Source organism: Thalassophryne amazonica, chromosome 21 (genome assembly GCF_902500255.1).
Source record: "Thalassophryne amazonica chromosome 21, fThaAma1.1, whole genome shotgun sequence".
Classification (NCBI taxonomy): Eukaryota; Metazoa; Chordata; class Actinopteri; order Batrachoidiformes; family Batrachoididae; genus Thalassophryne; species Thalassophryne amazonica.
The window spans coordinates 30264896-30388745 of NC_047123.1; the positions used below are offsets into that span (position 1 = coordinate 30264896).

Here is a 123850-nt window from a genome sequence, read left to right on the forward strand (position 1 = left end):
ATGAAAGAAACTCGTCAGCTTCTTATACTTCCAAAGCCTAGTTCAGGTGGCCAAACAAGTCCACTGCTGTTTAAAAAAACCAAAACAGTATTTAACTTGAGCATTCGGTCTTTAATTTCTGCATCAAGATTACCATCATTAATCTTGATGATTTGCAGAATCAGATTGTGCTTTGACATAAGAAATGAGCTCCAGCAATGTAGAACAAAGAATTTCTTTAAAAAAAAAGGCTTCTGATTTGAAACTTCTAGAATCCAGCTCAGTGTTTCATATAATAACATGCTCTCTGTAGTTCAAGCCAACTGTTTTTGCAAATCATAAAAAGTACAGCTAAATGCTGCATGAGGGGAAAAAAAAGAGGTGGAGAAGAAGTATCAAACGATCTGAGCAGAGCTCTGCCCTTGTAGGAATTACACGTGGTGATGTAAGCTGGTGGAAAACGTGTCACGTTTTAACTAGACATCGTGCTGTCTCAAGATGAAGCTTTGAAAAGCTCAGAGTTTAAAACTTTAATGAGTCCCCGTCCTCATTGTTTCCAGAATCCTTTTGTCTTGCTCTCCTTATAACCGAGCCGTCCAATCATGAATCCTAATCATGGCCACGTTTGAGGACTTGATGACAAAATGGTGTCAGGTCAGGGATTGGAATACGTAAGATTTGACCCCACCCATTACAATCTCGATCTCTCACAGCAGTACACGCGCGGAAAATCATCTCCGTGTTATTGTGACGGGAAGACGGAAAACCTTTTGTTGATACAGATTCATTTTCATACTGCTTGATTACTCTGTCCATATGTTGTCTCAAGGACCTTCGTTTCTTGCGTAGGATAATGGGCAATGTCTTTCTAATCCTCTCCATCCTCGGACAAAGTTCTCCCAGGTAAAGTCTTTTGAGCGATTCCTCCTGGGATTGGCGGCGTCCAACTTGGAGCAAATCATCATTGTGAGCATCTATGATACCATTTACCATCTTCATGGTTCTGCCAGCACCACACTGTTGTGTAAGTCCCTCAAGTCCTCACCGTGTTTGGAGAGAATGCCAGTATTCTATTTACGGCCTAATCAGCATCTTTCGTTACCAGAAGCTAAGAGACGCCAAAAGAGGGTCAACCTTCCAGTCTACCTGGACAGCACCAGGGTCGTTGTGGATGGTTAGCGGTGTTGGAGTGATGGTCTCAGTGTTCCTCGGTACAACTGTTTTGTGCCACGAGCGTCCAAAACTCCTGCAGGCACACTTGACAAGCAACATCACCAGTTGCCCCCCGGACTTCTTCCACTGTTCGCAGATTAACTGCCCGTTTTTCAACCGTTTTTATAAATACCTGTTATCCTGGTCTGCAAGCTGCTGCCTCTGATCAGTCGGTCACGGGCCCAGCTGCCTCATTGTCACCATGTTGCTGAGCCAGAGGAGGACGGTGATGCCGACGAGACAGCAGGACCGGTCAGTTCACCAGCAGGAATAAAGGCCTGAAGCTGCAGCGGAGCTCGGTCTCTGTACTGGCGGCCATTGGCATTGTTTCAAGTCGAATGGAGGCCTCTACGTGTTCTTGCAACTAGCTTTTGGCCCATCTGACTTTCACTTTTGGGGGAAATTATGTTCTTTGTTCTCAACGTCTTACACATCCATCAGTCCTTATGTATACTGGATAGGGAACAACTTGTTCTCCTACAAGAACATTATGAAGAGGTGATTTAAAAGTTTCCTGTGGGTACTGTATGTCTGAGTGTGACGAGAAGAAAGCAACAAAAATGTTTTGAAGTTCTGAGGAGCACTTCGGTTAGCAGTGGAAATATGGGTAACTCAAACAAATCAGACTGGCATCCTCATAAGTTACCAACAAATAATAGTTGATTGTTGAGCCATTTTGAAAACAACTAGTCTTTTGTTCCACAGTACTCCAACTTGTTAGAAATTTTGATATTTATATTCTTTACAATTTAGTAATAAATTTGGTTGTTACACAAAGTTATCCCAAAGTCCCCATGTTTCAGATACAAATACATACAACACACACACACACACACCACACACACCCACACACACAACACACACACACCACACACCACACACCACACACACCCAACACACACACACACACACACACCACACACCACACACATATATAATTGGATGTGTAGCATAATAAATGGTTTTGGTCGTCTTTCAAACCATTTGGTTTGGTTGGACCTGTAATTTTCTTTGCAAATTATAACTTTATATTTGAATGAAGCGTTTGTTGGTATGTGCAGTAGAGTTTTTGCTTTTCCCATTTTATATTGAATATTGCACATTATTGCTTTAGTAACTTGTATATTAATCATATATATTGTAATTGCTGTTGGTTGTTTCTATGCACTCTGTAATGTTTTTAAATGTTAATTTTTTTATTTTTTTGTCAATTGCATTGAGATATTAAATACATAAATTTGCAAAATTTGAGCAATGGTTTTATAGTATCTCAAACTTAAATTGCACAAGGGCCACTGGGAAAATGGAAACGATATCTTGCGCTGTTTAGAATATATTCCATATATAATGGTTTCAATCAGTAGGATTAATTGAGAACACTAATTAGCTTGTCTTCTGAAAGGGGCATTTTAAAATGTAGCAATGTATTATCTTGATGTATATAAGATTTACAGTATTTGTTTGTGAAAGACAGTGCTATGTGTAGCATGTGACTAAAACACACACACACACACACATCACACAACACACACACACACCCACACACACACCACACACACACACACACCACACACACACACACGCACCACACACACACATTAAGACCATAAGACCACCTGCTGTTGGGTATATTTGTATTTGCACAGTGATACAATTTTTTTTTAATTGCCCAAAATCTAAACCCCACAGCAGCTTTGAAATGACATAAGACGTTCCACAAAAATATTGGATTAACCATTTATGAATTGCAGCCATTGTCATATACACAGTCACTTCATTTCAGAGGCCATTAAGAATTAGACGTTTGACCGGTAAGAAACCAAGTGTGGTTCACTCCCTTGTTTTCCATAGCAATTGTGCAGATAAATGGTGTGGAATTGATTCCAGGTGTTGAGTTTGTCTTTGGTAGCTGTTCACTGGAACTCTCAATATCAGGTGCCGGTGTAATATAGGAGGAAATAATTATGCTGACTCCACCCCACCTCCCCAAAATAAAAATAAAATTTAAAAAACCCAATGAGATAGCAGCAACTTCACGAGTGGTCAAATCAAGAATTTGCCCATTCTTAGTAAAAAGGAAATCCCCAAGCAAACTCAGCAACACCAACATTTTTGCCAAATTCTTTCCATGCTGAAGAAGACCCCTTGAACAACACTAGTCAAGAACACTCTGGAGGAGGTTGGCATATCATAGTCAAAGTCTACAAACAGGAAATGTCTTCATCAATACAAATACACAAGGGTTTGGCCACACTCAACAACAGGAAGGCTAGATTGGACTTAATATAAAAATCTGTAAAAGCCTGCCAGTTCTGGAACAAGATTCTTTAGACCGATGAAACCCAGATTAACTTTTACCAGAATGATGGGAAGAGTATGGGGAAGGAAATGAACAGGCTAGTGATCCGATATGCCAACATCGTCTGTTCAACACTGTGGAGGCAGAGTTTGTGTATGTGTATGGTTGCCCAGTGGATCTGGGTCCCATGGAATCAGAATAATGACTTCTGCAGTGTACATCTAAAATGCTGTTAAACCCATCGGATGGAGCTTCAGAGTGCAGATGGATAATAACCCAAAATCACAACTATCAAAGCAACCAACAGCTTCTCAAGGCAAAGAAATGGAACATTCTTCATCAGCCACATTAGTCACCTGACCCAAACTAAAAACAGCATTCCTTTCTCTTATTGAAGACGAAACTGAGGGCAGAAAGACCAACAGCAATCAGGTAGTTGATTTTTCAGTTTGCAGGTTAACTGAGGGTACAAGGGTTCAGCTATAAACCCAGTCTCAGTTTCATGGTGTCATTATGAGCTGTTCTGAGTAGAATTTTGAGGGAAAAATGTATTTACTCTATTTTAGTGTTCACACCCTTTTCTCATACACCTTTGGCAGCAATTACAGCCTCAAGGCTTCTTGAATATGATGCCACAAGCTTGGTGCACCCATCTTTAGGCAGTTTGGTCCATTCCTCTTTGCAGCACCTCTCAAGCTCCATCAGGTTGGATGGGGAGCGTCTGTGCTCAGCCATTTTCAGATCTCTCCAGAGATGTTCAATCAGATTCAGGTCTGGGCTCTGACTGGGTCACTCAAGGACATTCACAGAGTTGCCCTGAAGCCACTGCTTTGATATCTTGGCTGTGTGTTTAGGGTCATTGTCCTGCTGAAAGATGAACCGTCGCCCCAGTCTGAGGTTAAGAGTGCTCTGAAGTATGTTTTCATCCAGGATGTCTCTGTACATTGCTGCATTCATCTGCATTCCCTCAATCCTGACTAGTCTCCCAGTTGCTGCTGCTGAAAAACATCTCCACAGCATGATGCTGCCACCACCATGCTTCACTGTAGGGATGGTGCCTGGTTTCCTCCAAACATGACACCTGGCATTCACACCAAAGAGTTCAATCTTTGTCTCATCAGACCAGAGAATTTTGTTTCTCATGGTCTGAGAGTCCTTCAGGTGCCTTTTGGCAGGCGGGCTGCCATGTGCCTTTTAATAAAGAGCGGCTTCCGTCTGGCCATGCTACCATACAGGCCTGATTGGTGGATTGCTGCAGAGATGGTTGTCCTTCTGGAAGGTTCTCCTTTCTCCACAGAGGAATGCTGGAGCACAGAGTGATCATCGGGTTCTGTCACATTCTGCACACATTACAAAAACTATAGACAAAGAGGGTACAGGTAATGGACCAGTCTGCAACCGAAATCCTAACCTATCCCCAGTAGAGAATGTGTGAAGAGTTTAGAAAGGGAAAATGCAACAAAATCCCTATATTGTTGCAGTGAGACTGTACATATTTGCAGGGAGAAAGGGACAAAATAACACCTGAAACACTTAATCTCTTGGTATCCTCAATGCAAAACCACCTTTTTAGTGTTTTGAGACAGAATTGCAACATTAGAAAGTGGTGCCTTCATGGAGCAACGTTTTTGGAATATGTTGCAGGAATGGATGCATATTAACAAATAAAATGGAGTTTACCACACAAAGTATGAAACATCTTGGGTTCATACTGTCTGCAGTTAAATAAAAGTAAATGTAAGAATTATTTATTTATTTATTTGCATTCTGTCCCAACTTTTTCTTTCTTGGGGTTGTATTATTACAATATTTACAGGGAGACAGACACCCTCTCTACTTTTAAGATTAGGCTTAAAACTTTCCTTTTTGCTAAAGCTTATAGTTAGGGCTGGATCAGGTGACCCTGAACCATCCCTTAGTTATGCTGCTATAGACTTAGACTGCTGGGGGGTTCCCATGATGCACTGTTTCTTTCTCTTTTTGCTCTGTATGCACCACTCTGCATTTAATCATTAGTGATCGATCTCTGCTCCCCTCCACAGCATGTCTTTTTCCTGGTTCTCTCCCTCAGCCCCAACCAGTCCCAGCAGAAGACTGCCCCTCCCTGAGCCTGGTTCTGCTGGAGGTTTCTTCCTGTTAAAAGGGAGTTTTTCCTTCCCACTGTAGCCAAGTGCTTGCTCACAGGGGGTCGGTTTGACCGTTGGGTTTTACATAATTATTGTATGGCCTTGCCTTACAATATAAGCGCCTTGGGCAACTGTTTGTGTGATTTGGCGCTATATAAAAAAATTGATTGATTGATTGATTGATTGAAAGTGGACATTTTCACGTGTCTCATAGTTGTGCTTCAGGAAGTTAAGGGATTTACTTTTGAATTCAAAGTTATGAGTCATTCAAAATTTTGACTACGAACTGATAGGTATTTCTTAAATGGTTGACGTTTTGGCCATTTATTGAAAAGTTGACTTTAAAAAGTCAATTTTAACTTAAAGTAGAAATTGTCAGTTTCCCCGCATACCTATGACAGAAAATGTTGACTTTCATTTAGCAAGAAATTTTGGCTTGTATTTTGACTTAGTATCTCATAACTGACTCAAAGTTGAAGACAGACGCACGTCTGAGTCTGATGTGCTGCTGCGCGTCATTTTGGAGCGTCAGCAGCGATTCACTGATTATAGTCTTGTTTCTGCTTAAAACTGACTTCAGAATGATTTAAGAAGTTTTACTTTGTCATCTGATCACATTATTTCCAATTTGATCGCTTTGGGTGTAGAGAGTCAGACTCCGAGAGTCATACTCAGACGTGCAGCTGTGGCGCTCTGACGCTCCCACCTCTTTTATTATAGAAACAATGCTGAATTTATGTGGAAATGATTGTTGTACAAACGCTTCAGATATCTGTTGTTGAGATAGATAATGACTGGAGCGCAGTTTTAAGCAGAACCCAGGCGATAATCTATGAACTGCTGCTGATACTCTGAAATGATGCTGCGCCATGAAGGCAGGGAGGACCGATTTTTAGCAGGGACCGTTTGGTCTGCAACACCAGTCAAGCCATCGCAAAAACTTGAGCGTGCTTAGCTGAAACAATCTTTGTTGCAAATGATGCAGGCATTGACTGTCTTTGTATGTTAAAAAAAATTTATCTGATGAGGAAAACCAAAAACTGACTTTCAAGATTTCATAAATCCAAAGTTTTATGTGTCAGCTAAATTTGACTTTGTCAGATTTTTTTTATTATTTTAAAAAAGTCCATTTTAAACTCAATGGTAGAAATAGGTTTTCATGTATTATGTTAAAATGTTCATCTTTTATTTTATTTATAGAGGCGCTGTCCGCCATTTTGAATAAACAAATTTTGCAGAGTCATGTAAATGTTATAAAAACAAACAAAATATAAATTTAGATGAGAGGTAAATAAATTTGGGTGTGGTTGACAGAATAATTAAACTAAATGCTTGTTCTCTAAATTCAACATAATAATTTTTAAAATGGTGACAAGTTTAGCGGGGACCATTCGGTCGGCAACACCGGTCAAGCCTTCGCTAAAACTTCAGTGCTTAGCTGAAACAATCTTTTGTTGCAAATTATTCAGGCATTGACTCTCTTTGTATGTTTAAAGAAAATTTATCTGACTAGGAAAACCAAAAACTGACTTTCAAGATTTCATAAATCCAAAGTTTTATGTGTCAGCTAAATCTGACTTTGTCAGATTTTTATTTTTAAAAAAGTCCATTTTAAACTCAGTGGTAGAAATAGGTTTTCATGTATTATGTTAAAATGTTCATCTTTTCTTTTATTTATAGAGACGTTGTCCGCCATTTTGAATAAACAAATTTTGCGGAGTCACGTAAATGTTATAAAAACAAACAAAATATAAATTTAGATGAGAGGTAAAGACATTTGGGTGTGGTGACAGAATTAACTAAACTAAATGCTTGTTCTCTAAATTCAACATAACTTTTTAAATGGTGACAAGTTAGGTGGGACCATTCGGTCGGCAACACCGGTCAAGCCTTCGCTAAAACTTGAGTGCTTAGCTGAAACAATGTTTTGTTGCAAATTATTGCAGGCATTGACTCTCTTTGTATGTTAAAGAAAATTTATCTGACTAGGAAAACCAAAAACTGACTTGCCTGTCAAGATTTCATAAATCCAAAGTTTTATGTGTCAGCTAATCTGACTTTGTCAGATTTTTTATTTTTAAAAAAGTCCATTTTAAACTCAGTGGTAGAAATAGGTTTTCATGTATTATGTTAAAATGTTCATCTTTTCTTTTATTTATAGAGACGTTGTCCGCCATTTTGAATAAACAAATTTTGCGGAGTCATGTAAATGTTATAAAAACAAACAAAATATAAATTTAGATGAGAGGTAAAGACATTTGGGTGTGGTGACAGAATTAACTAAACTAAATGCTTGTTCTCTAAATTCAACATACTTTTAAATGGTGACAAGTTAGGTGGGACCATTCGGTCGGCAACACCGGTCAAGCCTTCGCTAAAACTTGAGTGCTTAGCTGAAACAATGTTTTGTTGCAAATTATTGCAGGCATTGACTCTCTTTGTATGTTAAAGAAAATTTATCTGACTAGGAAAACCAAAAACTGACTTGCCTGTCAAGATTTCATAAATCCAAAGTTTTATGTGTCAGCTAAATCTGACTTTGTCAGATTTTTTATTTTTAAAAAAGTCCATTTTAAACTCAGTGGTAGAAATAGGTTTTCATGTATTATGTTAAAATGTTCATCTTTTCTTTTATTTATAGAGACGTTGTCCGCCATTTTGAATAAACAAATTTTGCGGGAGTCATGTAAATGTTATAAAAACAAACAAAATATAAATTTAGATGAGAGGTAAAGACATTTGGGTGTGGTGACAGAATTAACTAAACTAAATGCTTGTTCTCTAAATTCAACATAACTTTTTAAATGGTGACAAGTTAGGTGGGACCATTCGGTCGGCAACACCGGTCAAGCCTCTTCGCTAAAACTTGAGTGCTTTAGCTGAAACAATGTTTTGTTGCAAATTATTGCAGGCATTGACTCTCTTTGTATGTTAAAGAAAATTTATCTGACTAGGAAAACCAAAAACTGACTTGCCTGTCAAGATTTCATAAATCCAAAGTTTTATGTGTCAGCTAAATCTGACTTTGTCAGATTTTTTATTTTTAAAAAAGTCCATTTTAAACTCAGTGGTAGAAATAGGTTTCATGTATTATGTTAAAATGTTCATCTTTTCTTTTATTTATAGAGACGTTGTCCGCCATTTTGAATAAACAAATTTTGCGGAGTCATGTAAATGTTATAAAAACAAACAAAATATAAATTTAGATGAGAGGTAAAGGACATTGGGGTGTGGTGACAGAATTAACTAAACTAAATGCTTGTTCTCTAAATTCAACATAACTTTTTTAAATGGTGACAAGTTAGGTGGGACCATTCGGTCGGCAACACCGGTCAAGCCTTCGCTAAAACTTGAGTGCTTAGCTGAAACAATGTTTTGTTGCAAATTATTGCAGGCATTGACTCTCTTTGTATGTTAAAGAAAATTTATCTGACTAGGAAAACCAAAAACTCACTTGCCTGTCAAGATTTCATAATCCAAAGTTTTATGTGTCAGCTAAATTTGACTTTGTCAGATTGAAAAAGTACATTTTAAACTCAATGGGAGAAAATAGGTTTTCATGTATTATGTTAAAATGTACATGTTTTATTTTATTTAGAGAGGCGTTGTCCGCCATTTTGAATAAACCAAATTTTGCGAGTCATATAAACGTTATAAAAACATACAAAATATAAATTTAGATAAGAGGTAAAGAAATTTGGGCGTGGTGACAAAAGTTAATTAAACTAAATGCTCGTTCTCTAAATTCAACAGAATAACTTTTTAAATGTTGACAAGTTAAAAAAATAAAATAAAAAAGACTGTCCGGTAAGATCTCGCGTGGGGAGCGTGCGCATTGGCTGAAGCGCCATTACGAAGGTGTGACGTCACTGCACGAGAGCACGGATTCGTGTGTATGTGTGTGTATACCGGAGAGAGGAGACAGGGTGTTTGTGGTAGAAGACAAATCTGATTAATAAATGTGATCAAATGTTCGTGGAGAAAACAGCACGGTAAGTGTCACGGTTCTGCCTTCACTTTCGGTATTGGAGAGCTTAAATATCGTCGCACAAACTTGATGAGAGTTACCGGCCCGCACGCGAACTGAGCTCGAGGAGCAGGAGGAGGGGCTTAAAAAAATAATAACCCGGGATGGTGGTTTGACCTCCCGCGTTCCCCCACGCGCGCGCGAGGAGCCATTGCGATTAAGGGAATCAGGGAAGGCGTCGTGCACGCGCGCGCGTTCCGGGGCCGGTCGATCGATGCGTGCGCGCGGTCGCGCGGGTCTCGTGGCCTCCATTTGCCAGTGTAGTGTTTATGTTGCACGGGTTCACCTTTTGCACAGAACATCCGCAGTGTGCAACAGTTTGACGTTTTGGAAACCTCCACGAGGCGGCGAAAAGGTGAGACAAAAACCTGCAACTTTTTAATTTTTAAAATTCTTTTTCACACCCCCCCAACTTGGTTCTCGTGAGCGCTGGAGCGGCCTATGTGTGTGTCTGCTCGCGCGCGCGTGAGGAAGCCAGCTATTGTCAAACAAGTTGAATTCTTCAGCGTGGCTTTGTGGATTTAAGGTGATAAATGTCCACACGGAGACCGGGTCGGTGTGAATTTTGTAAAGATGTTGGAAGCAGCCAGTTTGATTGGGCGGTTCAGCTGTTTCACACCTTTTTAAAGTGGCTCGGCCCTGTGTTGTTGGTATGACTGTGGGATCTGCAGGAAGTCCACGTTACCTTTTTAGCTTGTGTTGTTGTGCACATGTTTGAAGGCGGACATCGTGGACCTGATGTCTATTTGAAATGTCCCACACTTAAATTACAGACCTGCCCCGATGCTCCAGCCATGACTTCAGCTTGCATGTGATTGGTCAGACAACTAAAATATCTAGCACCTCTTTTTACCTCCACCAAGGAGGTTGTGTTTTCGGTCGTGTTTGTCTGTTTGTCAGCAGGATAACTCAAAGTTTTGAACGGATTTTGATGACATTTTGTGGAGTGGTTGGAAATGACAAGAGGAACAAGTGATTAAATTTTAGTGGTGATCCGGATCACGATCTGGATCCAGGAATTTTTTTAAAGGATTCTTCACCATTGTGGGATAGGGGGAATTTTGACATTTTAGTTTCTAACTGCACAAAAACAAGGCAGAAAGGCTTGAAAAAAATTGGGGTGTAACATAGTCAATGTTCTATCAAACAACAAAGTTTGGTGATTGATCTGATCGGATTCCGCAAAAATATAGGGAAAATGGAAAATGTGTCAGTGTGAGATGACAAATGAAGCTAGAGATGCACAACTAACACCAAATTGTAGCTGAATCTGCACTGATTCGGTAAGGTGTCATCAGATTTGATGTAGTTTCAAATGTTACGGAGCTAGAACCAGAAGAAAACCGCCATTACCGAAAAATCGTTTTTATACAATAACGTTTGAACTAATAAAGACATAAAAGTGATTCCAAGTTCTAGTGGTATGTTTTCATGGTCAAGGATGTCAAATATAAAGGAAAGAAAAGTGTATGTATCATAGTTTTGGTTGTAACACTGAATTGTTGAATAGATCACTGTGTCAAGGAGGGAATCTCTTTAGGGTCAGTGACCCTATGGCCTTGTTTTCATAAATGTTAAAAAATTCATATATTTGCAGTTTAGTTGAATAATAAATTGAATTTTGTCTCTTATTTTTGTCTATAAGCACATGCAATATCAATATCAGTGCTCAGATGACAGTAACGTCTTGGAAAGGTGCAAGTTGCAATAAACTGTGATGCCAAGCGCTAAGGATACATGCTATCCAGTCACAGCAGATGAAACTGTTTTACTACTGAGCAACATCATTGTTAGACTTTTTTTAGGTTCAGTGATTCCACGGCGTGTAAATGTTATGGCGTCAGTGACCCCATGGCCTTGGCGGAGGTTTGCACTCTCTGAGTGCTTCTAGTTTTTAAATTAAGTTAAAGTCAATATTTATTTCAGTGAACATAGAAGTTGTAAATTAAACTTAATTAAAAAGCAGGGATGGTATTATGACCGGTATCATGGGATGGCGTGAGTACACATCACTTCCGGCGAAGTGGCGAATCCAAAGGTGAGAAAACACGCTGTATTGTCTATTGAAATCATCTGGCTTGGTTTATTTTCTAACTTGCTTCTAACAGCCAGCTGATGGCTCTCATTGCCTGGAACAATGAGATTTATACTGGAGGTGGGCGATACCGGGAATTTTGGTATTGATCCGATACCAAGTAAATACAGGCCCAGTATCGCCGATACCGATACTAATACTTTTTCATATTTAATCTTCATAGATCCAAAGGATCCAAAAGACCTAGGATAGAATTTTGACAAACAATGTACGTGACAACAGAATACTTTATTATCACAATCAACATTTTTGTTTAAAAAAAATATCACTCAACACAACTTAAAACAAAATCTCCTGAGGTAGAAGGCTGACAAACCACAATAGAAGGGTGCGCTGCTCCGTGTTGTGTGACACAGCGCAGCGATGCTCTTACAGATAGAGAGTAGACTTTGATGAATTTGTGTGCGCAGCAGACAGTGTGTGCTGGAGAGAAAAAAAACTTGAGTATTGATCTTTTTACACGAGGATTGTTCAGTATCAATACCAGCGTTGGTATCGATATTAGGATCGATCCGCGCACCTCTAATTTATACAGCAAGTTGACCTGAAATAAACCTTTGTACATTAAATTGACTTTACTGACGAGTCTGCTCACTTTGAAAAGTGAGCAAATGACATGAATTTGTATTGAGCTTGGTCATGTTTTTATCAGCCAAAAATGGCCACCAGAGGGCAGTCGTGTAAAGTCCACGGCAACCCATACGATACTGGAACCTTCAGTGTCTACCGGTTCTCACTGTTGGGTACGCGTCACTACCGGCGAAAATTAGTAATGGACGAGACAATCTCCCGATCAAGGCCTGCATGCGCATTCCATCGATGCATGTTTATCGTTGCGCACAGTGTGCAGAGGATTCCCCACAAAGATTGCTTTTTCATTGTCTCGCTGGGGTATTTCCCATGGAATTCCTTGTAATGACTTAGGCAGGAAGTTCCTCTTTGACCTCATTTTTGTCCTGTTCAATTCTGGCGTTTCTTTCATGTACTTCGTTCGTGCTGAAAATTTTGCTCAACTTTACCAAGCGTAAAAACCACGATCGCCTTTACAGCACTCATTCAAAGGTAAGTAGCCCTAAAATATAATATTTTGTCGACATAATGAAGTTTCATGACAATCCGATATTGAGAACGTGGTTTTTGAGAACGCAAAAATGACCGTGCCGACAGGAAATTTTAACATTTAATTTTTTAACCATTTTTTACCATTTAACCATTTTATCATACCATTTTACCATTTAATTTTAACATTGAAAACCCCTTTTAACCCTCTGGGGCCGACGCCATCGTATACGACGGCTAAGACCAAGCTTTACTAAATTATAAATAACTTTTGAATGATATGAGATAGAAACGTACTTTTTTTTTTTTTGCTGAAAAGTTAACTCCGCGGACCTTCGAGCCAGCCATCGGCCATCTTTGTACTCCTCATAGAAGCTGTGTGATGACGTGCGCAATGTGAGTGTCCAATCGGAATTGCTTCACCGTCACATTGTTTTACAAAATCCAATTGTAGGGCAGATTTACCTCACGTGAAAAGCCAAAGATCGTTTTCAGGAGTGATGTGTTACTAGTTGGCCCATTTGAATAGCCCCCTGGGTGCTCCAATGAGTACATACTATTTGTACATATTCAGTGTGCCCTGCGCCATTACGCACAGCGATCAGTGAAAGCAGGAGCAGACAGAGAGCCTCTGATGACAATCTCACCTGCTCAAACAGAGTGTGTAACTATCAGGATTGCTCCACTAGTTTGCATGTGAATGTTACTGGATAATTCTGTTGCTTTCTCTGCATAAAGCACTCTTTACCATATCAATGGACAACAAAACGCATAGACCATTTTGCATATATTGTTCAAAATGTGCATTGTTTGAACCTTTTTGTTGTACAGACTTTCACACAAGACCGCAAATTACCTTTATAAAGTGTCAGAACTGTTGTTTATTATAGTTTGCTGTGTGTTTTGAATAAATGTGTGTGGAAAATTATTTTTCGCTTTATTTTTTCCTTGCCTATTTTTGATTGTAAACCTTTATTACACTTATAAAACACACCAAAACATATATATTCTGAAAGCACAGGCTGTCCTGAAAAAAGAGACATAAAACTTGATTGTGGGATGCAGGGAGAACTATTAACAGCAATAATAAAACATTTATGCCAGGCGAGTGAACTGTCCAGAAAATGCCCTCAGACCCCAGAGGGTTAATATATATTTTACATTATATCTTAATCAAACGTGCCGCAATCACTGTCATATTTGGAAGTGAAGTGCAAGGTAAAAATTTGTGAAATTGGAAACTAGTGTTGGCCGAGGTTTGCACTTTACAAGTGTGGTGCTCAAGTTGTTCACAAAGATAAATATTCAAATGTTAATACATTTTTACATAAAATATAAATTTCTCTTGTACAGTATAAAATACATCTTTCTAAAATTTCATTTAGAAAAAAAAAAAGGAAAATAATTGTTTTTGCAGTGGTTAAATCTGAATATGGAACTCTGATCACAATCTCACATGTTTAATTTATAAATAATCATTTGAATTGCAAACATTGTCTGATTAATTGATAAAGTAATAGTTAATTTGCAGGTCTGTTGACAGATTTTGCCCTCAAAGTTTTGTCTTTTTATTGTAGATTGCAGAGGTGGGATAAAGTCATCAATCTTCAAGTCGTCAGCTTGCAAACAATTGGTGGTCATTATGACTTGAGACTTGCAGATTCATGACTTGAGAGTGACTTGCTGGTGACTTCGTCCCACCTCTGCTAGATTGTTCATTTTATGTAATTTGTGTATATTCTGTCTTATGGCTTCACTTGCATTATGTGAAATGTGATTTGAATTTTGATAAACGTGGTCACTTTTGGTGGCCTTGTCTTTGGATTGCCTGATGTTAATTGCTCATGTTTTCATGCCTTTATATAGTATAAATACTATTATTTTCTCTTAGGTGTCTTATTAATTGGGATGACTTCCAGCATTGATGATGTTGGCCGCATCCATGGAGGACAAAGAGGCGAGGTTAACTCGGATCTCCTCTTCAGTTCAACCTTTTCAGATCGCTACAAGGCCTGCTTTCACAAGTGAAACGGTGCTTGAGAACAAAGTGGTCTCCATGGCAAGTAAGGACTGCAGCTTGGTTCAGTCTTCACCTGCTGAGGCGAGCCTAGCCAAGCCTGCTGTAGCATCAGCTGCTAAATCTGAGGGGATTGTTGATGCTGGGCAAGCTGTTTCAAATATCGCCTCAGCTTCGGACTCTCTACCATGCACTGTAACAGACTTGGGCAGCGACACACCAGTGAGACCATCTACCACATTTGGCAATTCAGAACTTGCAGATAGCTTTCCTGCTGTGTTGACCTACAAAGGTGTCAGCGTGTCTTTGGAGAATAACAAAGTGTGGCAGCAGTTCTTCAGCTGTGGAACTGAGATGATTCTTACCAAACAGGGGCGTCGCATGTTCCCGTACTGCAGATATCGTCTGACTGGCCTGGATCCTGAGCAGCAGTACAAACTTATCCTATCCATAGATCTGGCCGACCAGTACAAGTACCGCTGGAACTCTTCCAAGTGGGAGGTCAGTGGAAAAGTGGAGCACCAGGCTGAGGGTGTGGCCCGAGCATTTTCCCACCATTACTCACCCAGTCGAGGCGCAACGTGGATGGGGAGCTTGATATCTTTCTACAAACTCAAATTGACCAATGGCACCCTACAACAGGAGGTCATGTGGTACTACATTCCATGCATCGATACATTCCGAGACTCCATGTGATACCTGTCATCAGTGGGGGTGTACCCACACTGGACCAACCTGCGATTACAGGACCAGACATCATGACTTTTACTTTTCCACAAACTGAGTTTATGGCAGTGACGACTTATCAAAACTTCAGAATCACCCAGCTGAAAATTAACCACAATCCCTTTGCAAAGGGTTTTAGGGACGTTGGGCTCAAATTCCACTTGAACAGAGTCAGGACTGCTTCTCATCCTGTGGGGAAGGAGGACCTGAATCCAACCATGTTGAAACCAGCTGTACCTGAAGAAGAGAAAAGTGAGCTGGAGAATCTGAGGTAATTTTATTTATTAAGTTGGGGTTTGATTTGATCACATGATTTGTTCTCTGGTATGTTGGGAAGTTGTGCTGCACAATTAATTGCATTTTCATCATCTTTGGGATATGAGCGTGCACAGAATTATGTACAATATTTTGGCATGCATCTTCAGTGTCCCTTCAACTATGAATGGGTATTGATTAGATTTTATCTATCAATGCCATTATCGATTCCGCTTATTGATTCCATTCCCTTATTAATACCTCCTGTGAATTTTCTGTGTACTGAAAGTAGGTTTTACAGGTTTTCTATGTCAACAACATTTTATTGAGTTTTAAAGTAGATAAGTATGAAATTGGTCACTGGATCCTTGATGTCTGGACATAAATAGAAATAAACAAAAACTCTGTAGTTTTTGTCAAAAGCATTTCTTTTCAGACTTTAATGACACAAATGTAACTCGATAGCTGCTGAGCTATGGAGCCATTACAGTCCCGTATAAAACAAAAGACTTCTCCTCGCAACATTCATTAACTATTTTATATCATTCATTACTTGTTCCGTATATGACCTATTGCATTGAGGTTTGGGGAAATGCATACAAAACTAATATAAAACCAGTATTTTTACTACAAAAGAAAGCCATAAGACTTATTAGTGACAAACCCTATCGTGAACCAACAAATCCATTATTTGTCAGTTTATATATTTTAAAATTCTGGGACTTGGTTGATTATGCCACAATTCAAATCATGTATATATCAAAAACAAACCTTTTCCTCATCATGTCCAGGATCTGTTTAAAATGAGGGACTCCAGTTACAATTTGAGAGGAACATTAGTATTTGAGAAGTCAAAGATTCAAATGACTGTAAAAAGTCATTGTATTTCTCTTAAAGGTGTTAAGATTTGGAATAATTGGCCTGATAACATCAAATTATCTGGTACATTAGTCAGCTTTAAAAGCCTCTGTAAGAACAATATGATTGCTTCTATAAACTAGGTTTATAGATTTTTGTTACTGTTTGTCTGGCTGTGTCTTCTCTTTTCTTTTTTTATTGATTAATTTATACTATCCGTGCTGGCATTTGCTGTTGGAACTAAGTAATAATATAATTCATTCATTCAGGATCCAGTGACCAATTTCATATTTATTTACTTTAAGACTCAATATAATGTTGATATAGAAAACTTGCAAAATCTACTTTAGTACACAGAAAATTCACAGGAGGTATTAAGGGGATCGATAAGCAGAATCGATAATGGCATCAGTATCGATAAAATCTTATCAATACCCATCCCTACCCAGCACTCCTGTTGAAGGTGCCAGTTGGGAGCATAGCTGCAATCGAGAATAGAATCTGGATCACTGGCATCTCTGTCCAACGTGCAAACCATTACGCCACCACCTCCATGAGCTGTCATACTTTCCGGATGCACTGTATATGCTAGCTATTATAAGTGTTTTGAGTATTTAAAAAAAATCTAAATTTGTTTGATTTCACCTTAAATGTGGTTTCATTAATAGTTTGTTTCCTCCTCTCCGAATAAACTGAATATCTGGGTTGTGGACAAAACATGAAAGTTGAGGGTCTGGGAATGGTGATTAACATTTTTCACCTTTTCCTGATATTTTATGGGCCAAACAACTAATCAGTTAATCGAGAAACATAAGATTAATCAAACATGAAAATAATCATTAATTGCAACCTGAAATACAAGGCATCATTATGGCTCAGTTCAGCAGGGTGTGAGTATAAACCTGACTTTTAGAAAGTGTATCCCCCCCCCATTAAAAATTGTTTACCATTAATCAACTGGATCATTTTCATCATGCATGTTTCTGTGATGTGCATCTACCAACCTCTGTCTCCAGGGTATTGGCATCACAGACTTTGGAAGAAATAGTAGTAGTTAATTCTGTATGCGCCCTGAGGCCCATTGGGGCCCGGGTTTATCCCCAGATTCTGTAATCTGTACAGGATAAGAGTCTAAGATTCCTCACAGATGGGGCATCAGTCCATCGCAGGTTACTTCCTCAACTAAGGCCAGTAAAAGTTTACAGCTGTTTAGATGTCTTGTCCAAAGATGCAGACACCTAGCTTGATCTACATTTTTTTTTTTTTTTGAATAGTATACCAATATTTTATAATGTGCAGTCAAATTCTGTTATCACAAAATCCTTTTCATTTTTGGGTACATTTGGTATAGGGATAGACCGATAATCGGCTCGGCCAGTTATTGGCCAATAATCAGCCATGCCAATTATCGGCATCGGCCGAGGGTGATTATCGGCCCGGGTGATTATCGGCCCAGCCGATTATCGGTCGGTCCCTACAGAGCAGCCAGAGGGATTATTGGCCGATGCAGATTATTGGACCAGCCAATTATCAGTCTGTCCCTAATTTGGTATCTCTGTAAACACTTTGCTTTATTTTATTAATTATCTGCAGGACTACAGACCGCACCAACTCTGCTGCTCTCTCAAGCGAACAAGACGCTTCATTGGCGTTGAAGCCCGTGATGTTGACCTCTGCCAGTCACGATAAATCACCAGCCCAACCTGCTGGAAGCAACTGTGGTCATGGTGAGCTGATGCCTTTGGAGAAACGTCCACCTCTGGAACCAAACAACAAAAATGGGGCCGTTAATGTCATCTCAAAGCTGCGAGTACCCACAGGTCTGAAACCATTCGTGTCTCCCAAAGCATCATCTGCTAGGTACTGCAGGAGACGCAAGAAGAAAAACAGACATTGGGGAAATTCCCAGGGACGTCAGTGGAAAGCCATGGCTGCCTCCCCCACGTTAGTCCGCAGCCCCTCATTGACTGTCGCTATGCAACCGGAACTGGATGATGTAGAGGGCCTGCTGTTTGTGTCGTTCATCTCAAAGGTATAGCCTTCGACTGAAAGCGACACACATTAATTATCACTCGGCTTTATTTTCACCGGTTGTAGCACACGTTCCACCGCTGATCTACTTGTTGTCATATAAGTGGGTTTTCACTGAAGCCTCTTCCATGTCAGATGTTGTGGAGTATGTTTGAAAGCAAACTAATAGAAGTTACCTTTTATAAAGTTTAATTTTGTCCATTACAGGAAGCTCTTGATGTTCATGTTGGGGTCAAGCCATCCAGCGGCCCATCATGTGGAAGAACTCAAACAGATGAGCGATGCAGAGGTCTGTCTTACTTCACTTAATTTACACAAACCTTTTATTATACCCCTCACCCAAAAAATAAAATTGGTGGTGGTGGTGGGTGCGGTGTGTGTGTGTGTGTGTAAAACAACAACAACAAAAACCCTGTATGTCTGAGACCTGTGAGCATAACACCATGTAAAAAAAAAAAAATCAATTTTTTTGCTAAAATTAATGTACACTATATAAAGATGTACATGAAGGAAAATAATTCCTGTCCAACATCTGCAATGTGAGATAAAATCCTCTTTTATCATCACTTCCCCTACTATAGTGCAGTAGGGGAGGTGATGGCCTTGTGCAGAGCTCTTCAACTGAATCCAGAAAGGGCCAAGAGGGTGCAGATTTTCTTTGCAACCACCCACTCCACCAGGTGATTTCACTGATTAACATCACTTTGAGCAGGTGGAGTGGGTGGTTGCAAAGATAACCTCAGAAAACCTGCAGCCTCTTGGACCTTTCTGGAATCTGTTGAAGACCTCTGGTCTAGTGGTTAAGCATTGGGCTTCAGACCAGAGGATCCTTGGTTCAAAACCCAGCCAGACTGGAAAATCCCTAAGGACCCTTGGGCAAGGTGATTCATCCCCTAGTTGTTCCTGGTGTGTAGTGAGCCTTGCATGGCAGCACCCTGACGTCTGTGTGAATGGGTGAATGTGAGGTGTTATGGTAAAGCACGTTGAGCTTCTGATGCAGATGGAAAAGCGCTATATAAATGCAGTCCATTTACCGTAATTGGATTTTTTGTTTATTTAATTCACAATACTGTACTATGATACCTTAGGGTGTTTCCCACCTCTTTTCCCAGATCTTCCTATGTAGATGTAGCATGCGTCCTTCTCCCAACTCCCAGTCATATTTCATTGGATGGTTAATCCAGTATTTACCCAGTCTATTTTTGAACATATTTATGCTCCAAGCTGATACAACATCCTCAGGTAGATCGTTGATGTAGGTATCTGTTCATTAAAGTTGGGTAATTTGTATTATGTTCTTAATTTTGTCTTTAAAGTAAGACCTTATCCATGTGAAGTGCCTTGGGTTGACTTGGTTGTGATTTGGCACTATGTAAATTGAATTGAATTTTTATGTTTTCGCCTATTTTGTTATTGTTTTTATTTCAGTATTTCAGTCTTTTTATTTTTCTAGTCTAATATTCTGAAGCAGTTTGCTGTGAAAATTTTATACAAATAATTTTTAATCCTATGTCACCTGTAGTGAAGCAAGTGGGTTATTAGGTTGCAGGGTTGGTGGCTGAAAATAATGATTTCTACATTAAAACATTGCAGTGGATGAAGAAAAATTATATCTAGTCATGAGTTAACAAATTACTATATATTTATTACTAACTTATTGTAATTGGCCAAGTAGCAGTGTACCTCAGCTGACTTGCCTAAGAAGCTCTCACCTGGCAACAAACACATCTTCTGCACCATTCTGCAAGAGTCAAGAAAAGCATTTTTTTTTTTTTTTCTGGAGCCTCGTGTGCATCTTGGACGCTTTTTAATTTTCCCTCCTGTGCTTGGTTGCATGCGACCGTGACCACACCGAGTGGAGCAACTTGGTCACTGTGTTTCTCAGCTGATTCTCAACCTCCCAAATCCTCTGTGCTTTTGCATATTTGGAAAAACGGAGGAACTACACACTGTGAACCAGGCTCTTTGCTGTGACAATTCACAGCATTTTAACCAGAAGTTCCACTTGCACGATGTCTTATGCGAAAGGTAATTCCTCATGTAGGAGTTCTAGTGTTGTTTGCAGAGACTTAACAAAGAGGTAATCTGCTGTGTGCAGATAAATTAGATCAAATTCTGCACATTCCCTCTTGGTGTTCTTGAGTGCAGAAAAGTGATAAAGACACAGTGTGTTTGAAATGTAGTTTCAAGAAGGATTTGACACGTTTCCATCAACAAATTTTTGTTTGTCAGCCTCAATTAATTTGGACGCTACACTTGCAATGTAGCCTGTTGGAATGACACAGTAGGTAGAACGATAAGCACAGAACTCCTGCAGTTGCTGTTTGTCAGTCATGGAGAAGAAGGACTTTAGTCTGGAGATGAAGGAACAAGACAAAACTGAAAAGGGATCTTGGTTTCAGAGAATGTGGGCTCATAAATTGTATAATAGTTGGTTTGTGGCTTGTAAATACGAGCAGTGCCATCCTGGGAAAACTTTAAATTCTCCTTATGTCTTGCCGTTACGTGCATAGTTTTATCATTAGACTTGTCTCCGTCTCTGTGCATAGACTCATTCTTTTGAACGTGATGACACAGTAACGATGCATGCATGATATTGCACCATCTCTCTTCACTGTTAAATTGCTCGTTAATTTATGTGTAAAGTATACTCTTTCTTGGGTTGAATTGCTGTGTATGCATAAGATAGATGGAAAACTAATGAGCTATGTTCTTTTCACAGATGAGGGATTGTCCTTCATCTCCCGGACAGGAAAGACTAACGACGTTACAAAAATAAAGGGATGGCAAAACAAGTTTGTTAGAAGCAGCAATGCTTCTCTTTCAAAATGTGATGGTAAGATGTGAACATCTTGTAGCCGTCACATCACTTTTGTCCAGCGTTGGGATTAGTACTGTCAACAAAACAAAAGTGTCTTCATCTTGTCTTTTCAGAAGGCTCAAATAGAGACCAGTCCGCTTTCTGCAGTAACATGCTCGATGAGTATTTGGAAAGCGAAGGTCAGCAGATCGCTGAGCGTGCAGCTGCCTTCTCCACCATCCCCGAAGGCCCCGTAGCCTATTGGTTACCCGATAAAAGCACCAGCTATGTGAAGACCCTCGACAGTGCACTAAAACATCGCAGTGTCACATTGAAATCACCATTGGAGGGGAACACCTCTTGTCCCCTTTCAGACAAATCCCTTCAGTGTTCTGCCCTGGCATCATCAGCGCCCTCTGTGGACAGCCCTGAAGCGCAGTCACATTTGCAACCAAGTGCAAAGCTCCCTGATGTTTCAGAAAGGTAAGAACTTTTAGAGTTGTATTTTTTTTTTTTACAGCCAGTTACTGACCCCTGTTGTTGCAAAAGTAACATTTTACTAAGTGCTAGGGGAGTGCATCTCTCCATTGTAAAATAATCTTGTCCATTTATTATAACAAGACACAGAAAGGAAGTGGATTTAAGTATTGGGAATAAAAATCTCTTTGAAGTGGGGTTTGTTGGAAAGTCTGTGCAATGTCAAAAACGATTGCTTCTGCATGGTTGGAATTTTTCTAGTTGTCTTACATTTTTCCACTTTTTGTCCCTCATAGTCATTAGTGTCGTCTGTTTATTTCACTATCTCAAAAACTCTAACTTTTTTCTAATTTGGCAAGGGTGTAATATGGGTCATTGACATTGTTCCCATCTAAAAATCATATTGGTAGATTTGTTCATTTGGAAACTGCGGCCGTTTTTATGCCAAAAATAGCCGTTTTGAGCACTTAAAGGCAATTTTCTCAAACTAACTGTTTTTAAAAATTTGTCAAGGGCGTAATATGGCTCATTGACATATTTCACATCAAAAAATTATAGTCAATAGATTTGTTTGTTTGGAAGTGGCAGCCATTTTTGTACTAGAAACAACTAATTTGGGTATTTGGACCCAATTTTCTCAAAATTTGCCTGATAACCTTTCTTTTAATTTAACAAGGGCACAATATTGGTCATTGACATTGTTCCCGTCCCAAAATTGTGTAGATTTGTTCATTTGGAATTGGCGGGAAGTTTTATGCCGAAAAGGCCATTTTGCCTTGGGCTTTAATTGAGCCAGTAACCCACAGGGCTCTTGGCACTCTAGTTATTTCTGTGTTTTTATGGATACTTAAATTGTTATTTTTGTTTTTAAACAAATTTCTCAGCTTATCACAAAGGCAACACTTAGAACCCCCAAAATTGAAACACATCTGTAAAACTTTTATTTTACGTATTCAGTTTAATATGGTTTGATGCCAGTTTGCACAAGTTTTATGGTTGTATTTATATAGAAACATGCTAGTGAGCCAGTAGTTTATTTATCCATGTTGTCCTGTTTTATTGTGATAAAGACCCTTGTGCATTGGTGATTAATGATTTGAAACATTACTAATATTTTTCAAATGCATTATGACGACATTTATGTTAAGAATGCAGACTCTTTGGACAAAATTGTTACATGTTCTATTTTTTTCCCCACCAAGTTGAGACATTGAGCAACTCCAGTAGTCTGAATTGTCATTTCTTTAGATCACCCACACGGCACAGTCGGGTCAACAGGAGACGAGGTGCGAACTTTGTGCAGAGGCGTGGAAACACACTGCGACCTCAAAAAGACTATAAGAGCATTCTCAAACTCCAGGACATCGAAATGGAAACAGCCAGCCAGGGCCTGAATAAATCACATCTGACTCGAAAGCGGTTGTCTGCGTCTCTGTCCGCACTGCAGACGGCGACGGTATGCAACATGCTGCTTAAAAACCTGCTGTGTCGCGGGGTTGTGTAACTCGTATGTTATTTACTGTGCACATATCGGTCAGAATGATTAAATCAGTGTTATTCATGATCAGTGATGCACCAAGATGTGGACAAATGTAAGCAAGAAAAGAAGCAAGTTGATGCTGTAATGCATTTTCTTTTTTCTATTTAGAATCAGATGATGCCCCACCAGGTTCAAAAAGCACCAGAGGCTCCTCCTCCCAATGTTGCCAGGCCTATATGTGGCAAGCAGCACTGCAACCTTGGTTGTGTGTGTTCCAGTATCGAATGTGCGAAAAGGGAAGTGGGTCACTGTCGGCACCCTGAATGCATGTTTGACTACGTCTGCTTGAAAGGTAACCGAACCAAAGAGAAGGCAGAGGGTGAGAATCAAAGCCTTGAATTATAGTGTCTGTATTTTACTCGGGAATAGCACCCGTGACCATGAAGACAGTAAAGACGACGGCAGTCTGACGTTTGACCCCAGTTACCTTAACCTTCACCCAAATGATTGACCTCTGTCGGACCTTTCTAGAGTAGTTGTGTGCCACATTTGGTCCAAATACGATTGAAAATCATATTTCTTGACCTTTGCCAAAAGTGAATTGAAGGGCAGTTTTGGTGGCATCCTATACTGATGTATCAAGTTTGGTAGAAATCAGGAGAAGGTCCTGGGAGGAATATGCCAACATTACCTTGGACACAATGATTGACCTTTGACAAATTTGACCTCACCTTGTCAGTTCCAGAAACAATTTTCAGGCCAATTCTAGGGTTGCTTGTCATCCACATCTTAAGTTTAGTGGAAACTGGCTAAAAGACCTGAGAGAAGTTGGGGAACACACAGACAAACCAAAGCTTTGACCTTTGGCCGCAGTGACTGAGACCTTTGCCCAAAGCGACCCCTCATGGACAATTCTGGGGTCAACCTACATGCACACAGCAGCTTTCGTGGAAATTGGCCCAAACACTTTAGAGAAGTGGGGAATAAACACACAAAACTTTTTAAAATTATAGAACGATGTGACTACTTCTTAATGGTTTTGCTTTTGCTTCACCTTTTATTTCCAGTTTGTCTTTGCTGTCAAAAACTCAAAAGTAGATAATGATATGTGTGTGTGTCTCTTTCCAGTGGTGGCAAACATGGATCAGAAGATCCAACCCAACCCAGTTTCCCATTTTAAGAAACTGGGGGACTGCACCACTGATGAGCTGGACCCGGAGCCACTTCATATCCCACAGTGTGGCGTGTTCGCAGCCCCTATGCAGCCCCAAACGTACACCCCTGCAATGCGCACCCCTGCAATGCATAATGTTAACGTGGTAAAAGCAAATATTTTTCTTAATGCATTTAAACAGGCACACGCTGGTCCATGTATAACACTCTACCACAGTGTGAATATCTAGGGGGGCCTTAATGGTTTGTGTGTTGCCATGCAGTTTATTAAGTTGATTGAAAACTGTATTTAAAGATACGAGAAGAGGATAAGGATCCCGTCTATAAATACCTAGAAAGCCTGATGACCTGTGCACGTGTGAGAGCATTCAAGAGCAAGCCACCTTCTGAAGCGACCTTGGAGATGAAGTACATCACCTCTTCTACACTGAACGCCAAAACATTGCAGAAGGCTTCAGGCAACCTGCCAAAAACATATCGCAGAACGTTGCTAGCTGTTAAAAAACCAGGTAAACAAGTTCCTGTGAAGCATTTACAGATGATGTGATTGTTTTTTTTTTTTTGTTTTTTTTTTTTTTTTTTGTCGCATACTGATTATTTTCTTTGCTTATTTTAGAATAGCTGATAAACAGAGTCTGATATTGTGAGTCTGACACACAACCATGATTTCTCATGTCCCACAGCAGGGAGTATCCCTTCAGGAGCCAGAATAAAGAAACAAATTGAGATTCAGTCAGGTTGCAAGTGGAACCAGGACCGCGAAATGATCCTAGAAGCATTATATCAGCGCATGAATGAGGGCAGGCTGTCTCAGCGGTTCTGCATGGGACCGTACTACATCCGCCCAGTCACCAGAATCTTTATGCGGAAGCCCAGTGGATCCATCCTCACCTATAGGGTATGTCTCTGTGAAAAGTACAGCCTGTTTTTGGCTGCCACACTAGGTTTGGTCACTGCATCCATCACACTCTGGGTCAAAGCTAGAGCTTGACCAATATGTTAATTGGCTGATAATAATGGCTGATATAAGCCTATTGAAAACATGTCAGCATTGGCAGTATTTTTGCTCATATGAAAACTTTTATTATACTGAATAAACAATGCAGAAAATCAGGTCCCAGCTACAATTCATTTTCAGTCAGAGTGGCTGTTTTATAGCAGCAAGAAACTAACTAGTGGTTACGATGCTACCAGCTAGGCAAGGCCACAATAGACAAGAAGCCTGTTACGCAAATGTTAAGCGATGCAACACAGCGACTGCCAGTCTGAGTCACGGTAGCGTTATCTTTATGGTTATTTATGATAAAATTGATGTTTAAACTGCAAACATCCTTAACTACATTTCTTTGTCATAAGGATTTGATAACAAAATGATAGTATTGCCATTTTTTTAAAATGTATATATTGGTGCCATTTCTCATATATATGTGTGTGTGTGTGTGTGTGTGTGTGTGTGTGTGTGTGTGTGTGTGTGTGTGTGTGTGTGTGTGTGTGTGACCACTCCCAAAAAAAAAAATCCTTATTGGTCATACTCTAGTCAAAATTCTGAAGTTAATTTTTTCCTGAAAATGAACAGGTCATTTTGAAACATTGCACAACCAAAATCAGTTTTATCATGTGTGACAAATCAAGCTAAAGGAGAGGGAGGAGATTGCATGGAGCAAAATAGAATCACACATCTGTTTCCTTGCAGCATCCAGCCCCCTTGACTCTTCATAGTTGCTGTTTATAATTTATGTATGAGTAAATGTTGAACCCTATTCCTAAATAAAAAAGTAATACTGATAACTGGCAAAACGGTGTACTTTGACTGTAATTAGACCACATTGGTAGAAACAGGCTAATAATTGGTGCATTGTGTACAAATTTAATTTCATAATTTGAATTCATTTAGGCTACAAAATTGTGTTTTGTTTTGTTTTTTTGAATGGGCTGCTGGTCCATTATTGCATTTGCTCACTTGATTTCTTAATTTCTTGTATTTTGTTATGGAACATTTGTTGTGAAATGGTTTGCAGTTAAATTAGAATCCAGTGTTTGTTCTTTGGTCTCCGCTAGGTTCACATAAGTAAGCCGGGAAAAGGCAGTGATGACGAGGATGAAAGTGTGGAGGAAAATGGCTCTGCGGAGGATGACGGCTCTGATGAGCAGGCTGTGCAGAAATATGGCGTGATCCCCTTCCTGAGTCGCGCTATTCCTGCTGGGACACTGAGGGCGAATAAGAAACCTGTTGGCTGTATTGGTACTGGTCTTATACAGGTTTGGTTGGAAAACTTTTTTCCTTTCATACTTTCAAATAAGTTACTTGTAACAGAGCATTTTAGAGGATTCTACCAAAGTGTTTTTGCAGTGAGTAAATAGTTTGATACCACACATGGGCAGGTGGACTATAGTGCAGCAGGTATAACCTTTTTTTTGTGTGTGTGTGTGTGTGTGTGTGTGTGTGTGTGTGTGTGTGTGTGTGTGTGTGTGTGTGTGTGTGTGTGTGTGTGTGTGTGTGTGTCTGTGGGGGGGGGTGATCAGTACATGGGTTGAGCTTTGTCTGCACTTTAATCCTGTTTGGTGTTGGTTAATTGATTTGAACAGTTGGGCAGAACATAACATCTTTCTTCCTGTCTGTACAGGTAAATGGAAAATCCTACAATCAGGCCAAATTGTTGCTGGGCAACATGGGATCTCTCCATCCAGCAAACCGCCTTGCGGCGTATGTCACCGGTCGGATTAATGCTCCGAGCAGCATTTCTCTTCAGACCTCCGACTTTAAAAACAGCACAAATGCGCTTCAGTCTCACCGTGTGAAGACTACAGGCACAGTCATTCCTCCAGTTATCACTGCAAGAGCAACAACTGACCACAAGGCGCCAAACCTCTCACCAGGTATGATTGACTGTTGCTTCCCAAAGTAATTGACTAGTGAATCAACCAGCTTCCACACATCAAAGTATTGTAGGGTATTGAATCCATCCTAGAGCGTAAGAGTTTACCCCAACCCAAATGTACTCTATTAAGTCTCATGAACTAGTCTTGGCTTGTGTGTTCGGGGGCACAACATCTTGAGCAATGCACACCGTCCAAGAATTTTGTTATTGTGCTCCAAAGCCAACACTCTGTTTATCTTTGACTTGTCTGCCAATGACCTTTCAAAGGCCCAACCACAAAGAGCCCCGGAGTGTGACAGTAAGATCAAGGCAGTGGAGGGAAAGTGGTCCACAGTATTGAGCGGTTCGTAACTTTATTCGTACTGCAGTCCAATACACAGGAGTAGATTTATTCCCTGCAATTAATAGGGTATGCATAGGTGAGTGAACGAGTGGATTAGCTAAATTTCCACCAGTAATTCCATCATGATCCATTTCAGCGCTGAACTTTTGAAATTGTGATAGATCCAAGTGAGAGCAAGTGAGCCTATGATTTTCGGCGATGTTGGCATCTTTTAACATGCGCAATGACCATAAAAAAAAATAGGCAGGTCTACACTACAATACTGGCATCTAGCGGGGAGTCTGCAGCACCATTTCAGAGCCCTGGAGGTCATGTTTACCACCCACCCGACAGTAGAGAAGCTTGAATCTTCGACTGGACTGGGTTTCTTGATGCAAGGACGTTTCGCTTCAAATCGCAAAAGCTTCCTCAGCGCTGAGGAAGCTTTTGCGATTTGAAGCAAAACGTCCTCGCGTTAAGAAACCCAGTCCAGTCGAAGATTCAAGCTTCTCTACTATGGAAACCACATGGACAACTGAGAGCCTACACAGAAACACCCACCCTTTCTTGCCTCAAGGTTTTGGCTTTAATGTGTGATGTTCTTTTGCCAGTTGAAAATGTCATTCTCTTCAGTCACACCTACCATGTTTTGTTTTTCCAGTCCAACGACAGCCTTTAATAATGGAGTCCAGCTCCTCCCCTCAGCATTTGCAAACCGCTGCCACCATCAGCTTCAACCAGCACAACTCAGTCAACCACCGACTGAACGGCTCCATGCCCTCACCTGTCTCCCAGACTGCGTCCCTGTCACTGAAGACTCCCAGCTTCCTGGGAGAGAGTGGGACCTATTCATTCAGGATCTGTCCTCCGACCAACCAGGGCAACACAGGCGGTAGCCAGAAGCGAGGAGGCGTCACCCTGCCTGGAGGCTTCACCATCATCCAACTCCCAAAGCCTGGTGCTAACTGCGCAGAATCTGGAAAAACCAAAGAGGACAATGGCAGTGTTGTCCCACTACAGATTGCATTGGTTGCTCGTGGCTACTCTGTAGGTAAAGCTGATAACCACAGTGGAGCTGCAAACCACGCCATCACAGCAGCTAAAAACCAGTCAGACAGTAAACCAGTGGATGCTGGCTCCTCCCCCGAGCTGGTCTCTGAGGAGAAAATGCCAGCAGATGAGAAAAATGAAACCAAAAAACAGCTGCTGAAGAGTCAGGAAGACTCATATGTTGATGTTGTTTCAGAAGATTTGACCTCAGACGGTTCGGATTATTCAGCAGAGGATGATGGAGACCAAACTGTAAGAAATGTGTGTGTGTGTGGCATTTATCACTTTAAAAGTAAATGACCATTGGCAGGAATCACAGCAATCTGAAATTATTCTTAATTATGCGCAGTACTGGGGAAAACTTAATGGAATGATTTGAAAAATTTCATGCTACAGAAATAATGACAAGGCACTTATAAATTTGCAGTAATAAATGTAAAACTTAGTTTGCTCAGCTTTTAATACTAAAAGGAATATTGAGTGTAACCATGTTTGTTATTCATTGATTATTATCTCATTTGTTTTTTTATGTAGTCATGCACTGGGCCAGCGTGCGTGCGTGTGCATCTTTCATATATACAAAAAAAATTTAACATTCATGCAGAAATACTGTGGTCATTGAGTTTTGCACAGTACTTTTTATCAGAACTGTAATTTTACTTCATACAGATAGGAATTTGTATATTTTAAAAGTATGAAGAACTGGTCTAACGACTTATGCCAAAAGTCAAAATAAACCCTTAGAACATGTATACCTAACACAGACTTGCACACAAATTCATGGAAACGGACACCTGAGGAGAATAGAATCCAGTTCGAAATGGCCCAAGAATGATTTTGACCTGGTTTAAAATGCAGTAGACCAGTACAGAGTTGAGAGTTCGCAAACGATGACGGACCGCTTATTAACGAGTCGTGACAGGTCTGACATTACGTTGATTTTTAGCTCATCAGAGGTTGTCAAGAAAGACCATATGATAGTACAACCACTGGCAAAAATTATGGAATCACCGGCCTCAGAGGATGTTCATTCAGTTGTTTAATTTTGTAGAAAAAAAGCAGATCACAGACATGACACAAAACTAAAGTCATTTCAAATGGCAACTTTCTGGCTTTAAGAAACACTATAAGAAATCAAGAAAAAAAGATTGTGGCAGTCAGTAACGGTTACTTTTTTAGACCAAGCAGAGGAAAAAAATATGGAATCACTCAATTCTGAGGAAAAAATTATGGAATCACCCTGTAAATTTTCATCCCCCAAATTAACACCTGCATCAAATCAGATCTGCTCATTGACATTGACCCTATGTGTCTTTTTGCAAGGAATGTTTTTGCAGTTTTTGCTCTATGGCAAGATGCATTATCATCTTGAAAAATGATTTCATCATCCCCAAATATCCTTTCAATTGTCCAAAATATCAACATAAACTTGTGCATTTATTGATGATGTAATGACAGCCATCTCCCCAGTGCCTTTACCTGACATGCAGCCCCATATCATCAATGACTGTGGAAATTTACATGTTCTCTTCAGGCAATCATCTTTATAAATCTCATTGGAAAGGCACCAAACAAAAGTTCCAGCATCATCACCTTGCCCAATGCAGATTCGAGATTCATCACTGAATATGACTTTCATCCACAGTCCACAATTGCTTTTCCTTAGCCCATTGTAACCTTGTTTTTTTCTGTTTAGGTGTTAATGATGCCTTTCGTTTAGCTTTTCTGTATGTAAATCCCATTTCCTTTAGGCGGTTTCTTACAGTTCGGTCACAGACGTTTCCTCCCATTCGTTCCTCATTTGTTTTGTTGTACATTTTTCGATTTTTGAGACATATTGCTTTAAGTTTTCTATATTGACGCTTTGATGTCTTCCTTGGTCTACCAGTATGTTTGCCTTTAACAACCTTCCCATGTTGTTTGTATTTGGTCCAGAGTTTAGACACAGCTGACTGTGAACAACCAACATCTTTTGCAACATTGCGTGATGATTTACCCTCTTTTAAGAGTTTGATAATCCTCTCCTTTGTTTCAATTGACATCTCTCGTGTTGGAGCCATGATTCATGTCAGTCCACTTGGTGCAACAGCTCTCCAAGGTGTGATCACTCCTTTTTAGATGCAGACTAACGAGCAGATCTGATATGATGCAGGTGTTAGTTTTGGGGATGAAAATTTACAGGGTGATTCCATAATTTTTTCCTCAGAATTGAGTGATTCCATATTTTTTTTTCCTCTGCTTGGTCTAAAAAAGTAACCGTTACTGACTGCCACAATCTTTTTTTTCTTGATTTCTTATAGTGTTTCTTAAAGCCAGAAAGTTGCCATTTGCAATGACTTTAGTTTTGTGTCATGTCTGTGATCTGCTTTTTTTCTACAAAATTAAACAACTGAATGAACATCCTCCGAGGCAGGTGATTCCATAATTTTTGCCAGGGGTTGTACATAAAGATGTTAGTTTAATGTGACCTGACCACTGCACACTTGTTTCTTCAACCTGTGCTGAAGTCTCTCTGGGGTGAACCGTGAGTTTTGTGGAATACATACGTTCAACTCTTGGAAAAGGAACAATTTTCGTCCACATAGTTGAAGCGGGGCCTTGGGTCACAAGAGCTTGAGCTTAAAGCAGAACATAAGTATTGGTGCATGCAATTTTGTATCTACACTCAACAAAAATATAAACGCAACACTTCTGGTTTTGCTCCCATTTTGTATGAGATGAACTCAAAGATCTAAACCTTTTTCCACATACACAATATCACCATTTCCCTCAAATATTGTTCACAAACCAGTCAAAATTTGTGATAGTGAGCACTTCTCCTTTGCTGAGATAATCCATCCCACCTCACAGGTGTGCCATATCAAGATGCTGATTAGACACCATGATTAGTGCACAGGTGTGCCTTAGACTGCCCACAATAAAAGGCCACTCTGAAAGGTGCAGTTTTGTTTTATTGGGGAGGGATACCAGTCAGTATCTGGTGTGACCACCATTTGCCTCATGCAGTGCAACACATCTCCTTCGCATAGAGTTGATCAGGTTGTCAATTGTGGCCTGTGGAATGTTGGTCCACACCTCTTCAATGGCTGTGCGAAGTAGCTGGATATTGGCAGGAACTGGTACACGCCTGTCGTATACGCCGGTCCAGAGCATCCCAAACATGCTCAATGGGTGACATGTCCGGTGAGTATGCCGGCCATGCAAGAAGTGGGACATTTTCAGCTTCCAAGAATTGTGTACAGATCCTTGCAACATGGGGCCGTGCATTATCCTGCTGCAACATGAGGTGATGTTCTTGGATGTTGGCACAACAATGGGCCTCAGGATCTTGTCACGGTATCTCTGTGCATTCAAAATGCCATCAGTAAAATGCACCTGTGTTCTTCGTCCATAACAGATGCCTGCCCATACCATAACCCCACCGCCACCATGGGCCACTCGATCCACAACATTAACATCAGAAAACCGCTCACCCACACGACGCCACACACGCTGTCTGCCATCTGCCCTGGACAGTGTGAACCGGGATTCATCCGTGAAGAGAACACCTCTCCAACGTGCCAAACGCCAGCGAATGTGAGCATTTGCCCACTCAAGTCGGTTACGACGACGAACTGGAGTCAGGTCGAGACCCCGATGAGGACGACGAGCATGCAGATGAGCTTCCCTGAGACGGTTTCTGACAGTTTGTGCAGAAATTCTTTGGTTATGCAAACCGATTGTTTCAGCAGCTGTCCGAGTGGCTGGTCTCAGACGATCTTGGAGGTGAACATGCTGGATGTGGAGGTCCTGGGCTGGTGTGGTTACACGTGGTCTGTGGTTGTGAGGCTGGTTGGATGTACTGCCAAATTCTCTGAAACGCCTTTGGAGACGGCTTATGGTAGAGAAATGAACATTCAATACACAAGCAACAGCTCTGGTTGACATTCCTGCTGTCAGCATGCCAATTGCACGCTCCCTCAAATCTTGCGACATCTGTGGCATTGTGCTGTGTGATAAAACTGCACCTTTCAGAGTGGCCTTCTATTGTGGGCAGTCTAAGGCACACCTATGCACTAATCATGGTGTCTAATCAGCATCTTGATATGGCACACCTGTGAGGTGGGATGGATTATCTCAGCAAAGGAGAAGTGCTCACTATCACAGATTTAGACTGGTTTGTGAATAATATTTGAGGGAAATGGTGATATTGTGTATGTGGAAAAAGTTTTAGATCTTTGAGTTCATCTCATACAAAATGGGAGCAAAACCAAAAGTGTTGCGTTTATATTTTTGTTGAGTGTATATTGTCATTTTAAAGCCGGGAATTTTTTTGAAAATGTGTCTTTAAGTTGCGCTGCTACTCTCATGTTTTGCGGTTGATGGCACATTTTGTGCCCCTTGAGGTCTGTGACAGAATGTTTTACTTCAGAAATTGTTTCCTTCAGGAGGAAATGGTGGACATTGAGACAGTTGAAGAAGAGAGTCAGCAAATGGTCATAGCTAAACTGAGGGAAGGTGTCAGCATGGAACAAGGGTCACGGTAATATGTTCAGATATGCTACTTAAAAGTTCAGCCATATTTGTTAACGTGTGTGTATGTCTATATATATATATATATATATATATATATATATATATATATATATATATATATATATATATATATATAATTGTTTTGTTTTGTTTTTTTTACTTTTGATTTTGTAATCTTTTCATTCTTTGTCCCAGGGATTCTGATGACCATTGTGGCGCAATAAACAAAGTCCAAAAGCAAGAAGTGGTAGGTCATTTTAACTGTGCAGAGCTGAATTCCTGTTGGTTGCTTAATTTAGTTTTCTATTTTTATAGAATACACAGGAGAAGAGATACTGTATTGTTTTGAATAAAAGACTAGCTTGATTATATGATGATGCTGTATTTAGGGCCTGAGTAGGCAACGTCCTACGAGGACCCTATTTTAATTGCGCTGTTTATTATTATTATTATTATTAGGGCCCGAGTAGGCAACGTCCTACGAGGACCCTATTTTAATTGCGCTGTTTATTGTTATTATTATTATTAGGGCCCGAGTAGGCAACGTCCTACGAGGACCCTATTGTAATTGCGCTGTTTATTATTATTATTATTATTATTATTAGGGCCCTAGTAGGCAACGTCCTACGAGGACCCTATTGTAATTGCGCTGTTTATTATTATTATTATTATTAGGGCCCGAGTAGGCAACGTCCTACGAGGACCCTATTGTAATTGCGCTGTTTATTATTATTATTATTATTAGGGCCCTAGTAGGCAACGTCCTACGAGGACCCTATTGTAATTGCGCTGTTTATTATTATTATTATTATTATTATTAGGGCCCTAGTAGGCAACGTCCTACGAGGACCCTATTGTAATTGCGCTGTTTATTATTATTATTATTATTATTATTATTAGGGCCCGAGTAGGCAACGTCCTACGAGGACCCTATTGTAATTGCGCTGTTTATTATTATTATTATTTATTATTATTATTATTATTCTCACTCTTGAAATCAAAATGTCGGCCTCTTCCCATGCTGAAAAACTCACCAAACTTTCCAAAGTCGTCCGGCCGGATCCGAAATTCGATATTTTGGGGGCGTCGCACATGGTCGCAGAAAAATCGCGAAATAGCGCCCCCTAGAAGTTTTCAAAAACCCCTCCTCATTGGGCTTTTTTTGTCGTAGCCTCACGAAATTCGGTACACATATTTACCATGCCAGGACGCACGAAAGTCTCTTACTGTCATGGTGAAATATCGACAGGAAGTCGGCCGTTTCGATTTTGAGCAAATTTTTGCCATTTTTGGCCATTTCCACTACTTACATTTGAACGAACTCGTCCTAGGGATTTCATCCGATCGTCTTCAAATTTGGTCAAAATCATCACAACACAATGGTGATCAAAAGTTATCAAAAGATTGTAATTAAGTCAAAAGGCGTGGCTGCTAGGGGTCGTTAAACTTTGGTGAGCTTTTCGGAGCACGCCATTTCACTTCGAACGGCTGTCACGCCCACATACTTCATCGTAGATCCTTCAAACTTGCTGGACATAATGAGGGCTCCGCCCTGAATGTCTACATATCTTAAGTTCCCACCTGCGCCATAGCGCCCCCCGGTGGTGACGGAAAATGTCCTATTTTTACTTTAAGAGGTCCTGATGTCACATACTTAACCCAATGAACTTCATTCCACTTCTAAAACGTGCAGAACAAATTGGTGAATGTAGGCGATGAACGCCGTGAAGTTACGAGTAACGGCGTCCGTGTGGCGGCGTGCCGAATATTGCCCATTCGCCATGAAATTACGTTCTTCATTTTGACGGCTTTAATTTTGTCACATCATCATGAAAATTGATACACAGGTTGAGCATGACAACCTCTTACAATTCATAGGGGCGTCGCCCATGGGCGGGGCAAAATGCCTCAATAGCGCCCCCTTGAAACTTTCAAAAACCCCTCCACCTAAGGGTTTTTTTGGTGTAGGGAGATGAAAATTGGTACACATGTGTGACTTTCATAGACGTACAAAAAAGTCTCTTGCACCATGAGTCTACTCCAAACAGGAAGTCAGCCATTTTGAATTTTCTTCTCATTTTGGCGTGATTTCCACATGTTGTATTTGAACGAACTCCTCCCAGGGATTTTGTCCAATGCACTTCAAATTTCTTTGACAGCATCCAAAGATGATACTGAACAAAAGTTATCGAAAGCTTTTCTCTATGTTGAAGGGTGTGGCCGCTATGGTGCCGCCATTTTGACCCTTTGCCATAGAACATCAAGTCATGATAACTCCTTCATGCTTTGCCTGATTGACTTGAAACTTCACATGTATGATGACGGTTGGCCCCTGAACACACCCAGCCCCTCTGTTTGTACACGGAGTGCCCCCTAGTGGATGAACAATCAACATGTCATAACTCCTTGATGCATTGTGTGATTTGTTTAAAATTTTAACTGTGTGATGAGTGGTTACCCCTGCATGCACATGCCCACATGTGGTCACAAGGGCACCCACTGGCCTGGGTAGGCGGTTGCGCAGAACGAGGGCCCGTATATGACTGCTTGCAGTCCTAGTTATTATTATTATTCTTGCCACTTTTGAAATCGAAATTTCGGCCTCTTCCATGGCTCAAAAACTCACCAAACTTTCCTACTCGGGCCATAATAATGCTATTATTTGAAAATCACACTCATGAAAGCACATTTCAAAGGCAGCTCCTCATTTCCATTTACCAACCACATACTGCCACACTGCTGCCTTTACCACCACAGGAACGTTACCATTTTTAAGATAGTCTTTTTGGACTTGCCATCTTCTATTACTGCACTCTGGCACTGTATTTCTTGGTTGCTTGAGAGTTGTTTGACTCTGTCATTTATCACCATGACTTTTTTGCATCCTTACTATTCACTTGCTGGTTAACTTACCTCCATTTTTGAGGGTACTCTCTTCAGTGGAGTCACTCTTTGTGATGTAGCACTGTAAGCTAATTAGAAGGGTGGCAACTAGGAGGCACACTTACTTTGTATGTATTCAATACCACCTGCTGTTGCAGACATATATGACATGTATAAGTCTAGAACCTGAAGACAACCTCCCTTTTTTCTCCAGCTGTATTTCCAGGGAGGAAGTCTTGTCTTTGGAACAATACAGTTTTATATTATGCAGCAATTGCTTTGGATCATAGCATAGTGTCAGTATTGCTTATAATGTGTAATATTTACACTTTCTCTCAAATCCAGGTCAGGAAGAAAACAAAAATTGTAACCAACCATACAATGCTCGAGAGGATACGGCGGTCTGAACAACGTGACCTCTTTGAAAGACTTCAGAAAGCTCTTCAGGTTGACCCCAAGGCCTCCAGACACTACCTTCTCGCATCGGTCAGCACGTTGTCCCATGTGGACCCTTTATTACTCAAGAAAGTTTTGCTTTGCTGAGTAGAGCATGCACACATTGCTTAGAGTGGATTGTATGGACAGTCCTGCAGAAATTATCTGCTGCAGTCATAATGGGGTGGATTAGATGACTATGGCTATGCAATTAGTTTCACTTGACACTCTAAACAAACTTGTGAGTGAAGCTGCAAAACCTTTCAGCATATCACAAGTTAGCTTTATGCAGTATGTAGATATGTCAGAGGTTTCTACTGCAAAACAACTTAGAAGAATACCTGGTCATTGCAAAGAAATGTGTATACTTTTACATCTTTCAAATGCGTACATAGTTTGTGTAGAATTTTCTTACCTATTTGCGTGTTCCTCGTTAGTCATCCGTGATGCTTTGTCACCGTTCTTGCTTTGTATTTTTGTTATATTTCAGGGGGTACGAGAAATCAGACACCTGGTTGAGACCTCCAAACGACTGGAGCAAGAGAAGAAGAATTTAGCTGAGATTCAAGCCACTTATTTGAAGAAGCTTTCTTTTTTTTCTGGTACGACTAATTAGATTGTCTACTTAGGCTCTCTTTGTTATTGATAAATGGACACCTGCACTAAAGCATTTGTTGAAGCTTTTTAGGCAGTTTGCTCTTATAATGCTTGTCACAACAGTATTGGATCGCCTCCAGACTTGGTTTGTGTTCACTTTAAACAAGGTTGTCTTAAATTATGAAGAATGAGTTCTTATTTGGTTCAAAGCTAAGTTCAAGTGTTGTCGTGGGTAACGATTCAAGTAGAATATCAAGTATCCGTAATGTACATCTGTTTATGCCTCATTGAACAAAATGAAATGCAAAGCAATACATTAATTCCTTGTTGTAATCTTGTTCTTTGAAATCTCATCTCTTTAGGAAAATCACAGAACCTGATTAAACAGAAGGTGATGGAGATCTGTAAGAGGCAGAAAATGAAAGAAATAAAGCAGAGTTCATGTCTTCCTGTTTGTCACATGCCCCACTATAAAACGCCTGTCTTACAAAACACTAGATTGCAGTCCGTAACACAACCTCAGCCTGACCGAGACGTTGTTTCTGCCCAAACCAGTGCAACCCAGCCCATGCCACTACCTCACCCTGTCTCTCACATGGTTTCTGCCCAGAACAATGCAACCCAGCCTATACAACCACCTCAACCTGTCACACGCATGGTTCCTGGCCAAAACAATGCCATCCGTCCCATACAACCACCTCAGCATGACCCAGACATGGTTCCTGTCCAGACTGATGCATCTCAGCACATACTGCCACCTGAGCCTGACCCACATGTGGCTCTAGCCCAAACCACTGCAGCCCAACCAACAACACTACCTCAACCTGACCCACATGTGGTTTCAACGGAAAGTAATGTGCCTCAGCCCATAACAGCACCTCAGCCTGACCCCCATGTGGTTCCAAAGAAAACTGTGTTTCGGGTGTTCAAATCACCCCAGACTGATGTATGTATGATTCCAGTCAAAATTAAGGTCACTGGACCGATAACACCATCCCAGACTGACTCGTGTGTGGTTCCAATCAAAATCCAGGTCACTGCACCATTGAAGGCGTTGCAGACTGACTCGCATGTGGTTCCAGTCAAAACTAAGGTGCCTGGCCAGTTGACGCAACAACCTCATAGTGACTCACATGCGGTTCCTACTCAGACTAGTGGGCCTCAACCCACATTCTCAGCCCAACCTGACCCAGACATTCCTACAGTCCCAACCACAACGAAACAGACCATATCTCCATCCCAACCTGATCTTCACATGGCTCCCACACCAGATGTTGCGCTTCAAGAAACACCACCATCAGAAAAAGAGCAGGCAAAAGAGGATTCATTGGCTTCAGTTGTACTTGGTCATAATCAGTCCATTCTGGAGGACGATCAGGAAGTCCCTGAACCCCCAGCCCAGATCACCATGCCATGCAGTCCTGAAGTAGAGAGCCAGTCTCAAACACCTTCAGACCCAGCTACAACTCAGGCCCAGGATAGTTTGTCTGAACTTTCATCTCCAGTCCAGTCAAACAAACATATTGTGCATCTTTCTAAGCCTGTGACTCTTCCTCTGATCCGCTCCAAAACCGGCAGACTCATACTTCCGTCGTCTCTGAAGCCATGTAAGTTTTAGCGATTAAGGTGGTGCAATTTATTTTCTGTTGCTTTCAATGAAATATCACTTTCTTTTTTTTTCTTTTTTTTTGTCTTCTCACAGCTGGTAAAGGCTATTACGCATTCATGCTTATGAACGACAATAAGCAGGGAAATGAGAGCAAGGCTCACTCTTCATCTGATGCGGATTCAACGAAGAACCAAGAGACAAGCCTTCCTGAAGCTGAGCAAATATTGGATCCAGAAACTAGTCAAAATGCAGAACAGTCAAAGACATCTTCTCTTCTTGTGGACCAAACTGCTCAGTCTTCAGAGCCGAAGCCAAAAGGCTCTGAGATAACGTCACCTCTAGTCAAGCTTGCCCTCCTTAACCAGTCAATCAATGCGGCATCAGGGGCACTGAACCCTCAGGATACAAGCAAGGACAGGGGCTCAATGGTGGGTTTGACTAAAACTGCAGCTTCTGCCTTTGTGAGATTTAACATTAGCAATCGTTGTGTTAGATTACAATCTAGCCCTCATGTTAAGCATTCACAAGAGTCACTTACCCCCATTAGTCAAAATAAAAATGTTGCAGCGCCAGCAGAGACGAGTAAGAAATTTGATAAAAATGAAGAGGCTACATTACTAAATGAGGCCGATAGAAATACGATTGATAATAAAACATCTGTTGTCACCAGAGAGCCAAGTAGGAATGCTGATGAAAATGAAAAAAGTAGTTTGGTGGAGTTGACCGGGGAGCGAGATGAGAAGGCTGTTCTACAGGTCAGTGGAGTAGAGGACGTAGCCGCATCTCCAAAGGCGAAACGCTCAAGGAGTCTTTCTGTTGATTCCGGCGCGAAGAGATCGACTGCGTTTGCAAAATCGACAAGTAGTCCAACTAGAGTTTCTCGCCGTCTTAGAAGCCTTGCTGCTACTTCAAAAGATTTCTCCGCAGAAGCCATTTTGCTCAGAGGTATGAACACATCTCGGCCTCTGACTCGAGCGGCTTTAAGGAAGTGCTTCCCCAATGCCAAGAAGTCATCATAGGAAGATATGGAAAAGCTGTGAAAGAATGAGGAGAGAGGAGGAACGTAGTTGCTGCTGGTTCATCTTGCACTTGGGTGTATATTATAAAGGATTTGTCTTGTTTTATATTGCATGTGTTTGGACGCATATGATGATTGAAAGTACTACACGTGCCTATTTTCCAACACAAAGAACCACAAGCACTCCAGATAAAAGTTAGTTGCCCTATTAAATATAAAAAACATAAAGACATCCCTGTACACATGATCCGCAGCTGATAGAGGTCACAAAGTGTCTTATAAAATGTCACTTTAAATAGAAAGGAGGTGCACTTCACCAAGCCCACTGGCTGACGGGGGGCGGAGCAATAATAACGTACAAGCCGTTTCAAGCCTAACGTTTTGCTAATTTCAGTAGAGTTTCTACATGTTCATTCTCGGGGTGAATTTTGAGGATATTTTAACATGAAAACCTCATTTAATCAATTTATGTTGCTTAATGAGACCTTTCATGTGTCGTCCTTTTGGCATTCTTGTTTTCCTTTACAAAACCTGTAACTCTTAAAGTTTAGTCACCTGTTGTCGTACTAATAATGGTGATCTATTATTAAAGTGGAATGGGCACTTTAAAATCAGCGTTTGCTTTAATGTATCGCAAGCCATTAGGAATAAAGCTGGTGGTCGTGTGTTGTATTCGAGAAGAACCCGTGTAAATATTTATAGATTCTAATTGCATTGCTACCTTTTGTTGATGGGTGAGTTTTGAAACTGGTTTTCTTGTTTGTTTAATTAAACTGAATGATATCACAACTTAAATGAAATAAATCATTCACTTGCTCCAAAAGATTTTTTTTTTCCATCTTATTTATACATTATTTGGAAAATTGTCTTGTATGTTGGCTGCCGTTACGCCTTAAAAAGGTAATTTTTAAAAATACGTATATTGAAAGTGTTGTATAGTGTGTAAATTAACTGGTGAAGATAAGTTTGCATTTAACAAGTGCCAGACTGGAACATTAAGGAGTTTGTAGGAAACCTTGTAAGATGGGCTATTTAGGGAGAACTGTCCAACGGTATCAAATGTCATGGTTTTCCGGTGGTCATGTGTAATTTGGAGATTTGAACCTACAACCTGCTGAACATGAGCCTGCTTGTTTTACTTTTAGGCCACCACGTCCTCCAAGTAAATGTTCCCCAGCCAGTTATTAGAAAACTGAAGAAGGATATCTTGAGAACAAAAACTTGGACCCCCAGCCCCCCAAAAAATTTAACTTAATTTTTTGCCATTATAATCACATTTTCTTCTCTCTTTCCCTCTTTTTTACATCAGACTCCAGAAAAAATCCAAAATATTTTTGAAGGTTTTAAAAGTCTTGAGGAGAGCAAGAAGACACTGACTCAGATGCAGTCCGAGTATATGAAGGAGGCCACCTATTTGACTGGTATGTACAGTCCACTGTATTTGGCACTTCTTTTAAGGTTAATGTACTTTTTAAATGACGTTCTTTGCTGGACATTTAGTGGACGATTGTTCTTGCGGTACAGTGATCCCCATTCCCACAAAAAAGGGACAAAATTTGGTCACAGTGGACTTCTGAATTTGTCTCAATGGGTTCCACCTCTACCCTACTGGTCAACAATACCAGTGGCGATCCTTAACTCAGGTCTGAACTGAGTCAGTAGAGAAGTCCTCATATTTAATTTGTCACAGTTTTTATGCCATAAGAAGCACAAAAGTTAAATTTTGTACTTACAGTGACGTCATAGTCACATTACGAAAACTCAGCAGCTGTTGGTAAATTGCAAATATTGTGTGTAGGCATTTTTAAAAGGGAGCAGAGAGAGATCTAATGTTTAAATGGAATAAAATGGTGGAACACAGCAAGCTTAATGACTTGCTAATGGGAGAAACTCCATGTACCTTTCAGGCTTTGATTCTCATGATGTTTGACTTTTCGCAAAGGTCAAACTTACTTATTAGAGTTGGGGACTGGGTACTAGCATTAGTCGTGGAATCGAGGCCGGAAAAGTACTTTGAGAGACTCCCAGCTGATAACGCCTGTCTAGAACTGTCCTCGTGAAACTGGATGTGAAATATCACCTTTCTAGGGACACCAGAGAAGCAGTTGAAACCAAAACTGAAGGAGCTTTGTGACTGGCAGAAACAGGAGAAAACAAAAGAAATGGAGACTGACTTTTACTTTTCCCGTCTACTTCAAGAGAAAGCTGCTCTTGTGCAAAACTCCACTGAGCAATCTAAGGCCCATCCTCAGTCTGACTCACACAAAACGTCAACCCAAATTCCTGCCCAGAAGATCACACAGTCATTACTCAAAGAAGCACTCTCATCACCAAAGGAGCATCTACAAGGTGATGCTCTGGCTTCAGTCCCAGCCAGGCAGTCTCAGCCCTTGGTGGAGAACCTTCAGGAAGCATCTGGAGACCAAGCCAAGGTCACCATGCCTGATTTCCCAATGGAAAACAACAATGGAGCAACAACTGAAGCCCCAGCGGAAGCCTCACCTTCAACCCCGTTAAACACCCACACTGTATCATCCCCAAAGTCCTGTACTCTTCCTCTGATCCGCTCCAAGACCGGCAGAATCATACTTCCTTCATCTCTTAAACCAAGTAAGTTATTTGCAGTTAAGACACTATATTTATCCTGATTGTCTCGTCTGAAAATAATGTCGTGATTATGTTCTTTTGCAGTTGGTCAAGGCTACTACACGCTCATAGTCAACAAACTCAAGGAGAGTATTGAGGAGAGCGAGGTTACTGCTTCCCCTAATCCAACGCCTTCTGACGCAGACACCTCCAACAACCAAGATAAGAGCGTTTGTGAGTCTAACCAAACTTTAGATTCAGAAAATAGTCAAACCACAGATGCGGCAGATGCATCATCTCCCCATGTGGACCAACTTTCAAAGCCCAATTTGGCTGTTCAAACAACCCCCTTAGCAAAGCTGTCCTTCCTCAACCAATCAGGCCTCACACCGTCGGTGACCCTACAACCTCTGAAGATGTGTATGAAGGGAGGCGGAGTGGCGGGTTTGAACAAAACCATGCCGACGGCCTGTCTGAGTTTTAACCGCATGAACGTTGAGCCTCAACCCGAGCATGTGGTGTTTCGCCGTCGCCGAGGTAGGCCTCGAAAGTGCATGATGCAGCGAGTAGAAGCATGCACAAATGTGATAAACAATGAAAGTGACACACCTGTGGAGGATAGTAAAATTAAAAGTGAGCATGAAACATTTCTCGCCGAAGAGCCTGGTAAAAGCGGTTTAGTGGAAGTGACACAGACACGAGCTGAAGATTCCTCCGTAGAGGTCAGTGAAGTAGATGATAGCCCTGTGCTGGTGAAACGGAGAAGAGGGAGACCTCGGCGCATCAAAAGTGCACAACTCAGGAGTCCTACTGCAACTTGTGATGATGACCAGGAGTCATCTCTTGTGGCACAGCCAGAGCACAGCCCCTCAAAATCCAGTCCATCATCAGAGCGATTGCGTCGATATCTGCAAATAATTAGAAACCGTGACACTAAATCCGGACAAGGCCCCACAGAAGCCGTTTTGCTTGGCAATATGAACGCATCGCGGCCGTTGACTCGAGGTGCATTGGGGAAAGACTTCCCAAGTGCAAAGAAACGGTCCTGGGTAGACGTGGAAAAGGAACTGGATCCCGAACTGGACTCGGAGTAGTGATCCAACCTTTCTACCTCAATAACAGCTAACGCACGAGGTCCATTGATCTCAGTCTGTCGCTGAAACCTCAAAACACTTCTAATATAGCAGCATCATCTTAATGACATTTCTTCTTTGTTCATTACTACGGCAGAAAATATTGCACCATAATTCTGACCAGATGTGCCTGCTTGTAAATCCAAAGAACCAATGAATTAATACCTGATACTATGCGTTTTGTACGTGTGCAGCATTAAGTGGAGTGGACTCCGTCTTTGGGGTAAGTTTGTTTTCCGGTACAAAGAATGTGAGAGCGGACTTATGAATGAATCCCACAGTCATGTTTGATATCTTGTTTCCTAAAGTCGATCTTTTCTATAAAATTTTTTGATTGCTTTGAATGACACACTGGATGAGATTTAATTAAATTAACTTTTTTTTTTTTAAGTTGTTTACATCTGATCTGCTGTAGCACTACCAGTGGACACTTGCTTTACTTTTGTTCACACTTGCACACTTCCGTTCATTATATTGTGTTTGAGTTCTGTACCTCAGAAGGATGTTGCGCTGACTTTATTTATCCCAGGATACATTTATTCGTGTTTTCCAGATTTCGCCAAAGAAGTTAACATGAAGGGAAACTATACTGTAGCTGGTGTCGAGTAGCTGGCACCAAATCCTACTCACTGTTTAAAGATTCTTGTAGTGTAATTTTACATGCTTATTTTGCTGGTACCATATCTTGGCGTAGTATATTTTATGTACAATGTTATGATGTCGTCCTGCCTAAAACATGAAGTAATAGACAGCTGGTAAATATAAATTATTTTAGTAAAACATAAATGATGCTTTGTTTTCATTACTTGGGATATTTTACAGTTATGTGATTGGGCAGTGTTGACCTTGGTGGGTAGTGAATCTTGGTATCAGTTCATCTTCATTATCAAGATGATGCTATGAGTTAAATTATCTGCGTGAGTTGGACTCATTTTGGGGCAATTCGCATTTGTTTTTTGACATGAAATCATTGGATGTTTTAATTGTGATATTTCTGTTTTGACACTGAAAGGGGAACATAAGCATTTTTAAAAATATATTTATGGTGCCTTAAACATTTTCGCAATGAGGGTCATGCAAGATATTGTATTCTTTAAAGACCCAAAATTGTTTTCCAAATGTATATTACATAAAGCTGAATATCCTTTCTTACTACTGTAAATATAATAAAATATGTATTGTAGTGTTTGCAAATTATTCAACCCAAAATGTTGCATCCAGCAACAATGCAATTCCTCTTCTGGATTCACTGGATAAGACTGTTAATTAAAAGAAAAAAAACAATAAAACATGACAACTGTTGTGTACTTGTTTCCTCTTTGGCTTCACTGAGAAGTGGAAGGGGGTGATTTTACGTCTGTCTGCAGCAATAACTTAAAAATTTAAAGAGCAACTTCAACCAAATTTGGTGCTTAAGCTCAGTTTTCTGCTCAGCTGAAGCTAACAAACGTGTCAGACTTCTGAAGTCAAATAATGTGAAGCAAAGTTGAAGAAAGCAGGTGGTGGTGAGGCGCTGCAAACATCTGGGAGTTCCATAAAATTATCCAGATTAATTGTAATTATGCCGAATGTGTCAAAAGCATTCAAGATAAAAGCTGTTTGCTATGAATTATATCTGGAATTGTATTTTTTTTTTTTTTTTTTTTTATTGCAGCATTAATGACAACGATACATGCAGCCTTTGTTGCACAATTTCAGAAGCTTACAATGTAGTTTTTTTTTTTTTAATTGTATAGCTTTTCATCATTGAATAGATAAGTTGTTTTTTTCTTTTTGTATTTAACAAGGTGATTTCCATTATTTGTGTTAACACTGCAGACACACGTTCTAATCCCATCCAGAGTATTTAAACGAATGTCAATCTGAATCTCTTCGCACCACATTAGTATTGTACACAGTAGATTAATGATCACATTGTAATGAACTTCTAAGTGTAGGTTTATTGTGCTGATTCATTTGTATGTATGTTTTTATTTAAGATAAAATGGATTGAACAAAGGCCTGTTTTGGCCAATTTAAGGCGCCCCCCCCCCCCCGCTGTACTCTAATCCTATTAAGTCAAATAAGTACAACAACAAAAGCAGCATTGATGTAATCATGAGACCAGCACTGGGTGGGATTAATCTTGATTAACCACACAAACTGCACAGAACAAAAAGTGCAGTACCTCCAGGAAAAAAAACAAACAGTGCAGGTAAACCCAGCAGACGACTACAGACAGATTAGTGTCCACATGTCTGAGCTGTACGATCACTGACTTTGTAAGCCCTCTGGTGTGTTGGATCTGTGTGATCATCACCTTCATTTGGAAGCTGCGACCTCGGGACAGCGGATGGTTGCACTTTTTCAGGAGATTGCAGGCAAAATGCCAGGCGATGGATTCACGATAAAAAGTCGCATCAGGAGTCTGCTAACTTCTCCGGGGGTCAAACATAAGAAGAATGGCAAAGAAAATCTGAGCAGTAAGGTATGTATGCAGCTCATGTTTGACAGTGCACGATTTAAAAACTGCAACATGAATGCAGTAAAACCATACAGTCAGGTCCATAAGTTAAATTTTAGTATGTTTGCCTCTGGACGCCACCACAATGGAGTTTAAAATCATCATGTGCTTTTCAGGTAGACTACCCACTTTAATTCAAGCCATTCAAGGAATTACTCATTTTTGCACATAATCTCTATTTTCAGAAGACACAAGTATTTGGACAAACTTTAAGGATTATTAATGCAAAAATCATTTTAAGAAGTCAGGAGAGATACATGAGCAAATACAAACTCAATGTGCCTTGGACTTAAATGGTATTGGCGTGCTTTCCAGCCGAATCAGAAGCTCCCAAAGCTTTACAGTGATGCTTCACATTCACTCATCGATGTCAGGATGCTGCCATGTAAGGTGCTCACTACGCACCGGGAGCAACTAAGGCCCAGTGGTTTTCCAGCCTGATAGGGGTTTGAACTGAGGATCCTCTGATCTCAAGCCCATCGCTTGTCCACTAGAGCACTACCTCCTGAATATTTTGTATGGTAAATGTTCTGGACTTTGCAGTTCTTTTGCTGTACAAGAAATATATCAGTGAGGGAAGCCACCAAGGTAATAATCTTATATGATAGACAAATGTTGCACTATAAAGGTTGTCAAATCAAAGGGATAAAAGCATACAACCTCTTCAGAGTTGCTGTTGCTGACTTGGTGGCTTCCCTCACTCACCTCCTTGCACAATCACAGTTTTTGAGAGCTGCCCACTCCAGACATTCACTATACTGTTTGTATTTCTTAATGATTGCTCCTGCTGAAGTCTAAGACACTCGTTTGATTATTTTGTAAATTTGTTGCTGTCCAAATACTTACGCTCTATGATGTCTTTCGGTTAATCTTGGCTACAATGTACAATTCAGACCCAGTGAAATCTAGGTACAAATCCATTTGTAAAACTTGCCAAACAACTTCAATGCTCTCAATTATTTTTGAAAGTTATAATTTTAATTTATTCATCTGACTTATTATTCTGCCTTAGAAAGTGAGTAATTTAGAGTTGTCAGTAGAGAATATGAAACAATCCTTGAAATGTCAGAAGCACTTATGAGCCAAATGAAATATTTTAGCAAAAATATTGTTATGAATTAAAAATAAGAGAATTGCAACCGCTTTATCTGGATCTGCTCTGGTTTCTTTTGTGCACTTCCTCTTGTCAAAGTTTTTGAAAAATCTGATTGAAGTGGTGACAAACTAGCAAATATGTGCAGGTCAAAACGTAGCTTACTTTGCAGATGTAATTATTTAGAATGTCACTAGAGCTCTACATGTTTGTCATCTCCATTAATTTCTGTTTAAGTAGCTGTGATAAAGCGTGCATGTATGTGAACAAGATATCAACGCTTACACCAATTGGCAGAAGCATTAAGGACTCTGGATGATAAGTGTCTTGCTTTTGGTTATGATTGGTCAGTGACAAAGGTCAGACATCAAGGTCAAATTTGCAGCCCAGTGCTAAAAGCATACAAATGGCTGCTTTTAAGGAACCAAATATTTTATTGTGAAAGAAACTGATTGTTTCTCTACATGCCTGATACTTTCAAATGTGGGTGTGGTGTTGCCCTGCCCACTTTAGATTTACTTTTATTTATTTAACACTGAAGCCAACTAAAACTATAATGTACAGTAAAATGGAACACTAATAAATAATCATAATCAACGGTGGTTGATTCGGTTTGAATGTTTGGGGTTGACTGTTGTAAAATTGAGAATTACTGATTATAAATTGATTATTTTATGTATATGTTTTTTAAATCCATTTGAGTTTTATTATGCTTTTATCTCTGGAAGTGGATATGTTTAATTGGAAAAACATTTTGAAATGTATAATATGCACCAAAAAGTGGTTCTTAAATAAAATTTATTTATTCATTTATACCAAGATAAGTCATAAAAGTCATTTAGAAATTAAAAAAAACACGAATATAATCAAACAAGTGCAAGGAAGCTTAAAAATGTTAAATTACACTCTAGCATCTCCTCTTTAAACTTATTGTGACTGTGGTTGATTCGATTTGATTGAATTTTTGGGGTTGACTGTTGTAAAATTGGGAATTACTGATTTTAAGTGGATATATATATATATATAATGTTTTTTTTTAAATCCATTTGAGTTTTATTATGCTTTTATCTCTGGAAGTGGGTATGTTTAATTGGAAAAACATTTTGAAATGTATAATATGCACCAGAAAGTGGTTCTTAAATAAAATGTATTTATTCATTTATACCAAGATTACAGTCATAAAAGTCATTTAGAAATTAAAAAAAGCATGAATATAATCAAACAAGTGCAAGGAAGCTTAAAAATGTTAAATTACACTCTAGCATCTCCTCTTTAAACTTATTGTGACTGTGGTTGATTCGGTTTGATTGAATTTTTGGGGTTGACTTGTAAAATTAAGAATTACTGATTTTAAATTGATTATTTTATATATATGTTTTTTTTTTTTTTAAATCCATTTGGGTTTTATTATGCTTTTATCTCTGGAAGTGGGTATGTGTAATTGGAAAAACATTTTGAAATATGCACCAGAAAGTGGTTCTTAAATAAAATGTATTTATTCATTTATACCGAGATAAGTCATAAAAGACATTTAGAAATTAAAAAAGCATGAATATAATCAAATAAGTGCAAGGAAGCTTTAAAATGTTAAATTACAATCTAGCATCTCCTCTTTAGACTTATTGTGATTTTCTTTGGCTTTTTAAAAATTGTTTTCTTGTGTTCCATATCTATGTTAAAAGAAAACCAAAAAACAAAAACAGTGCTTAAAACTCAAGATAATTGTGGTATTTGGTAAATTATCTTCAATATGATGCACACAAGCGCATCAAAAAACCAGTGCAACACAGAGGTCTATTTCAGACTGATCACAACCATCTATTCCCGTCTTTAATCAATGAATTGATTGTATTTCTCACAGCACTGCAATTTTTCACCACTTTGAGGGTTTGTTATCAAACACCGCAGATGTGATTAAGGTGCGTCTTCACATTGTTTCTCTGCAGGTGACTTTGGAGAAGGTCTTCGGCATCACCGCTTCAGGAAACACTGGTCTGACATGTGACCCCAAATCTGGACTTGTGGCCTATCCTGCAGGGTGAGGAGACAGTGATGACATCATGCCCTTTTTTATCTCCACACATCTGGCCTTTGACCTGTCTTATCACATGCAGGCAGTCTGAGTGTGTTTTCCATGAAAGAGCTTCTTATTATTGTGTCCTCGCGGATGTTGGGATTTGACTTTTTGAGAGATGCACCAATACGTCTTAGCGTGGATGTTATTTAATCTATGCAGGCTACAGTTTGCAGGATTTTGCTGCAACACCAGTTTGGAAAAAAAGGCAGACGGGCTTCCTAGAGGCTGCAACACAAATGGTGCACTGAGCCTCTTTTGTTCCTCTTAAAGCTGGCAAAGCTGTATTAATTCAAAGAAGGTCAATGTCTTGGGGGGGGGGAATATATCAGTTTCAGTGTTGCAATGTCAAGGAATTTTACCTTTTGAGTCTGGTAGAAAAGTAAATAGTATTTTCCGTATGCTATCAGCCATACAAACTGATACAGGCAGGAGTTTGGGTATATCTGTGCATTTCTCTAATTCATTAACATTCATATTCAAGTACTTTCAATCAATCAATCAATTTTTTTTTATATAGCGCCAAATCACAACAAACAGTTGCCCCAAGGCGCTTTATATTGTAAGTCAAGGCCATACAATAATTATGTAAAACCCCAACGGTCAAAACGACCCCCTGTGAGCAAGCACTTGGCTACAGTGGGAAGGAAAAACTCCCTTTTAACAGGAAGAAACCTCCAGCAGAACCAGGCTCAGGGAGGGGCAGTCTTCTGCTGGGACTGGTTGGGGCTGAGGGAGAGAACCAGGAAAAAGACATGCTGTGGAGGGGAGCAGAGATCGATCACTAATAATTAAATGCAGAGTGGTGCATACAGAGCAAAAAGAGAAAGAAACAGTGCATCATGGGAACCCCCCAGCAGTCTAAGTCTATAGCAGCATAACTAAGGGATGGTTCAGGGTCACCTGATCCAGCCCTAACTATAAGCTTTAGCAAAAAGGAAAGTTTTAAGCCTAATCTTAAAAGTAGAGAGGGTGTCTGTCTCCCTGATCTGAATTGGGAGCTGGTTCCACAGGAGAGGAGCCTGAAAGCTGACTCCTGTGAGTTATTCCGTTATACACCAAGGCTTAACTGGCAAAAATGTTTTTCTGTTTTTCCTTGTGCAGGTGTGCGGTTGTGTTGCTAGACCCCAAAAAGAACAGACAGCAGCACATCATCAACACCTCAAAGTGAATATTACACAAATCCGGAACATCAAGCTTTCCAAAGCACCAATCAGCCTGAACGTGAGCCGCTCTGATCCACCTTCTGTTTTTCTCTCGCCTTTGCAGAAAGACCATCACAGCTCTGTCCTTCTCCCCAGATGGCAAATATTTAGCAACAGGAGAGGTGAGTCTCCATCCTGCCTGGGATTTCCAAATTTGGTGCTGCAGCTGCTGTGTTGTCAGTGCAGAGATTAAATATGCATAAATGTATAATGTTACAACAGCAAAGTTAAAGCATTTCACAATATTACTAACTGTAACAAGCCAGCATTTCCTAATAACCCACTCGAGTACAAATGCTCTGTTTGCAACCAAGATTGGTCGCTGCCACAGTATTTCAATTGATCTATTACTAGTACTTTTTATCTGTTATTGTGTATTGCTTAATCACTACTCATTTTGTATTTTTTTTTCTCAAATTTTGTTGCAAATGTCATATATAGTCACTATGTTTATCTGTGATATACAGTACCCTCCAAATGTATTCAGCCCCTTGGTATTTCACACCTCTTAATTTGTTTATGCCATTTCAAATACAAAAATTAAATCAGGCTTCTGATGATAAAAATTTCTAAAATTATTTTCCTTAAACTCAAATTCAAAGCACATCTCTACAACGTGATATAATAAATTAATGAAAAATATAAAAGCCTCCCCGGTTCCTAGTGTAATACTGTCCCTCACAAAGTATAAAGTCAAACTAATTCACACTTTTAAATTTATTCAAAGTCACGGTGGAAAAACAGGCCTGGATTCTGAGGAACTTCTCTCACGCAGGAGATCCATCCGTTCAGAACTAAAACAGTTTCTATAAAACACAACATGGCCATGACAAAGGTGGACATTATTTCGTAATATTATTGGCCCTTATTGGTCCCCGTAGGCATTCAGAGGAGATCCCGCCCCCCTGCTCATAACCTGTGCGATAACGGGACATATGATTTATATTGTAACCTGAATCTCTTTGTTCTAAGTGGTAAAACCAGTTCAATCCAGTTCGACATGCACATTCAAACAAGTAACAGACAAAAAATATATCAAACTAAGAATATTATCATTTAACTAAAGTAATTACTTAATACCAAAACAAATAGCAAAGAAAACAAAATGCCAAAATAATAGATAAACACACTGATATAGCTAACACTACTGTGATAGGCTAAGTGGTTGATTCATACTTGTCTCTGAGGTAATCTCATGAATGCACTTTTTCTGGAAGTAGGTTTGTTTGTTTTTTTGTTTGTTTTATCTCAGGTCTGAACACAGCATATGAACCAACACCCAGTCCACAAAAATAAGTATTAGTCAGTCAATCAAAATCAAGTGACCTAGCCTTAGCTAGATACCTAAGATAGGTGGACACTAGAGGTGGGTGATACCGGGAATTTTGGTATCAATCCGATACCAAGTAAATACAGGCCCAATATCACCAATATCGATACAGATACTTTTTCATATTTAAGTTTCATAGATCCAAAGGATCCAAAAGACCTAGGATAGAATTTTGCCAAACATTGTATGTGACAACAAAATACTTTATTATCACAATCAACATTTTTTTTTTTTAATTATCACTCAACACAACTAAAAACAAAATCTCCCGAGGTAGAGGGCTGACAAACCACAATACATAGGTGCGCTGCTCCGTGTTGTGTGACACTGCGCAGTGATGCTCTTACAGACAGAGAGTAGACTTTGATGAATCTGCGTGCGCAGCAGTCAGTGCGTGTGGGTAATTAAAAAAGCTTGAGTATCGATCTTTTTACATGAGGATCGTTCAGTATCGATACCAGCGTTGGTATCGATATTAGGATCGATCCACCCACCTCTAGTGGACACACCCTGCTCGTTGGAGCGACATTTTGGCATTCTGGGATAGCTCGCCGGACTAGTTTTGCCTGACCCAGCGCTGAATTTGCAGATGAGATATCATTTAGGCGTAAAAACACACGAGATGCACAAGTTCTTGTGCAAAATGTACTCCTTATGTTTTTGTTACCTGAGAAAATGCACTGTCATTGCAAACACAGTATTGTTTGGGAACTACGTTTTGTGCAGGAATTCATCAAGCATGTCAGCTGCGGGCGCATACGAACACAGAATATACAAAAACTGTATAGTTGTTCGGCCAAAATGAGAGCCACACTCTCACAAGTGCCACTAGCTTAGCTTATGGCAAGCTAAAAGTGGACACTCTCGTTTTGGCTGAACTTCTAGCTAGTTTCTGGGTATTTTGTGTTAGTACGTGCCTGCGGCCAACATGCTTGTTGAATTCCTGCGCAAAAAGTAGTTCCCTGATAATTCCTGTGAGATAATGAGTATATATCATCTAAATTGATTCTAAAATTTACCAGTGATAAAATTATAAAGATAACTGAAGTTTTAAGAGTGCCCGTAATAAATATTTAAGAAACTTAAAGTTTATGAGCAACTTCGCCTGTTATCACTCAAGCGCATTGTAAACATTGACACAATGGCGTTTGATGCGGAAGAGTTCAGAAAGATACAATTGGAATGTTTTGATTACTGTTTACAGTTGGCGATGAAAGACTTGGGTGTTAACTTCATGTTGAAGTCAGAACAAGAAGCTGCACTGAAAGATTTATCTGGGAAGAGACACATTCTGTGTGTTGTCGCTCCAACGAGAGCGTCCACTTTTAGCTTGCCATAAGCTAAGCTAGTGGCGCTCGTGAGAGTACAGTATGAGGTGGCCCAAGCTCCACCCCTTTACCCATCTGTGGGCTGGCTTGGAGTTAGGCCTAGTATGCTAGCTGCTGTTATTTTGAACAATCTGTATTATTACTGTTGGGTTGATCTCGTTCAGGGACGCGGACACGGAGACACACTCCTCTTGTTTGCTCTGTAATCATAGCTGAGCGTGTCACGGCTCCGTGAGAGGATTTCCTGGTAGTTTGAGCAGAGTCCAAGATACTTCAGAGTGAATGAAGTGATAAGATCGTCCCTCACACACATCCACAGACTGAACAGTGACTCATCAAAGCTTTTCTACCTTTTTCTTTCCTGAATATCATCTGTCCTCATCTGTCTTCCTGTAAACTCTGACCTTTCAAAGGTCATTCTGTGCAATTAAAAATAAGGCGCTGCACAAATAGGCAGCTGAGCGTCTCATCTCCGGAGGGAAGAACGTGTGCAGGTCACAAAACAGGAAACGCACACAGCGAGCAGAGGTCTGGGTGAATAATCCCGTTAGGAGGCAGGATTGGGAGGTTTAAGTGACAGGTGACGGCTGCCTGCTTCAAAGGCGCCAAAGAATAAAGATGAGGAAAGGAACAAAAACATACTTTACATATGACATTATTATGATGACATTTACAAACCTGGGTAACAGGATAAACTCGCACACGACACTGTATAAGGAACGGTTTTTGTGTTCATGTTTTGTGTGACTAACCGGATTCATCATTGCTCTGGCTTTTGGTATCTTTATTAAAATGTCAAAATTTGGTCCCTCATTTTTGCATCTGCAAAAACAATTAAAAGAAATTATTACAGAACCCACACACTGTTAAATACCAACATTTAGTAGTGTGTTCCACTTGATGAGATTAACAGTTTCACCAATTCTTTGAATTTTCAGGAATTCATGGAAATGTTGGTGGTAGTGATGGTGACTTATATATATATATATATATATATATATATATATATATATATATATATATATATATATATAATATAATATAATTTTTTTTTTTTCAAGAGATCAATCAAAATGTGGAGCAAAAAATTACATCTCTGTTTACCCTGTAACATAACTTCAAACATGAACCAGAATCCACATCTAGATCCTGAATAACTCCAGAATTTAATGGATTTCTACTCACATGAAAGTGACTCATTCCAACAATGTTTGTCTAGATTGTCTCGAGGTTTAGTGAGAAATTGATCAAAATGTAGACAAATGTTACATTTTGCTCAATTCCACATCCACAACCAGATGATCAACACCAATCAAAAAGGTACTATTCCTGTGCTTGATAAAAGCAAACATTCCACCAAATATTAAGATTGTTGGCTTGAGACTTTTTGACAAATTGGTCAAAATGTGGAGAAAAGTACATCTTGATTGATATTGTTAAAGGGAATATAAAACATGAGCTAGATTCCATATCCGGATGATTGACATCCATAGGGATTCCTACACTTGATTAAAAATAAATAAATAAAATGTCCACAAAATTTTGTAGTGATTGGCTTAAAATATTTGGATAGATTGACCAAAATGTGGAAACAAGTTATTTTTTTATTCCATTAATAGAACGATGATTAAAAACAAACAAACAAATTCAGATTTTGATTAAGACCAAATGTAGAGATCTTCCTCTTGAAAAAACTGATCATCTGAACAGTTTTGTGGTGATCATTTGACAATATTTCGATCATCCTGATCACAGAAGTACAAAAGTTCACAGATCTAATAAAAATAAATCGTAGCTGATTGGGAATGTCTTCTTCTGGGTGCCTCACCAGAGTGGTCACCTTCCCACCGTGAGATTATGGGATGTGGCGGAACAACGGCAGGTTGCAGAGCTGCAGAAACACAATTACGGCATCTCCTGCGTGGCCTTCTCCTCCAACAGCAAATACGTCGTGAGCGTGGGGAACCAGCACGACATGATGGTGAACGTCTGGGCGTGGAAGGTACGTGTCTCACTGACGGCACACAGACACATCTACGGGGTGTCTGTCATACTGCTTCACCTTCCAGATCCCAAGTTCAGTTCAATGAGGTCATCGTTTGATAAATTCACTGTTATTTTCAAAACGGATGATTTCCCTCCAGTTATCCCCCATCGATTGCTGTGACAAAATGAAACAATAAATATCAGTACACAATGTGGATTGTCAAGTGGAAAATTAAGGTTAGTAAATCAAATCGAGAATCAGTCACAGTGAGGCAATATCGACATTTCTCAGAGTGTAACAGAAAATACTGCTTGTTCAAATACAGTGAACAGGAAAAGACAAAAGCCTAATGTGGGGGTAAAAAATTAAGATTTTCAATTGGTTTTTGACAACCAAACCAAGGTAAAGTTGGTAAAGTTCTCTTATTCAACTTATTAAAGTCCATCTGAAACCAGTATTAAAAGGTTTTCAGTAATTTAAACTGGTTTAAAACCATACAAATCCAGAGTATTTTCTCATGTTTGGCCCATAAAATATTTCTTGAAAAACAGCTTATTAACTTGTAGCCGCTTTCACCGGTGTGTCAAACTGTTTAAAACCACTTAAAACCAGTTTTTATAGATGTATTTAAAAAAAAAAAAAATCATCTTAATTCTTATTAAACAATTTATGTCAGATCTACATTTACAGCTACTTGGTACCAACTGAAAATAAGTATGCAGAATATTTGAGAACAGCATTTTATGTCATTTAAAGGGTTAAATTAAATCGTATTTTTAGTGTTCATTAGATAACTCAAATCAGTTTCTCAAATGTAGCTACGTTACAGTCTAAATGTTATGTATTTTTTAACTGCCATTATTATTATCAATTTTTAACTGTTTTTTTTTTTAGCTGCCATTATTATTATTGTTATTATTATTATTATTTTGTAAGATTTTCTGAGATTTTAAGTATTTCTAGTAAATGTAAACATAAATGTTAAATATAAATGTGAATATATACATATGTATGTGTGTGTTGATTGTTGATGTTAAGTAAGAATATTTTTCTGAACATTTAGCTTGAACATTATATTTATAGTTGGCCCTCTGACAGACTGGCATCTAGTTCAGGGTGTACCCCGCCTCATGCTCTATGACTGCTGGGATAGGCTCCACCCCCCACGACCCAATCTTAGATAAGCGGTTGAAAACGAGTGTGTGTGTATTACCTTTCCATTTAATATAGCTTTTTAAATTAAAAAAAATTTGACTTAACAATAATAGTAATAAAAAGCAAGCGTTTAAAAATTTGATTTTACAAACTGTGTCCATTGTTAACAAAAGATTAAAACGTGCGAACACATCCTTGGAAATGGGAATCTGATGTTTAAAATGTGACATTTTCTATGAATACCTGAGTTTAAACTGTGACAGCTTGACCAAAATATCAATTTATCAACAAACCTTTGAGCTCTAACTGTATCATCCTCTTGTAGAAAGATGTTCTTGTCGCTGCCAATAAGGTGTCCAGTAAGGTGACTGGCGTGTCTTTCTCTGAGGACAACTCCCATTTTGTCACCGTGGGTAACAGACATGTCAAGTACTGGTACCTGGATCACTGCAGGACCAACAAGGTGAATAAGATCATTAATTTTTTTTATTAACCAAGAAACATTAGCAAATAATTTTCCGTTTGAGGGCGTGAAACCTCTTTGTTGTGTTCAGGCCGATGCCGTGGTCCCTCTACTCGGCCGGTCCGGGCTGCTCGGAGAACTGAAGAATAACTTTTTCTACGATGTGGCTTGTGGGCGGGGTTCTAAATCTGACTCCACCTACTGCATTACAACTTCGGGCCTGTTGTGTGAGTTCAACAGCAAGCGGATGCTGGACAAATGGGTGGACCTGCGGGTGAGTGGCGGTTTTCTTGACTCCAGACACGCCTTGTCAAACTGATGGCAACTGACTGGATGCAGTTTTTCTGCGCTTTTGTTTAAGTGTTCAGTTGAATCAAAAAACAATCACATTTTTGAATTCAAACGTTGAGTTGAGCCCCGCGACAGACTGGCATCCTGTCCAGGGTGTACCTTGGCTCATGGCCTGTGCTTGCTGGGATAGGCTCCAGAGCGGAATTTATAACTCAGCATAATTAGTGACAAACATGGGATCACCAAGGACCAATCAGCTTTTACAAAGGGTCTTACTAAAAGTCAAAGTTTAAGTGTTAAAGTCAAATCTCTGAGCTGTGGTCCAGTGGGTTACTTTGCTGCAGGCGGTTAGTGGCGGTGGTGAATGTCCAGGAGTTTTGACACGTGTGGGCCGTGTTCCTGCCTTATGTCAGAGGATTACACAAATTAGCAGCAGGGACAAGGAACAGTATGTGTTTGGAGGTCTTCCAATAAGGACACCGTTAGGTTGTGCTGTAATCTCAAATTTTAGCATCAAATCCTCCAACGCTCTGCAGCTACAGTCGCAGCTTTTTGTCTTGCCTTGCAGACGGGCACAGCCCAGTCCCTGAGCTTGTCTGAGGACCTGATCTTCTGCGGCTGTGCTGACGGAATGGTGCGAGTCTTCAGGCCAGATGATCTGCATTTCGTCTGCACTCTCCCGCGGCCGCATTGCCTCGGCTCCGAGGTGGCTGCCGTCGCTGAGGCCAGGTGAGGTGAAGCTCAGGTGTAGCACGGCTTTGGTTTGGCACTCATCCACTGCAGGATCATATTCTTTCTATGTATAGAGCATCCTGTCTCAGATGACGCCATTTAAAATTGTGCCACTCCCAAAGTTTCCAAGATTTTTCCACCTGTTTTCCCCCAGGATGGATGCCCATTATCCAGACGCCATTGCTGTTACCTATGATCCCATCAGCCACTGGCTGAGCTGTGTGTACAGTGACCACAGTCTGTATGTGTGGGATGTGAGAGATGTCAGCAGGGTGAGGAAGGTGCACTCTGCCCTCTTCCACGCTGCTTGTGTCTGGGACCTGGAGGTGAGCAACAAACTACACGAGCTCAGATTTTACAGTCTTTGACAGCATATTGGAGCGGAACATGTATTTCAGACAGGCGTTCGATTATCCAGACCATATTTGACAAGCTGCAAATTACCAAACAGATTTAGATGAGCGTTACCTGGTTTTGTTTGAAGGGGTTGGAAGAATTGCCCTTCCATAGGCATGGCCGGGCGGCCCTCAGCTCTGCCAGCCGATGCACTTAACTCATATTCTCCAAGGTGGACTTCCAATAAAATCAAATTCACGTCAGACTCAGAACGAAGAAAAAAATATCTTTTAAAAAATATGTACTTTACTGTGCAAAAGTTTTAGGCACATTTAATACATCATAAAATTATTTTAAAAAGTATGAGGACCTGATAAATATTCATAAATAAATAAAATGCGTGATGAATTTCAACTTTGATGATAATCAATATGACGGTTGGGTTCAATTTACATGTGATTTTTCAGTGTATAAGTCACACCAGAGTAGATGTCAAAGGACCTCAAAACTATTTTAAGGACAACATGATTTAGCATATGAGTGATTGTGTTTTACTATAATTTTAATATTGCATGATCATTGGCAACTGTGTTTGTGTGGTTTTCTACTGGCCACTACACATAGAAAGAAATTATTATTATTATTATTATTATTATTAATTTAAAAATATATCTCACATATTCAGTTTTCTTGGAACTGATTTTGTGTTGATATGCTAATAACAGCCCCTCACTCGGGGGTGAAGAGGAGTAACAGGAAGACAGGGGACAGGAAGGAGAGGAAGAGTAGTAGCCAGTAAACCAGTAGCGATCAGTATTTCTGGTATTTATATTTGTATTTACATTTTGCAAATTGTTTTTACTTCTACTTTTGATACTCTGTGTGCTTCTTACTCTGTGTGCTGCTATACAATGCTGCTGGAACCTCAATTTCCCTGAGGGAGTCTTCCCAAGGGATTAATAAAGTTCTGTCTAACCTTAAAAATGCAGGGAAAAAAAGCCTTTAGATTTTTTTATTTTTTTTATTTTATGGGGGGCGGACACCCCGGTCCGTTAACCTCCCCCCCACCTTTTGCCTGAAGCTAGAGCCACCCCTGCAAAGACAGTCATTACTGATAATAGTAAGTCTAAATATATAACTTAAAAAAAACTTTTAATGTATTTAAATATTGAACCTACACCCACCATGTTCCCTTATCCATCCCCAGATGTTCCCACATGTTCCTGTAGAATTTGGTACTGATCTCGCATCAGGAATGTTCTTCTCCTGTTCAGCTGATAACACCATCAGACTGTGGCGCATGGACGAATGGACACAAACATATGTCCAGACTCCAAACGTCCTCACCTGTGTGAGTTCATCGTCAGGCATGTTGATGTTCTGTGAAATAAAAACGGTTTTGTTCGTGTGTGTGCGTGTGAGAGCTGTCTTCCCATCATTCTTCTGCAGGATTTAGTGAAGATCATCTACATAGATGGGAATTCTGCTGCTCTGGTTGATCCAGACTGTGCATCGCATGTGAATGCAGATAAATCGGGTGATGGACAGGCGGCTGAAAACAGGACGGGCATCAGAGCCATATGTGTTAGTGCCGACGGCAAACACCTGGCGTCTGGAGATCGAAACGGGATGCTGAGGTTTGAAACATCACTTCAAAAAGCATCAGTCAGGAAAATCAGGTGAATTAACCCCCTAAAATATTCAACAGAATTCACGACCTCCGCAGCATGGAGGAGATTCTGAAAGTGGAGGCCCACGATGCCGAAATCCTCTGCCTGGAGTACACGAAACCAGAAACCGGTGCGCGTGTGTGTGTTGCCATTCATGTCATTTATGGAACAGAACTCTGTGGTCAAAGTATAATAACAGTAAATGTTCTACCCATCAGGTCTGAAGCTGCTGGCCACGGCGAGCAGGGATCGTCTGATCCACATCCTGAATGCTGAGGAGGACTACAGACTGGTTCAGACACTCGATGAGCACTCTTCATCCATAACAGCTGTCCGCTTCGCTGGTGTGTAACATCTGACAATCTTTTCAAAATCCTTTAATATCATCTTCATCACACAGAAAATCTCCTTTTATAGTTTGTTTTGTTTGATAATGTTCATTTTAGAAATGTATTTTTGTATTTATGTGTTTGTGGGTCGCGCTATCCGCGAAACGTCACCATCAGTGGTTTGAAACACTGAATCTTTTTTTTTTCTGGAGCTGCTGCTTCATGCAATGTTTAAAGTGATAATAGTGAATCATTTTACAAAACAGTTGTGTAATGCTTTGGAAATGGAAAATAATTACCTGATGCAAGTTTTAAATTACATTTACAATGTTTCAGGCATTTTGAAATCATAATTGATTTATTTATTATTTTTAGCATTTCAAAACATCAAGAGTTTTGAAAGAGTTTTTTTTTTTTTTTTTTTTTCTGAATCACCTTGGTACATTTTGAAACAGCAAATCATTTTATGAAACAACTGTTTTTTATGGTTTCAGGGTTTTCCAAAGACTGACTTATTTTTTGAAGCCTTTGATTAATTTGGTGTTTTGAGCTTTTCATAAACTGAAGATATTTTTTATGAAGAAGCTATTTAATTTAGTATTCACTTGTTTTGAAACTGTCATTGACTTTCTGAAGCATTTGCTTCCGTTGGAGTTAAGGCACTGTGAAACTGACATTTTCTGAACTTGCTTCACTTAAGCATTTTGAGCATGACAAAATTTGAAACTATTTTAGTGTTTCATTTCTTCTGAAACAGTCAGTCCTTTTCTCAAACAACTGTTTTCTTTACTAACTGAGTATTTTGAAATACTGAGTCATTTTCTGAAGTTGTTTCACTGAGTGTTTTCAGCAATCCAAAACATTGAATAATTTAATAAAGGAACAGTGTAATTCAGTCTTTCGGTTGTTTTGAAACATTCATTTTCTGAAGCAACTGTTTCATTTAATGAAACATTTACAAAAAGTGAATCATCTCAAATTATTTCCTTTAGCGTTTTTTGGGGGTGTGTGTATGTCATTTTAAAACATTTAATAATTTATTAAAGAAACTTTAATTTAGTGTTTCAATTGTTTTGAAACTATTTTCTGAAACAACTGTTTCATTTAGTGTTTTGAAAGTTGAATCATTAAATGAAACAATTGTTATATACAGTTGCAAGCATTTGCATATTGTGGCATTTAATTCACTTAATGTTTTAAGCATTTCAGAACTGTCATATTTGAAAAAGTTTCATTTATCGTATCTACCCATCAAAACATGTTAAATACTATTTGTTCGTTTTGAGTTTTTAAGCCCGAGACTCGTCTTTTTTTTAAGCAACTGACCATTTCAAAGCCATGAATACTTTTGGCACAAATAGTCCATTTGATTCAAACTATCTAAAGGTCTGTTCATGTTTGGGATATTTTAGGAGGGGGAGAAACCAGAAACCCACCATCTAACTACACCTTTGATAATCATACACATGCAGTCGGGTGGAACTTCAGATTATTGTTTCACATTTTCTCTTGCATCATTTATGCTGGATGTTTTTTTTTTCTGATTGCTGAATTCTTAGTGTGCATGATTGTAAATTTTGCTGAGGGCAAATTATGTTGCCAGACTGCTGAATGGTAGCAGGATTCTATTATGGTGTACTTTTTTTTTCTTTGTTCTTCAGCCAATGACAACAAGGTGAAGATGATCAGCTGTGGCGCAGACAAGAGCATCTATTTCCGTACGGCGCACAGGGTAACATGCCTCTGAGCACCAATCAATCCATCACTGTCTCACCTTTTAAAAAAACAGATATTTTGCCTCAGGTCTGCTGTAAAACACCTACACACAACTAGAAGGACACTCAGTAGAGCTGATACATAAAAAGCTGGATTGTACAGTGCTAAAATTAATTTTTAAAATTTCATAAGTTCAAAGAAATGTCTTTACTTTTGGCTTATTTCTAGCGCAGCGAAAATTTATCCTAATTTTTTATGTTCTTTTTACAACCAATGACTGCTAGTTTTTGTGTAGCTGCTTTGGAGCAAAATGCTTCAAAATCATTGTGCGCCAAAATAAAAAAATTTTGAACCATGGTACCATTGTATCATGCTCCATTGTTTTCATTCCAGATTTTCTTCCAGGACACTAGAAAATTTTTTGCACAGTTGCACAAGTAAAAAAACAACAACAAAAAAAACATTATTCACATTAATGCTGCATTCAGGGTACTGCTGTAATTCGGATTGTCAAGATTTTTACAGCACGGTGAATAATGCCATATGAGCATGAAGCAAATTTTTGTTCATAATCCAATTTTTGTTTTTTGACATTTTAGTTCAATTCATCTTGATACTTAATGCATGATGCTTAGCCATTGCCGTTTGTTTATTTTATTATTATTTAGACCATTTAGTAAAAATACTTCATTCGTTTTGTGCAGTTGTTTGACTTCCAGCTTCAAAGTCCCACTGTGAAACTCTTTTCACGGCAGCATCCTTATGCTATGGCGTCGCATCCACACTCTACAAAGATCCATGTCGCATTTGTGAGAAAACAAAAAATACAGAGAAAACAAAAAATACAGACACATGACCAGTTAGAATACTGTGCCAGCCAACTACCGCGGGTGTGTGGGGATTAAAAAAAATAACTCAAACAAAATAAGATAAAAGCATTTCTAGCACTTTCCAAATTATGCAGCAGGAAATTCCAACATCCCATGAAGGCATCATCAGTCTTACAGTTTTCACCCTTTTTGTGTCAAAATTGGTGCCACTGATTTGTTCAGTTTTACTTTGCTAGATAGTTTGAATCCACAATTCATGAAAAAAACTGAAATAAACAACATGAAGTACTAAATAGTCTCTCTTAATTTTTTTAAACCAAAAATTATATACATTTTAAATCCAATACATCTTATTACACATATGAAAACGCACAATAGTTTAAAAATTAAGGAAATGATTGATGATAATGTGCCACATTTCCCAGGAGGATGTGGGTGCACAGCTGCCCCCTGGTGGTAACCTTCAGTATAAACTTTTTTTTTTTTTTTTTTTTTTTGCAGACTGACAGGGGATCACACTTCAGGCGCTCTCACCACACAGTGAGGAAGACCACTCTCTATGACATGGGCGTAGACCCCACCTGCAAGTACGCAGCTGTTGCCTGCCAGGACCGATGCATCAGGTGAGATCGGAACCTTTTGGATCCGACGTCTCTCCTCGATGTCGTCTCCTCAGCTGCATCTCTTCTTGGTTTCCCTGCAGGATTTTCAACATCACCAACGGCAAACAGAAGAAAGTGTACAAAGGATCGCTGAGCGAAGACGGCAGTCTGCTCAGGGTAACGAACGCTCACAGTCACAACGCCGTTCCCCTCCCACACCTATTAAACTTTGTAATATTTGACCCCTGATAGGTTCAGATTGATCCTTCCGGTCAGTATGTGGCCACCAGCTGCTCCAATAAGAACATCAACATCTTTGACTTCTACACGGGAGAGTGTGTCGCCACCATGTTTGGCCACTCTGGTAACACACACGTGCACATGCATTCCATATGCTGCTTCACAGAAGTAAAACACGACGTATCAAATAATTCATCATTAAGAATTAAATTCTGGCAAAAATAATGTTATTTTTTTGGTTTTCAGAGGTTGTCACTGCGATGAAATTCACCAATGACTGCAAATATTTGATTTCAGTGTCAGGTGACAGGTGAGAGAATCTTCTTCTTCAAAACTGTGACTTGTTTTATGAAGCAGTTGGTTAAGTTACTGCTTTGAGCTCCCAGAAACTGAGTTGTTTTGGTGATGTATTTGGTTTATAATTTGTTTGGTGCAGTTTACCAGCTGCGTCAAAAAATGAATCAAAACGATAAGTTAAACAATTGCTTCAGATAATGATTCACTTGCAGAATGCTTGAAACAGTAAATGAACCAGTTACTTCGAAAGCAGTTCACTTTTCTTCAATGAAACACTTCCTTTGGTGCCCAATTCAGTGTCTACAAATGGTCGAACCACTAAAGAAAGCACTTTCTTCAACAAATTAATTAATTGTTTCGAAATGCCCGAAACACTAAATGAAGCAGTTGTTTTCAGGAAGGATTTGCTGTTTCAAAATGTCGAAGAAAAACACATAGCTCAACTGCTTCAGAAACTTGAGCATTGAGAGTAAGAGCCAGGAGCGTGTCGTTCTTCACAGTACATGTGGGTGTGGCCTATGACTCAGTGGGCGTGTCTCACGCAAGTAGGAGTTTACATGTGGACTTCCGCGACATATGTCAAAGAAGTCTAGTGTGAGCTGTGTCGAGACCAGTGGTGCCACAGTTAATTTGAAAAAGTAATCCAGTTACTGATTACTCCTTGAAAAAGTAACTTAGTTACTTTACTGATTACTCAGTTGTAAAAGTAACTAACTTAGATTACTAGTTACTTTTTTAGTTACTTTTCCCAGCTGCCGACAACAACCCTCTGCCACCTCAACATGACAATACCTGTTTTGCCAAAACTCATTTTATAGTCACCCTTTCTTGACTTCAATGAAAATAAATACTTGTTTTATAAAAAGTAAAATAAAGACCTCTTTCTTGATCTCATATTTAACTCTTGACAGCACTGTAACAGTAAAATTTGCAATTTCTTACCTACATTTGTTTATAAATGTAACTATTAAATTCTAACATTTTTCTAATATTTAAATTCTCTCTAAACATTTTACTTGTTGAAATGATTATTATTATAAGTAGTATTAGTAGTTGTAGTAAAAAAAAAAAAAAAAAGGCTTCAAAACTGGACCTTTAATCTAGGGGTGTTGTGGGTGAGGGGGCACATCCTTGCCCCACACCCCCATTCCATCTGGATTCGCCCCTGCTTGGCGTTTGAGCACAAAGAATGGATAACATTTATTTATGCAGAAAACTTGACCAGATTTACAGGTAAGAAAGTTTTATTGTGTTTTCTCATCATGTGGTCCTCAGAAAGAGAGTTTAGGTGCATTTGAGTGGAAAATAGTGTCGCAGAGGATCAGCTGTTTTTAACGAGCAGATACGGAGCAGCTCAGCTCAGAGTTCTAAATAAAGGGGGGGAAAAAAGCATAAAAATGTCTGTAAAGCTCAGTGCAGGTGTGCTGGTGACACCGTGCTCTAAGAGGTGAGGACGAGTCGTAGCTGTTGCAGAAAACCGCGGATGAAAAGCTCACAGCTCGCTTAAAGTGGGCAATGCAGTCGAACCCCAACCCCCTGCCCACGGACCAAGTTTAATGCTGCTATCGACTCACAATGCAAAAATAATAGTAACGCACAGTGACTTGGAGAAGTAACTTTAATCTGATTACTGATTTGGAAAGATTAATGCGTTAGATTACTCGTTACTAAAAAAAGTGGTCAGATTAGAGTAACGCGTTACTGGCATCACTGGTCGAGACTCAGTTTTACTCCGAGCAGGAAAGCTTCTACAGTCGCAAACACAGATGTGTATAATTTGAGGATGATTAATGCGAAATCCCACCTGAATTTACCTGGAAAGACTTTTCATGCCGCATCAAGAAGCACGAATGCAGATTTTTACGTACACGTGAACAGAGCGAAAGCTTCGATTAAATGTAACAAGTGAGATGAAGAGTGTGCACAGTTTGCTGTGCCGTGAAACTGAAATGAAGCCTTAAATATTTAATGGCTGATTGCTTTTGTCTTGCAGCTGTGTCTTTGTGTGGCGTCTGGCTGCAGAACTAACATGAGCATGAGGGAGCGACTCTGCAAACTCAGACCAAACTTTAACACGCCGCCCTTCAAGATCTCCAGCCTCAGGTAAACGACGAGTGGGTCGTCTCAAGTCTTAAACAGTCCAAACTGTAGGTTTGTGTCGCTCAGTCAACTGGTCCTAGAACAGGGTTTAAAAATGTCCGCGCATCTTTATGGTTTGACTGATCTGTTTGACTTTGTGATTTCATGACACCTCCAGAAGAGAAGTCCACAATGCACCAACTCTGGGAAGTCTGTCCTCCGACAGCGACCACGAGCATGAGGACTCCGTAGAGATCGATGACCTCAATGACCTGGATGTTCGCACAGCCAGCGCTTTGACTGACAGCAGCCGAGAAGACGACGACACGGGTACGGTCTGTCTGGAATGAGAGGGATCAATTATGGGTGTCATTATCCTGAATCCTGGTTCAGACCGGTTGTTGCTGAGCATCAGCCCGGTTGACGTGTCCCTCAGTTTTTAATTTAGAATGCTGACGTAGTCCAATGAATTTTAAATAAAAATTCAGGTTGTATCCAAGAGTATATGTTAGGGGAGCCAACTGTCCACTAGCTGCTACCCTCATTGCTTTTTGGAATGCAAAATTATTTTTTCTAACACAGATGATTCATTTACGGCTTAAAGTGTATCAAACCTTTTTTTTTTTTTTTTTTTTTTTTTTAATGAAGCCATTTTTACATAGTTTAAATAACTTTGAAACAGTGAGTCGTTTTTTTGAAACTTTTCACCGACTGTTTCAAGTGTGGTAAAACTATAAATCATTTTCTGAAGCAATTGTTCCTTTGCTTTTAAAGAATTTTGAAACAGTGAGTCATTTTCTGATTTGTGGTTCAAGCATAGCAAAAATATTACAGCAATCATTCTCTGAAGCATTGGTTTTACTCAGGTTTAAACTATTTCGAAACTGTGAATCATTTTCTGAAAGTTATTTAAACTAATGCTTCATATGGGTCAAGACTATAAATCAGTTTCTGAAGCAATTGTTTTACTTGGTTTACAGTATTGTGAAGCACTGAATCATTTTCTGAAGCAGTTGTTTCACCTACTGTTTCAAGTGTGTCAAAACTATGAATGATTTTCTGAAACAATTGTTTTACTTTGTTTAAAACCATTTTGAAATAATGAATCTTTTTTAAGCAGTTGTATTTCAAGTGTATCAAAAGTGTAAATCATTTCCTAAAGCAATTGCTGTCCTTCCGTCCACAAACAGTGTGTTATTTTTGAAACATTTGTTTCACCTTGTGTTTCAAATGTGTCAAAACTATGAATGGTATGGTTTTACTTGGTTAAAGCATTTTGAAACAGTGGACCATTTATTAATGCAAGTGTTTTAGTGTTTGGAACGTTTTGAGTCACTACATCTAAAAATTTTCATTGACTGATTGAAGTGTTTCAGAACAGTGAAACTATTTCTGAAGCAATTGTTTCATTTAGTTTCTTTATTTAAGCAAACTCAAAAAGTCTCTTTCTATGTGTGGGATATTTGGGGATGGGTTAAAGCCGAAGCCCACCCACACTAGGGTTGAACCTATGTCTTTGCTTGAAATGAACAGAAGTGTTGTACTTGAGGAATATTTACCCGTCTTGATGAAATCATCTGAATCAATTGATTTGTGTTGGTGTGTTGGGCCTTTTTTTTTTTTGTTCTGAAACTAAGACTCGACAAGCATTTGTTTTTTGTTATCAGAGAACTGTTTTGTTTTTTCTTTTCGCCGTTGTGCTCGTTCACACCACAGGTGGTTCAGATGAAGGACGAGACTGGGAGCTGTCAGAGGTCGGTGCAGTATACCATGAGGATTAAGGATCTATTAATCCATCATACTTGACACATGGGTGAACCTTTGAGACTTCTGAATTCATATCGACATGCATTCAAGCCCGTCTCTTGTGTCGCTCTTTCCACTTTGTATTTTTTGCAGGGGATCACCAACCAGGTCAGCCCCGACTCCTCTAAGCGTCCTCGGAGACGCTGGTCTCATCGTATGGGCTCGCTGGAGCTGATGGTTAAATCCATGGTGGACCTGACACAACTGGAGACGTTCGCTGACAAGAAGAAACCCGACGGTGCCTCTCGTGACACAAAGCGACACAGCGCGTCCAGCCTGCAGGGTCCCGGGGTGTGGTGGGAGGAATCTGTGTCGGTCCCTGAGAAGCACGAGGACGAATCACCTCCACAGTGCAGGTAAATCACAACTCGAGTGAGCCGGATGACAAAGGAGCTTTTTGACTCGCCTTAGTCCAGTGCTGAACGTCTTTTTACACTCAACAAAAATATAAACGCAACACTTTTGGTTTTGCTCCCATTTTGTATGAGATAAACTTTTTTCCACATACACAATATCACCATTTCCCTCAAATATTGTTCACAAACCAGTCTAAATCTGTGATAGTGAGCACTTCTCCTTTGCTGAGATAATCCATCCCACCTCACAGGTGTGCCATATCAAGATGCTGATTAGACACCATGATTAGTGCACAGGTGTGCCTTAGACTGCCCACAATAAAAGGCCACTCTGAAAGGTGCAGTTTTGTTTTATTGGGGGGGGGGGATACCAGTCAGTATCTGGTGTGACCACCATTTGCCTCATGCAGTGCAACACATCTCCTTCACATAGAGTTGATCATGTTGTCAATTGTGGCCTGTGGAATGTTGGTCCACTCCTCTTCAATGGCTGTGCAAAGTTGCTGGATATTGGCAGGAACTGGTACACGCTGTCGTATACGCCGGTCCAGAGCATCCCAAACATGCTCAATGGGTGACATGTCCGGTGAGTATGCCGACCATGCAAGAACTGGGACATTTTCAGCTTCCAAGAATTGTGTACAGATCCTTGCAACATGGGGCCGTGCATTATCCTGCTGCAGCATGAGGTGATGTTCTTGGATGTATGGCACAACAATGGGCCTCAGGATCTCGTCACGGTATCTCTGTGCATTCAAAATGCCATCAATAAAATGCACCTGTGTTCTTTGTCCATAACAGACGCCTGCCCATACCATAACCCCACCGCCACCATGGCCACCTCGATCCACAACATTGACATCAGAAAACTGCTCACCCCACACGACGCCACACATGCTGTCTGCCATCTGCCCTGAGCAGTGTGAACCGGGATTCATCCGTGAAGAGAACACCTCTCCAACGTGCCAAATGCCAGCGAATGTGAGCATTTGCCCACTCAAGTCGGTTACGACGACGAACTAGAGTCAGGTCAAGACCCCGATGAGGACGACGAGCATGCAGATGAGCTTCCCTGAGACGGTTTTCTGATAGTTTGTGCAGAAATTCTTTGGTTATGCAAACCGATTGTTTCAGCAGCTGTCCGAGTGGCTGGTCTCAGACGATCTTGGAGGTGAACATGCTGGATGTGGAGGTCCTGGGCTGGTGTGGTTACACGTGGTCTGCGGTTGTGAGGCTGTTGGATTGTACTGCCAAATTCTCTGAAACACCTTTGGAGACGGCTTATGGTAGAGAAATGACATTCAATACACGAGCAACAGCTCTGGTTGACATTCCTGCTGTCAGCATGCCAATTGCACGCTCCCTCAAATCTTGCGACATCTGTGGCATTGTGCTGTGTGATAAAACTGCACCTTTCAGAGTGGCCTTTTATTGTGGGCAGTCTAAGGCACACCTGTGCACTAATCATGGTGTCTAATCAGCATCTTGATATGGCACACCTGTGAGGTGGGATGGATTATCTCAGCAAAGAAGTGCTCACTATCACAGATTTAGACTGATTTGTGAATAATATTTGAGGGAAATGGTGATATTGTGTATGTGGAAAAGGTTTTAGATCTTTGAGTTCATCTCATACAAAATGGGAGCAAAACGAAAAGCGTTGCATTTATATTTTTGTTGAGTGTATTTTTACACGTTGCGTGATTACGTAGTGAAGGAGCCGCACTGCAGAACACGTGGGCAGCGAGCCGCAGGAATCAGAGCCAGAACAGCCTGAGCCCGACAGTCCTGTTCCATGGGTGTATGACAGCAGGGAGTCCAGCCCAGACTATGTCCTGGATGGTAACCGTCTTTCTATAATGATAATAAGAGACATATTATTAGAAAAAGTGTTACATCAGTGCACAATGTTCAATCGATACGAGATCTCAGTCAGACCAGAGAGCAGATTTGGGCTCAAAATGCTCAGAGACCCCAGTTTTCTATTGATCCATAGAACGTTGAAAAAAAAAAAACTATATCATATTTGACCCCACAAACTCACCTCTGTCTCTTAGGCTTTAAAAACTCAGGGACCCCAAGTTTCTATATGATACAATGGAAGTTTTTCTCAATCCAATGTAATCAGCCCTTTGCCCTATCTCAGTAAATGATGAAGCTACGGAGCATATTTTGGGCTTTAAATATTCAGGGACCCCGAGATTCTGTTTGATCCAAGGGATCTTTTTCTCCCCTGAAAATCATTAATAACACCAGCTTTGACTATATTAACACACCCCCCTCTATCTTTGTAACTGCTGAGGCTACAGAGCATATGTTGTGCTTCAAATACTCTGGGACCCCAAGTTTCTATTTTCAACCGATGGAACAATTTTTTCTGAAAAATCACAAAAATAACTGTTTTGAATGTTGATCCAATCAAATCACTCCTTGCTTGATCTCAATAATGGCTACAGTTACTGATCGTATTTTGTGCTTCACATACTCTGGGACCCCAAGTTTCTATTTCAACCAGTGGAACAATTTTTTTCTGAAAAATCACCAAAATACCTGTTTTGACTGTTGACCCATTCAAATCGCTCCTTGCTCAATCTCAATAATGGTTGAAGCTACCTATCATATTTTATGCTTCACATATTCTGGGACCCCAAGTTTTTATTTCAACTGATGGAACTTTGTTTTCTGAAAAATCACAAAAATACAATGTTTTGAATGTTGACCCCAATCAAACCCCTGCTTGCTTGATCTCAATAATGGCTGAAGCTATCAAGCATATTTTGTGCTTCACATATTTTAGGACCCCAAGTTTCTATTTCAACCGATGGAACAATTTATTTTTTTTTCCTGAAAAATTGCGAACATACCTGTTTTGAATGTTGACCCAAATCAAATCAGTCCTTGCTTGATGTCAGTAATGGCTGAAGCTACTAAGCATATTTTGTGCTTCATATACTCTGGGACCCCAAGTTTCTATTTCAACCAATGGAACAATTTTTTTCTGGAAAATCACAAAAATACAATGTTTTGAATGTTGACCCAATCAAACCATTGCTTGCTTGATCTCAATAATGGCTGAAGCTACCAAGCATATTTTGTGCTTCACATATTCTAGGACCCCAAGTTTCTATTTCAACCGATGGAGCAATTTTTTTTTTTCCTGAAAAATTGCGAACATACCTGTCTTGAATGTTGACCCAATCAAATCAGTCCTTGCTTGATGTCAATAATGGCTGAATCTACCAAGCATATTTTGTGCTTCACATATTCTGGGACCCCAAGTTTCTATTTCAACCGGTGGAACAATTTTTTTTTTTCCTGAAAAATCACCAAAACACCTGTTTTGACTGTTGACCCAATCAAATCACTCCTTGCTCAATCTCAATAATGGCTGAAGTTAGCAAGCATATTTTTGTGCTTCACATATTCTGGGACCCCAAGTTTTTATTTCAACTGATGGAACAATTTTTTTTTTTTTTTGAAAAATCAGGAAAATACCTGTGTCCTTGCTTGATCTCAATAATGGCTGAAGTTACTGAGTGTATTTTGTGCTTCACATACTCTGGGACCCCACGTTTCTATTTCAACCGGTGGAACAGTTTTTTTCTGAAAAATCACCAAAATACCTGTTTTGACTGTTGACCCAATCAAATCACTCCTTGCTCAATTTTTTTTTTTTACTGAAAAATCATGAAAATACATGTTTTAAATGTTGACCCAATCAAATCACTCCTTGCTTGATCGCAATAATGGCTGAAGCAACAATCGTATTTTGTGCTTCACGTATTCTGAGACCCCAAGCTTTTATTTCAACTGATGGAACAATTTTGTTTTGTTTTTTTTTTGTTTTTTTGAAAAATCAGGAGAATACCTGTTTTGACTGTTGACCCAATCAAATCACTCCTTGCTTGATCTCAGTAATGGCTGAAGTTACTGAGTGTATTTTGTGCTTCACATACTCTGGGACCCCAAGTTTCTATTTCAACCGGTGGAACAATTTTTTTCTGAAAAATCACCAAAATACCTGTTTTGACTGTTGACCCAATCAAATCACTCCTTGCTCAATCTCAATAATGGCTGAAGTTACCAAGCATATTTTTGTGCTTCAAATGCACAGGCACCCCAAGGTTCTATTTAATCCAAATTAAAATATTCCATTCAATGCATATGGATTTGCTGTTTTGACCTTTGGTCCTAATGAAGTTTCTATTTGTTCAAACTGGCAATTTTAGCTGAAAATGACCATAAATTCCTGTTTTCACCTTTAACTTCTCGCTATATTTCAATAACAGTTTTTCAGTATATATTGACACACTGAAATAAGCTGAAATAAACTCAGAGCGGTTTGGAAAGTTTTTCTCATTCGATTCTGCAGATGTCGGGTCGCCGAGCCATGGCAGCTCTGACGGGGAACGCGAGAACAAGGGAGACACAGACGTGACGGATATGGACGAGGCCCTGAGGATGGTGACTGAAACGGCTGACCACCATCGCGAGGATTTCCTCAAAGTGAACTTCGAGACGCTGGCAGACAGTTGCAGCACAGGTAGGACGGAGCAATTGGACACATCAACGGTCAGAAATCAAGCCTTTCACAGAACAGGTTGAGAAAGTATGACTAATCTGGAATGGAAACCAAATACTGTATTTGGGGTTGGCTTGTAATAGACGACAGGACACAACCAATGCGGGTTTAGGGAGTTTGATTCTCTATCCCCAAAATGCTGAAAAAAATAGTCGTCTGACTTTCCTTAGTCCAGATAGTTATGGATCTAAATGCAAATCGACTATTTTTTCTGCATTATCTACACTCGTGAGAGTCCTCCTGAAGGTACCTTCTCCTGACCTTAGAGAAACACAGTATCGATTTTCTTATTGTTGTTTCCCTCCTGCCACCTTTCTCCATTCATCTCCCGGTCTGTCTTGGTGTTCACGCACAGGTGAGCAGAGCCAACTCCCGAGGCTCAGTATGTCTTCACGGTTCCTGGCCAGAGGACATAATAACAGGTACTGGATACCGCTTTGGAGCAGCGTTGACTCGGAGATGCAATTATAAACTCACATTGTGCATGGAGCTCTGGTCATCCATCTGTGCACGTCACTGATGCAGCCAAACTGCCGTCTTGAGCTCGTGTTAACTCTGCTTTGGTGGACAATTTGCAGGGCGATGCCTCTTTTTGCAAAGGTACATGGAAATGTGCAAGGCAGCCATTCTGCTCAGCCTTTGATGGAAGATGTAGAGGGCAGTCGAACTGAAAGCAAGAAGACGGCTTTATCTTCTGGCAGGACCCACCGCCCAAAGTAAGAACAACACCCAGAGATAGGAATCAGGGTGTTGATTTAGTTATTCATATTTTCTTATTGATTTATTTACCCAACTTGGATGAAATGTATCATAAATGGCAAACAAAAAAACCCCAAACTCATTTTCTTTGCATAAGTAAAATGATTGTAAAAACATCTCATGAATACCAGTTGGACTCCAAGGACCTTGACCTTCACCTTTGTGATCGGTCTGTGGCTGGCCTTGCCAGGGCATTTCTGGAACCCACCCATATGTATGCCACATTTGGTCCAAATCAGGTTGAAAAACCAGATTCTTTAATGTTGATCTGTTTTGCAACTGCAAAACGGACTATGCTCGAAGACTGGAACTGAAGACCCAATACCCTCCTCCCGTCCCCAACCAACTGATGCTGTCCTCGACGTCTGCGTGGACTTAATAATTCTCAAAAATGTGATGTTCCTCTCTGTATTCTTAAAATGTTTTTATTAGTATGACCTAAGCAGTGGGTCACCCCTTTGAGTCTGGTCTGCTTGAGGTTTCTTCCTCAAAATTATCAGAGGGAGTTTTTCCTTATCACTGTCGCCTGTGTGCTTGCTCTAGGGTTTCGTAAAGTTAGACCTTACTTGTGTGAAGCACCTTGAAGCAGCTTTGTTGTGATTTGGTGCTATATAAATGAAATAAGTTGTTGAGCTTTGCCAAAATATATTCTTTAAGAACAACTTTTGGGTCAACCTGTGTTGACATACCAAGTTTGGTAGAGATAAAGCAAAAAGACAAAGACAGTAAAATGACTCAGCCAACAACCAGACAGGCAGATATGGCCTTGGTTCCCCAATGATTGGACTTTGGCAAATTTGACCTGAGCAGTTCCATAACCCACCTCCACATGTGTGCAAAGTTTGGTTGACATGGGGAGTGAAGATTGGAATTTTGACCTTTCACCCAAAATTACCTTGAGCTTTCCTAAAACAAACCCTTCAAGCACAATTCTGGGGTCACTTATCGTTCACAGTATCAAGTTTGGTGGAAATCGTCCAAAGGACCCAGAAGGAGTCAGAGAACCAACACACAGACAAAGAACATCAACTGGACAAATTGGGCTTGTCTAAATTTGTGCAAGATTTAGATGCAAGAGTTTATTTTTGACGTTAGCATGCTAATGATTGACAAAGGTAAACAAACGCACAGAGAAAATTTACGTAGTTGTCCCATTTATGTCAATAAACTCGGATGAATTTACTGCAGCGTCGAGACAAGAGCTTATTTTGACTTAAAGCTGATTTGTTGCATTGCAGCAGGACTGATGTCGACGGGGACCGTGCTGCTTCATGCAGAGCCCCGAACACCAAGAAGACTCCACAGACCCGCCTGTGGAGGATATCGAACCCGCCGCCAACGTCACCGTCGCTGTTTGACAGAGCGACTTTGCAGAAATCTCACTCGGCCCAAAACCTGGCTTCAGACTGTACGTATCAGCAACATTTCACCCAATTCTGACAGCACATCTGTTTTTATTTCTGTTATTATCCCCTCAGATGCAATTAAGCTGCCATAAGTTACATTTCTATATAAATTATGTTTTTCCCACCTTTAACGGAAGCCTCAAAGTTTATTTTCTACAAGCTGTAGTACAATTAAATATCAAAATGTATTGAAATGTAATATAAATCCCATTTTTCATTTTTAATAGCATCGTCAGTATTGGTACATTTTTCTGCTGTGGGTTTGAATATAATTTAATAATAGGGGACAGTTCCGTATTTAGTTCAACTGCATTCAATTTGTAGTTTTCTCCCTAATTTTAAAATTATTTTCCTTTTCTCCAGCTCTCTGCTCACCTCTGCCCTCTAGTGACAGAAGGGAGTTCCATCAGAGACCTCGGCAACTCTCAATCAGTCGCGACTTGTCTCGATTGTCTCCCCTCCACGTCTCGTCGCCTCCCACCGGGTCCCCACAGTCCCCTCAGTCGCCCCTGCTGTGGGAGGTTCCTACAGTAAAGCCTCAGCACTCCTACATGAGCCCCACAGCCAGTTCCACAGCCAAGAGCAGCCATTCTCCCTGTTTGGGGAAGTTGCCCCAAAAGGCACCCCGTCTTCCTCCCCTTCATTTCCCAAGCGAAGGACATCATTGGGAGAGCCGGAGGCAGAGCCTCCGGTGCTGACCTCATCACCTGTATCCACCTTCCTCTCCTCTCTCCTATCCGACGCTCTACCCAGCAGTCCCTCCCAAACCCCTCTGTGTCCCACTGCATCACCAAATCCTGGCACACATCTGACCCAGCTCGTCCCGCCGTCCCGCATCCCGCTTCCAAGCAGCCGCTCAGCCCTCGGCGCAGCCTGTGTATAGAGGTGAAGCCCGACTCCGGGTGTTCCGGAGGTTCGACGAGGGTTTTGACTCCAGGTGTAGACCCCGGTTGTGATATTGCACCAAATCAAGGAAAGAGATCAGGTTAGATAGAGAGCCCATAGATGGGTCACACACACAAATCATTCATTACACGTGTGTCACTCCCGTTTCTACCTCCAGTGCCGGGCAGACATCCGTCTCTAAACATGGGTCCATCTTTAACAAGTTCTTTCGGGTGAAGCAGAAAAGAAGCTCACTGTCTGAAAGGTAGTTGAAACATTTGACTATTTTTTTTTAAATGGAATTCCATTCTAAATTCAAATTTTTCAGATTAATGGTTCAGTTTTCCACTGTGAGCTAATAACAGCGAAAATAAGTAGCTGTTTTTTAGCCACAAACTGTAGTCTTTCATACTAAAAATTTAAATGTTCATGGAAAAAAAAACGTTTATTTGGGTTTAAAAAGAATTGTGCATTCTAATTATTTTGTTAAATATATTAAACATTTCGCTAAATATTTAAAGAAATGCTCATTGAATTTTAGCTAAATATTTAATTAAACATATTACGAAGTAGTTCAACATTTAACTATTTAGTTACATATGTTTTTTAACAATATTCAGTTAACAAAATTAAAACAAACAAAATAAGTTTACTGAAATATTTAAGTACACATTACTTAAATAGTGAACTAAACATTTAGTGTTGATCTGTTTAAATGCTTAGCAAAATATTTTGGCAATATTATTTAGCTAAATGTTGAACAAAAAAATTGAAGTAAACATTTTGTGACAACATATGAAATGTTTAGCTCAATATTTAATTAGATATTTAGATAAATGTTTAACTAAATATTTAATTTACTACCAATTTAAATGATTAGTAAAATATTTAACAATATATTAGTTCAATGGTTATTTAAAATGTAAACACATACTTAGTGAAATATCCACTGCATTGTTAGTTAAAAATTATGAACGTTTTGCTAAATGCATGCGCAAACACACACACGCACACATGACAGTAAACAATATTTTTTCTTAGATTAAAAATTTTTAGTGGAAATATTGTAGTTTCAGCCTACGTGTCACAAAAAATAAGTTACTGATTGTCTTTTTTTCTTTTATTCATGGCTTAATGTGGAATTGATCCATTAACTTGAATGTGTAGGAATTTACAAACAATACCCCAGAAATTTTGTGGAGTGATTAAATTATCAATCAGCACTATATTGCAAAGGTCATTACCAACATTAATATTTCTCAGAATCTGAATTTCACTTACTAATAACAGTAACTGATGCACATTTCTAAAATTCATTCCCAGTATCAATGAGTCAAGACAGGTGGCTGTGGCAAAAGAGTGCCCCCTGGTGGCTGAACAGTCCTACAAACAGCATATGACCCCCAGCCAGGTTTGGCTTCCTGTTCCTTGTCCTCTCCATCAGTCTGTCTCTTTGTGTCATCAACTTTTGGCTCGTCTTCTGTCTCATTTTCCGTCTGTGTGTCCTGCTGTCAGCATCGTGACTATCAATCATAGTTATTACTGACACACAACTGGCGTTGTCTGTCTCCTCGACAACATTTTTCACATTAGCAGGGGATCTGATGGTGTTCTTCAGAGGGTCTTTCAGTTTTTCTTGCTGTGTTATAGAGGTTTTTTTTTATTATTAGATAATCTTGATATACCACACAAACTGCACAGAACAAAAAGTGCAGTACCTCAGGAAAAAAAAACAAACAGTGCAGGTAAACCCAGCAGACGACTACAGCAGATTAGTGTCCACATGTCTGAGCTGTACGATCACTGACTTTGTAAGCCCTCGGTGGTTGTGATCTGTGTGATCATCACCTTCATTTGGAAGCTGCGACTCGGGACAGCGGATGGTGCACTTTTTCAGGAGATTGCAGGCAAAATGCCAGGCGATGGATTCACGATAAAAAGTCGCATCAGGAGTCTGCTAACTTCTCCGGGGGTCAAACATAAGAAGAATGGCAAAGAAAATCTGAGCAGTAAGGTATGATAGCTCATGTTTGACAGTGCACGATTTAAAAACTGCAACATGAATGCAGTAAAACCATACAGTCAGGTCCATAAGTTAAATTTTAGTATGTTTGCCTCTGGACGCCACCACAATGGAGTTTAAAATCATCATGTGCTTTTCAGGTAGACTACCCACTTTAATTCAAGCCATTCAAGGAATTACTCATTTTGCACATAATCTCTATTTCAGAAGACACAAGTATTTGGACAAACTTTAAGGATTATTAATGCAAAAATCATTTTAAGAAGTCAGGAGAGATACATGAGCAAATACAAACTCAATGTGCCTTGGACTTAAATGGTATTGGCGTGCTTTCCAGCCGAATCAGAAGCTCCCAAAGCTTTACAGTGATGCTTCACATTCACTCATCGATGTCAGGATGCTGCCATGTAAGGTGCTCACTACGCACCGGGAGCAACTAAGGCCCAGTGGTTTTCCAGCCTGATAGGGGTTTGAACTGAGGATCCTCTGATCTCAAGCCCATCGCTTGTCCACTAGAGCACTACCTCCTGAATATTTTGTATGGTAAATGTTCTGGACTTTGCAGTTCTTTTGCTGTACAAGAAATATATCAGTGAGGGAAGCCACCAAGGTAATAATCTTATATGATAGAAATGTTGCACTATAAAGGTTGTCAAATCAAAGGGATAAAAGCATACAACCTCTTCAGAGTTGCTGTTGCTGACTTGGTGGCTTCCCTCACTCACCTCCTTGCACAATCACAGTTTTTGAGAGCTGCCCACTCCAGACATTCACTATACTGTTTGTATTTCTTAATGATTGCTCCTGCTGAAGTCTAAGACACTCGTTTGATTTTGTAAATTTGTTGCTGTCCAAATACTTACGCTCTATGATGTCTTTCGGTTAATCTTGGCTACAATGTACAATTCAGACCCAGTGAAATCTAGGTACAAATCCATTTGTAAAACTTGCCAAACAACTTCAATGCTCTCAATTATTTTTGAAAGTTATAATTTTAATTTATTCATCTGACTTATTATTCTGCCTTAGAAAGTGAGTAATTTAGAGTTGTCAGTAGAGAATATGAACAATCCTTGAAATGTCAGAAGCACTTATGAGCCAAATGAAATATTTTAGCAAAAATATTGTTATGAATTAAAAATAAGAGAATTGCAACCGCTTTATCTGGATCTGCTCTGGTTTCTTTGTGCACTTCCTCTTGTCAAAGTTTTTGAAAAATCTGATTGAAGTGGTGACAAACTAGCAAATATGTGCAGGTCAAAACGTAGCTTACTTTGCAGATGTAATTATTAGAATGTCACTAGAGCTCTACATGTTTGTCATCTCCATTAATTTCTGTTTAAGTAGCTGTGATAAAGCGTGCATGTATGTGAACAAGATATCAACGCTTACACCAATTGGCAGAAGCATTAAGGACTCTGGATGATAAGTGTCTTGCTTTTGGTTATGATTGGTCAGTGACAAAGGTCAGACATCAAGGTCAAATTTGCAGCCCAGTGCTAAAAGCATACAAATGGCTGCTTTTAAGGAACCAAATATTTTATTGTGAAAGAAACTGATTGTTTCTCTACATGCCTGATACTTTCAAATGTGGGTGTGGTGTTGCCCTGCCCACTTTAGATTTACTTTTATTTATTTAACACTGAAGCCAACTAAAACTATAATGTACAGTAAAATGGAACACTAATAAATAATCATAATCAACGGTGGTTGATTCGGTTTGAATGTTTGGGGTTGACTGTTGTAAAATTGAGAATTACTGATTATAAATTGATTATTTTATGTATATGTTTTTTAAATCCATTTGAGTTTTATTATGCTTTTATCTCTGGAAGTGGATATGTTTAATTGGAAAAACATTTTGAAATGTATAATATGCACCAAAAAGTGGTTCTTAAATAAAATTATTTATTCATTTATACCAAGATAAGTCATAAAGTCATTTAGAAATTAAAAAAAACACGAATATAATCAAACAAGTGCAAGGAAGCTTAAAAATGTTAAATTACACTCTAGCATCTCCTCTTTAAACTTATTGTGACTGTGGTTGATTCGATTTGATGAATTTTTGGGGGTTGACTGTTGTAAAATTGGGAATTACTGATTTTAAGTGGATATATTATATGTATTAATGTTTTTTTTAAATCCATTGAGTTTTATTTGCTTTTATCTGGAAGTGGGTATGTTTAATTGGAAAAACATTTTGAAATGTATAATATGCACCAGAAAGTGGTTCTTAAATAAAATGTATTTATTCATTTATACCAAGATTACAGTCATAAAAGTCATTTAGAAATTAAAAAAAGCATGAATATAATCAAACAAGTGCAAGGAAGCTTAAAAATGTTAAATTACACTCTAGCATCTCCTCTTTAAACTTATTGTGACTGTGGTTGATTCGGTTTGATTGAATTTTTGGGGTTGACTTGTAAAATTAAGAATTACTGATTTTAAATTGATTATTTTATATATGTTTTTTTTTTTTTTAAATCCATTTGGGTTTTATTATGCTTTTATCTCTGGAAGTGGGTATGTGTAATTGGAAAAACATTTTGAAATATGCACCAGAAAGTGGTTCTTAAATAAAATGTATTTATTCATTATACCGAGATAAGTCATAAAAGACATTTAGAAATTAAAAAAGCATGAATATAATCAAATAAGTGCAAGGAAGCTTTAAAATGTTAAATTACAATCTAGCATCTCCTCTTTAGACTTATTGTGATTTTCTTTGGCTTTTAAAAATTGTTTTCTTGTGTTCCATATCTATGTTAAAAGAAAACCAAAAAACAAAAACAGTGCTTAAAACTCAAGATAATTGTGGTATTTGGTAAATTATCTTCAATATGATGCACACAAGCGCATCAAAAAACCAGTGCAACACAGAGGTCTATTTCAGACTGATCACAACCATCTATTCCCGTCTTTAATCAATGAATTGATTGTATTTCTCACAGCACTGCAATTTTTCACCACTTTGAGGGTTTGTTATCAAACACCGCAGATGTGATTAAGGTGCGTCTTCACATTGTTTCTCTGCAGGTGACTTTGGAGAAGGTCTTCGGCATCACCGCTTCAGGAAACACTGGTCTGACATGTGACCCCAAATCTGGACTTGTGGCCTATCCTGCAGGGTGAGGAGACAGTGATGACATCATGCCCTTTTTTATCTCCACACATCTGGCCTTTGACCTGTCTTATCACATGCAGGCAGTCTGAGTGTGTTTTCCATGAAAGAGCTCTTATTATTGTGTCCTCGCGGATGTTGGGATTTGACTTTTTGAGAGATGCACCAATACGTCTTAGCGTGGATGTTATTTAATCTATGCAGGCTACAGTTTGCAGGATTTTGCTGCAACACCAGTTTGGAAAAAAAGGCAGACGGGCTTCCTAGAGGCTGCAACACAAATGGTGCACTGAGCCTCTTTTGTTCCTCTTAAAGCTGGCAAAGCTGTATTAATTCAAAGAAGGTCAATGTCTTGGGGGGGGGGAATATATCAGTTTCAGTGTTGCAATGTCAAGGAATTTTACCTTTTGAGTCTGGTAGAAAAGTAAATAGTATTTTCCGTATGCTATCAGCCATACAAACTGATACAGGCAGGAGTTTGGGTATATCTGTGCATTTCTCTAATTCATTAACATCATATTCAAGTACTTTCAATCAATCAATCAATTTTTTTTTATATAGCGCCAAATCACAACAAACAGTTGCCCCAAGGCGCTTTATATTGTAAGTCAAGGCCATACAATAATTATGTAAAACCCCAACGGTCAAAACGACCCCCTGTGAGCAAGCACTTGGCTACAGTGGGAAGGAAAAACTCCCTTTTAACAGGAAGAAACCTCCAGCAGAACCAGGCTCAGGGAGGGGCAGTCTTCTGCTGGGACTGGTTGGGGCTGAGGGAGAGAACCAGGAAAAAGACATGCTGTGGAGGGGAGCAGAGATCGATCACTAATAATTAAATGCAGAGTGGTGCATACAGAGCAAAAAGAGAAAGAAACAGTGCATCATGGGAACCCCCCAGCAGTCTAAGTCTATAGCAGCATAACTAAGGGATGGTTCAGGGTCACCTGATCCAGCCCTAACTATAAGCTTTAGCAAAAAGGAAAGTTTTAAGCCTAATCTTAAAAGTAGAGAGGGTGTCTGTCTCCCTGATCTGAATTGGGAGCTGGTTCCACAGGAGAGGAGCCTGAAAGCTGACTCCTGTGAGTTATTCCGTTATACACCAAGGCTTAACTGGCAAAAATGTTTTTCTGTTTTTCCTTGTGCAGGTGTGCGGTTTGTTGCTAGACCCCAAAAAGAACAGACAGCAGCCATCATCAACACCTCAAAGTGAATATTACACAAATCCGGAACATCAAGCTTTCCAAAGCACCAATCAGCCTGAACGTGAGCCGCTCTGATCCACCTTCTGTTTTTCTCTCGCCTTTGCAGAAAGACCATCACAGCTCTGTCCTTCTCCCAGATGGCAAATATTTAGCAACAGGAGAGGTGAGTCTCCATCCTGCCTGGGATTTCCAAATTTGGTGCTGCAGCTGCTGTGTTGTCAGTGCAGAGATTAAATATGCATAAATGTATAATGTTACAACAGCAAAGTTAAAGCATTTCACAATATTACTAACTGTAACAAGCCAGCATTTCCTAATAACCCACTCGAGTACAAATGCTCTGTTTGCAACCAAGATTGGTCGCTGCCACAGTATTTCAATTGATCTATTACTAGTACTTTTTATCTGTTATTGTGTATTGCTTAATCACTACTCATTTTGTATTTTTTTTTCTCAAATTTTGTTGCAAATGTCATATATAGTCACTATGTTTATCTGTGATATACAGTACCCTCCAAATGTATTCAGCCCCTTGGTATTTCACACCTCTTAATTTGTTTATGCCATTTCAAATACAAAAATTAAATCAGGCTTCTGATGATAAAAATTCTAAAATTATTTTCCTTAAACTCAAATTCAAAGCACATCTCTACAACGTGATATAATAAATTAATGAAAATATAAAAGCCTCCCCGGTTCCTAGTGTAATACTGTCCCTCACAAAGTATAAAGTCAAACTAATTCACACTTTTAAATTTATTCAAAGTCCGGTGGAAAAACAGGCCTGGATTCTGAGGAACTTCTCTCACGCAGGAGATCCATCCGTTCAGAACTAAAACAGTTTCTATAAAACACAACATGGCCATGACAAAGGTGGACATTATTTCGTAATATTATTGGCCCTTATTGGTCCCCGTAGGCATTCAGAGGAGATCCCGCCCCCCTGCTCATAACCTGTGCGATAACGGGACATATGATTTATATTGTAACCTGAATCTCTTTGTTCTAAGTGGTAAAACCAGTTCAATCCAGTTCGACATGCACATTCAAACAAGTAACAGACAAAAAATATATCAAACTAAGAATATTATCATTTAACTAAAGTAATTACTTATACCAAAACAAATAGCAAAGAAAACAAAATGCCAAAATAATAGATAAACACACTGATATAGCTAACACTACTGTGATAGGCTAAGTGGTTGATTCATACTTGTCTCTGAGGTAATCTCATGAATGCACTTTTTTCTGGAAGTAGGTTTGTTTGTTTTTTGTTTGTTTTATCTCAGGTCTGAACACAGCATATGAACCAACACCCAGTCCACAAAAATAAGTATAGTCAGTCAATCAAAATCAAGTGACCTAGCCTTAGCTAGATACCTAAGATAGGTGGACACTAGAGGTGGGTGATACCGGGAATTTTGGTATCAATCCGATACCAAGTAAATACAGGCCCACTATCACCAATATCGATACAGATACTTTTTCATATTAAGTTTCATAGATCCAAAGGATCCAAAAGACCTAGGATAGAATTTTGCCAAACATTGTATGTGACAACAAATACTTTATTATCACAATCAACATTTTTTTTTTTTTAATTATCACTCAACACAACTAAAAACAAAATCTCCCGAGGTAGAGGGCTGACAAACCACAATACATAGGTGCGCTGCTCCGTGTTGTGTGACACTGCGCAGTGATGCTCTTACAGACAGAGAGTAGACTTTGATGAATCTGCGTGCGCAGCAGTCAGTGCTGTGGGTAATTAAAAAAGCTTGAGTATCGATCTTTTTACATGAGGATCGTTCAGTATCGATACCAGCGTTGGTATCAGATATTAGGATCGATCCACCCACCTCTAGTGGACACACCCTGCTCGTTGGAGCGACATTTTGGCATTCTGGGATAGCTCGCCGGACTAGTTTTGCCTGACCCAGCGCTGAATTTGCAGATGAGATATCATTTAGGCGTAAAAACACACGAGATGCACAAGTTCTTGTGCAAAATGTACTCCTTATGTTTTTGTTACCTGAGAAAATGCACTGTCATTGTAAACACAGTATTGTTTGGGAACTACGTTTTTGTGCAGGAAGTCATCAAGCATGTCAGCTGCGGGCGCATACGAACACAGAATATACAAAAACTGTATAGTTGTTCGGCCAAAATGAGAGCCACACTCTCACAAGTGCCCACTAGCTTAGCTTATGGCAAGCTAAAAGTGGACACTCTCGTTTTGGCTGAACTTCTAGCTAGTTTCTGGGTATTTTGTGTTAGTACGTGCCTGCGGCCAACATGCTTGTTGAATTCCTGCGCAAAAAGTAGTTCCCTGATAATTCCTGTGAGTAATGAGTATATATCATCTAATGATTCTAAAATTTACCAGTGATAAAATTATAAAGATAACTGAAGTTTTAAGAGTGCCCGTAATAAATATTAAGAAACTTAAAGTTTATGAGCAACTTCGCCTGTTATCACTCAAGCGCATTGTAAACATTGACACAATGGCGTTTGATGCGGAAGAGTTCAGAAGATACAATTGGAATGTTTTGATTACTGTTTACAGTTGGCGATGAAAGACTTGGGTGTTAACTTCATGTTGAAGTCAGAACAAGAAGCTGCACTGAAGATTTATCTGGGAAGAGACACATTCTGTGTGTTGTCGCTCCAACGAGAGCGTCCACTTTTAGCTTGCCATAAGCTAAGCTAGTGGCGCTCGTGAGAGTACAGTATGAGGTGGCCCAAGCTCCACCCCTTTACCCATCTGTGGGCTGGCTTGGAGTTAGGCCTAGTATGCTAGCTGCTGTTATTTTGAACAATCTGTATTATTACTGTTGGGTTGATCTCGTTCAGGGACGCGGACACGGAGACACACTCCTCTTGTTTGCTCTGTAATCATAGCTGAGCGTGTCACGGCTCCGTGAGAGGATTTCCTGGTAGTTTGAGCAGAGTCCAAGATACTTCAGAGTGAATGAAGTGATAAGATCGTCCCTCACACACATCCACAGACTGAACAGTGACTCATCAAAGCTTTTCTACCTTTTTCTTTCCTGAATATCATCTGTCCTCATCTGTCTTCCTGTAAACTCTGACCTTTCAAAGGTCATTCTGTGCAATTAAAAATAAGAGCGCTGCACAAATAGGCAGCTGAGCGTCTCATCTCCGGAGGGAAGAACGTGTGCAGGTCACAAAACAGGAACGCACACAGCGAGCAGAGGTCTGGGTGAATAATCCCGTTAGGAGGCAGGATTGGGAGGTTTAAGTGACAGGTGACGGCTGCCTGCTTCAAAGGCGCCAAAGAATAAAGATGAGGAAAGGAACAAAAACATACTTTACATATGACATTATTATGATGACATTTACAAACCTGGGTAACAGGATAAACTCGCACACGACACTGTATAAGGAACGGTTTTTGTGTTCATGTTTTGTGTGACTAACCGGATTCATCATTGCTCTGGCTTTTGTATCTTTATTAAAATGTCAAAATTTGGTCCCTCATTTTGCATCTGCAAAAAACAATTAAAAGAAATTATTACAGAACCCACACACTGTTAAATACCAACATTTAGTAGTGTGTTCCACTTGATGAGATTAACAGTTTCACCAATTCTTTGAATTTTCAGGAATTCATGGAAATGTTGGTGGTAGTGATGGTGACTTATATATATATATATATATATATATATATATATATATATATATATAATATAATATATTTTTTTTTTTTTCAAGAGATCAATCAAAATGTGGAGCAAAAAATTACATCTCTGTTTACCCTGTAACATAACTTCAAACATGAACCAGAATCCCATCTAGATCCTGAATAACTCCAAGAATTTAATGGATTTCTACTCACATGAAAGTGACTCATTCCAACAATGTTTGTCTAGATTGTCTCGAGGTTTAGTGAGAAATTGATCAAAATGTAGACAAATGTTACATTTTGCTCAATTCCACATCCACAACCAGATGATCAACACCAATCAAAAAGGTACTATTCCTGTGCTTGATAAAAGCAAACATTCCACCAAATATTAAGATTGTTGGCTTGAGACTTTTTGACAAATTGGTCAAAATGTGGAGAAAAGTACATCTTGATTGATATTGTTAAAGGGAATATAAAACATGAGCTAGATTCCATATCCGGATGATTGACATCCATAGGGATTCCTACACTTGATTAAAAATAAATAAATAAAATGTCCACAAAATTTTGTAGTGATTGGCTTAAAATATTTGGATAGATTGACCAAAATGTGGAAACAAGTTATTTTTTATTCCATTAATAGAACGATGATTAAAAACAAACAAACAAATTCAGATTTTGATTAAGACCAAATGTAGAGATCTTCCTCTTGAAAAAACTGATCATCTGAACAGTTTTGTGGTGATCATTTGACAATATTTCGATCATCCTGATCACAGAAGTACAAAAGTTCACAGATCTAATAAAAATAAATCGTAGCTGATTGGGAATGTCTTCTTCTGGGTGCCTCACCAGAGTGGTCACCTTCCCACCGTGAGATTATGGGATGTGGCGGAACAACGGCAGGTTGCAGAGCTGCAGAAACACAATTACGGCATCTCCTGCGTGGCCTTCTCCTCCAACAGCAAATACGTCGTGAGCGTGGGGAACCAGCACGACATGATGGTGAACGTACTGGGCGTGGAAGGTACGTGTCTCACTGACGGCACACAGACACATCTACGGGGTGTCTGTCATACTGCTTCACCTTCCAGATCCCAAGTTCAGTTCAATGAGGTCATCGTTTGATAAATTCACTGTTATTTTCAAACGGATGATTTCCCTCCAGTTATCCCCCATCGATTGCTGTGACAAAATGAAACAATAAATATCAGTACACAATGTGGATTGTCAAGTGGAAAATTAAGGTTAGTAAATCAAATCGAGAATCAGTCACAGTGAGGCAATATCGACATTTCTCAGAGTGTAACAGAAAATACTGCTTGTTCAAATACAGTGAACAGGAAAAGACAAAAGCCTAATGTGGGGGTAAAAAATTAAGATTTTCAATTGGTTTTTGACAACCAAACCAAGGTAAAGTTGGTAAAGTTCTCTTATTCAACTTATTAAAGTCCATCTGAAACCAGTATTAAAAGGTTTTCAGTAATTTAAACTGGTTTAAAACCATACAAATCCAGAGTATTTTCTCATGTTTGGCCCATAAATATTTCTTGAAAAACAGCTTATTAACTTGTAGCCGCTTTCACCGGTGTGTCAAACTGTTTAAAACCACTTAAAACCAGTTTTTATAGATGTATTTAAAAAAAAAAAAAATCATCTTAATTCTTATTAAACAATTTATGTCAGATCTACATTTACAGCTACTTGGTACCAACTGAAAATAAGTATGCAGAATATTTGAGAACAGCATTTTATGTCATTTAAAGGGTTTAAATTAAATCGTATTTTTAGTGTTCATTAGATAACTCAAATCAGTTTCTCAAATGTAGCTACGTTACAGTCTAAATGTTATGTATTTTTTAACTGCCATTATTATTATCAATTTTTAACTGTTTTTTTTTTAGCTGCCATTATTATTATTGTTATTATTATTATTATTTTGTAAGATTTTCTGAGATTTTAAGTATTTCTAGTAAATGTAAACATAAATGTTAAATATAAATGTGAATATATACATATGTATGTGTGTGTTGATTGTTGATGTTAAGTAAGAATATTTTTCTGAACATTTAGCTTGAACATTATATTTATAGTTGGCCCTCTGACAGACTGGCATCTAGTTCAGGGTGTACCCCGCCTCATGCTCTATGACTGCTGGGATAGGCTCCACCCCCCACGACCCAATCTTAGATAAGCGGTTGAAAACGAGTGTGTGTGTATTACCTTTCCATTTAATATAGCTTTTTAAATTAAAAAAAATTTGACTTAACAATAATAGTAATAAAAAGCAAGCGTTTAAAAATTTGATTTTACAAACTGTGTCCATTGTTAACAAAAGATTAAACGTGCGAACACATCCTTGGAAATGGGAATCTGATGTTTAAAATGTGACATTTTCTATGAATACCTGAGTTTAAACTGTGACAGCTTGACCAAAATATCAATTTATCAACAAACCTTTGAGCTCTAACTGTATCATCCTCTTGTAGAAAGATGTTCTTGTCGCTGCCAATAAGGTGTCCAGTAAGGTGACTGGCGTGTCTTTCTCTGAGGACAACTCCCATTTTGTCACCGTGGGTAACAGACATGTCAAGTACTGGTACCTGGATCACTGCAGGACCAACAAGGTGAATAAGATCATTAATTTTTTTTATTAACCAAGAAACATTAGCAAATAATTTTCCGTTTGAGGGCGTGAAACCTCTTTGTTGTGTTCAGGCCGATGCCGTGGTCCCTCTACTCGGCCGGTCCGGGCTGCTCGGAGAACTGAAGAATAACTTTTTCTACGATGTGGCTTGTGGGCGGGGTTCTAAATCTGACTCCACCTACTGCATTACAACTTCGGGCCTGTTGTGTGAGTTCAACAGCAAGCGGATGCTGGACAAATGGGTGGACCTGCGGGTGAGTGGCGGTTTTCTTGACTCCAGACACGCCTTGTCAAACTGATGGCAACTGACTGATGCAGTTTTTCTGCGCTTTTGTTTAAGTGTTCAGTTGAATCAAAAAAACAATCACATTTTTGAATTCAAAACGTTGAGTTGGAGCCCCGCGACAGACTGGCATCCTGTCCAGGGTGTACCTTGGCTCATGGCCTGTGCTTGCGGGATAGGCTCCAGAGGCGGAATTTATAACTCAGCATAATTAGTGACAAACATGGGATCACCAAGGACCAATCAGCTTTTACAAGGGTCTTACTAAAAGTCAAAGTTTAAGTGTTAAAGTCAATCTCTGAGCTGTGGTCCAGTGGGTTACTTTGCTGCAGGCGGTTAGTGGCGGTGGTGAATGTCCAGGAGTTTTGACACGTGTGGGCCGTGTTCCTGCCTTATGTCAGAGGATTACACAAATTAGCAGCAGGGACAAGGAACAGTATGTGTTGGAGGTCTTCAATAAGGACAACCGTTAGGTTGTGCTGTAATCTCAAATTTTAGCATCAAATCCTCCAACGCTCTGCAGCTACAGTCGCAGCTTTTTGTCTTGCCTTGCAGACGGGCACAGCCCAGTCCCTGAGCTTGTCTGAGGACCTGATCTTCTGCGGCTGTGCTGACGGAATGGTGCGAGTCTTCAGGCCAGATGATCTGCATTTCGTCTGCACTCTCCCGCGGCCGCATTGCCTCGGCTCCGAGGTGGCTGCCGTCGCTGAGGCCAGGTGAGGTGAAGCTCAGGTGTAGCACGGCTTTGGTTTGGCACTCATCCACTGCAGGATCATATTCTTTCTATGTATAGAGCATCCTGTCTCAGATGACGCCATTTAAAATTGTGCCACTCCCAAAGTTTCCAAGATTTTTCCACCTGTTTTCCCCCAGGATGGATGCCCATTATCCAGACGCCATTGCTGTTACCTATGATCCCATCAGCCACTGGCTGAGCTGTGTGTACAGGTGACCACAGTCTGTATGTGTGGGATGTGAGAGATGTCAGCAGGGTGAGGAAGGTGCACTCTGCCCTCTTCCACGCTGCTTGTGTCTGGGACCTGGAGGTGAGCAACAAACTACACGAGCTCAGATTTTACAGTCTTTGACAGCATATTGGAGCGGAACATGTATTTCAGACAGGCGTTCGATTATCCAGACCATATTTGACAAGCTGCAAATTACCAAACAGATTTAGATGAGCGTTACCTGGTTTTGTTTGAAGGGGTTGGAAGAATTGCCCTTCCATAGGCATGGCCGGGCGGCCCTCAGCTCTGCCAGCCGATGCACTTAACTCATATTCTCCAAGGTGGACTTCCAATAAAATCAAATTCACGTCAGACTCAGAACGAAGAAAAAAATATCTTTAAAAATATGTACTTTACTGTGCAAAAGTTTTAGGCACATTTAATACATCATAAAATTATTTTAAAAAGTATGAGGACCTGATAAATATTCATAAATAAATAAATGCGTGATGAATTTCAACTTTGATGATAATCAATATGACGGTTGGGTTCAATTACATGTGATTTTTCAGTGTATAAGTCACACCAGAGTAGATGTCAAAGGACCTCAAAACTATTTTAAGGACAAACATGATTTAGCATATGAGTGATTGTGTTTTACTATAATTTTAATATTGCATGATCATTGGCAACTGTGTTTGTGTGGTTTTCTACTGGCCACTACACATAGAAAGAAATTATTATTATTATTATTATTATTATTAATTTAAAAATATATCTCACATATTCAGTTTTCTTGGAACTGATTTTGTGTTGATATGCTAATAACAGCCCCTCACTCGGGGGTGAAGAGGAGTAACAGGAAGACAGGGACAGGAAGGAGAGGAAGAGTAGTAGCCAGTAAACCAGTAGCGATCAGTATTTCTGGTATTTATATTTGTATTTACATTTTGCAAATTGTTTTTACTTCTACTTTTGATACTCTGTGTGCTTCTTACTCTGTGTGCTGCTATACAATGCTGCTGGAAACCTCAATTTCCCTGAGGGAGTCTTCCCAAGGGATTAATAAAGTTCTGTCTAACCTTAAAAATGCAGGGAAAAAAAGCCTTTAGATTTTTTTATTTTTTTTATTTTATGGGGGGCGGACACCCCGGTCCGTTAACCTCCCCCCCACCTTTTGCCTGAAGCTAGAGCCACCCCTGCAAAGACAGTCATTACTGATAATAGTAAGTCTAAATATATAACTTAAAAAAAACTTTTAATGTATTTAAATATTGAACCTACACCCACCATGTTCCCTTATCCATCCCCAGATGTTCCCACATGTTCCTGTAGAATTTGGTACTGATCTCGCATCAGGAATGTTCTTCTCCTGTTCAGCTGATAACACCATCAGACTGTGGCGCATGGACGAATGGACACAAACATATGTCCAGACTCCAAACGTCCTCACCTGTGTGAGTTCATCGTCAGGCATGTTGATGTTCTGTGAATAAAAACGGTTTTGTTCGTGTGTGTGCGTGTGAGAGCTGTCTTCCCATCATTCTTCTGCAGGATTTAGTGAAGATCATCTACATAGATGGGAATTCTGCTGCTCTGGTTGATCCAGACTGTGCATCGCATGTGAATGCAGATAATCGGGTGATGGACAGGCGGCTGAAAACAGGACGGGCATCAGAGCCATATGTGTTAGTGCCGACGGCAAACACCTGGCGTCTGGAGATCGAACGGGATGCTGAGGTTTGAAACATCACTTCAAAAAGCATCAGTCAGGAAAATCAGGTGAATTAACCCCCTAAAATATTCAACAGAATTCACGACCTCCGCAGCAATGGAGGAGATTCTGAAAGTGGAGGCCCACGATGCCGAAATCCTCTGCCTGGAGTACACGAAACCAGAAACCGGTGCGCAGTGTGTGTGTTGCCATTCATGTCATTTATGGAACAGAACTCTGTGGTCAAAGTATAATAACAGTAAATGTTCTACCCATCAGGTCTGAAGCTGCTGGCCACGGCGAGCAGGGATCGTCTGATCCACATCCTGAATGCTGAGGAGGACTACAGACTGGTTCAGACACTCGATGAGCACTCTTCATCCATAACAGCTGTCCGCTTCGCTGGTGTGTAACATCTGACAATCTTTTCAAAATCCTTTAATATCATCTTCATCACACAGAAAATCTCCTTTTATAGTTTGTTTTGTTTGATAATGTTCATTTTAGAAATGTATTTTTGTATTTATGTGTTTGTGGGTCGCGCTATCCGCGAAACGTCACCATCAGTGGTTTGAAACACTGAATCTTTTTTTTTTCTGGAGCTGCTGCTTCATGCAATGTTTAAAGTGATAATAGTGAATCATTTTACAAAACAGTTGTGTAATGCTTTGGAAATGGAAAATAATTACCTGATGCAAGTTTTAAATTACATTTACAATGTTTCAGGCATTTTGAAATCATAATTGATTTATTTATTATTTTTAGCATTTCAAAACATCAAGAGTTTTGAAAGAGTTTTTTTTTTTTTTTTTTTTTTTTGAATCACCTTGGTACATTTTGAAACAGCAAATCATTTTATGAAACAACTGTTTTTTATGGTTTCAGGGTTTTCCAAAGACTGACTTATTTTTTGAAGCCTTTGATTAATTTGGTGTTTTGAGCTTTTCATAAACTGAAGATATTTTTTATGAAGAAGCTATTTAATTTAGTATTCACTTGTTTTGAAACTGTCATTGACTTTCTGAAGCATTTGCTTCCGTTGGAGTTAAGGCACTGTGAAACTGACATTTTCTGAACTTGCTTCACTTAAGCATTTTGAGCATGACAAAATTTGAAACTATTTTAGTGTTTCATTTCTTCTGAAACAGTCAGTCCTTTTCTCAAACAACTGTTTTCTTACTAACTGAGTATTTTGAAATACTGAGTCATTTCTGAAGTTGTTTCACTGAGTGTTTTCAGCAATCCAAAACATTGAATAATTTAATAAAGGAACAGTGTAATTCAGTCTTTCGGTTGTTTTGAAACATTCATTTTCTGAAGCAACTGTTTCATTTAATGAAACATTTACAAAAAGTGAATCATCTCAAATTATTTCCTTTAGCGTTTTTTGGGGGGTGTGTATGTCATTTTAAAACATTTAATAATTTATTAAAGAAACTTTAATTTAGTGTTTCAATTGTTTTGAAACTATTTTCTGAAACAACTGTTTCATTTAGTGTTTTGAAAGTTGAATCATTAAATGAAACAATTGTTATATACAGTTGCAAGCATTTGCATATTGTGGCATTTAATTCACTTAATGTTTTAAGCATTTCAGAACTGTCATATTTGAAAAAGTTTCATTTATCGTATCTACCCATCAAAACATGTTAAATACTATTTGTTCGTTTTGAGTTTTTAAGCCCGAGACTCGTCTTTTTTTTAAGCAACTGACCATTTCAAAGCCATGAATACTTTTTGGCACAAATAGTCCATTTGATTCAAACTATCTAAAGGTCTGTTCATGTTTGGGATATTTTAGGAGGGGGAGAAACCAGAAACCCACCATCTAACTACACCTTTGATAATCATACACATGCAGTCGGGTGGAACTTCAGATTATTGTTTCACATTTTCTCTTGCATCATTTATGCTGGATGTTTTTTTTTTTCTGATTGCTGAATTCTTAGTGTGCATGATTGTAAATTTTGCTGAGGGCAAATTATGTTGCCAGACTGCTGAATGGTAGCAGGATTCTATTATGGTGTACTTTTTTTTCTTTGTTCTTCAGCCAATGACAACAAGGTGAAGATGATCAGCTGTGGCGCAGACAAGAGCATCTATTTCCGTACGGCGCACAGGGTAACATGCCTCTGAGCACCAATCAATCCATCACTGTCTCACCTTTTAAAAAAACAGATATTTTGCCTCAGGTCTGCTGTAAAACACCTACACACAACTAGAAGGACACTCAGTAGAGCTGATACATAAAAAGCTGGATTGTACAGTGCTAAAATTAATTTTTAAAATTTCATAAGTTCAAAGAAATGTCTTTACTTTTGGCTTATTTCTAGCGCAGCGAAAATTTATCCTAATTTTTTATGTTCTTTTTACAACCAATGACTGCTAGTTTTTGTGTAGCTGCTTTGGAGCAAAATGCTTCAAAATCATTGTGCGCCAAAATAAAAAAATTTTGAACCATGGTACCATTGTATCATGCTCCATTGTTTTCATTCCAGATTTTCTTCCAGGACACTAGAAAATTTTTTGCACAGTTGCACAAGTAAAAAAACAACAACAAAAAAAACATTATTCACATTAATGCTGCATTCAGGGTACTGCTGTAATTCGGATTGTCAAGATTTTTACAGCACGGTGAATAATGCCATATGAGCATGAAGCAAATTTTTGTTCATAATCCAATTTTTGTTTTTTGACATTTTAGTTCAATTCATCTTGATACTTAATGCATGATGCTTAGCCATTGCCGTTTGTTTATTTTATTATTATTTAGACCATTAGTAAAAATACTTCATTCGTTTTGTGCAGTTGTTTGACTTCCAGCTTCAAAGTCCCACTGTGAAACTCTTTCACGGCAGCATCCTTATGCTATGGCGTCGCATCCACACTCTACAAAGATCCATGTCGCATTTGTGAGAAAACAAAAAATACAGAGAAAACAAAAAATACAGACACATGACCAGTTAGAATACTGTGCCAGCCAACTACCGCGGGTGTGTGGGGATTAAAAAAAATAACTCAAACAAAATAAGATAAAAGCATTTCTAGCACTTTCCAAATTATGCAGCAGGAAATTCCAACATCCCATGAAGGCATCATCAGTCTTACAGTTTTCACCCTTTTTGTGTCAAAATTGGTGCCACTGATTTGTTCAGTTTTACTTTGCTAGATAGTTTGAATCCACAATTCATGAAAAAAACTGAAATAAACAACATGAAGTACTAAATAGTCTCTCTTAATTTTTTTAAACCAAAAATTATATACATTTTAAATCCAATACATCTTATTACACATATGAAAACGCACAATAGTTTAAAAATTAAGGAAATGATTGATGATAATGTGCCACATTTCCCAGGAGGATGTGGGTGCACAGCTGCCCCCTGGTGGTAACCTTCAGTATAAACTTTTTTTTTTTTTTTTTTTTTTTGCAGACTGACAGGGGATCACACTTCAGGCGCTCTCACCACACAGTGAGGAAGACCACTCTCTATGACATGGGCGTAGACCCCACCTGCAAGTACGCAGCTGTTGCCTGCCAGGACCGATGCATCAGGTGAGATCGGAACCTTTTGGATCCGACGTCTCTCCTCGATGTCGTCTCCTCAGCTGCATCTCTTCTTGGTTTCCCTGCAGGATTTTCAACATCACCAACGGCAAACAGAAGAAAGTGTACAAAGGATCGCTGAGCGAAGACGGCAGTCTGCTCAGGGTAACGAACGCTCACAGTCACAACGCCGTTCCCCTCCCACACCTATTAAACTTTGTAATATTTGACCCCTGATAGGTTCAGATTGATCCTTCCGGTCAGTATGTGGCCACCAGCTGCTCCAATAAGAACATCAACATCTTTGACTTCTACACGGGAGAGTGTGTCGCCACCATGTTTGGCCACTCTGGTAACACACACGTGCACATGCATTCCATATGCTGCTTCACAGAAGTAAAACACGACGTATCAAATAATTCATCATTAAGAATTAAATTCTGGCAAAAATAATGTTATTTTTTTGGTTTTCAGAGGTTTGTCACTGCGATGAAATTCACCAATGACTGCAAATATTTGATTTCAGTGTCAGGTGACAGGTGAGAGAATCTTCTTCTTCAAAACTGTGACTTGTTTTATGAAGCAGTTGGTTAAGTTACTGCTTTGAGCTCCAGAAACTGAGTTGTTTTGGTGATGTATTTGGTTTATAATTTGTTTGGTGCAGTTTACCAGCTGCGTCAAAAAATGAATCAAAACGATAAGTTAAACAATTGCTTCAGATAATGATTCACTTGCAGAATGCTTGAAACAGTAAATGAACCAGTTACTTCGAAAGCAGTTCACTTTTCTTCAATGAAACACTTCCTTTGGTGCCCAATTCAGTGTCTACAAATGGTCGAACCACTAAAGAAAGCACTTTCTTCAACAAATTAATTAATTGTTTCGAAATGCCCCGAAACACTAAATGAAGCAGTTGTTTTCAGGAAGGATTTGCTGTTTCAAAATGTCGAAGAAAAACACATAGCTCAACTGCTTCAGAAACTTGAGCATTGAGAGTAAGAGCCAGGAGCGTGTCGTTCTTCACAGTACATGTGGGTGTGGCCTATGACTCAGTGGGCGTGTCTCACGCAAGTAGGAGTTTACATGTGGACTTCCGCGACATATGTCAAAGAAGTCTAGTGTGAGCTGTGTCGAGACCAGTGGTGCCACAGTTAATTTGAAAAAGTAATCCAGTTACTGATTACTCCTTGAAAAAGTAACTTAGTTACTTTACTGATTACTCAGTTGTAAAAGTAACTAACTTAGATTACTAGTTACTTTTTTAGTTACTTTTCCCAGCTGCCGACAACAACCCTCTGCCACCTCAACATGACAATACCTGTTTTGCCAAAACTCATTTTATAGTCACCCTTTCTTGACTTCAATGAAAATAAATACTTGTTTTATAAAAAGTAAAATAAGACCTCTTCTTGATCTCATATTTAACTCTTGACAGCACTGTAACAGTAAAATTTGCAATTTCTTACCTACATTTGTTATAAATGTAACTATTAAATTCTAACATTTTTCTAATATTTAAATTCTCTCTAAACATTTACTTGTTGAAATGATTATTATTATACGTAGTATTAGTAGTTGTAGTAAAAAAAAAAAAAAAAAGGCTTCAAAACTGGACCTTTAATCTAGGGGTGTTGTGGGTGAGGGGGCACATCCTTGCCCCACACCCCCATTCCATCTGGATTCGCCCCTGCTTGGCGTTTGAGCACAAAGAATGGATAACATTTATTTATGCAGAAAACTTGACCAGATTTACAGGTAAGAAAGTTTTATTGTGTTTTCTCATCATGTGGTCCTCAGAAAGAGAGTTTAGGTGCATTTGAGTGGAAAATAGTGTCGCAGAGGATCAGCTGTTTTTAACGAGCAGATACGGAGCAGCTCAGCTCAGAGTTCTAAATAAAGGGGGGAAAAAAGCATAAAAATGTCTGTAAAGCTCAGTGCAGGTGTGCTGGTGACACCGTGCTCTAAGAGGTGAGGACGAGTCGTAGCTGTTGCAGAAAACCGCGGATGAAAAGCTCACAGCTCGCTTAAAGTGGGCAATGCAGTCGAACCCCAACCCCCTGCCCACGGACCAAGTTTAATGCTGCTATCGACTCACAATGCAAAAATAATAGTAACGCACAGTGACTTGGAGAAGTAACTTTAATCTGATTACTGATTTGGAAAGATTAATGCGTTAGATTACTCGTTACTAAAAAAAGTGGTCAGATTAGAGTAACGCGTTACTGGCATCACTGGTCGAGACTCAGTTTTACTCCGAGCAGGAAAGCTTCTACAGTCGCAAACACAGATGTGTATAATTTGAGGATGATTAATGCGAAATCCCACCTGAATTTACCTGGAAAGACTTTTCATGCCGCATCAAGAAGCACGAATGCAGATTTTTACGTACACGTGAACAGAGCGAAAGCTTCGATTAAATGTAACAAGTGAGATGAAGAGTGTGCACAGTTTGCTGTGCCGTGAAACTGAAATGAAGCCTTAAATATTTAATGGCTGATTGCTTTTGTCTTGCAGCTGTGTCTTTGTGTGGCGTCTGGCTGCAGAACTAACAATGAGCATGAGGGAGCGACTCTGCAAACTCAGACCAAACTTTAACACGCCGCCCTTCAAGATCTCCAGCCTCAGGTAAACGACGAGTGGGTCGTCTCAAGTCTTAAACAGTCCAAACTGTAGGTTTGTGTCGCTCAGTCAACTGGTCCTAGAACAGGGTTTAAAAATGTCCGCGCATCTTTATGGTTTGACTGATCTGTTTGACTTTGTGATTTCATGACACCTCCAGAAGAGAAGTCCACAATGCACCAACTCTGGGAAGTCTGTCCTCCGACAGCGACCACGAGCATGAGGACTCCGTAGAGATCGATGACCTCAATGACCTGGATGTTCGCACAGCCAGCGCTTTGACTGACAGCAGCCGAGAAGACGACGACACGGGTACGGTCTGTCTGGAATGAGAGGGATCAATTATGGGTGTCATTATCCTGAATCCTGGTTCAGACCGGTTGTTGCTGAGCATCAGCCCGGTTGACGTGTCCCTCAGTTTTAATTTAGAATGCTGACGTAGTCCAAATGAATTTTAAATAAAAATTCAGGTTGTATCCAAGAGTATATGTTAGGGGAGCCAACTGTCCACTAGCTGCTACCCTCATTGCTTTTTGGAATGCAAAATTATTTTTTCTAACACAGATGATTCATTTACGGCTTAAAGTGTATCAAACCTTTTTTTTTTTTTTTTTTTTTTTTTTAATGAAGCCATTTTTACATAGTTTAAATAACTTTGAAACAGTGAGTCGTTTTTTTGAAACTTTTCACCGACTGTTTCAAGTGTGGTAAAACTATAAATCATTTTCTGAAGCAATTGTTCCTTTGCTTTTAAAGAATTTTGAAACAGTGAGTCATTTTCTGATTTGTGTTTCAAGCATAGCAAAAATATTACAGCAATCATTCTCTGAAGCATTGGTTTTACTCAGTTTAAACTATTTCGAAACTGTGAATCATTTTCTGAAAGTTATTTAAACTAATGCTTCATATGGGTCAAGACTATAAATCAGTTTCTGAAGCAATTGTTTTACTTGGTTTACAGTATTGTGAAGCACTGAATCATTTTCTGAAGCAGTTGTTTCACCTACTGTTTCAAGTGTGTCAAAACTATGAATGATTTTCTGAAACAATTGTTTTACTTTGTTTAAACCATTTTGAAATAATGAATCTTTTTTAAGCAGTTGTATTTCAAGTGTATCAAAAGTGTAAATCATTTCCTAAAGCAATTGCTGTCCTTCCGTCCACAAACAGTGTGTTATTTTTGAAACATTTGTTTCACCTTGTGTTTCAAATGTGTCAAAACTATGAATGGTATGGTTTTACTTGGTTTAAAGCATTTTGAAACAGTGGACCATTTATTAATGCAAGTGTTTTAGTGTTTGGAACGTTTTGAGTCACTACATCTAAAAATTTTCATTGACTGATTGAAGTGTTTCAGAACAGTGAAACTATTTCTGAAGCAATTGTTTCATTTAGTTTCTTTATTTAAGCAAACTCAAAAAGTCTCTTTCTATGTGTGGGATATTTGGGGATGGGTTAAAGCCGAAGCCCACCCACACTAGGGTTGAACCTATGTCTTTGCTTGAAATGAACAGAAGTGTTGTACTTGAGGAATATTTACCCGTCTTGATGAAATCATCTGAATCAATTGATTTGTGTTGGTGTGTTGGGCCTTTTTTTTTTTTGTTCTGAAACTAAGACTCGACAAGCATTTGTTTTTTGTTATCAGAGAACTGTTTTGTTTTTTCTTTTCACCGTTGTTCTCTTTCACACCACAGGTGGTTCAGATGAAGGACGAGACTGGGAGCTGTCAGAGGTCGGTGCAGTATACCATGAGGATTAAGGATCTATTAATCCATCATACTTGACACATGGGTGAACCTTTGAGACTTCTGAATTCATATCGACATGCATTCAAGCCCGTCTCTTGTGTCGCTCTTTCCACTTTGTATTTTTTGCAGGGGATCACCAACCAGGTCAGCCCCGACTCCTCTAAGCGTCCTCGGAGACGCTGGTCTCATCGTATGGGCTCGCTGGAGCTGATGGTTAAATCCATGGTGGACCTGACACAACTGGAGACGTTCGCTGACAAGAAGAAACCCGACGGTGCCTCTCGTGACACAAAGCGACACAGCGCGTCCAGCCTGCAGGGTCCCGGGGTGTGGTGGGAGGAATCTGTGTCGGTCCCTGAGAAGCACGAGGACGAATCACCTCCACAGTGCAGGTAAATCACAACTCGAGTGAGCCGGATGACAAAGGAGCTTTTTGACTCGCCTTAGTCCAGTGCTGAACGTCTTTTTACACTCAACAAAAATATAAACGCAACACTTTTGGTTTTGCTCCCATTTTGTATGAGATAAACTTTTTCCACATACACAATATCACCATTTCCCTCAAATATTGTTCACAAACCAGTCTAAATCTGTGATAGTGAGCACTTCTCCTTTGCTGAGATAATCCATCCCACCTCACAGGTGTGCCATATCAAGATGCTGATTAGACACCATGATTAGTGCACAGGTGTGCCTTAGACTGCCCACAATAAAAGGCCACTCTGAAAGGTGCAGTTTTGTTTTATTGGGGGGGGGGATACCAGTCAGTATCTGGTGTGACCACCATTTGCCTCATGCAGTGCAACACATCTCCTTCACATAGAGTTGATCATGTTGTCAATTGTGGCCTGTGGAATGTTGGTCCACTCCTCTTCAATGGCTGTGCAAAGTTGCTGGATATTGGCAGGAACTGGTACACGCTGTCGTATACGCCGGTCCAGAGCATCCCAAACATGCTCAATGGGTGACATGTCCGGTGAGTATGCCGACCATGCAAGAACTGGGACATTTTCAGCTTCCAAGAATTGTGTACAGATCCTTGCAACATGGGGCCGTGCATTATCCTGCTGCAGCATGAGGTGATGTTCTTGGATGTATGGCACAACAATGGGCCTCAGGATCTCGTCACGGTATCTCTGTGCATTCAAAATGCCATCAATAAAATGCACCTGTGTTCTTTGTCCATAACAGACGCCTGCCCATACCATAACCCCACCGCCACCATGGGCCACTCGATCCACAACATTGACATCAGAAAACTGCTCACCCACACGACGCCACACATGCTGTCTGCCATCTGCCCTGAGCAGTGTGAACCGGGATTCATCCGTGAAGAGAACACCTCTCCAACGTGCCAAATGCCAGCGAATGTGAGCATTTGCCCACTCAAGTCGGTTACGACGACGAACTAGAGTCAGGTCAAGACCCCGATGAGGACGACGAGCATGCAGATGAGCTTCCCTGAGACGGTTTCTGATAGTTTGTGCAGAAATTCTTTGGTTATGCAAACCGATTGTTTCAGCAGCTGTCCGAGTGGCTGGTCTCAGACGATCTTGGAGGTGAACATGCTGGATGTGGAGGTCCTGGGCTGGTGTGGTTACACGTGGTCTGCGGTTGTGAGGCTGGTTGGATGTACTGCCAAATTCTCTGAAACACCTTTGGAGACGGCTTATGGTAGAGAAATGAACATTCAATACACGAGCAACAGCTCTGGTTGACATTCCTGCTGTCAGCATGCCAATTGCACGCTCCCTCAAATCTTGCGACATCTGTGGCATTGTGCTGTGTGATAAAACTGCACCTTTCAGAGTGGCCTTTTATTGTGGGCAGTCTAAGGCACACCTGTGCACTAATCATGGTGTCTAATCAGCATCTTGATATGGCACACCTGTGAGGTGGGATGGATTATCTCAGCAAAGAAGTGCTCACTATCACAGATTTAGACTGATTTGTGAATAATATTTGAGGGAAATGGTGATATTGTGTATGTGGAAAAGGTTTTAGATCTTTGAGTTCATCTCATACAAAATGGGAGCAAAACGAAAAGCGTTGCATTTATATTTTTGTTGAGTGTATTTTTACACGTTGCAGTGATTACGTAGTGAAGGAGCCGCACTGCAGAACACGTGGGCGAGAGAGCCGCAGGAATCAGAGCCAGAACAGCCTGAGCCCGGACAGTGCCTGTTCCATGGGTTATGACAGCAGGGAGTCCAGCCCAGACTATGTCCTGGATGGTAACGTCTTTCTATAATGATAATAAGAGACATATTATTAGAAAAAGTGTTACATCAGTGCACAATGTTCACTCGCTACTGAGATCTCAGTCAGACCAGAGAGCAGATTTTGGGCTCAAAATGCTCAGAGACCCCAGTTTTCTATTTGATCCAATAGAACGTTTAAAAAAAAAAACTATATCATATTTGACCCCACAAACTCACCTCTGTCTCTTAGGCTTTAAAAACTCAGGGACCCCAAGTTTCTATATGATACAATGGAAGTTTTTCTCAATCCAATGTAATCAGCCCTTTGCCCTATCTCAGTAAATGATGAAGCTACGGAGCATATTTTGGGCTTTAAATATTCAGGGACCCCGAGATTCTGTTTGATCCAAGGGATCTTTTTCTCCCCTGAAAATCATTAATAACACCAGCTTTGACTATATTAACACACCCCCCTCTATCTTTGTAACTGCTGAGGCTACAGAGCATATGTTGTGCTTCAAATACTCTGGGACCCCAAGTTTCTATTTTCAACCGATGGAACAATTTTTTTCTGAAAAATCACAAAAATAACTGTTTTGAATGTTGATCCAATCAAATCACTCCTTGCTTGATCTCAATAATGGCTACAGTTACTGATCGTATTTTGTGCTTCACATACTCTGGGACCCCAAGTTTCTATTTCAACCAGTGGAACAATTTTTTTTCTGAAAAATCACCAAAATACCTGTTTTGACTGTTGACCCATTCAAATCGCTCCTTGCTCAATCTCAATAATGGTTGAAGCTACCTATCATATTTTATGCTTCACATATTCTGGGACCCCAAGTTTTTATTTCAACTGATGGAACTTTGTTTTCTGAAAAATCACAAAAATACAATGTTTTGAATGTTGACCCAATCAAACCCCTGCTTGCTTGATCTCAATAATGGCTGAAGCTATCAAGCATATTTTGTGCTTCACATATTTTAGGACCCCAAGTTTCTATTTCAACCGATGGAACAATTTATTTTTTTTTCCTGAAAAATTGCGAACATACCTGTTTTGAATGTTGACCCAAATCAAATCAGTCCTTGCTTGATGTCAGTAATGGCTGAAGCTACTAAGCATATTTTGTGCTTCATATACTCTGGGACCCAAGTTTCTATTTCAACCAATGGAACAATTTTTTTCTGGAAAATCACAAAAATACAATGTTTTGAATGTTGACCCAATCAAACCATTGCTTGCTTGATCTCAATAATGGCTGAAGCTACCAAGCATATTTTGTGCTTCACATATTCTAGGACCCCAAGTTTCTATTTCAACCGATGGAGCAATTTTTTTTTTTCCTGAAAAATTGCGAACATACCTGTCTTGAATGTTGACCCAATCAAATCAGTCCTTGCTTGATGTCAATAATGGCTGAATCTACCAAGCATATTTTGTGCTTCACATATTCTGGGACCCCAAGTTTCTATTTCAACCGGTGGAACAATTTTTTTTTTTCCTGAAAAATCACCAAAACACCTGTTTTGACTGTTGACCCAATCAAATCACTCCTTGCTCAATCTCAATAATGGCTGAAGTTAGCAAGCATATTTTTGTGCTTCACATATTCTGGGACCCCAAGTTTTTATTTCAACTGATGGAACAATTTTTTTTTTTTTTTTGAAAAATCAGGAAAATACCTGTGTCCTTGCTTGATCTCAATAATGGCTGAAGTTACTGAGTGTATTTTGTGCTTCACATACTCTGGGACCCCACGTTTCTATTTCAACCGGTGGAACAGTTTTTTTCTGAAAAATCACCAAAATACCTGTTTTGACTGTTGACCCAATCAAATCACTCCTTGCTCAATTTTTTTTTTTTACTGAAAAATCATGAAAATACATGTTTTAAATGTTGACCCAATCAAATCACTCCTTGCTTGATCGCAATAATGGCTGAAGCAACAATCGTATTTTGTGCTTCACGTATTCTGAGACCCCAAGCTTTTATTTCAACTGATGGAACAATTTTGTTTTGTTTTTTTTTTGTTTTTTTTGAAAAATCAGGAGAATACCTGTTTTGACTGTTGACCCAATCAAATCACTCCTTGCTTGATCTCAGTAATGGCTGAAGTTACTGAGTGTATTTTGTGCTTCACATACTCTGGGACCCCAAGTTTCTATTTCAACCGGTGGAACAATTTTTTTCTGAAAAATCACCAAAATACCTGTTTTGACTGTTGACCCAATCAAATCACTCCTTGCTCAATCTCAATAATGGCTGAAGTTACCAAGCATATTTTTGTGCTTCAAATGCACAGGCACCCCAAGGTTCTATTTAATCCAAATTAAAATATTCCATTCAATGCATATGGATTTGCTGTTTTGACCTTTGGTCCTAATGAAGTTTCTATTTGTTCAAACTGGCAATTTTAGCTGAAAATGACCATAAATTCCTGTTTTCACCTTTAACTTCTCGCTATATTTCAATAACAGTTTTTCAGTATATATTGACACACTGAAATAAGCTGAAATAAACTCAGAGCGGTTTGGAAAGTTTTTCTCATTCGATTCTGCAGATGTCGGGTCGCCGAGCCATGGCAGCTCTGACGGGGAACGCGAGAACAAGGGAGACACAGACGTGACGGATATGGACGAGGCCCTGAGGATGGTGACTGAAACGGCTGACCACCATCGCGAGGATTTCCTCAAAGTGAACTTCGAGACGCTGGCAGACAGTTGCAGCACAGGTAGGACGGAGCAATTGGACACATCAACGGTCAGAAATCAAGCCTTTCACAGAACAGGTTGAGAAAGTATGACTAATCTGGAATGGAAACCAAATACTGTATTTGGGGTTGGCTTGTAATAGACGACAGGACACAACCAATGCGGGTTTAGGGAGTTTGATTCTCTATCCCCAAAATGCTGAAAAAAATAGTCGTCTGACTTTCCTTAGTCCAGATAGTTATGGATCTAAATGCAAATCGACTATTTTTTCTGCATTATCTACACTCGTGAGAGTCCTCCTGAAGGTACCTTCTCCTGACCTTAGAGAAACACAGTATCGATTTTCTTATTGTTGTTTCCCTCCTGCCACCTTTCTCCATTCATCTCCCGGTCTGTCTTGGTGTTCACGCACAGGTGAGCAGAGCCAACTCCCGAGGCTCAGTATGTCTTCACGGTTCCTGGCCAGAGGACATAATAACAGGTACTGGATACCGCTTTGGAGCAGCGTTGACTCGGAGATGCAATTATAAACTCACATTGTGCATGGAGCTCTGGTCATCCATCTGTGCACGTCACTGATGCAGCCAAACTGCCGTCTTGAGCTCGTGTTAACTCTGCTTTGGTGGACAATTTGCAGGGCGATGCCTCTTTTTGCAAAGGTACATGGAAATGTGCAAGGCAGCCATTCTGCTCAGCCTTTGATGGAAGATGTAGAGGGCAGTCGAACTGAAAGCAAGAAGACGGCTTTATCTTCTGGCAGGACCCACCGCCCAAAGTAAGAACAACACCCAGAGATAGGAATCAGGGTGTTGATTTAGTTATTCATATTTTCTTATTGATTTATTTACCCAACTTGGATGAAATGTATCATAAATGGCAAACAAAAAAACCCCAAACTCATTTTCTTTGCATAAGTAAAATGATTGTAAAAACATCTCATGAATACCAGTTGGACTCCAAGGACCTTGACCTTCACCTTTGTGATCGGTCTGTGGCTGGCCTTGCCAGGGCATTTCTGGAACCCACCCATATGTATGCCACATTTGGTCCAAATCAGGTTGAAAAACCAGATTCTTTAATGTTGATCTGTTTTGCAACTGCAAAACGGACTATGCTCGAAGACTGGAACTGAAGACCCAATACCCTCCTCCCGTCCCCAACCAACTGATGCTGTCCTCGACGTCTGCGTGGACTTAATAATTCTCAAAAATGTGATGTTCCTCTCTGTATTCTTAAAAATGTTTTTATTAGTATGACCTAAGCAGTGGGTCACCCCTTTGAGTCTGGTCTGCTTGAGGTTTCTTCCTCAAAATTATCAGAGGGAGTTTTTCCTTATCACTGTCGCCTGTGTGCTTGCTCTAGGGTTTCGTAAAGTTAGACCTTACTTGTGTGAAGCACCTTGAAGCAGCTTTGTTGTGATTTGGTGCTATATAAATGAAATAAGTTGTTGAGCTTTGCCAAAATATATTCTTTAAGAACAACTTTTGGGTCAACCTGTGTTGACATACCAAGTTTGGTAGAGATAAAGCAAAAAGACAAAGACAGTAAAATGACTCAGCCAACAACCAGACAGGCAGATATGGCCTTGGTTCCCCAATGATTGGACTTTGGCAAATTTGACCTGAGCAGTTCCATAACCCACCTCCACATGTGTGCAAAGTTTGGTTGACATGGGGAGTGAAGATTGGAATTTTGACCTTTCACCCAAAATTACCTTGAGCTTTCCTAAAACAAACCCTTCAAGCACAATTCTGGGGTCACTTATCGTTCACGTATCAAGTTTGGTGGAAATCGTCCAAAGGACCCAGAAGGAGTCAGAGAACCAACACACAGACAAAGAACATCAACTGGACAAATTGGGCTTGTCTAAATTTGTGCAAGATTTAGATGCAAGAGTTTATTTTTGACGTTAGCATGCTAATGATTGACAAAGGTAAACAAACGCACAGAGAAAATTTACGTAGTTGTCCCATTTATGTCAATAAACTCGGATGAATTTACTGCAGCGTCGAGACAAGAGCTTATTTTTGACTTAAAGCTGATTTGTTGCATTGCAGCAGGACTGATGTCGACGGGGACCGTGCTGCTTCATGCAGAGCCCCGAACACCAAGAAGACTCCACAGACCCGCCTGTGGAGGATATCGAACCCGCCGCCAACGTCACCGTCGCTGTTTGACAGAGCGACTTTGCAGAAATCTCACTCGGCCCAAAACCTGGCTTCAGACTGTACGTATCAGCAACATTTCACCCAATTCTGACAGCACATCTGTTTTTATTTCTGTTATTATCCCCTCAGATGCAATTAAGCTGCCATAAGTTACATTTCTATATAAATTATGTTTTTCCCACCTTTAACGGAAGCCTCAAAGTTTATTTTCTACAAGCTGTAGTACAATTAAATATCAAAATGTATTGAAATGTAATATAAATCCCATTTTTCATTTTTAATAGCATCGTCAGTATTGGTACATTTTTCTGCTGTGGGTTTGAATATAATTTAATAATAGGGGACAGTTCCGTATTTAGTTCAACTGCATTCAATTTGTAGTTTTCTCCCTAATTTTAAAATTATTTTCCTTTTCTCCAGCTCTCTGCTCACCTCTGCCCTCTAGTGACAGAAGGGAGTTCCATCAGAGACCTCGGCAACTCTCAATCAGTCGCGACTTGTCTCGATTGTCTCCCCTCCACGTCTCGTCGCCTCCCACCGGGTCCCCACAGTCCCCTCAGTCGCCCCTGCTGTGGGAGGTTCCTACAGTAAAGCCTCAGCACTCCTACATGAGCCCCACAGCCAGTTCCACAGCCAAGAGCAGCCATTTCTCCCTGTTTGGGGAAGTTGCCCCAAAAGGCACCCCGTCTTCCTCCCCTTCATTTCCCAAGCGAAGGACATCATTGGGAGAGCCGGAGGCAGAGCCTCCGGTGCTGACCTCATCACCTGTATCCACCTTCCTCTCCTCTCTCCTATCCGACGCTCTACCCAGCAGTCCCTCCCAAACCCCTCTGTGTCCCACTGCATCACCAAATCCTGGCACACATCTGACCCAGCTCGTCCCGCCGTCCCGCATCCCGCTTCCCAAGCAGCCGCTCAGCCCTCGGCGCAGCCTGTGTATAGAGGTGAAGCCCGACTCCGGGTGTTCCGGAGGTTCGACGAGGGTTTTGACTCCAGGTGTAGACCCCGGTTGTGATATTGCACCAAATCAAGGAAAGAGATCAGGTTAGATAGAGAGCCCATAGATGGGTCACACACACAAATCATTCATTACACGTGTGTCACTCCCGTTTCTACCTCCAGTGCCGGGCAGACATCCGTCTCTAAACATGGGTCCATCTTTAACAAGTTCTTTCCGGGTGAAGCAGAAAAGAAGCTCACTGTCTGAAAGGTAGTTGAAACATTTGACTATTTTTTTTTAAATGGAATTCCATTTCTAAATTCAAATTTTTCAGATTAATGGTTCAGTTTTCCACTGTGAGCTAATAACAGCGAAAATAATGTAGCTGTTTTTAGCCCACAAACTGTAGTCTTTCATACTAAAAATTTAAATGTTCATGGAAAAAAAAACGTTTATTTGGGTTTAAAAAGAATTGTGCATTTCTAATTATTTTGTTAAATATATTAAACATTTCGCTAAATATTTAAAGAAATGCTCATTGAATTTTAGCTAAATATTTAATTAAACATATTACTGAGTAGTTCAACATTTAACTATTTAGTTACATATGTTTTTTAACAAATATTCAGTTAACAAAATTAAAACAAACAAAATAAGTTTACTGAAATATTTAAGTACACATTACTTAAATAGTGAACTAAACATTTAGTGTTGATCTGTTTAAATGCTTAGCAAAATATTTTGGCAATATATTTAGCTAAATGTTGAACAAAAAAATTGAAGTAAACATTTTGTGACAACATATTGAAATGTTTAGCTCAATATTTAATTAGATATTTAGATAAATGTTTAACTAAATATTTAATTACTACCAATTTAAATGATTAGTAAAATATTTAACAATATATTTAGTTCAATGGTTATTTAAAATGTAAACACATACTTAGTGAATATCCACTGCATTGTTAGTTAAAAAATTAATGAAACGTTTTGCTAAATGCATGCGCAAACACACACACGCACACATGACAGTAAACAATATTTTTTCTTAGATTAAAAATTTTAGTGAAATATTGTAGTTTTCAGCCTACGTGTCACAAAAAATAAGTTAACTGATTTGTCTTTTTTTTCTTTTATTCATGGCTTAATGTGGAATTGAGCCATTAACTTGAATGTGTATGAATTTACAAACAATACCCCATAAATTTTGTGGAGTGATTAAATTATCAATCAGCACTATATTGCAAAGGTCATTACCAACATTAATATTTCTCAGAATCTGAATTTCACTTACTAATAACAGTAACTGATGCACATTTCTAAAATTCATTCCCAGTATCAATGAGTCAAGACAGGTGGCTGTGGCAAAAGAGTGCCCCCTGGTGGCTGAACAGTCCTACAAAACAGCATATGACCCCCAGCCAGGTTTGGCTTCCTGTTCCTTGTCCTCTCCATCAGTCTGTCTCTTTGTGTCATCAACTTTTGGCTCGTCTTCTGTCTCATTTTCCGTCTGTGTTGTCCTGCTGTCAGCATCGTGACTATCAATCATAGTTATTACTGACACACAACTGGCGTTGTCTGTCTCCTCGACAACATTTTTCACATTAGCAGGGGATCTGATGGTGTTCTTCAGAGGGTCTTTCAGTTTTTCTTGCTGTGTTATAGAGGTTTTTTTTTATTATTATTAAAGTTACTTACTCTACCCATTTATACAAATCGGTCACACAATTTATTGGTGCCTATTTTATTCCAAATTTAATGCAATCATATTGAATTGCGATCAAAAGGTGGTGTTTTTTGTTGCTTAATATTGAATAGAATCACTGTCTTGTTGACCTTTGCATCCTCAACATTTCCTTATGCATATTTTATGTTTTCTTTAATTGTATTTCAATTAAAGAAAACATAAAACACTAAAACAACTAAAACTCTAAGGTCAGAATATGGTGACGTTTATAAGATTCTCATTCTGCATACAAAAACCAAATAGGGGTTCAGATATGTAAGACTGTGAGATATGTCGCATGAATCTAAAACTAAATATTTCATGTGAAATTTGCTTTTCAGTGCAAAGTTTTTACATGCACGGCTGTAGAATTGTCAGATGTGGAGGATATATCATTTGAAACCCTAGACATGTTGATCTGTAAATGTTAGCTAAATGCTAATTTAGCATATTATGACCCCTTTAAATTTTAACCTTTTACATTCGAGGGGAATTTCTCAAGAGCATCACAACATTAAACATTTTATTCTTTGGACTTTATGTGAATAAGACACAATTTTTCTCTGGAGCTCAATCTGTAACCGCTCGAGCACTGTGATCATGATTGGCTGCGCTGAGCTCCCGCGCAGCTTGTGATAGGTTGAGACAATCACATGACTGAAGAGACTTGGCTGCTGATGTGCTCATTTGTCAGGGTCTTTGGTAAACATTTCACAGCCTTTCACTGTTTTAGATTAGATTACATTAGATAGAATTTTATTAATGGGAAGACTCATGGAAATTGAGGTTCCAGCAGCATTGTATAGCAGCACACAGAGTATTAAAAGTAAAAATAAAGAACAATTCGCAAATGTAAATACCAGAAATACTGCCCTGCCCTCTACCTCCTGCCCCTGAGTGAGGAGTTGTACAGTTTGATGGCCTGAGGGACAAAAGAGTTTTTCAGTCTTCTGCTCCTGCACTCGGGAAGGAGCAGCCTGTGGCTGAAGAGGTTTAAATTGACATCAGGTGACCTTGCGGCTGCATGTGGCACTCGGGTTGCAACTTTGAGACTCCAGCTTTGTATTGTTTGTGAGATTTTGCACACCAAAAGTGCCTTACAAATGCTGATGATTTAATTGTGAAAACATTGAGATTATATCCAGTCCACATTTGCACCTTGAGCTCCACAGGATACCAACTGTGAAATCATTTTACGCAGTTTCCCAGCATGCACTCTCCTCTGTTCTTTTCTTAGTTTCTCTTCTTTTTTTTTTCCCTAACAATCTTCAACCCCCCTGCTTGACATTTACTGTGCGCCTGCTGCGCTGCAGAACTGCATGTGCGCACTGTGTGTACTGTAGTGTCTTTGTCTCTGTTCCGGTTTTGCTCCAGTCAAGTCATTCTCCCACTTTCTTTGCAGATTCCTCGCTCTCAGTGGAAACTTGTAGGCAGGCCATCACGGAGCTCCACAGCAGTCTGAGGAGAACCATCACGCTGTATTCTACGGTCAGTGCGTGTGTGTTTGCGTGTGAGAGATGGAGAGGTTGAGAGCTGCGTGAAAGGAAATCTAACAGGCTGAAAATCTTTTTATGCTCCAATTTTTCAGATTTAAATGCTCATTCTTCTCCATCTTACTTCTATAAACATAATTGACCATAATAACAATCAACATAATCTCTTTTTTGTGAAGTTTTTGCATCTTTTACTATTTTCTCTGTTATTTCTATTTGTACCAGTGCAACTGCTTCTTGTTGAGATATAAAGGTGCTATAAATGGCATTTGAAACATTAATGTAGCATCCAACAAGTATTTTCTATGTCCGTATTCAGTGGTTTAAAAGGCGTTCTGTCAAGTTAATGAAGCAACACTCCCTCTGTGCTCTGAGCTTTTTCATCCCGTTTACGTTCTTTGTCTGGCTACACATGCACGTTTTGTGCATGACATTTCACTGTGTGCACGTATAGTATGTGTGAGTCCTGGCCTGTGCATGTAAATTTACTTACTGAAGCAAATTTGAGCCAGAGACCAAGGGGGGAAAGAAGTCTAATCAGAAAGAAATCCGACAAAGTAAAGCTTTGTCTTGACAACATTTGGTCCTACAACAAATAGCATTCAGTAAATTATAGTGTTAAACTAACTCTTATCATAGTGTTAAATCTATGGTAGTATAAATGACTGTATTACAGTTGAACCACTTTATAGATCTGATTTCACACTATAATAGTGTTTATTTAACACTTTTTTCACACCAGGTCTTGCGCAGTGAAGATCATCAGATGAGGAGCATCCTGTCGCAGGCCTTGATCTCCGTTCAGACCGAGCTGAGTTGTCTGCCTCACCCCAGCTCATGGTGTGATGTTGACCAAGAGGTCAAAGGTGATGGAGAAAAGGCCCTGGCTCTGATGGAACAGTACGCCGAGCTGCTACTGAAGTCAGTGGAGAGGAAACTCGACACCAAATCCTGAGGAGAAAGGCCACTGTACATGCCAGTATCTTGTGTGAACAAGCCGACAAACGTGCACTAACAAACAGTAGCACTGTGACGTGCGCGCTTCTTCTTTATTTTGCACAGAGATATCTGAGAAATTTATTTGAGTGAAAAGCAAAGTTTATTTTCTGTGGGGAAGATTTTGCACTGGAAAAAAGTTAAAGAAAGGTTGCCATATCTGTTTATCTTTGTAAAATGAATCAAACTGGTGGCTCAGGGGCCAGAAAAGGCCAACAGTTTACAGCCCACGGCATCAAATATAGACCACTTCATCATTTTCCTTCTGCAGATGAAATGAGGAAAAAGTGGGCGCTTATGTACAGGATATTACAGCAAAATACTGTATTCCCTGTCAAATACTCAGGTGCATTTCTCCAAACTTTACCGTAAAGTAATGGTTCTTAATTTTTTCTTCTTTGGTGCTGCTTTTTGATCAATAGGATTACGTCAAAAATTACTTTATAAAGCCAGTATGTATATTACGCAATGTTCCTGGTACTTATTGGTGTTTAATCAGTTTTTGTCTTGTGCTCTTTCTGTACATATTTAAATGTTTTCATAGGTGCTGATTTTAATATCTAATGTTGCATTTCTCTGTTTGTTTTTTTTGTTTTGCTATTGCACATTTTCAAGATTTCTTCTTCATCGAGCTCTGTGAGATAAAATAAAAGTAAAAACATTTGCTGTGATGTCTTTATTGTCAAGTTGTTATATATTACAGTTAAACCATAATGCGGCAAATAAGTTATTTTCAGACATTTGTTGTGTTTTAGTAGCAATAGTGGAAAACCTGATTATGCACTGTAATCGCAGTTATGGGTCCAAACACCCCAAAATGGGTAAAAACAAACAATGTGCACTAAAAAGTTAGTATGTAAATTGTTTTTAGAATGAGCTCTGCTCATATTGTTGCACATCATTATGTAATACATGTATCACATCTATGCAGTTTGATGATTATTTTAAAAACAAGTACATTTCTGTAATCATCTGCTTATAGCGCACTAACATTTTGTGTATTTATTGCACCGTGTGTGTCTCAGCTATGGGAGTGTCTCCACATTGACGTAGGTCAGGACGACATCATGCAGGATGTTGATTCTGTCAATCTGGTTGAGCTCTCGGATGCGGTGCCTGAACTCAAACAGAGGTATGTTGTTCACTGCCACCCTGAACGCCTCCTGTGTGCACAAGATCTTCATCTGAAATAGATCACACAGGATTTTTACTGTGGAGTGCCAGTTTGAGCTGTGGTTACAAAATAGCATGAAGGTGTAAAATTAGTATTATTCTTGCAATCAAAACTTCATTGAAGAATCCATAGTAAGGTCAAGTTGTTATATATTACAGTTAACACCTTTTATCATATAATTGAAAAATATATGGGGAAAAAGGACTCACTTTTGTATTATTATTTTTTTTTATATATAATTTTATGACATTAAAGCTATTTAAAAAAACGGATTTAAGACTTTAAAATGAAGAAAAAAAAAGCTCAAATGGCTATAAAAGTGATGATTTAGTTGTATTAAAGGGGTACTGAGGTGTAGAGTAATATAGACTTTTTTAGTTCATTGTGTATAGATTTGCTTTTACTTTGACAATAATTTGAGAAGACAGGTTTGACATAAATAATTTTATTCATTCAAACATTTTCTGTCGTTTATCTGGGTCCAGGTCGCCACCGTTCATCCAGGCCCTATCCTTTGCGAGGGATCCCAAGGTGTTCCCACGCCAGCTGGGAAATCTAATCCCTTCAGCGTGTCCTGGGTCATACCCGGGGTATCCTCTCAGTTGGACATGCCTGGAAGACCTCCTGAGGGAGACGACCAGGGGGTATCCTCACCAGTTGCCTGAACCACCTCAGCCGGCTCCTTTCTGTGCGAAGAAGCAGCGGCTCTACTCAGAGTCCCTCCCAAATAGTCAAGCTTCTCTTATTCTTTTGGTTATTAACCAAGGTTCGTGAACGTAGGTGAGGATAGGAGCATAAATCGACTGGTAAATTAAGAGCCTCGCCTTCTGGCTCAGCTCCTTCTTCACCGCGTCAATCTGGTATAGCGTCCATCAAACTTCAGGTGCCACTCCAATCCATCTGTTGTTCTCACGATCCAACTTACTCCCACTTGTCAACAAGACATAAATTGTGATTTGTAAATTAGTTTCTTTAGCTTCAACTAGCTTGTCAGTTATCTTTACATTCAGTAACATGTAGATTAACTTAGTTATTTTACTGATCGACTTCACCATTCAGTTAACTTTATCGTTGGATAGTTATATGCAGCTAGTTTAATTTTAAATTACTTTTATGCAAGTCTTTAAAATATTGCTATTTACACATTTCTTTTTAGAGTTTAACAATTGGTTAGCCTTCTATTAGGTCAGGTTGTATTCAGTTAGTGATTTTTACTGTTCCATTAGCTTTAGATTTGCTTTGGCTAGCATGATATGTAGCTAGTTTTAGTTTAAGTTAGCTTTATATGAGGCTTTATATGCAGTTTTTTCTGTTAGCTTCATTTTTAGTTATTTTTAATTAAGTTCATTTAAGAGTTAGTTAATGTTTGGCTGCCTGTGCCTTCAGTTTGTTTTTTTTTTTTAAATGTAGTTCACTTTTATATTAACTTTATAAATATTAGCTTTACATTCAGTTTGTTTCTTTGTTTTGGCAGCTTTATATTTAGTTCATTTTAGATTTTTTTATTTTAGAGTATGTTAATATTTGGCTTTTTCTATATATTTTTTAAAATATTCAATCACAATTTTAGTTAGTTTTATAGTTGTTAGCTTAATATTTTACATGTATAGCTTTTGTTTATATAGGTTGTTAGCTTTATACTTTTTATGTGTGTGTGTGTTTGTGTGTGTGTATTATATATAATTTTATTGGACTGGTACAATAACAATAAAGGGTTTTTGTTTTCTATATTTCTATATATTACATCAGTTTTGTAGCATAAGTTATTGGATTAATGAACATATACGCCAACACTGAGTGACAGCTCTTTAGTACTTCTAAACATGTGTTATTAATGTAGAGCAACATGATACCTCCAGGAGCCTCCCGGCAGTACTGCGGAACCCTTATCTAGGACCAGCCTGCCCAAATGGTTTTCCAACCCTTTCCAGCTTTTCAGCCAAACGTTAGCCTGACATTTAACCATGAGAAAATGACCTCGAGTCAGCTAAAGGCACCATGTGTAGCATTTTGAAACATCAAAAGCAACATGCTGTTTGCTGAATATTATAATTTATTGATGTTAGCATGCTACACATAGCATCTTTAAGCGCTATTCTGCAATGTTCCTGCAGTCAGACTCCTTGCTCACCTCAAATGGGCTCCCAAGAGCAAAAGGGAAGGGTCCTTTCAGGTCCCTCTCTTCTGGACCCCAGCGCTCGCCGATTTTGTGGTTTCGTACCACCACCTGTTTGCCCCCCTCGTTGAAGCGGGGGTTGATGTGAAAGGCGATGTCGTTGCCTCTCAGAAAGTTCACAGTGAACCTGTTGGAGAGTTGTAGACAGTGTGTAGTACCATCATGTGGTCAATGCTAAAGTGAACAAAAGCTTTAGCTTACATTTTAGCATTCGGTTTGACATAACCCATGATGGTCATCATCATCTTGTCGTAGACCCCTCGAGCCAGGTTCAGGTTGTAGGGGACACTCTAGACAACAACAAAGTGAGATAATAACCTGAATGTTAAAGGTGTCACGGCTCATCATCAATAGATATAAAACCTGTAAAATGATTTGACTCACAAGCGGTCCAGAGATGGTTGGTAGCCAGTGTGAAGGCGCAATACCTGGATTTTGTCCAGGCCATCCTGATTGACCTGGGTTGTAAGGCCAAGCAGGGGGTGTAGGCCAACCTGGGACATTTGGATGGACACTTGGAGCATGTGTTGGGACTGTAGGTGTAGGTGGAGCTGGAGCTGGGAGTTGGGCTGGAGTTGGAGCTAGGGTTGGAGAGGGCTGGTACTGGGGTCCTGGCCAACAAGGCTGGCAGGCTTGCGTTGGTGCGGGACCTGGCACCGGTGCTGGAGGAACAAAAGTTGGTGTTGGAGCAGGAACTGGAGTTGGGGCAGGGACTGACATCGGAGCCGGTTGCGTCCCAGGCCAGCAGGGTGTGCTCGACTGTCCATACCAGCATGGCTGAGGCTGGGCGGGCTGCTGTCCTGGCCACGCAGGGAACCCTGCTCCAGAGGACTGGCTGGGCCAAAGGCTGTTCGCCTGTGGGGCAGAGCCAGACGGCGTGCAGCTGCCACACAGCGGATCAGCGTGCTGAGAGGAAGGGCAAGGTGGCGAGGATGGGGAAAGAGATTCAGGGGGCAGGATGGCAGCACGGGGAAGGGAGAGGGTGGAAAGGATGGAGGACACCAACTTGCAGTTGCAAACATAGCCAAGTGACAAAAGCAAAGACTTCCATTTAGTTGCAGTGAGTGGTGTGATTCTTACCAGAGTAGGCGTCAGAGAATTTGACGAGGTACTTACATCCATTCTACCTGTTGGAACAACATTCAAACATTCAAGACTCAACTCGTGGTGAAATATGTCTCCATGTTGCCACCAGAGGGCGCTAAAGCCTTTCAGGATGTCAAAGTAAATGATGCACCCCAGCACCATCTGCATGGACATATTGTAGGAACTGAAGCTTATTGTCTGCTAAGGAGTGAGAAAATTGAATGATGGCTGCAGAAAACATTCAGAGTTATAAAGAAACTGCACATTGTCTCTGGGTTATGTCAGCGATTTATGTGCACTTACAGAGGAATGTGCAGAAACAACAATTCTTTGCTGTTTCTGACAAAGCCTCGCTGTTCCCATGACTGCAGTTGTAATTGTTTTTTCCTGATGTCAATATTTTATGCTTCTGTCACTCTGATTGTCTTTTGAGATAATATTGCAAAAGGTATTGCATTGATTTCAACCAAATTTTATGCACCTTGGTTTGTGTGAGGGAAGAGTTGATTAAATTTTGTGCATCAGATTTTTCCTATTTTATATACGTATATATATATATACATACGTATATACGTATATATATATACGTGTATATATATACGTATATACATACGTGTATATATATACGTATATATATACGTATGTATATACGTGTATACGTGTATACGTGTATACGTATATACGTATATATATATACGTGTATATATATACGTATATACATACGTGTATATATATACGTATATATATACGTATGTATATACGTGTATACGTGTATACGTGTATACGTATATACGTATATGTATATACGTATATGTATATACGTATATGTATATACGTGTATATACGTATACGTGTATACGTATACGTATATGTATATACGTGTATATACGTATATACGTGTATATACGTGTATATACGTATATACGTGTATATACGTATATACGTGTATATACGTATATACGTGTATATACGTGTATATATACGTATATACGTGTATATACGTATATACGTGTATATACGTGTATATACGTGTATATACGTGTATATACGTGTATATACGTGTATATACGTGTATATACGTGTATACACGTGTATATACGTGTATACACGTGTATAAGTTTTTGTTTCCTCCATTGAGTTTGCGCACATTTTATTTTTATGACTGTTTTGTCAAGTAAACTTCTGAGTTATTATAACATTCTTATGTTGTTGTATTATATTATTAAAATTCCTAAAATTATGCTCTTTAAACTTACTGTGAAAACTGTCAACAGATCACATACATTAAATTAAAAAATGGCAATAACAGAACCATGTGCGAAAATATGCACTTCTTTTGGTTTAATTCAATTCAATTCAATTTCAGTATAGCACAACTACAGCATCGCTTTTGCAGGTAGATTTCATTAGACAAGTCAACGGATGAATACAGAAACATTTCCAAATCACAAAATATGCTTTGCATTTTTGTTTGCATTAATGCAAATACTACTGGAGTAGGCAGTCCTCAAAAATCAGAGGAACGGAGAATAGATTTTTTTAAAAATTATTTCAACTTAACTAAAGTTGTAAAGTTGTAAAATTGTAACATCAAAATTTCTCGAGACAGCAGTTTTTTTTTTTTTTTTTTTAAGAGTGTAGTGAGGGAAGCCACAAAGACACACATGATCTGTGTGATTGGACAAACTGTGCATAGTGATTTTTGTCTGTTGCATCACCACTTATACAGCTTCTTGGTGGACTGGCACAAATAAGGAATTATACTGAAGAAAGAACCAACTTAAAAAAATGTTTCAATTGGTAGCACCTGTATGAATTAAGTTGTTTGAACTTAAGTTTGTAAGTTAGGCTGGATCTAACTTACTAACTTAAGTTCAAACAACTTAACAATTCATTTAACTTGTTTCAACTATTCTCTTTTTTCAGTGTACATAAAAGAAGATGTGAAATGAGAATTGAGCCCAGATTTAATATGTTTTTCTGTATGGAAAATTATTAATTCTTGCAGTAGTGTTCAAGTTTACCACACAATTTCATATAATAATGATTAGAAATGTAATTATCCAATAATTTATACAAAAACTCATATTCAGAGAAGGAGATATTATTAAGATGTCTAACCTTTAGTATTATTATATTATTATGGCATTCATGCCCACTAATGTCTTAATTATTACAACAGAGACCATTGTTACTGTTGTGGTTGCTACAAATGCATTTTGCTTATTTATACATATTACATATATACCAGCTTTTTATTGTATTCAGTGTTCTAATTTTACTTTATTCAAGTTTTAGGAACCCTGTGGTCCAGAATTCCTCATATTTTGTCCTCCAGAATCTATATATTATTTTATAGATGTTACCTTTTCTTGTCTTTCCTCCTCAGGTGTGCACGGAGCAGGCTGTTGTTCAGGACATTCAGCTAGTTTGTCCCCGAGCACACAGACACACTTTTATACCCCAAACGGTCGTCATTTGACCACTCCTCACTTCATCACTCCAGTTTTAGTCAAAGAAAAATGACACCACACCCTCACATGTCACAGCCAACACGGAAATAAGACACAGCAGGTAAAATGTTCATATGACCAAAAGTGACTTTAGTTTCATGTTCATTGGCTCCACTTTTAAAGTGATGGTTGAACTTTGATAGAAAAAGCGATAGAGAAGGATGAGTAAAAAGGATGAAATTGTCTGATAGCTCGAGTGGAATCAGAAATACACAAAAATGTATAATTTTCTCAGGATCTCAAACAAATGACAGCTGTTCTCTTGACCTTAATGTGAGACAGTGACTACACAATGACCTGTTGAGTTGTCAGTCATGGGACTGTGTGTGTGTCTAAGTTAAACCGTTATAGTCGAATAGTCCGAATTGTTCGCCATGTTCCACTGACTCAGATATTGACAAAGTGACAACTTTGACATCACTTGCTATTAATTCATTGCTTGGGTAACTTGTATTTGTCACTCAATTTTGATTTGTTATGTTGCTTATTATGCCTCAAAAATGTATTTTAAAATCTAACTCCATTATATGTAGACATTTATTTTAAATTGAAATAGTTCCAAACCATGCTCAAAAACTATCCATTGCTTGTCAGTAGTAAATGTATCATTCACCTTTCTCTTTATGAAATAAACATACCAAAACACATTTTTTAAAAATATGTATGTTAACATTTAAAAGGGAGGCAATTATTCTGGAACTGTTTTGCAACTATGTTCATTTTTGAGTTTAAGAACAATGTAGCCTGGTGTTGACTTTGTTTTTGGTCAGTACATTAAAATTAAAAATTACTGTCTCATCTGCGTACAACTGATAGCTTCTTCTACAGATATTTAAAGATCACTGATGTACAAACCAAAATGAAGCAAGATTGAATTTAAATCTATTGTAATTTTTTGTGTCTTTTTTGAGAAATTGTTTAAACTGGGTATTTATTAGTTATTTGTTATCTACAGCCTGATTCAGGATTATTTGTTTGTTTATTTATTTGTTTATTTTTTGGCCGGCATATTAATAGTGTCATACACTTCACGTGCAATCCCTTTAAAGATATTTGGAAACTAGTTGATTAATAGATAGAAAAGAGTGGGTCTAAGGAATGAGCCTTGTGGAATACCAGTCATTATCAATACCAATGATTGTTTTAGAATTACATCGTTACTTTCCTGAAATGAACAAATTGCTGTCAAGCTTGCACATCCAACCCAAGCAAACTGACAATTCATGAAAAAAACTGTCACTACACAGGTTTACTTATAAATACCTCACAACTGATGGCATTACATGCTGTTTTTTTTTAAAGTCCCGTAACATTGTCCAATGTACTTCTAATGGATTTAACAAAAAAAGATGATGGAATTTCAGTTGGCTATTCTCAACAGTGTTAGGCCATTAAATGCAATAAAGCATAACTTTTAATGAAACACCAAAAACTTCATAATTTACAGAAATGTGTAATTGGAAAACTGTTTGTCACCAATGTTGAGTTACAATGGAATTATCACGTGGATTAATACATTATATATGCAACATTGCAGAGGTGGGGTGAAGTCACTGTCAAGTCATTTTCAAGTCATCAATTTGCAAGTCCCAAGTCAAGTCTCAAGTCAGCTTGCAAACAATTGGTAGTCATTGTGACTTGAGACTTGACTTGGGACTCGCTGATTCATGACTTGAGAGTGACTTGATGGTGACTTTATCCCACCTCTGCAACATTGTGGAAAACTTATAACTAACTTAATAAACTATTCTTTATGTTCATTTTTTTTTTTTTTAATCAAGGAGAAACATCCGGGGTCAAATAGTCAAATCTCTAATCAGCCATCCATTAAATCTCCATGACAACAACTTCATAATAAGAAACACTCAAATGTGTGGATTCCAACAAGTGCACCGTTTGTCTGCACACCAGTATTAGATTAACTATCATCACTGCTGAAAGATGCTGCAGATTGCAAAACATCTTGGAATGGTGAGACTTAATCCTTCAAGAATTCAGTGCCAGGCATTTTAAACCAGAGTTCTCAAAGTAACAGCTCGGGTGGTAGATCCCGTCCACAAGGAAAAGGAAATATTTACTGTTTATTATTAATAACTGCACTGCATTTCTACACCACTTTGTAGAAATGCTGATGTTGTTGGCTTACAGGTCGGATGCTGGGATTGTCTCTTGCTGCACCTCCGGATGGAGTAGGTAGATGGCAGCACCTGTGCCATGACCTCATGGGGTCAGCTGTGGCCAAGTGACACGCATTTTGTCTGAGATGAGGAGGAAGACATCGTGCACTCTGCTGCCACCTGCTGAACACTACCACCTACTGGATGGTTTGTAGCAAATTATGCATTTCATATTTAAAGACTACAGTGCAGTGCAGGGACTGTACATGCACGAACACACACACACACACACACACACACACACACACACACACACACACACACACACACACACACACACACACACTGGGTGATTCTTTAACTATGGGCACTATTGGCCTTGTAAATGTAATTTCCACCACACCATTGCCTTACAATATAAAGCGCCTTGGGGCAACTGTTTGTTGTGATTTGGCGCTATATACATGTGCTCTGATGTCATTGTTTATCTCCATAGAAACTACCCAAACAATCTTTCATACAAACTGTTTAGGGACATTACAGTGTTGTGGTGGAAATTACGGCAATAGTGTGGGACAACTACATTTTGTTTAAAAAAAATCACAACAGTTGTATGACATTGAATACCCCAATTATGTTTTGATTATTTTACTGATATTTTATTCAGAGATATTTTAAAATATTAGAAAAAATGTTTCTTTACCATTCATTTTTATCATTGAAGATCAAAAGTCTGGGTGTGGGACAAGCACAAAACGGCAATATTTGCATATAATGATGCTGAAAAAAGGCGAAAAAGTCATCATAGACTACTAGAACAAATTTCTTAACACACTTTCATTGTAAAGATAACTATAAAAGTGTGAAATTTCCCCTTTTTTTCTGTTTTTCATACAATATGATCAAAGGACATAAGTGCCCGTAGTCTAAGAATCACCCACACACTGCCTGTGAAAAACAAATGTTGCACCATGTGGCCCCTTTAAGGTCAAAGGTTAACATTTGTGCAAACTTGTTTTCCATTTTAGACAAAGAAGGAATGAAACAAGCAGCAAAATGATGTGGAAATATTTTGCACATGACAGTGACAAAAAGCATGTTTTTTTTTTTTTTTAAAAGAACAAGTTAATTCATATTCTATACTTGCTTATTCGACTTATTGATACCGGTGATAGTTTTGGTGTGGTGTGGGGGGAGATATAGTAAGGAATTATTTGATAGTGAATTGAAGGTTTCTGCAGGAATTGTAGGGAATTGTATTGGTTTCAACTGTATATTCCCAAATGAGATCTTTCTTGTGTGTGTGGGTGAGTGGGGGGGGAATCCACATTATTTGGCTCATGTGTGCCAACCGCTAAAACTATAGAACTTGATTTTTTAATCACACATCCCTGATGTTCTATTGAAGAATAAATATGCCCAACAATATAAAATCTGCGCGCACGTTCGCCACATGTGGTCCATGTGGTCATGACTGCCTGTTGGGTGTGATGATGTCATTCTTGAGAGATCTCCCTTTGTAGTGTCGACCAATCAGGAGGCAGGAAAAAAAAGGAGGTAAGCGTGAGGCGTGCTGCTGTTAGGCAGACGAGGCCAATCTGGCAGGAGGAAGCTTTTCTAAAGAGACAACATTAGCCTCTGATAGGCTCCGGGCCTTGTTCCAATACTCATAACCCCCTTAGCCCCCCCACCCACCCCCCAAATCTCTTCTTCACTGCTACTTTCCTATTACAAATGCAAAATCTATATTAAAAAATAGATTATTTTGATTTTGTTTGCCACTGTAGTATTGGATTTTAAATCATCTGTGACAGTTTTCTGAGCGGTAAGGATGCTTCAAACTGCAGCAAACAAGGGAAGGAAAATAAAAGGTGGTACTAGATAATGCTGTTGCCATGGGAATAGCGGCACATTTTTGACGAGTGTCTTTGTGCACATATTTTCCTGTGTGTGTGTGTGTTTTAATGCAACATGCATAAATGGGTGATTCTTAGACTACGGGCACTTATTATGTCCTTTGATCATATTGTATGAAAAACAGAAAAAAAAGGGGAAATTTCCCACTTTTATAGTTATCTTTACAATGAAAGTGTGTTAAGAAATTTGTTCTAGTAGTCTATGATGACTTTCACCTTTTTTCAGCATCATTATATGCAAATATTGCCGTTTTGTGCTTGTCCCACACCCAGACTTTTGATCTTCAATGATAAAAATGAATGGTAAAGAAACATTTTTTGTAATGTTTTAAAATATCTCTGAATAAAATATCAGTAAAATAATCAAAACATAATTGGGGTATTCAATGTCATACAACTGTTGTGATTTTTTTTAAACAAAATGTAGTTGTCCCACACTATTGCCGTGATTTCCACCACAACACTGTAATGTCCCTTTAAACAGTTTGTATGAAAGATTGTTTGGGTAGTTTCTATGGAGATAAACAGTGACATCAGAGAACATGTATATAGCGCCAAATCACAACAAACAGTTGCCCCAAGGCGCTTTATATTGTAAGGCAATTGTGTGGTGGAAATTACATTTACAAGGCCAATAGTGCCCGTAGTTAAAGAATCACCCAAATGTGAAATCCAACAACATAGTGGCTGGAGTCCATTCACTTGTATTTTCACAACCTACCACTAGATGGCGATAGCAAATTCTTACAGGAAGAAGTAGCCATGAGTAACCATGGTAACAATATGAATCTATTGTGTTTCGAAAGTCATTTCAAGATGGGATGCATGATAGAAATGCATGATAGAGATGCATGATAGAGACATACCATGGATAACAAAGCAGTGCAACATGACATGAGGAGCTATATATAAAATATAATAAAATATATTCATCTTAGCCCAAGATGAAGCAATGTACTAAATTTCGAGGAAGCATGTCCAAAAAAGTGGGTTTTTAAAATCACTAAACAGACCTGAAATCCCACAATTCCACTGAAAAGCTGTGCGATCTGTGAGACACGCCCACCGAACTGGTCATGTGAGGCGCTACATCATAACACTGGTCAACATGATTTTTCTTGCATGGAGTTTTTCAACAGATCTGGGGTAATTTGGGGGTGCTGAATCCAAATCTGGTGTTAGTTTTGACCAATCGCATCACGTTTTGAGATATGAAAACTTATTTCTCGTATCAAGCATTGAAGCAAAAGCTACAGTCTCACACACCTCTTCAGCGCCATAAATGATATTACAGCTCTTGTTCACATTTCGCTAACCCGATTTAAAAATTATGCGTTTGAAGGTGCATTTGTGCGTGATTAGTGGCGTCAAATGCCTGAGTGAAAGAGCAAATTTTGTGTAATCCATCAATATGGAACATGC

The 123850-nt window shown here is 39.4% G+C and overlaps 3 protein-coding genes and 1 pseudogene across 5 annotated transcripts; 3 read left to right on the plus strand and 1 right to left on the minus strand.

Annotated features, from left to right (window-relative positions):
* Positions 1-9490: 9490 nt before the first annotated feature.
* Positions 9491-44848, plus strand: LOC117502905. Its single transcript, XM_034162050.1, is given in 24 exon segments — positions 9491-9608; positions 14689-15451; positions 15454-15811; positions 18247-18685; positions 18892-18973; positions 21407-21520; positions 21619-21967; positions 23210-23417; positions 23610-23793; positions 24570-24760; positions 24910-25123; positions 25298-25512; positions 26673-26873; positions 27239-27491; positions 28477-29117; positions 33293-33387; positions 33576-33627; positions 36609-36749; positions 37189-37300; positions 37658-38902; positions 38998-39332; positions 41232-41343; positions 42011-42532; positions 42614-44848. Coding segments are annotated over 23 exon segments (7782 nt in total). The 5' UTR covers positions 9491-9608; positions 14689-14721; the 3' UTR covers positions 43603-44848.
* Positions 44849-45973: 1125 nt separating this feature from the next.
* Positions 45974-75800, plus strand: LOC117502777 (mitogen-activated protein kinase-binding protein 1-like). Its single transcript, XM_034161893.1, is given in 31 exon segments — positions 45974-46108; positions 49184-49275; positions 50416-50478; positions 50581-50638; positions 55006-55176; positions 56642-56779; positions 56871-57053; positions 57639-57799; positions 57933-58128; positions 59346-59489; positions 59588-59775; positions 59847-59938; positions 60027-60152; positions 61799-61869; positions 63185-63306; positions 63387-63462; positions 63538-63649; positions 63772-63835; positions 65816-65850; positions 65853-65925; positions 66080-66231; positions 67618-67655; positions 67801-68063; positions 69781-69905; positions 72436-72606; positions 73001-73067; positions 73224-73361; positions 74643-74812; positions 75174-75428; positions 75431-75655; positions 75658-75800. Coding segments are annotated over 31 exon segments (4047 nt in total).
* A 1807-nt stretch (positions 75801-77607) lies between these two features.
* Positions 77608-111992, plus strand: LOC117503394 (annotated as a pseudogene).
* Positions 111993-112107: 115 nt separating this feature from the next.
* On the minus strand, positions 112108-118395 carry LOC117503470 (galectin-3-like). 3 transcript variants are annotated; one of them, XM_034162704.1, is made up of 7 exons: positions 118249-118327; positions 115913-115923; positions 115181-115801; positions 114998-115086; positions 114752-114923; positions 114474-114571; positions 112546-112630 (listed from the first exon to the last, which is right to left on the minus strand). In XM_034162704.1, exons 2-7 carry the CDS (start codon positions 115916-115918, stop codon positions 112627-112629), a joined length of 990 nt encoding a protein of 329 aa, XP_034018595.1. In that variant the 5' UTR covers positions 115919-115923; positions 118249-118327; the 3' UTR covers positions 112546-112626. The 3 variants fall into 3 exon arrangements, with proteins under 3 accessions (XP_034018596.1, XP_034018594.1, XP_034018595.1); XM_034162705.1 differs by lacking the exon at positions 114474-114571 and having other exon boundaries at positions 112108-112630; positions 115181-115702; positions 115877-115923; positions 118249-118395; XM_034162703.1 differs by lacking the exon at positions 114474-114571 and having other exon boundaries at positions 112108-112630.
* Positions 118396-123850: the final 5455 nt, after the last annotated feature.

Excerpts from the sequence above, each read along its gene's own strand:
- LOC117503470 (XM_034162703.1), bottom strand. Across the intron at positions 115,087-115,180 it reads CAACCATCTCTGGACCGCTT|AGTGTCCCCTACAACCTGAA; the intron begins GTGAGTCAAATC and ends GTTGTTGTCTAG. Across the intron at positions 112,631-114,751 it reads CTCTTGGGAGCCCATTTGAG|ATGAAGATCTTGTGCACACA; the intron begins GTGAGCAAGGAG and ends GATCTATTTCAG.